Source organism: Homalodisca vitripennis, chromosome X (genome assembly GCF_021130785.1).
Source record: "Homalodisca vitripennis isolate AUS2020 chromosome X, UT_GWSS_2.1, whole genome shotgun sequence".
Taxonomy (NCBI): Eukaryota; Metazoa; Arthropoda; class Insecta; order Hemiptera; family Cicadellidae; genus Homalodisca; species Homalodisca vitripennis.
Genome location: NC_060215.1, coordinates 70,874,929 through 71,019,107, shown reverse-complemented (window position 1 = coordinate 71,019,107; position 144,179 = coordinate 70,874,929). Strand labels below are relative to the sequence as shown.

At 33.1% G+C, this 144,179-nt stretch overlaps 2 protein-coding genes across 5 annotated transcripts; one reads left to right on the top strand and one right to left on the bottom strand.

Annotated features, from left to right (window-relative positions):
- Positions 1-17,920: 17,920 nt before the first annotated feature.
- Positions 17,921-61,046, bottom strand: LOC124369170 (anaphase-promoting complex subunit 4-like). 2 transcript variants are annotated; one of them, XM_046826967.1, is made up of 6 exons: positions 60,974-61,046; positions 50,614-50,762; positions 48,835-48,963; positions 39,695-39,864; positions 32,105-34,298; positions 17,921-19,020 (listed from the first exon to the last, which is right to left on the bottom strand). In XM_046826967.1, the coding sequence occupies exons 2-5, from the start codon at positions 50,720-50,722 to the stop codon at positions 32,121-32,123; spliced, it is 2,586 nt and encodes an 861-aa protein (XP_046682923.1). In that variant the 5' UTR covers positions 50,723-50,762; positions 60,974-61,046; the 3' UTR covers positions 17,921-19,020; positions 32,105-32,120. The 2 variants fall into 2 exon arrangements, with proteins under 2 accessions (XP_046682923.1, XP_046682922.1); XM_046826966.1 differs by having other exon boundaries at positions 60,787-61,012.
- A 15,995-nt stretch (positions 61,047-77,041) lies between these two features.
- LOC124369168 (ATP-dependent zinc metalloprotease YME1L-like) lies at positions 77,042-141,944 on the top strand. Of its 3 annotated transcripts, none has more exons than XM_046826964.1 (15): positions 77,042-77,061; positions 82,032-82,127; positions 90,154-90,430; positions 100,707-100,877; positions 110,631-110,810; positions 112,235-112,329; positions 115,410-115,500; positions 117,499-117,651; positions 124,543-124,675; positions 128,389-128,491; positions 131,977-132,202; positions 132,800-132,951; positions 137,410-137,556; positions 138,394-138,555; positions 139,280-141,944. In XM_046826964.1, the coding sequence occupies exons 3-15, from the start codon at positions 90,247-90,249 to the stop codon at positions 139,475-139,477; spliced, it is 1,995 nt and encodes a 664-aa protein (XP_046682920.1). In that variant the 5' UTR covers positions 77,042-77,061; positions 82,032-82,127; positions 90,154-90,246; the 3' UTR covers positions 139,478-141,944. The 3 variants fall into 3 exon arrangements, with proteins under 3 accessions (XP_046682920.1, XP_046682919.1, XP_046682921.1); XM_046826963.1 differs by lacking the exon at positions 77,042-77,061 and adding an exon at positions 77,403-77,593; XM_046826965.1 differs by lacking the exons at positions 77,042-77,061; positions 90,154-90,430.
- Positions 141,945-144,179: the final 2,235 nt, after the last annotated feature.

The window sequence follows — 144,179 nt, the reverse complement described above, 5'->3', positions numbered from 1 at the left end:
AATAGATATGAATTGTAAGATGCATAACAAGAAAGTATAAATAGATAACAAGTAATGTGTAACAGTAAATAGATAAATATATAACAATAACAAAGAAATATGCTTAACATGAACGATGCAAAACAAGAAATGAACTATGACGTAGGTAATAGTTTTGACAAATAAGTTAACTGTGATAATATAATAAAAGACTCAACAAGAAATAATGACACCAAGGTCAATGCATAACAAGAGATAAACTATGAAGTATCAATTTAACTAATATAAAGGGCAACTGTGAGAAAGTAAATAATAATTAATACTGCTTAACAAGACAAAAACAATGCATAAAAAAAGAAAAAAAACTGTTGGTAAAATAAATAACTAAAAAAGCTATAAAAACTAATTGTATCAACATCCTAATGTGAGATAAATTACACTAATATTACATGGCAAGATTAATTAAATGACAACAAGAAAAACAAGCAACTAGGTAAAATTTAAGAACCATCAAATCATGTGGCACCACTCAAAAACTTGCTGTGGCCCTTTAAAGGCGCCACAATGAAACACTGAGTCACACCACAGGCAGGGCAGGTGAAGAGACGAGTTAATAATAATAACAGCTACAGTGATGCAAGCCGGCTTTTGATTGCAGATGTGGATGCGATAAAAATGTCGAGGGTGGATGGAATATTGTTCCCAAGCCGCTGAATCCTCAGCATTGGGCCATTTGCTGCATAAGAGGAGAAAGCTGCGACCTTAGTGAAAGAATTCATGGCTCTGGTTCCAAACGATGCCTTGAAGTTAATTTTTCTAGAAGGTCAGGGCAGTCCAACTCAGCTTTGATCAAACTGTATAGAAACATCACATCCTGAATACAGCGTCTAGAACTGAGTGATGGTATGTTCAGGAAAGTAGCAATATCTTATATGGGGACCTCTTTGTATCTATAACCAAGACGAACCCCAACAAGTCGCAAGAATCGTCTCCGTATCTTCTCAATATCATCCACAAGGTAGTGCTGGTGCGGTGAACAAACGACGCTGCAGTACTCGAGATGGGGTCTGACATGTGCATAGTACAAAATTTTCAATGAGTGAATGTCGTTAAAGGGCTTGGTGAGTCTCAGTATCAAGCGGAAGTTGTGAGCAGCCTTTTTGCATATATTCCTGATGTGAAGTTCCCAAGATAGATTAGATGATAAAGTCACACAAAGATCTTTGACAGATGAGTTTCTATGAAGTGCATGACCTCTGATTGAGTAGGCGTGGAAGACTGGAGACTTGTTGCGGTGGAAAGTGATGCAGCTGGACTTGTAGAGGTTGAGAGTTGTTGAGTTAGCTTGAGACCATACATCTACTTGTGTGAGATCATTCTGAAGGAGCGCAGCATCTTCAGCGGTGCAAATATTTGTGTAAAGCTTTAAATCGTCTGTAAAGAGAAGGTGTTTGCAGCGAAGACGAGATGTGACATCATTTATGTACAGGTTAAATAATGAAGGGCCTAGGTGAGACCCCTGAGGTACACCAGACGTAGCAACAAATTCTTTTGACATATGTGATCTGTATCGCACTTGAAGGATTCTGTGTTGATTTATTGTTAGTACGATAGTATTTAATTAGTACACTGTTTGAATTTTGTTTGGTTAAGAGGGATTTGTTAGAATTCCACTGGTTAATGGATTGGGTGTTACGGAATGTGTTCTCACCAGTGGGCCCTTCAGGCATTTCCTAATCCGAAGTTTAAGGCATGGATATAGAACCCGACACCAGGGAGACATTGATGTATAATTTAGTTATGATAAATTTTTAATTATACGGATTGTTACAGAAATGTTTGGCGATATTTTAATAATTACTCTTGGACCAAAAAAAATTATCATATTAAAATGTTCGAAAACTCAATAACTAACGGAATAGCCGCCATTTTGTTTTTTAACATAATAACTTTCAATTTGACAACGGCTTGTTTTGACAAAAAAAATCAGTAACACTAGCGTTGACATGCATAAGTCGTGAATCAGAACTATGTTGTGTGTCAACTTCTTGCACACTAACTCTAAAACATGCAATTAATAAAAAGAAAAAACAACACTAAAATTACAAATGAACTACAGAGTACAGGCCACAATAGGTCTGCACTCACGACCAACCACAAGGTAATGAAACTATCCAGGTCTTCTCTGGTCTAACGGATCTAAACACTTTATTTCTACTGCATTGGTTGGGAGGTTCAGACCCCTTCCCCCTACACTGTCCCTTAGGCTCCATTGTTGCTTATATAGATCTCAAATGGGTTCTAGCTCTAATAATTCTACTTTCAAAGTAACTGAAAGACCCCATCAAGACTCAGTTAAGAATGATTATCATTAATGACAGTTATGATTAAAATTTGATATTATTGCTATTTCACCAAAATAAATGGAGTTTGAAATTATTAGTAGCTTATTTGGAGTTTCTCAATACCATATACCATTATAAATGTGCGCAAAATATATAAACATAATACGATATAGTAGCATAAGAAAGGTAGTCCTCAACATGATTGTATGTGCAGGACTGTACTTGGTGCTTACTGGTATGCTCCTTTGTTTTTCAAAGCTATTTTGTTTATGCTAAGGTAATTTTCTTCCATAACGCTATTTCGGTTACCATAGTAGTCAGTCCAGTCACTTGTACTGTGTAGTGATTATGATATAGTTTTATTTTTTGCCTTTAATGTTGTTATTTGTACCTTTCAATAAGATAAATTTAATGTTTTTCTGAAGTACCTTACACTAACAGTACAAAGTATTGTAACAGTTGTTCCACATTGCTGTGTTTTTTAAATCCCACTCAAAACAAAAACAATTTGTAAAATGATGATTTTACTTGTACAGTATTTAACAAAGAACACTCTTACATTCATATTATCAGTTTTAAGGTAATGTATTTATGTTATTTGTGAAATAAATAATTTTTTATGTTTTTATCGTGATTTTGATTATATCTCCTATTATCTGGCATAATTCAATTATCCAATGTCATGACTTTCAACTTAGGTCGGATTAATGAGGCTATACTGTATTTTGGTGAGTCTAGTGAATCATACTGAAGCTTAAGATATTCCTTTTAATCTTTGTTGCCCCAATTAGTTCTCTACTAACTTATAATTTTAAATATTGTAGCATCCATTTAAATTAAAGAGCAGTATTTCACTTGTTTAAGTGACGCACATGTGTTTAAGTGATCACATGATCTATGGCTGTCACCAGTATCAATAGATTTTTTTATATTTCTTTGCTTGTTTTTCTTTTTTCCTAAAAACAGAAAATAAATTTAAATAAACAGCACGTCACTGTTTCAAAAAAATGCTGACGTGCGCCGTGAGTTACACCGTGCCAACGTAGGCTCCAGGAGAACATCTGGTTTTTCTTATTGCGTGATTATAATCTTCGGCCAAGTACAATAAAATCTTGTATACTGAATTAGTTAACATAGAGATAGAAAATAATTGATAATGTATGGAGTGTTATCACGACGTTCACTTGGCGGGTTTCTTCTACAATTTTTTCAGCGTTTGCTTGTCATTTGCAATCTTTTTTAAAAAGCTATTTGTTGTATTTTATTTTCCTACAGAATGATTGATTTTGTTCATGTTTTCGCTTGTATTTATTCATTATTTTATTATACCTAAAATATATGTAATATATATATATATATATATATATATATATTATTATTTTTAAAATGTATATATTGTAAATAAATTACCTTCGTAGTGGAACTTGCTTTTGGTACTATTTTTAGAAACTGTTTCAATCACTGAGAAACATACCAAGAGTAAATAAACGTTTTTGCATGTCAAATACCAACTTACTGTTGAATATCACATTCATTTATACTAATTTTGCATAATTTTGAGAAAATCGTTTTATTATCTATGTTTTTCAAGGTATGTGCTTCAATGTTTGAGTGTGCACTTATAATTAAATATAGAACATGCATAATATACTAACTAGTATTATATATATTCTTTCTAAAAAAACACTTAAACAGCCTCAAATTCATATTTTCTTGTTTTTAGTTTTTTATACATATCTAAATGCACTGAAGTTTTATAATTTTTTAAGCGGCGGAGGTGCCACTAAAAAGAGGCCATGAGTATGATATTATATGTGTATGTATATTATATCTCAGAAAGTAGACTTCAAACTAGTAAATAGTATATAAAGGCTACATTTTAGTTCTTAGTTATATTTATAATCGTTAAGTTTTCCATTCATCAAAACGTAACATAGTTAAATTCTTGAAATATTTTGGCCTTGCTATGGGAAACCATCTTCAGTCAACAGTTTTAAACTGATAGCTTATTTTGCAGTATCATGACTAGGATTTTCTTATAAAACTAAATTACAGAAAAAAGAAAATGAATTAATACACAGCCATAATTGTACACAAAATGTAAATAAAGATCGACAAATCATTTACCGAAAGGTCGGTATGAAACGAATTACGTGGTGGACTTTTACTTGCTAAAAGAAAGAAAACAAAACTTCTTCTGGAAATAAAAGGTTTTTATTATAATAAACATGTAACTAAAAATTTAACACTTCCAAGTTTTTTAATGATCAAAATCAAAATGAAATTAAAAGATCTTTTCAAAAAGATTTATTAAATTCAAATAAACTAAAAGATACTGTATATATCCATTCACTCAAATTTAGATATTTCTAATAAATTTCTGCTCTCCTCACTTACTTGTTTGGTGCTTCGATATATTTGTATATTACCATATATCGATTCGTTCTCAATTTACTTTATTGAGTATATTTTAACATTATACTCCTACAACAAAAGGTTTCTTGAAAGTACTCGGTAAGCTTTAGTACAGTCAAGATACGTGAGTGTAGTCGTATAGGGCACAAGTCTTCGGTTTGTAGGTTAACTCTGAACTGGTCGCTAGTCATAGTCTGCTAATTTACCGAGCAAGCAGAAACCCGACAAACAGGTTACGTATGTAGTAATGTTTGATTTAACTGACAAAACCAAGACGTCACCCTCGGTCTCCCTCAAGCCAATCGCCGCGGTTACGTGATTCGAGAGCACCGACGGTGAGCGAATACAAAATTAACAAATTTTGTACATTATCTCACGGAGCCTGTTTTCCACGGGTAATTGCAGTAAAAAAATAACAAAATATGCCCCCACTATTTACTCTACTGTTATAATTGGTACAAATTATAAAGAATTAACAAAAAAGTGCTTTATTCAAATCTAATAAAAATTTTTTTTAAACCGAAATTAAAAATTATTAATTACAAAAAGAATTAAATTAAAGATTAAAGTATGTGAGTAAGTAAGAGAAATTCATGCTCAATCAACCCACTAGTAGGTGCAGGTCTTTTAGACTGCAACATTTCTAATTTAGTTGTATTGATGATAAGAAATGAAGATAAGAAACTTGTAGTATTAAACCAAAACATAGATGGAATAAAAAATAAAATAGAGAGGCTTACACACTTCCTGCACAGTATTGACCCCCACATCGTCATTCTAACAGAACATGGACTAAAAAGGTTAAAATCTCGAAAATATACAAATCCCATACTATAAACTTATAGGAGGTTTTTCTAGGACAGAACACCGTAAAGGAGGAGTCGCTGCTTTTGCCAGCCTGAAACTAAAAAAACGAAGTCACAATTGTCTCAATATCCGATGAAACATCAGAAGCAGTCTGTGAGTCCATCCTACTGAAAATTAGTTTTAAAAAATCAACCTTTTCCTAATGGGAATCTACAGACCACCTCAAACCAATCTAGATGATTTAACAGACGTAATCTCAACGGAACTAGATAAACTCATAAACCTAAACAACCCAATAGTTATAATGGGAGACATAAATGTAGATAATCTAACAAACAACAAAGAGAAACAAATTTTAGCAGAAGCTCTAGAAGGGTGCAATCTGAGAAGACTGGAACTGCCACCTACAAGAGTCACTCATCATATCTCGACCTCTATTGACTTCATCTGTACGAACCTTAACGAAGATCACATAGCGTACAACATAACTACAACGGGACTCTCTGACTATACTGCACAAGTTTGTAGTATTACAGCAGAGGTGCAAAATACCACCTTCAATGTGACCAAGCGAAGGATCATCAATAAGCACACATTGGAAGAAGCTACAAGACTCCTAGCAGCTCAAGACTGGACCAATGTCACAGCTAGAGAAAATACTGATGGTGCTTTCAGTGCTTTTGAAGGTGCTATGCGATTTGTAATGGATACTGCATGCCCAAACAAAGTGATAAAAATGAGAAACAAAGAATCAAAAAAGGACTATGGGATACAGAAAGTGAATAACTTAAAATATCCTACCTGGAGGCACTAAACAGAGAAATCTTCACAGGAAATGCCAACAATAAAAGAAATACGGCACTCATTAAGAAAAATTATGACCTTAAAGACCTGAGGGAAAAGCAAAATGTTGAGTTTATAGAACAGGCTGAAAACAAATCCAAGGCTTTGTGGAAGGTTATAAATTCTGAGAGAAAGGTGAAAAACACTGCTACCTACATAAACAACTTGAATGCTAATGGAGAGATTCATAACTCACCTGAAAACATTGCCAACCTTTTTAACAAATTCTTTGCTACAATCCCAGAGAGGACACTGGAACAAAATAAATTATCTAACCAAAGTCCAACAGCTGACACAACTCAAAGGTCTCCTCAACACTTCCCTATTCCTAACCTACAGCTCTATCGACAGAAGAAGAAATAAAAAAAAGTCATCGGCTCAATGAAACCCAAAACATTATCCGGTGTAGATGAAATTCCTTCCAAATTAATTAAATGTTGTAAGGACGAACTAACTGTTCCACTCAAGGACTTAATAAATCTTTTAACGAAGGCATTTTCCCGAGTAGTCTGAAAACAGTGAAAGTCTACCCTAAATTCAAGAGCGGCCAACACATAGAAGCAGAAAAATTTCACCCATATCCCTCATTTCAAATTTCTCAAAAATTCTGGAAAAAGTTGCCCTAAATAGGCTCCTTGAACATCTCCAACTAGGCTTTATAGCAACAACGATACTGCTGGATTTCAGCAAAGCATTCGACTGCCTTGATCACAAAATTATCATCAAAAAGCTACAAAATCTTGGTATTAATGGAAAAGAACATCAGTGGTTTGACAGTTACATCAGCAACAGAAAACAACTGTTAGTGATCACATATAAAGACAACCAAATAGTAAAAAAAGGAAAATCAGACATTCTACCAATCAGTAGAGGAGTGCCCCAGTGATCAGTCCTTGGCCCTGTCCTATACATTCTCTGGACAAACGACTTTCCAAATTACCTATAGAACCTCTGTGAAGCAGTGATGTTTACTGATGATACTGCACTGATTGTTGCAAATAAAAATAAAGAACTGGAAGTAGATACTTTTATAGCCTTCAATATGGCCAGACAATACTGCTATCAAAATGATCTAGTCCTAAACGAAAGCAAAAGTTACCAACACCAAATCCAAACCACCACCAAGGGCTCCCAGAAATTACTACAGTCAAATCTAGTAAATATTTAGGCATAATAATTGATAGTAACCTGACATGGGAACCTCATCTAGAACAGCTCTGCAAGAAACTTAACTCGGGCTTTTTTATGCGAAGAATTAAACAGATAAGCAACATAAAACAGCCATGACAGCATACTATTCACTTTTCAAATCACACCTGAGGTATGGGCTGATAGCCTGGGGATGAACTAGTGTCACACTCCTTCAAAAAAATCTTGATAATTCAAAAAAGGGCTGTTAGGACACTTAAGGGCCTGGGTGTACGGGATACTTGCAGAGACGCCTTCAAGGAACTAAAAATACTCATTGCATCATCACTCTACATCCTTGAAACTATCCTCTACGACGTGAAGTTCGGCCAAGCCAGATTGGGAGACCAGCACAACTACAACACAAGACACAGGCACAACTTCACACTTAACATATACCACCTCAGCGTCTTCGAAAAAAGCCGTCCTACTGAGGCGCTGTCTTCTACAACTGTGTGCCTGAAGAATTGAACAAGCTACCAATGAGAAACCTGAAGACATCACTGACGCAGTGGCTGCTGGACAGACCCTTCTACACCCTGCAAGAATTTCTAAACTGGAGGACTTAGAAGAAATAACAACCTTTGTCATTTGCTAAATGCTTTTTATTGTATATATTCATTTATTTTATTGCATCTTGACGCAATACTGTACTCTATGTATATGTAAATAAAGATGATTTGACTTTGAGATCTAGAGAATAGCATTAAATAACCTAATAAGATTTAGAAAAATGTGTATTATTAAAATTCATCATAATGATCATTTTAAAAAAGAATGAAATATTATATAAAGATATAGCATAACTAAAAATGAAAGTAGCTTTTGAAATTACAAAAAAAAAACAAATGAATGGATGATATTCACAGAAAATTGTAAAAAAATCCCTAATGACACTTTTAATAGAATAGTTGGAAACAGATTACAATATCAAGGCATGGCCTCTTTCTTATTGAAGTTTGGCATTTTAGTAAGAAATTATGCAAATTATTCATTACATCATTAATTTTATTTCTCAAGGACTTTTATTGCCAAAGATATCGTCCTTGGGTAAATCCAACCATTAATAATTATATTTAGTTGTTCCATCTGAGATGTCTCAAACTAATTGTAAGAGAATGGATTATCATAGAATAGTGAAGTAAATGGTTCATCATTAAATTAATCCTTGACTCCAGTTTAAATATGTATTCATGAATGTTTAACTGACACATGTTAAAATCACCATTCTGCGGTTCGATTTTTTAAGTTTCTCAAATGTAATGCTTATACAATTTTAAAGGTCATTGTGAATTAAACACTTTGATGAAAACAAAATGTATTACTTTAAAATGGTAGTAAAAAAAAACTGTGAATTGTAAGAATTTATATACTACACAATAAGTACAGTTGTTAACCCTCAGGCATATGCGCTGGGGTAGATTCCACCCCAGGCACTCCTTTGTTACCTGTAGAACGTGAAATTAAACACTATCTAATTTAAAAATCTGTATAACTTTCAGTCAACATACCCCCTACTGAATGGTCAAAGTCAACCAATTTTTACCCACTTAAGGGGGGTCGGGAAGCCGTATCTTAGCAGTGTTAATTTGCTGATTTTCAAGGAACATTTATTTTTATAATATTACAGATAACATGGTAATTCTTTTTTATATTATTTTGTATACCATTTTACAACTTTTGACACAACGATTTTTAAATTATTAAAAAATAATATTTTTACAATTAAAAAAAACCCTAAAATCCATTTTTTAACATTAATCAAAAAATAAAAATCTTAAAATTAAATATCTTCAAAAGCCTGTGATAAGTCTCGAACATTATCACCACCTACAAAATAAAAAAATATCATCAATTTATCTTTTACAGGTACTGAGAAAATGCTCCTTTAGTGGGAAAAAAACTAACTTTCGGGAAATCAAAGATAAAGGTTACACTTACAATCATCCTACCTTTTAGTGCATTCCAGTCCCATAAGATGGATTGTCAGGGTCTTCTGCAGCCTCATATTACTCTTCTAATCTCCTTTTAGCCAGAGCTAGCTTCTTCATGCACTTTTTCTCTATTTCATCAACAGCTTTATTACCTTTCTTGATCCGCATATTGTCTAAATCTTGAAGGGTTTTTACACAATTATCTCCAGGAACAATCCCTAGTTTGTCAAACACTTCACACCTTACAATATTACCCTCATTGAAGCATGCTACTGCTTCATGAACTCCAAGTTCCAAATTAGAGAGCATGACATATGTACGTTTTGGTACCCGAGCCCATATCATATTGTTGAGAGACTCGCTTGGGTTTTGAGTACCCCCATGTAAGCATCGCCTCAACAGATCAGGGTTAGAGAGGTCCTTGAAAATAGGTTTGATTACCTCCATAAGAACATGAGGTAGATGAAAGTGGTCATTATGACAGTACCTTTCATTTTTCACCTGTGCCATTTGGAATTTGCACCAGGTCTCCAGTCCTTTAGGGCATAGTCCATGCGCTGGTTGTTCATCCGTTGAAACTAAATGGAAATACAACGCCCACATTGCCGGTTTCATACTAACCAAACTACTGGCATTTCGTATAATAGCAAGCCCATAATATGTAGTTATTTGTTGAATTGCTGAGTCACTGAGCCTTCCACGTCCTCCAATTCTTTTACCGTCAGAAAGCTTCTCCTTTCCTTTTTTTGATTTCATTGTTCTGTGGCGAGTTCCCATTCGTTTCTGGACATGACCCACACATTCTAGTTTTTCAATTTGGTAGTCTAGGCCATAAGGTTTCAGCTGTGCAATAGTGGCAAAAGCTGCTGTATCGCCATCTCCAAGGTATTCATTGTAGCGTATGTTATGCATTTGTTCAGAGCGCAAGAAAATATTTCACACGCCAGCCACCTCCATGCCCCCACTCGAGCCTGAATAATTTGCAGTACAATTTTGGTCATGTTGATTTTCTAATCTTTTTTGCATCTATAGGACTTGCTCAGAACTTCAACGTCAATAACTTTCCCTGTAGTGATGCTTATGCCTGTGACCACACCATTCTGCGAAGTGTGGCCACGCTTTTGCCAAGATCCATCAAACGCGACACTCAGATTGCGCTCAACAGGTTCTGGAGATTCATTTTCTTGGTTTTTTTTTAATCTATAGCATCATTAGCAGCTTTTTTCATGCTAGCTAAACTTACCTCTTTGATTACATTAAATAGCATTTTATTGAATGGCTTGAATTCAGTAGGGCAAGGCAAGTTCGTCATTTCTCAAAATAATATTGCAGCTTGCTCTCCAAGGCCAATGCAGCGAAATGAATATGTCAGTCTTACATTTATCTCAGCCTTACTTGTTTCAAGTATTTTACTGTTAGTGTCACATACACTTATACACCACAAACACTACATGTAAGTTCAATGTTTACACTCAGGCCTAAGAGTTTCCCAGCAACAAGAGACATTGATTTACCGCACTGTGCACAAACACAAACTTTATTGATTAAATTTTCAGTTGTTTGCAACTGTACAATATTGAAACATTTAGAATCACACTTATATGATGTGTATTCTGACAGGTTCTCACTTATTATCTTACTCGATGTACTTTCCTTGGGAGTGTAACTAGTTCCAGGAGTAGGCCTAGGACCCCTATCACCAGCTTCATCATGTTGAACTATAACTATTTTGGGTTTCCCCACATTTTTACGTTTCTTTAACACTCTATTCACAAATCTAGGCATATTTATCAAAGTTATCAATAGTCAAAGTTTATACCGGTACATAACCTGTTTTCACTTCAATATCAACACACTGTAAACAAGAGGAGAAAACAGTAACACGTGTAAACAATAATGAGAAGCTGAAAGCAATAACACATGGCAAACAGGTATACCAACCAATCAAACCAGAATATTAATTTTGTACTATTTAAAATGAGTACTATATAAAGTTGCAACGTTGAAGAATGCAACTTAAAAAATGGTCTGGATTGTGGTTGCAGTACTTCACAAAATAATTAATAAAAAAATAACTACTCTTCAGAATTGCATAAATTTGGTCTTAAATTAAAGGTAATGAAATTTATATTAATATGCAATCAAAATTTAAAAAAGTATTTTTTTATTTTTTCCCTCCCGATCCCCCTTAAGTTGCAACAAAAAGCGTTTGTTTATTGTCTTGAATGCGTTCAACTACGCACGTGTTATTACATCCAGCAGACAAATTTTATACAAATATAGCCCTAATTTATTTTATACTTTTTCTTACTTCCATTTACTTTTTATTTATACCTGTGAGTAAGTTTTAATGTTCATTTTATTACATAAAGTGTTTGTTTTGGTGCAAACATGGTTAATTTTAGAAAAAGAGAGTCTACAACATCTGTTTGATAGTTTCTGACATCAAAGCACTAATAATCTTTAAGCATAACATGTCAAATGATACTCCAATTATGAGAAGAGTATTTCTAAAGCATCTAGCATTAGAACTAAGAAAGCCGCACTTGCTATCAAGATGTTCTCTGCAATGCTTAACTTCTTGGAGATTCAGTGGCATTCAAGAGGAACCCCAGAGAAGAATACAATGTAGGGATTGTCTCCGTGGTAAGGACAGAAAGACCAAGACATCGTGCTGCAACTACAATAAACTTATGTATGAGGAACACAGCAACATGTACTTCAGCGAGCGTCCGCCAAAGTAACGGACGCCAAGTTCTCATCCTATATTGCAGCTCTGAGCGTCAGTTATTAACTTACTACATTTTTAAAACTATAAATAATTATATTCATAATATTTGCCATTAGGCTTGTAAAATGGGAGGCACTTTCTGTTTGTAATTGTTGCTTATATTATTTTACCTAAAAGAATTCACAACTTTTTGAACAGAAACATATAGAGTGTATCAAAAAGAATCATTCGGTTTGGCATGTCTATATTTCAAACAGTAGTAAACATATACAATTCCTAATTTTTTTGGCTGAAAGGGAAACTCAAAAAGTTTTTTTCATACCTTCTCAAAGGTGTTCAATATGTCCACCTTTAGATACACGGTATATGTCTATGCGGTATTCAAATTCATCCCACACTGCAGCGAGCATGTCCTGAGTTACTGATTCCACTGCTGTTGTAATGCGATCCCTCAGCTCATCCATTGTTATTGGTAGCGGAGGCATATATACAGAGTCTTTGATGAAATCCCACAAGAAAAAATCACATACAGTAAGGTCCGGTGACCTTGAAGGCCAGGAATGTAAGGATGCGTCATTTTGTCCAGTGCGGCCCATCCACCGGTCACGAATTCTTCGATTTAAAAATTGCCGGACTGCCAGATGCCAATGTGGCGTTGTCCCGTCCTGTTGGTATATGAAGTCGTTCGAATCAGTTTCCAATTGGGGGAAAAGATAATTCTCAAGCATATCGAAAGGCGGACACGCTCCACGTCTTCATCGGACACTCTGGGACTTGCCTTTACACAGACAACCTTTTTCTTGAAATTGTGCATACCATCGTCTAATGCTCTGTGATGTAGGAGGATCAACACCATACTTATTAAGGTCACGCTGAACAGTCATTACAGACTGACACTGCGAAAAACGTAGAACACAAAATGCTTTTTGTGGTGCAGACGCCATTTTCACTAGAAATGAAGTAGGCGTTCACTCAAGCGCGCTGCTGCTACCTAGCGGGAACTATGTAAAACTTTAAAAGATATTTTTTTCAACAGTACGTTGTTAGCGCATTTAGCTCAACAAACAGAATAGTTATGATTGTATTAAATCGGATGCTTCTTTTTGATACACCCTGTATTTTAAAATGTTGTACAAACATGATTATTTTGTTTGGTTTTTATTTGTCATAAGGTAATCTAACAAATAAACAATCAATCAACATAAAAATATAAGTGTTTCATTCAATTCAAACAGAAAATTGTAATAAGAACGTTATTACTAAGAAAACACTTAGCATATATAAAACAAATAAATTTAAATATTGGATACATTTTATTAATATACATGGCTTAATCAAAAGAATGAATTTTAACATATTAGCCATTCATATTTTCTGAAAAACAAAAAATTAGGTATTTTATGAGCCAAATAAAATGAGGTTTAATCCACCCTACGTGTGTGGTGTTGTGCTGAAAATTGGTACGTGCGCCTGAGAATTAATATAGAGATATTTACTTTTCATATTTACTTTCACATTAAACTCAAGGTCATTCTGGTATGTCACAAGATAATTATATCAACAAAATGCCAACATACAGTGAATATGTACATAATTTAGTAAACCACACTTTTGTATTTGAACTTTTGTCTAGATACATAATATTCACGTTAGGGTAAAAGAATTTTAACATTAAATTTAAGTGTTCTTGAAATTTAAATGGTTTATTTCACAAATTATAACATATGTAACATTCATAGCAGCTATTACTTATACTTATATCAAACTAATCAATCTATACTGTAAGTTGCCAACAACTCTGTATTCATCCTTCCTATACTCAGCAAACACTTATTTACTGTAAATTTGAAATTAGGCGTGTACTCTTCAAATATCCTAAGTGGCTCTGGTATATTTCTGTATAAGTAGTGCGCAATTAAGAAGGGATTACTAGTGGAATAGGTTTTATGAAGTCTTGGAAAACGAATCCCAACGTTAACTGCACTCTTTGGTTAGTATGTGTCACTTGATCGAAAAGTTCTTCTGAATGTTTAAAGATATAGGTCAAGTTTCTAACATACAATTGCTGAACATAAAAAACGTTTAGATTGTTGAACACCGCATCTGATGAGAACAATCAACTCTTACCAAGTGAATCCTTAATAATAGCTTTTTGTGTTACTACCAAAGGTTGCAGCGTTATTTTATACACACCACCGTACCCAATAATTCTACTCTCCAAGACTGACTGCAGATAAGCACAATATAAAATCCTTTCACTCTGAAATATTTAAAATTTGGCCTAATTAGTAATATGCAAATATCATTTTCCTTAGTTTCTTTTTTACATGATCTATATGTGCAGTCCATATTAATTTACTATCAAAAGTCACCTCTATATATTAATAATAATTTAATTATTCCATTTTTTTATAACTACAATTCAAATTTTCGAAATCCCCACATGAATGTAATTTTAACCCCTTACTGAGTGTTTCTACCACTCTCTTGCAATGAGACAGGCACAAATTTATTTCTAGAAACATTTAACGTCAACATGTTTTGATCAAACCATTTATTTATTATGATTAGATCTTGAATTGCCTCTTTCCTTACTTTATCCCAAATCTTGCCTTCAAAAACAATTGCTGCATTGTCAGTAAAAAGATATCATTTTCCTGATGTATTAATTTTTGGTTAATTATTCACATTTATTAAAAATAGCAAAGGCCCTAGAATGTTTCCCTGCACTACTCCAAAATCAACAGATGCTTGCTTGCTGTTGGCATTATTGATGGTGAGGTATTGTTTACAATTGGCTAAGTATGATTCAAACCACTTTAAGGTGTCGTTTTTTTATTCCAATGAAATTGAGTTTTTACAAGGACATGTGAACCACTCAAGTATAGAGCATTTGCCTTTCCTACATTTACAAAGCATTTGTTAAATTCGTCCACCACTTTCAATCTCAGATCACTGCCGGCCATCTATTTCGGTTTGCAAGAAATTTTTCAAGTGGAAAAGCTTTTTTTTATTGCTCTCTTGCCAGTTTGTTAATTTTTGGGTTTTTAAAATTCATTTTTGAAGTACTGTAATTTACAATTTTTTATTACCCTGTTATGTATGTTTCTATATCTTCTGTAAAAATGGTTTAATTGTACATCAAATAGTTGTTTTTTTAGAAGTTTATGGAGCTTATCCTTCTTCCTTACAGATCGTACTAGGTCAACTGTATCCACGGCTTCAAAGGTTTCACTCGAGGAGACAAAATTGAAGTTTTCTTTGACTTTTCCAAGCAAGTGTTTATATAGTGAAAAAAACTTAACCTTATAATAAAGATCTACAGTTCATAATATAATTACTAAGCAGTTTATTGTCAATATATTTCGAGGGAAGATTAGATTTTTTAATGGACTTGTTTGGAAATCAAGTTCAATATAAATTCCATAATGATCCGTTATATCTCTTTCAATGTTCGCTGTTTTAACTTTGTCCGGGTTTTTACTTTGAACAGAAATGTTTTCAATACAACAACTACTTTTCTTTTACTACTTAATTTTATAATAAAATTTTAAAGCAACCAAATTTTAGAAAATTAAGCTTAATGATTCAAAATCAATACGAAGGTAGTTAAAAATCAATATACATTGTTATATATTTAATTGTATTATTCCGAAACAAAATTGGTTGTGTGGTTTCATGAATTTTAATAAACATATATAATTATAATAATTCTTGTTTATAAATTTGTTTTATGAGTGTTAATCATGTTTCTTTGACATTAGCTGTTTATACCGCACCAAAAATTAATATCGTTTTCAATTATTGCACTTCTCAAATGATCAATAGCCTTTCATATGATTTGCATTGTTGAATTTTTTTTAATACAATGATTTAATTTATAATAACTGTAATAAAAAATTCTGATAAATATTTTTACTCATTAGGAATTCAATTAAACATATTTTATTGCCTTTTAATATCTTTTATTATGATTAATTTGTAAGTTTGATTCATAAAAGAATGAAAATTAAAAATATTGTTGCTGTGTGAAAATATATTTTTAAGATTAAACATAAAGAACATATGTATTTCTTAATTGTAATAAAAATACAATTAAATTATTTCACATTTTTTAAATCGGTTTATTCATCAAACACTACACTGTAACCATAATTATCACTCTTGTTTATTTTCATTATGTAGTAGAAGAAAATCAGAGTGATCAGAACAAAACTCATAAAGACATTCACCAAGTTTGCAAGGCATAAGATGAAACATAAATGTTTGTACTAATTTGCTAATTTTGTAACAAAATACAAAAATGGAAAATATAATGTTCCGCTGTCTTTTTCAACAGAACATAGTTGGATGATATTTATCGCACATTGGTGACATTCAATCTTTGTGCCACATTATGTCTCATAGTTCTATGACAAATTCCACATGGCCTCTGACATAGAAATCAACTGGAACCATATCATGAAAAGTAAACTTACTAAAGCACCACTGAAGGAATTTATGGAAATCTTCACCCCAACAATTTATCTTACCACCTTATAGAAAGATCTTATATGCACAATAAGCACTAGTTTTAAATCAGGGTTGCTACAGGAGTCCAATAATGAAATTCCCTGACTTTTCCCTGATTTCCAGACCAAATTTTTCATTTTTCCCTGACTATTTCGACGCAATCCCCAGGGGTTTTGGCAATTAACGGGTGGAAAAAAGCAGTGTTGAGGCTAACAAGGTGGCAAATATAAAAAAAGCAAAAAATAAAGTGAACACAGTTAAATACTTACAAAAAGATTGACTTAAATGATCTTTTACAACACAGAAGTAAAATATGCGCTGCGTCGTCTGCAGGCTTGGACTCGTCGCGGCGGCAGTAAGTTTATTTGTGTAAAGGGATTTTATATTTTTCCCTGACCAACGTCGAAATTCCCTGACTTGAGACCGGATTCCCTGACTTTTCACTGATTTCCAGTCCTGTTTTTTTCCCTGACTTCCCTGATTTCCCTGACCTGTAGCATCCCTGTAAATGTTAAATGTACACAGTCAATTAGGTAGTTAAAGTACTTAATCACAAATTTTCAGCTTTTCAAAAAACTACGTCATAGTTGGATGATATTTATCGCACATTGGTGACATTCAATCTTTGTGCCACATTATGTCTCATAGTTCTATGACAAATTCCACATGGCCTCTGACATAGAAATCAACTGGAACCATATCATGAAAAGTAAACTTACTAAAGCACCACTGAAGGAATTTATGGAAATCTTCACCCCAACAATTTATCTTACCACCTTATAGAAAGATCTTATATGCACAATAAGCACTAGTACTTTTGTTTAAATGTTAAATGTACACAGTCAATTAGGTAGTTAAAGTACTTAATCACAAATTTTCAGCTTTTCAAAAAACTACGTCACAAGAAAATCTAAGTTCATATAATTCACGCAATAATACAGCCTTTTAGTGCAACAACATTTTTAATGGAATGTCTTATATTAATGATAACGCCCTGTCTTGTAATGGTATTTAGTGTATATTTGTTATGAACTAATTAATTACGTTTCATTTTATGCTTCATTATCATGATAAAATGCTAGTTTACTTTAGGGTTACAAACCAGCACTAATTCTTATAAAAATAATGTACATGATACAGATAGGACACAGTAAGAAAACAAAAAATGAAATAATCTTTGTTTATTTGGTTTATACAAGTTTCTACATATTTCTTCAACTCTTCACTGTAGGTAACACATTATTTTCTAAGTAAATATTAACCCTTATAGACATATGAATTTATAGAACATTGCTTTGAAAATAACAAAATTCATCCTGTAAGTAGTTTGGATGTTTTAACCAAACCAAAAGTATGATGAGACCATGTAATAAAATAGCATAGAATATTAGATTTGACATACATCCAGGATATAGTAAAGATACTTTCTAAGTATTAATCTAGCTTAAATACTGAAGTTTTGAGAGAACAAAGGGACACCCTTACCCATTGTATACGTGATTTATTTAGCTGAAAATTAAAAAATTTCTTATTAAAAAGATGTTAAAAACTACTACCATGAAAAGCAAAAGTGGTGCAAAAGACATGTTCAATAACAAAACGATACAATGCTACTCATGAGACGAACTGACAAGACAGATAACTACGTCACTATATTTGTCATACAAATAAGTTACACAGAATATCAAACCAATTAAAAATATCAAGTACTATAAAATAGAAAGTGATAGCCTTTATCCACACAAACACCTAATGGCAATGAAATATAACTATATCATTTTTCACAAAGAAAACTCAGGACAACAGATCATAATTAATTGTGATGAAACAAATTGTTTTATATCACCAATGCGGTCATTGATGTAAATTTATGATGAATTCAGCTGTTTTGCAAAATAGTGAAGTGCTAGTGAGTTTAAAATGAAATATTACAAAAATTCATGAAATAATATATATAATTTGTTAACTGTATAGACAAAAATATATCCAACTTACATAAAAGAGTCCAGTTCAACACAGAAGTAAACTTAATACAAACACTGGGCAGTTCGATGCAGTGGCACAACATTAGAGAAGACATAACTAAAGAACCATATTTGTACAGGTGCATCTTTAAGCAATTTGAGCAACGAAAAATCTTTCAACTGAATTAGATTTGAGTATATTAAGTTCTTCATTTTACTGATATTTTTTTCATTGCACTTCAAACCTTTAATGTATAATCAGCAGTTCAGCTCAGCATCAACCAGTATCACAGTCAATCCTCCTAAAAAAAATAAAAGAATTAACTTAAAAAGATATACTACTGTTATATATTAACGCATGCATTAAACAGATAAGTATGTCAATTAATTTTGGCATGTAGTTAATTTTACCGTGGAAACTAAAAAAGTAAATACAGAATGTACCACTATTTTATGTAATTATTTCAAAATATAATTTAAATAATTTTTTTTTACTTTTTGCCTAAAAAATTGTTAAAATCTCACAAACTGTTGTGAGACTAATTAGGACTCCCACAATGAGGAGTGGAGATTATTTAACAGGGATTATGCCCTTGATTGTTACTAAATCCTGTAAATCAGTATTTTTTGTGAATGGTAAATTTACAATAAGAAGATTGCGATAGTTAAATTGCATTATCATTTAAGAGTTTTTAAGTGATATTCGTATTAAAACTTACAAGAAATTTAAAGATATTAGTTGAAAATAAAATAAAAACTTTAACTATGCACCTAATGAGTGTCACAGTAAACTAAAGCTGTCGATTAATTTATAACATTTTAAATTAATTTATACAATTAATTGTATAATTTTATTCTATTAAACCAACTTGTGTCTCTGTTTCCATAAAATGAGGATTCACGAATCTATATTGGTCCGTACTAAATTTTTAAAGTTATTTTATTTTATTATTATATATTATATTCACACTGATATGAATAAAACTACAGTACAAGGTGACCAATACACTATAAGCCACGAGCTAAGAATTCTCAGCTGCTGTAGTAGTGTTGCATACTCTCTTTGACAGATGGTGTCCCTCCATGTATTCCATCAGTCATGCTATACCTGACACACTACAGGTATGTCCTCATTACTTTGAAACGTGTTGTTGCTGTATTTCTGTAGATGTTTTATCTATTCTATTGGTATAAGATAGGATAATAGACTGAATCACTGTCTGAATCACTTACCTAAAATTAGGTAAGTGGAATTATAATTATAAGAGTAAATGTAAGTTTAACTATAATTGTGTAAATAGACTGTATTGTAACCTTCTATCTCAGTATTCTTATTATACAAAATTGTAACTATTTGTCCCACATATAAAACATTCCAATTCTAATGTGCCAAATGCAGTGAGTTTGAAGACATTCTTTTAATAGTTTATTATGTATGCTAATAATGATTACACTTAAGACTTATTAATAACATTTTACTACATTCAGAAACACAAAAGTTAATAGTGTTAAATTTCTATTTATTAGGGAGGCATTTTATTTGGTCTGACGAATATTTTGATAAGTTTTTTTTTTATTTATAGTTTCTTACGAGAATCTGTAAATCTGAGTAAATATAGATTTGAAGATTATATGTGTCTTTATTATGATTAATTGATTCACTAAAGAATTTTGAAGAAAACAATTATTGAATAAGTCACAACCGCAGAAATAAAGGAAAATGGTTACACAATGTTCCACATTTCCGAAAGCAAAATAACTGAAGATTAGACTCCAATTTTATAACACTTTTATTTTGTTTAAATCTAAACAATATATAATTACTTGTTATGTGGTGACTGCCCACCACATTTATCAGACCAGGCGCGATAAACAATCAGCAACTACATTATCCGATCCTTTGATATGTTGTACTTGAAATTTAAACGAATTTATAAATGTAATCCAGCGAGAAATTTTTCCAACTTGCCGTGGGTGGTTTAAAAGCCAGGATAATGCCGAGCAATCCGTCTGCAAAAGGAATTCCCTATGTTCAAGATACTGTTGGAATTTGGAAAAGGCAAAGACAACAGCCAGGCATTCAAGTTGAAGAGTGTCATAATTTTGCTCATGCTTGTTTAGTGGTCGCGAAGCAAATGCCACTGGCATCAAGTTGCCATTATATTCTTGGCTGAGTGAAGCACCTAAGGCGGAGGTTGATGCATCGGTTTGTAAAACAAAAGATCGATTAAAATCCGGCATTTTCAAAACTGCATTTGATGTCAAGGCTGTTTTTAAAGTTTCGAATGCGGATTGTTGTTCAAGCCCCCAGGTAAATTTTACGCCTTTCTTCTTTAGACTATTAAGTGGTTGCGCTATTTTTGCAAATGATTTAATGAATTTAGAATAAAAGGCTGTCATACCCAAGAATCTATTTAGCTGTTTCAAGTTTTTAGGAGCGGGGAACTCAACTATTGGCTTGCACCTATCCGTGTGAATCGTCACGGTATGATTGGCAAATGTGTGACCTAAAAATTGGATGTGATTTGCTGCCAGGGTCATTTTATCTGGATTGATGGTTAATCCTGCCTGCTTTAGCCGATTTATAACTTCTCGGAGATGGCACAAGTGCTGATCAAAAGTACCGTTTGTGTATATGCACAAATCATCGAAAAAATTGAACACATATTTGTATTTTATATCTCCAAAAATTTGATCAATTAAACGTGTTAGGACTTGAGAGCCGGTTGCAAGACCGAAAGGCAGAAAATTGTACTCAAATTGCCCGAAAGGTAGAACAAAAGCTGTATATTTCTTTGAGTTCTCTTGCAAAGGTACCTGTAAATATGCCTGATTTAAATCCACCAATCTAAAGAAAGTAGCTTGCCCTAAGTGCTGGAAAGCAGATTCTATAGTTGGCATGGGAGTTGCCTCAAGATCTATTAATGAGTTAAGCTGTCTATAGTTAATTACCATGCGCGTTTTTCCGCCTTTCTTTGGTACTAAAAATGCTGGCGACGCATAGGGAGACATTGATGGTCTAATCACTCCGTTGGCCAATAAATGATCCACATGTTCCTTGATTGCCTCCATTTTAGGTGGAGCAAACTGATAGGGCCTATTTCTAACGATTGTATCAGAATTTAATTTGATTTGATATTCGACCAAATTTGTACGGCCTAATTTAGTAGTAATTGTTTCTGGAAATTCATTTACTAGTCTTCACAGTTGGTCCGCTTGATCAGATGAGAGGTTTTCCCCTAACTTAATTGGACATATTGTTGTACTTGGTAATTCAGCTGATTGAGCGAGATACATGACCGAAGGAGTGCCATATGGAAAAGTTAATGTTTTATTTGCCATATTAATGACCACCCTAGTTTTAGTTAGAAAGTCACAGCCCAGAATAATTGGCATTGGTAATTCTGAGGCGACAAGAAAAGGAAAATCCCAAGACAAGTTTGAAATTTTGAAGTGTAATATAACCTTTAAATTAAATATTATATTTTGTCCCGAGGCTGAAATGGCTGACTCATGTATGGTTGAAACAGATTTTATCACCCTTGGTATATTCTTTAAATTCTGAAAACAGGCATTCGATATAATGGAGAATGAAGAACCCGAATCTACCAAAGAATTAATGATTAACTTGCGAAAGGTCAAAGGAACTGTACAAAACTGAACTCCCGGGAAAGAAGGAGCTTGAGCCGACTTGGTGAAAGGTGTCTTCACTGCTGGCTTGATTTTATCAAAACGGGCGGTTAAAGTTAGAAGAGGGGAGTCTCCGCCCATTAGAACCCTCTTTTGTAGTTTAAAAACCCACGTTGAGATTGATTTCTGGAGAATTGATGATGTAGTTGATTCCTATTGTTTGTATTCATATTCTGAAAAGGAGGTCTATGTTGAGTAAATTGTCCCGATTGACTGCGGCGGTTATGAAAACTATTTTGCTGATCTTGTATAGGATATCGATTATAAGTTACATTGCCTCTCCCTATTTGTCTATAAGATTGGTTTAGTTGACGTCCACCATGGACCTGTGGTCCAGTTTGTTGATAATACTCCGGTGAATTTAAATCTTGTGTGAACCGGTTTTCCGTATTTTGAATTACTTGTAATCGGGGGGCTAAGCTCAACAATTCAGAAATGGTGGCTGGAGCTGGAAAACCCGCTAATCGAGCTCTGGTTTGAGGGTTAATTCCTGTAATGACAATTTCAAGCATCTCCTGGGGTGAAATAGCCGGTATAAGCAATTCTGCTAACGGTCTGATATCATTGATAAAACTAACCAGTGTTTCATTTGGTTTCTGGGTTCTATATATAAGTTCGACCGTGGCCTGTTGACGAGCTCTAGTAGGCAGAAAAGTATCGAGTACGGTGGTAATTAGACTTTCCGGATTCTGTTTTGATGAAATAGCTTGTAGCCAGATATTTCTTAATTGACCTGTAGTTTTAGGTAAAATTGCTAATATGACGCTGTCTGGATTAGCTAAATTTAGCATCAAAATTTCCCTAAATTTTATAACAAAATCGAGTAGTTTTCTAATAACTATTCCATCAAGCGATGGTAAAGCTGTAATTAAATCAGTTAACACAGAGGGCAACATTGCGCGTGATGTCGAGGGTGATAGTGAAGTCCCCTGCATCTGCGACAAGGCTGACGCAATTTGGTTTCCCACAGCGGTTGCCGTTGTGTGGACTATTTGCATCCAATCGGTTACGGGACACTGAATGTCTGTGGTTGTATGGCTAGTAGACGACTCTGTTGGATTAAGAACAGTTGCCTGACAATTGGCTCCACTGATACGCTCTTTTAGTAGAACACGATTGTTCTCAAATTTAGGTGCTGGAGTTATTCCCCAACATAAGCACTGTTCTTTGGCCTGAGATGCATTTAATAGATTTACCCAAGCCAGTCCTTTAGGGCGTTTTTCCCATTCATACGGTGGATCAGTGACACTAACGTCTTCTTTGAGGATATCTTCGCACTCTAACATCTTATTTATGCTTGACTCAATATAAATAAATTATATCAATTGCTAAATTATATCAATACTAATATCACAATACTATTTATTATGTAAAGATGGAGGGGTATTCAGTACCATTGTAACCATAAGGGGGTTTACCAATTAATATTGTTGTATGTTTCACTTTTACTATATATTTGTTATTAATTAATTACTGCAATAATTGAGTGCTTCATTTGATAGTTCAATTTTATTATAGTGGCCAATTATTTTAAGCGTAATATTCAATTGGATAGATAAAAAATTATTATATTTAGTAATATTATTACTTAAGGCTTATATATGCATCATATTTTATCTTATGGATACCCTTTTATTACTTACTGGCATTAAAGTATTTTTTTACAGAAAACATAACAACAGTCTGTATATTAAACCTATGAAGCATTTAATTCAGTTTTAAAATAACAAGTCTATATTCTATTTTAGCTGGTTTTAATAACTGGTTTTAAGAGTTTTTTTTTTTTTAATATATCTTTCAATAACATTGTTAAAAGTAGAAACCCTTCATTGTTAAAATGTACGCTGTCTAGTCTGTCCGAATGTGGGTAAAATTTATGGAATAACTTTCGATTATAAATGACCGTGGGAGTAGGAACAATAATGTTGTTTACCGACTTCAATGAAGATAAAAACTGGTTGAAGGCATTTAATTTATTAACTGTGTGATTGCACCGTTGAATACGAGGATAAACCGGAAGCTGAGAGATTAGAATGTGTAAATTTGGACATAGCCGTTGAATGCATTTCAATAGAGCTACAAATTGTTGCTTTAAAATGTCAACAGGCGTGGCGTTCAGAATATCATTTGTGCCGATCAGCAGGAATAGAGGGTAATCAGAATTTAAAAAAGGTCGCTGTGATTTGATTTTATCTTTTAAATCACATACTTTAAGTCCGGAAAAACTAAAATTTGTCTCAACCTTTAATTGTGAACTTTTGAACTTACTTAAATAGAAAAAATAACGTCGGGCTAGTGAGTCACCCATTAATTGAATTACGTGAGAATTATTCATTTAATTTATGTAAGAGCGAGGCGTAGGGCTTTCTAAAAATAGGAGGCAAGAAATATATTAAATTGCATGAGTTATACCGAGTCTAAAATATATTAATTTTAGTTAAAGACAAATCTCTATAACGGGTGCGAATAAGCCATTGTTTAAATCAAACCATTCATTACCAACAGTATGCATATATATAAGAGATATTTCAAACACGCAAATAAACAGGAAAATCTATAATGTTTAATTTTTAATTTTCATTAACTGTTGTATCATAACTTTACTCGACTTATCGTATAAGTTAATTACTTTTTTTAACCCAGTGAAAAAAATATCCAAAGTTTCAATATCTACAGATTACAATAAATAAGAACAATAATTATTTAAGTATGTACTAATTAACATGTTACAATTTAAATTCAATAATTCAATTGATTTCAATACTTTAAATAACTCTCAAACATAACTTCCACTTTCTCAAGTGTTTCCTGTCCGAGATTTTCTCACGATAATATGAAAGACCAAAGTTTGAAATGAGTGTACTAAATAAATTAAGTAAACTCAAAGCATGTTGTAAAATCCCAGCAGAAGGCAAACAATAGGGCCAACTTCCGGTACTGATAATAAAGCGATAAGATTATATTTATTTCCAGCAACTATACTACCGCACCATCAGTTAACTTACCTTTTTAAATCTTGGTTAAGAGGATATAACTAATGTAAGCTTTATTGCTATTATAGAGAGAAGTAATATATAACTTGTACTTACTAATATTGTAGCATGTTGTAGCTCTGAAAATAACATACTGAATTGCAGACATTTATGAAACATAGGGATAACGGACAAAAATATATGGTATTTACCAGTATAATATACCCAAACTTTAACTGACTACACCCCATCCTGGAACCAAAATATAATATGAACTGATTTTGCTAGTGGTTTTAAAATTATATCGAATGAATAAAAGTTATAATTTTGATCAATATTAATCTAAAATAAAGTTTTATTGGCCTAATAGATACGATTAAATATACTTCAATGAGAGCTATAATTTTGAATGTTTTCAATCAACAGAATAGTATGAAAATACAATATTGTGGCTTGATATTGCCGTTAAAACATACCTCCCAATTTATATGTGAAATTACTCCTGTAAATGGTATTAACTGTTATAATCAATAAAGATCGATTTTGTAAACACGGAAACTCTAAAATAATCTAGTATGGTTTGAATTAAAGAGACCTTATTGACTGCTAATGTAATAAACGTATCATCAATGTATAAATTAATAAATAGTAATAAATGTATCACTAATTAATTAGTAAAACTAGAAAACCAGCCATCTAGTATCCAATATCTATTATAATAAGATGATGATTACTGTTGTAATAAGATTAAATTATATAAAATTTAGTGTTTTTCAAAGCTTGCTTGAATAAAACACACCGTGTAGTGGATATGGGAAAGAAATAAATTTGTGAAAGTGAGCATTTACTGGTTTGAAAGTATCCTGACATTTACTTATTTTTTTGTACATTTTATGTAATTTTATGCATTTTTTTGTATTTTTATAGGTTTTTTTTTGGGTACTTGAAATAAATTTAGCTCAATCCAGTTGTATTCGTTTATATAGCTCTATGCAAACTTTCACAACAATCGCAACTCTGTATTCTTATAGACTAGCAGTACTGTCTGTATATGTACTTATTCAAGCATAGCTGTTGAAATTGAAATTTTGATTTAATTTGAAAATATGCCATTTGAACAATTGTTTTACATTAATTACATATGTGACTATTAGAAGTATTACCAAATATAAACGAATTTAAGTGTTGATATTTAATATTTCATATGTTTGCAAAATAAAAGTATATTAGTACCAATGTAAACAAAATAAATTTTGAAATGTAATTACTTTTGTTATGATGCCAATTCCCCATTTTTATTAGTTATATACTCGTATATATGTCTATTACAATATGGCCGAAAACTTTCCAAAATAAATCATTCATAATTAATATGTTTGTAATGCAAAATGAAAGGTTTTTTAATATTAATTTCAACAAAATAATTTTGAAATGTAAGCCAATTCTCCATTGTCGGCGTGGTGTCGGCAGCGTTGGAAACTAATTATATCGATTATTGTATTATAATCAAGGTAATGAAATACATAAAGATCGTAAGTATGGCTAAATAATTTAATTGCTGGCAGGAGATAATTGTTAAACACTAACAACACGGCAATTTAAAAGGCAAACTAATTAATGCTTCGCGATAATAATAATCTGTTGATAATAAAATATTCTTTAAAATAAATAGATTGATATTACCTTGTTTAGTAATAGGTGTAGAACATATTCAATTTAGAAAAGTTATATAATGTCGAATGCTTTGTTTTAGGTTCTATTAAAAAAATTTATTTAAGATTTGGAAATGAAGTACTAAGAATTTAGTTAACCAAGGATTTTGAAAACAGATGTAAAATAATTTGATTCAATAAAATTTATAGTTTTCGCTCTGCTACCAATTGTGACGATTCTGATGGATTTCTTGGAAGCAACGTGTCACCGTGCAGGACTAGGCTTGCACCCGCCTGCACGATGAAGACCGTGGAGCGACCATAATCCTAATTACACTATATTCTCCTGCCAGCTTTGATAAGAATTTTAAGTTATAATTTAAGCACAAAACAGTAAAAGTAAATCGTAAAACAATTTAATAACGCCAAAGATAATTTACACTTACCAACACCAATTTACACATACCGACACGCCAACAAACAGTGAACCAACTGAAGTGCACGCAAATAATTCATCGGAAAAGCCATCCACCTTACCACAAGTGGCACTCTTGGCAGGATTCCCAGAAATGTTTAAAGATATTGGTACTCATCAACGTGAAGACCCTGATCTCTTAAAGATTATAAAGTCGAGTAATAGGCCCACTAACTATCAACTTAGTCAGGGAGTGTTGATGTACAAAATATCGGACAGACATACACCTAGAGTGGTATTACCTTACAAACTCATCGATATGGTTATTAAATATTATCATGAGTCCCCAACTGCAGCTCACTTGGGCATTAAAAAGACACAAAAGCGTATTCTTAAAATATTTTGGGCCCAAAAACTTGATACAATAATAGCAGACCGAGTAAGATCATGTCAAATTTGTCAACGTTCCAAGCAGGCTCAAAACTCTAGAGTGGGTAAACTTGCATCGGAAGTAGTTACAAGACCTTTTGAAAAGATATTCATAGATCACATTGGTAAACTTCCTAGATCAAACAAAGGCAACCAATATCTGTTGACGGTAGTTGATGCGTTCTCCAAGTTTGTTATTCTGTTACCAGCTAGAAATGCTACAGCCAAAACTACAGTGGATATTTTGTCTAAAAACGTTTTTTCTCTTTTTGGGTTCCCAAAATTTGTAGTTTCAGATAACGTATCCCAGTTTAAATCTAGACATATGGCAGACATGTGTATGACTTACAGTATCCAACATATTTACACTTCTGCTTACTACCCGAATCCTAGTCATGCTGAGCGGGTTAATAAAAATCTTAAGGTGGCACTACGAATTTTTCACGGACATAACCACAAGACTTGGGATGAGAACATTCACTGGCTGCAGGTAGCTTTTAACTCAGCATCACATGAAAGCACTAAAGCAACTCCAGCTAGCGTATTTCTAGGCCGGGAAATACAGCATCCACTCGAATTGGCATGGAATCTCGATTCATTACTGGCGCAAGAACCGCTACAAACAATGCAACAGCGTTGGGACAATGCACTCTCAAACTTAAAAAAAGCTAGGTCAATTAGGGAACGCTTATACAACGCTGGTAGGACAACTACCCACATCTCACAGGGTGACTGGGTTATGTTTCGAAATAATCCAATTAGTAAAGCTGCTGAGAACATCAACAGTAAACTGCTCCCCCTGTGGTCCAAACCTTGTGTGGTGGAATGCTTTACATCACCTGTCACAGCTAGACTCGTCAATCCTACAAATGGGAAGTTTATAAGAAAGGCTCATATATCTCAATTAAAGAAGTTTTTCATGCCTAAATATTAAGTCCGTGGTAAGCGACCATATTCCTACACAATTCTACCTAGGTGATATTAGTTCAATGTTTCTTTTCCTCTTCTTTCACACTCTAACATTCTTCTTACACATTATTACACTTTTGGGTCCTCTGTTAGCGGCTGCTTGCACGGCTGCTGAGTCTGAGGGAGTTTTCTATGAGGGCTTCCCTACAGTGGTCTGTGGTTGATCGTTGGTGGAGTATCTAAATATACACTTTGAACACACTATGGAGATGAAGTCTGAGTTTCCTCGGTTGGTGGGTTCTTTGTATATTGTAATTTTTTTCATAAATTCTTTCTATATTGCAATTTTACGTAGCTTTTGGGTAAAATAATCTATGGTAAAGATGCATTTTTTTTATTATATTTTTAGTGCGCATCCTTTTACCGGATTGCTTATCAACCAGGAAATGCATAGATTCTTTTGAACATGTTGATCACATGGTCAAATTAATTTTTTCTTCTCCATAGATATACACAATCAGACAAGAAGAAAATCTACACATCTCTATTCTATCCTTTACTTTTACTAACAACTAACGTCTTACCAAAATGTAGGGAAATCTGTAGGAGTCATATTGTACAAAAACTAAAAATAATTTTGTGCTATTTTGTGTAATTTATGTTGTAATATATGTTGTGTTTAGGATTTGATTTAGTTATGTTGAACAGATAGGTTTATCCTGTCTTAAACTATTCAGACGAGTTACGAATATAAACATGATAAACGCATTAATCGTATGAAATACAATAATCGTTATTACTCGTAGCATCGTATGCTGCTCGTATGTGTGTTGTGTGTGAATTTTGCAAATTTAATGTGATCAAACGAACATTAAGTTGCAATATCTATGTTTTTCTAAATAATTAAATGTTATTTATTGCTAGATATATATACACCGTCTACATTCTACGTGAATTTTGTGCAAGCGAATATATGAGTTAGGTGTTGATTGTAAATGGGAATATTTAAAAATACCTTTCCTTGTCATTTCACTATTATACCTTAATGTATGTTTTCCTTGTTAGGGATACCTTTGTTATTTGTGTGCTTATTTATATATTCGTGTATCCGACCTTTAATCGTAAAGTGGATCTATTTTTTTTATATAACGGAGCTATTTTTGGATATCGCATAAGCAAGTTATGATCCAGCCGGACGACCATCCCCAAAATTATTCGCCGTATATTACGCACCTTAGCTTTGCGGGAACATGGGCAATGTCACACACTAATTTAAAATATACTACCTCATTACTAAAAATACTACAATACTTCGCCACACGACACGTCAAAATCCTATCATATTCCAATTAATTCCTAATTTAAGAATATGTGAATATTTGTAAATACGCGCATGTGTATTCCGAGCACTTTCCACATAAATTAATCCTTACCAAATTCTCCACCCTGACAATGGCCATTGGATAACTGAAAGCTATACATACCATGTGAAGAAACAGTGTTGTCACTGCAATTGCAAATGAAGTTATCGGATCAAGAACGGCAACATCTAAAGAAGAGACGTACCCACAGTGTAAGCACCAAAACACATTACCTCAAAAAACTCTCGTCTCTGGAAGAAGACACTATCTTCACTAGAAGTATCGCTAAAACCCACAGGACTGTATACGCACATCGACTGCAAGCAGAACAAAGACAACCTATAAGGTCGCCAAAAACCAGGCGCGTAAACCACTCTCTCCGCACGGAATCCACATGCAATTTTATTTTCAGGATGACCAGAATTCAATCCTAATCCCTCACATACACTACACATCACATAACAACTTTCTGATTGTATCGAACTCTTTCCTGTTCGGGGGGTGGGTGTGTGACATTTTCCCGTTGTTTTAGAATATATACAAAATATTAACGGTAGGTGCGATCGCCTATTCGGTCATTACTTGAAGGGTGACTAGTACAAGAGTAGACCAACAGTTGGATTTTGTTCCACCATTATTATCAATATGTAATTGGTCCTCCTGTCGTCACCCGCTCTTCGATTGGTGGAGAGCACCCAAAATTTTTGGATATTCCAAATTGAAATTTTTATTAACTATATGTTTCTTCCTTCCCACTTCCTCTCCATTTTTTTCCTTTAGGGGGGGAGATTGTGGTGACTGCCCACCACATTTATCAGACCGCCGAATCAACGATTAGAACCGGTCTTTCTGATAAGCCGCGTGCGGATGGAGGACCGGTGGTCTGATAACCAGGAGTCTAGATTGAGTCAGGGACCAGTGAGGACGTCTGATCGGCGAGTGGCGGTGACGGAAATATTACCTGTCGCAAGTCTTATTTTTATTATTTACTTTAAGAATTGTGTGTCACACTATGGATTGATTTAATAATCTGGGGGGGTTAGGTGCCGGAAAATTATAGGGGGGTCATTGTAAATTATAAATTGTTAGTATGTTGGGACGGGTTTGGTCGTGATGGGAGGTCGGCGTGTCGGTATGTGTAAATTGGTGTCGGTAAGTGTAAATTATCTTTGGCGTTATTAAATTGTTTTACGATTTACTTTTACTGTTTTGTGCTTAAATTATAACTTAAAATTCTTATCAAAGCTGGCAGGAGAATATAGTGTAATTAGGATTATGGTCGCTCCACGGTCTTCATCGTGCAGGCGGGTGCAAGCCTAGTCCTGCACGGTGACACGTTGCTTCCAAGAAATCCATCAGAATCGTCACAGTTATATAGACTGTTTCATCATTACATTGTCCTTTTTCTATTTTCTAAAAATACTGACACAATGTCTAATTAGGTCAAATATACAAATAATAACTACAACCTAAATTCCATTCTAGTACTACTTACCACATTCACCTACCTATTTTATTGGTGTGAAACTGCTAATACATTTTTAGCACTCACTATAGAGCACTTGGTTAGTGGAAATCTCACCCACTAAAAAACCCTACCAATTCTGGTATCACTTCCTCTTAAGATCTCATTCCATATTAAGTTTTAATAGGACTTATTCTTCAATTTGTTCATAATGATTTTGTTACAACAACGATGCCACATTATCTCTCTTTCAATTTATGGCAAAGAATAAGGTTTAAGATTCAAAGTAAGTTATAGTGTAAAATAAGTATAACACTAGCAGTAAACTAATTGACTAAACTGCATGCCTCTTAATACTCTGATCTTATTATGAAAGACTGTATTTTAATTTAAGATAAACCACAATAGTGTGGATAGTCTAATTTTGAAGATACATTTAAAAATCGTACAACCTAATTCAAATGTAGTATATTAATATTAATCTACAACTAACCTCAGGAATAAAAATGTCAGTTGTTTTCTCCTCTTTCCTCTAGATAAGATTTTACACTGCTATTACATTCTGAAGAGGTTTTGCTGGTATCTAACACTAACTTGTAGGAATCGTCTAAATTGGAGCTGTTTTCCTCATCATCAACAACTACTTCTTCAGTTATTGGTTTGTAGTACCCTTTTTGGGCTTCTGCAAAATTTGCTGGAGGTTCTAGTAGAACCATTTCTTCTTCTTCATCATCATCTTCAGCTTCCATTTCAAAAAGCCTAACTTTCCTTCGGCTTTTAGACAAAACAATTGCTACTTTACGAGTTCCACTAACAGCAAAAATTGAAGCTACTAAATCTGGAATTTGACGTGTTACTATAGAACCTGTCAATGAATTGCCATTAATTATGTCTTCTGTGTTCTCATAAATAGTCTTGGACTTCATCTGAACAATGACAGCATTTCTATTTTCATCTTTCTCTTCTAAAAGGACTGATAGGACTTCAGGAAGATAAAACTGAACATCCAAACACTTCATTACAACTTCATCTTCCGTTTTAAATAACACAGTTTTTATTCTAACATCTGATTTGTTTCCATTTGTTGGAATTTGAATCAACTGAAAGCTGTCTGGTGAATTTGATTCAATGATACTTAAAAGAACCATATTGTCATCAACTAAACACATAGATAACCTCTTACAAGCAATTTTACCTATGTCAACAATTTCTTTCAATTGGAACATGTTTCCTATTGCATATTCTGGAGTTTTAAAAACATTAGTTGTGGCCTCTTTTAGCCTGTCGTGTTGTTGAAGCAGAGATGTATTTTTACACCTTTTAATAACACAAAAGTGTTCTTGAAGACAAGGATTCTGTTGCAGCAGCCGTTGCCATAGGTTGTCGTTCTCTTCATTGCTAGGGACGGTTAGATCACTGTTCACCAAATATTGGCCCAAATGATCCAAATAACAGTGTCTTTTTGTCACTCCATCCTGGTCAATTTTAACATCCAATTTGTATAAGTATTCTGCAATAAACTCTAAATCCTGTTGGTTTAAATCTGACATTGTAAGGTCTGGAATTCGATCATCTGTTATTCTTAAAATTATAGCATAAAGCCACCGGAAAAATGCCTTGTACCTCTTCATACTCTCATCTATGACAAGTTGGACTTCAGTGGCTTTTATCAGAAAAGCTCCAGCTGCACTAAAAGCTTCTGCTACAGTTTCTTCTTCCAATCCCAAAACTTTGAAACGATCTGTCAGTTTTGCCATTCCCTTCATCTCTGCTAGGTGATATGCAAGACTTTGTCCAACAGATAAAAGATGTTTCAATATTAACTTTTGTATATTAGAATGGCTTAGTTCAATGGAATGGCCAAGCTTTTTAATGCCTTTATCATTTAAATCTTTCATTAAAAAGTTTTCTAGGGATTCTGAAGGCATACCAAACAATAACAATTCTAAGAAATCGGCTGACACAGAACCTTCTGGAAGTGATGCTGCATGTTTTGAAAGTTTTGATTCAATCTCTAAGATATATATGTTTTCCCACGCTTCAATTATAGAACGCATTGTTTGGGATAAGTAATCTAGTAGAGATATTATATGTCCATGTTTCAAAGAGAGGGCATGAAGCTCACGAGATCTGGATGATAAAACTCTTGTATCTAGTATAACTATTTTAAATTCCCTTTCAATAACCTGTTCACATTCGTCACCAGATGTTTTGTTAGAATTTTCCTTCCCCTTACTGTCTTCTGCTTTCAAATCATTTGATGTAGTATTATCTTCATTAACTTTTGTTTCAACACCTAAATTTTCCGTTTGATTTGAAACATCAACATCTGTTTTTGGGACCACACTATCCTCCTTAACAGTTTCTGCATAAAATTTACTTTTATCAACTGCAACTAATAAGTGCAATGATTTCATATCAGAACTCATTTCTGCATTCAATACTGAGGTATGCTTATCTTTTTCATTATCTGTCATATACTTGTTTATATTCATCACACCACAAGAGAAAAGTCCAAATACACTCAAATGTAAACTGCCATCACAAGTTCCGATCAGTAAAAAATTTAATTGCATTTGGTCCTTAATTCTTTTGGCATCTTCTAGGTTCTCTTCTATGTTATCAGGCAATGAGCCAAACGTTCTTGATAAAGACGGAAGTTTTGGCAAGAAATCACTTGACCCATCCTGAAATAAAAAATTTGTAATTAATGATATTGTTAACATAGGTAAACACTTTGATACATACAAAATAATCGTGATATATTATTATAACAACAAAAATCTGAATAAGTTTAAAGATAAAAAATAACTATAAACAAAATCAGTACATTAAAATGAACGATTAATGTTTTTGGTCTGTAGGTACAGTCTTATAGTTTTAACACAGATAATTATGGATAGCTTAATACTCTTGATGAGAAAATGGATGGCAATGAGATAGGCAGGCAGTTTATAGTATTTTAAATTTGCTTGGAAACCAAAAAAGGATACTAATCCATAAAAAGCCATTACTGATATATTAAGATATCATAATGTAAACAATTATTTTACCAGATCTATGGAAAGGCTGGCCATTCAGAACAATTTTCAAATTGTGTATAATTAACACTCTTCCTCCTGTGATATTTAGGAAATACATGTATCCACCTTGGAAAAAACTAAAGAGAACAAACAACTTCAATATTGTGCTGCCATTAGATGTGGGGCAGATGGTAGTTTAGTACTTATGGTTAAGCTCGATTTAGATTACTCGAGTAGAAGGGTGAGTAAAAATTTAATACACAACCAGCAACTCGACTGGTGTAAATGATTGGGCAAATCAAGTTGCAGACCCAGTTGGCAGGCGAGTCAGTAATTCATTGTGAAGACAGCCACTCAACCACTTTTCTAATCTCAACCCAGCCATCTAAAAAGTAGAATTTGTTTAATAATTATGTATTCTTTACAGATATGTATTCTTTAGTGTTATTCATTACTTAAATGTGAGAAAATTATCGTCAAAATATGGGGGATAGGATTTTTTAAACTTTTACCTTTGAATGTACAAATTTAAATACATTAATCATTCCTGACTGATGAAACTTCTAGAATTTTGATGTATTACCTGAAACCTATCGAGAGAGATGTTTTCCCATTCTCACCTGAACTATGTAGCAGATTTGATGTTGCTAAACATCATGAAAGGTTTAAGACTTCTAGAATTATTATTTAAAATTAGAAAGAGTCATTCTTTTTGTATTTTGATGGTAATTTGTCCTGTATCTGAACAGTAAGTAGTCTCATATTTAAATGACGCATAACAGTAAAAGATACTTTACTGCCAAAAACAAAAAACAAAAAAGTGACTCAATTACCAATAACATCCTAATCTTCATTGCAAATATGCAAACTATAGATATGAGGCAACTTCCAGTTTAAAGTAGCTTTCTCTAAATAGAGCGAAGTACTGTTTAAAGTGTGTACTGTTTAGCACCCTCAAAATGTGGATGAAAGTCAGAAAAATGTTGGTTAACACAGCAGAGCGTGAATTCATAGTCAGTCGTAGATGGTTAGTCGATGATTGCAGACAATTGTGGCCTGTATTCTATACTTCAGTGTTGTGTTGTGTTTAGATTTTTAGTACGTGCATGTTTTAGAGTTAGTGAAGTTGACACACAACATGGTGGTTGGCATCAATGATAATTTTCCATTCTGTGGGATATGCATGTACTGGTGCCTACTACAGTTGCTCTCTCAGAGTGTGATCAAAACTAATGTAAACATAATCAATAATTGGATTTCCTTTTGGGTTATCAATAATATAAAAAACTAATAGTATCGAACAGACAGCTAAAAACTTTTTTGTGATGTGTCTGAAGAAGATAGCCTCGCTATTGAAAGGCCTCACAAAACAATAAGTCTTAAATATTGGTTTTATGTTTTTAATGTAAGTTAACAGTAACCAATATAAGCTCCATCTACAGCAAGACAGCTAAAAACTTGAATTTATAACTCTGTCCTAACACTACTGTTATTTGCCCTTAATACATTTTGTTGAGTCTATGAAAAATATATTGTAACAATATTTTAATCATACAAGGGCCGTTTTTTAACTTCTGATCTCATGGCAAGACACCCAGACAAGTCGCAGGTCAGTAGTTAACAAAGTAGTTTATTGCACATCTTCCCCACTTTATTTATCAATGCTGAGGCAAAAATCAATCAAAGAATGTGCTGTGTTTATGTAGATAACCTTATGAGTGTTGTTTTTGCTAAGTAAACATGGCATATTCTCCAATGAATTTTGCTGCACTATTCCCTACTGCTTGCAGAAAAACAATAACACTCCTTAATTTACATTTGTCAGGAGAATCAATAGAGGCAGCCATGTTTATGCGACTGCAACTCAGCGCAAACCCGCTACTTGAACTCAACAGTGACAGATGTTGTATAGTGCATGTTTTATAGTTAGTGAAGTTGACACACAACATAGTGGTTGTGATTCCTGACTAATGTGTGTCACAACGCTCTGGTATAATTTGTTTATTTTAACCTAGTTTTTAATTACGTATTACGTTAGTTATTTACCTGAAGAAGAGATCAGATTGCAGATCTCAAAATGTAGTGTTACTAATTTTTTGTATCAAATATGACTATACTGGATTTAGATTTTCTGGAAATTCTCCTTAGCTCTGAACAGATGAAAGCAATTCAGAATGCAATCCTGGCAGAAATTGTGGGAGATGAAGGGGGACCAGTCTTTCCTAGCTTTCACGGTATCAACAGGAGACGGTGATTTGATTATCACCTGTGAAAATCAAGAGACAACTCATTGTGCTAGGAGGGAAACAGCAATGCCTCAATTCATGGGAGGGAGCAAGTTTTTGGGTTGTGTGTGTGAGAAATTCTTTATAAAAGATTGTGACCACCTATTTTCCAAACAGTGTAAATATCTCCAATGAAAAGATTTAGTTCTGTAAAGGCACAGATCCAGGGCTTGGTGTGTGAGCGGAATATCCTCCAGGCAATAAAAAATATTTCTCTCTCCTTATGCTAAAGGATGGATTAGGCTACTAGACATAAGCAAGATGGATATACGACTAGTACTTGCAAAGATAATAGGACATGAACCACATTAAAAACATCTGGTTACATTAGGTTTGATTCAGACTGATGAAATATACTAGTATTACAGATATAGAAGACAAAGTAGCCTAATTTTTATTACACTACACATTAAAAGACTGCTGTGAAAACTATTTTAGTCCTCTTTTGACAGAAGTAGGCTTTTTAGAGCTTTGTACATGTATATATATATCCTTGATCGGGAAAAAGGCAAAATAAACAATGTAACAAAAGATATTAGGACTGGAGTAAATTACAATGGCCATAAATATATACTTTAAAAATATTTTCTTGATTGTGGCAATAAAGCAAACTCAACATTGGCGTCAGAGATATAATTCACTCGAACCATAAATGTTTATACAGGTGGAAAACCTATGAAATTTTTTAGTTAATAAAGTAGTTTATTGCGCATCTTCCCCACTACATTTATCACTGCTGTGGCAAAAATCAATCACAGAATGAGCTGTGTTTACATAGAAAACCTTATGAGTGTCGTTGTTGTTAAGTAAACATAGCACAATCTCCAATGAATTTTGCTTCACTATTACTATTCCCTTCTGCTTGCAGAAAAAGAATAACACTCCTTAATTTACATTTGTCAGGGAGAATCAATAGAGGCAGCCATTTTTATGCGACTCCAACTCGGCGCAAACTGGCTACTTGAACTCAACAGTGACAGATGTTGTATAGTGCATGTTTTATAGTTAGTGAAGTTGACACACAACATAGTGGTTGTGATTCCTGACTAAGCAGTGACAGATGTTGTAGCAGGGAAGATGTGCAATCAACTACTGCAGTAACTGCTGACCTGCGACTTGTCTGGCCATCATTGCCTGAAATCCGAAGTTGAAAAAGAAAATGGCCCTCATATAAATGTGATAATTTATGACAAGGAGCAAAAATATCACATAAATGCTTCTGAATCAGAAAGAGTGAGTGTGTGCAGTTCCAAGCCTACAAATGTTATATATGCACTCACCACTCCTGATTCAGAAATATCAATAGAGAAAATCTACTTGGCAACTTTCACTGAAAATACATATCCTAATTAAATATGATTATTGTATAATTAAGTACATACTTTTGTTGCTTATAAAATTGTATGTGTTAGATTTAAAAAAATATACTATCACTCTTAAGAGATGGGTGAATTTATCAATTTAATGCACAACTTTAAAACTAAATCCATTATCTCTTCATTTCCTACATTACTACTGTAATCAACATTTCCTTTATAACAAGAAATCGATCACAATAAAAATCATAATTTGGGCAAGACATAGATTTTTGACAATAAAGTATTTGCAATTTACTCAAAAAAGCATGCCTATTTTGAATTTTCACTATGGCACCAGGTGTCTACATTAGTATTAAATTAATAGAATGTTTAATGTTCTTCATTTAGATAACTTGATTATGGAAATTAAGGGATTTATCAGCATGTGCAATAATATCACCAACAATGGACAGATTATCAATGGGCGTATTATGGTGGTTTAATATAAGTGCAAAACGTTACTTTGCACACCTTTATGTTTTTCATCCATGTTTTTCACCTTTATTTTTTAAAATCTAACACATCAAGTGAACACTTTTATTGCCTTCAATATGACACAAGACTACTGTATGAAAAATGACTTAGTTCTCAATGAAAGTAAGACCAAGCAAATGTCATTTGGGAATAAAAAGTCTACAGTATCTGAAATGCCCAACCTGACAGCAGCTGACAAAATCAAACATCTAGGTGTCATACTTGATGAAAATTTATCCTGGAATAATCAAGTGGACAATCTTTGCCTAAAACTCGGGTCAGCTCTCTATGCCATAAAACGAATCAAGGCAACTAGTACCCCTGAGGCAACAAGGACTGCATACTATGCATTGTTTGAAAGCCATTTACGCTATGGTATTACTGTCTGGGGTGGATCCACTATGGGCAATCTCAACCGCGTCCTGGGTATGCAGAAAAGGGCAATCAGAGTAATAGCAGGCTTAAGTCCAAGACAAAGCTGTAGAGATGTTTTCAAGAACCTGAACATCCTGACGGTCACTTCCATCTACATCCTAGATACTGTCCTTTACTGTGTGACCAAAGAACCTCCTAAACAAAGTGACGTGCATGAATACAACACCAGATATGCAGGAAACTATGTGCTGCCAGGTCACAGAACAGCCATGTATGAAAGGAAACCATTGTATGCAGGAGTGAAGATGCTAAACAAGATACCAGACCACTTGAAAGCTGGAGGCCCTGTGCTGATGAAGAGGAAGCTACAGAGATGGCTGCTAGACAAGGCTTTCTACACCCTAAATGAATTCTTTACTTGGGGAGACCCCACATAACACTGAAGAAGCTTATCTATTATACTTAATTTGACTTAAATTTGATGCTGTAACATTTCTTGAAGAAATTGTAATAAAGGATATTGTCTATTGTCTATCCAATCAAATATGATATGTACATCATTACTTACCTGACTGTGAGTGGAAGCAGTCAAAAGATGGTAGTTGTGAAACTGCTTCTCTTGTAACCAGACCAAGCAAGATACATCATCTGACACAGTGATTGAATGCAATACATCTTTGTTCTCAACATCAATCAGCATTACTTCTCCTTTCACTTGTTCTCCGACCACCATCACTTCTGTACAAGAAGATAACTTGATCAACTGTGTGTGATATATAGAAATCAAAATCAAATCAAATTTATTATCCACACAAAAAATGAAAGACAAAAGTTAATCTTTATATTGAAAATGATAACAAATGTAGCATTTGGATATGTAATTAATATAAAATATACAAAAGTATTCTAGTAACACACTTCAAAATAATTAACATTAATTAATTAACGCTAAAATAATATAAAAAAGACTTATGTCATCATAAATAAATCAATGTAATGAATAAAGAGATAAATTTAAATATATATATATATATATATATATATATACATAAAAATCCACATACATGCATGCATACCTAGTAAAAACAGCATTAAATTTGCTACATAATTTCTGAATAGTTTAAAGCCGCGTTTACACCGGAGTTGGCAACCAATGATTGCAGACTTTTATCGGCAATTTTTAGTCGAACGCCTTAAAACAACTGCAACTCGCATTGCCAACTGTAGTTGCAGACCAATTTTACGAGTTGGCAACCAAAATTTGGTTTTCCGACTGAAGTCGGTAAAGATCAAAGGCGGTTGCCAACCTCGGTCGGCAATACGAATTGCAGTGCCAAATTGAGCGGCGACTTGAGTCTGCAACTAACCCCGCTACCCCTCCCACCTATCGGCTCCACGTGGTCGATAGGTATTTTAACATTTACTCACCTGTATGTTATCCTTCAGGAAACATATCAAAGCCTCATAAACATCTGGCACAAAGAGAGATATCGCACTTTTTGAAACTTTAAACAAATAACTGATGCTTGTATAAGAGTCGCCAGTTACCAAAACTCGTAAAGTTATAGTTAACCTTTCATGCACTGGAATTGCTTTCCTGTAGTTAGTATCCTTTTTGCTAATTATGTGTCCAATACCAACAATTAAACATGTTAAAAGTTTTTATACTGCCATCGCATCTCAATTCTCCCGTCAAAGGAACTGTATCATCTCTATTTAAGTCATTCAATAGATTGCTGCCACTATGCCTTGCTCTTGCCTGCAATGAAGGTCGAACCCAGAATCTTCTCAGTCTTCTCAATTTACCTAGAACAACACACGCTGCCGCAGCAAGTACAACCTCTTCTGCACTCGACATTCTATATACTGTCTAATTTTTTTGTTGCAAGTTGCAGTAAAAATTAAGCAAACTGTGTTCATGGTTGCAGATACAAATTGCAAACTTCCACCGGCAACTAGCATCGGCAATCGGAGTTGGCGATTTTTGGTTGCCAATTCCGGTGTAAATGCGGCTTAAAATAATATAGGAAAAGAGCCTACATGGGCCTTGAAGGCCTGTCCGTAGACTCAAGTTGAAATTGTTACGATTGGAATTTTATCTTGAGCAGTGTGTAGATTAATTTTATACATTTTTTAATTGAAAGAAATCATCTGAAGCAGAATAACTTATGGATATGACTTCAGGAATTCTGATAATTAGCAATATTGTAGAGAAAGTAGACAAAAATATTGAGTGAACAAAAATTAATAAAAATAGAATAATTACTTAAGTAAATGGATTGTTCTATCTATAGTTTGGAGAGGAGAGGAGAGGGGACAATCCCGTCAGTCAGTTGACAGATAGTCTAGGTCTGTCTGTAGTCAACAAAGATAAGTAACTGGGCCCTCTCACTGCTTATGAGAATCAAAAACTCCTTGACATTTTTCTTAAAAACCTCAAGAGAGGGAGAATCGAACAGCTTGAAATTCCTAAAACTATTAGAATAATTTCGATATAAAATGTGTGCTAGATAAAAACTGTTTATTGTCGCAAATGATTTGCGTTGGTGAATAGTGTTAATTCCGACTATATTTGCATATTTTGTGTTATAAAAATGTGGGATTGTAGAAAAAATTGAGCCGAAATGTTTGTAAATATGAATAAATAAGACTTTAATAAAAATGATTTTAATTGGCAGAATTCCTGTTTCTTGAAACAATAAATCAGAGGGATATTGTCTACACTACGCAAAACTGGCTTTCAGAACAGATTTCTGAACTATATCTAAATTGTTAATATCTGAAGGAAAAGCAACCCCCAAGCTAGAATGTCATAAGAAAAAAGGGATTGCACATAAGCAAAATAAACTATTTGTTTCATCAAAACTCAAAATGCCATTTAACTGCCTAAAGCAAATATATACTTTCTTGCTTTATTAAAAAAAATTAATGTGATCTATCCATTTCATTCGAGAATCAAACAACACACCCGAATATTTGTATGACGACACTTTCTTGATTTTATTACAGGCACAGGCATTGTTATAGTGATTATTACAATTATGAATAATTAAATCGTGTAAGTTGTAATCTGAATTTGATGTAAGAGAAAGGGGCATAAATTTAGTTTTTGAAACGTTAAGTGATAAAACATTTTGGTCCATCCATTTTTTAATTATCATGAGGTCAATAAAAGATTTATTTTGAACATCCTGCCAAGATTTACCTTTGATAATAATTAGCGTGTCGTCAGCAAAAAGAAAGTTTACCCTGAAACTGCAGTTTTGAAATGTTGTTAATGTATATAAAAAATAATATAGGGCCCAGAGTGCTTCCTTGAACTACACCATAATCCACAGGAAGCTCATCACTATTCACACCGCAAACAGACACAAACTGCCGTCTGTCCGCAAGGTAGCTCCTAAACCATGCGAGAGCATTATCCGTTACGCCTATAGCTGATAATTTGTAAATTAATTTATTTCTATTTACACTATCAAATGCTTTCTTTAGGTCAAGGAAAATTAAAAAGGTCCTCATACCATCTGATAAAGTATGATAAATTTCTTTGTTTACATCAAAGAGAATGTCTGAAATGGTTTTATCAGCCCTAAACCCGTATTGACACTCCGCTAAAATATGGTTGTGTTGAAGGTAATTTACAAACTGCTCTTTGACGATTCTCTCCAGCACCATAGAGAACACACACCAATGAAATGGGACGATAGTTATTTTTCTCTGTAAATGTGCTAGCCTTGTGAAGTGAGATTACTTTAGCTAACTTAAAACTATCAGGAAATATACCGTATGCCAAGCTAAGATTTAAAATATGTAGAAAAAGTTTGGAGAAAATATGAATATTGTCTTTGAGTGCAGAAGCTGGGACACCGTCATAACCAGGAGCGGACCCGCCACGTAGTGCAGTAATGTGTCTGATAACGTCCAGTTCAGTGACAGTCCTAAGTGTGAACAGTGAGTCCCACCGGTAATCTGCATCATCGATGATTAATGCACCCCCGGTGTTAATTGAACTTGCCAAGTTATGTCCAACACTAGCAAAAAACATGTTGAAATCGTTGGCGATTTCTTTACATACACCGTGAGTAACACTCGGTACATTAGGCAGATACTTTTTTTTTTAGGTAGATCCATATAGTAACAGATGCTGTAACAAATATAGTATATAGTAGCATATAGTAACAAATATAGTATATAATAGCATATAGTAACAAATAACATGAAATGAATTTATGGTTAAAAATGATGGTATACTAGCAAGTATAATACTTACCTGTCCATTACTGTTATCTGTAAAATATAAGTTGACCATACACATGAAATCCTCATGAGGAATTGAGATATTTTAATTGGTTGCCACCAGGCATACACAATATTATATATAAACGTAACATATATATATATATATATATATATAAATGTAAAGCTAAGTTCAATTTCTTTAAAAAATACAATTATACAGGGCGCTGATCAATATGATAATACTCTGCATGAAATCTGAATAACCATTATTTTGATTCTAAGAATTATTAATCATTAAAGGTCCAAACTAAAGGATTGTGAAATCTCAATTGAGGCTCTCTCTGGACTTTTTTGTAGATTTAAAACAGCTGCTCCATGATGAAATTTACAATGCTTACCAAAAGGCAATTGTAAATAGATCTAGGACAGATTTTCTACACAGCAGTAAATTTAGAATGTTGTTGAACTTGTTAACAAGGTTTTTATTATCATGAGCTTGGCAAGTATAAGACTTATCAGAGATAAATCTTATACTTAAAGATAATAATTACAGAATTTAAAAATAGATGATTCATAACAACTATTGAAAGATGGATATCGTGATGACAAACCAAATGGACATCAATGACGTCAGGGTGTGTGCAACTATATAATCTACAATAGTAAGTTACAATTTCTGTTATAGTTGCACTTCTATGACGGATCCTCAATGCAAATGGCTACTGACCGGACATTACTCATGTGTCAAGGTACATTATATTTTACTGTCACCCACAAGGAACAAGTAACAACACTTGCATGTCCTAATGCTAAAACTACTGAATATTACTTTCGTTAAGAAATTTTGTGGTTACAGTTACTGATGTACAGTAAAATACTATTCAAAAGGGTATAACATAAAAAGGGGGGTGTTTTCTATTTGTTTATTACGTTCTTTAGTTTGTAAGTAAATGTTATTAGAATTGTTTATTCAAGAGTGCATAATAACTAAATGTTGAGTGAAAGAGAAGACTACAATAGCCTTAACTCTGTTTGAAAATAAAAACCTTTTCGTTTCATTTCATTTAATTTTTATACTACAATTTTATTTTGGACCAACAAGTAGAAGATTCATTGATGTAATATTTTTGAATTCAGAACTTGAGCAAAAGCAAAACACAAAACAACTTACACACAACACAAACAGCAAAAGGTTTCGCCAAGATTATTGTTTCTAAAAATATTTTCGGTGAGGTTTCTGAAAAAGTAACAAAGCCCCCAGCCTCTCTTATCCCTTTCTAGTCCCCACCCCTTTAGCTACATGTGAGAGACCGTGATCAAGCTTGCCTGTACAGCATTTCCTGTTAGTACAGTTTTTAGTTACAAAACATTTTGTTACTAGACCAGATATCGGAGGTGCGATATTTCCCAGGGATATGACCATTACAGTTTTTACTGTAGCCTCAATTTTAAAACAACTGAAATTATTTTAACAATTGAAAATTAATATCCGTCAGTGCTTAACGAAATTTCAATTATGACCCTAAATTAATCAAGCCCAATTATTAATAGAAAAACCTTTAACACATTTGATCAACTCTTCTCTGATATCAAAATAATTTATTAAATAAATAGTTAATTCAGTAGATAAGGGTGAACATGTTGTTTGGATGTTTTTGGTATTGAAAATAGCATTTGGCAGTGAGTCACATTATAGACAAGACATAAATCTTGAAACTTTTGATATAACTCCTAAAGAACTCATATGGTTCATTCAAAGCAATTTGTAAAAATTGAGCAAATTTCGACATAAAATTCTAAATATTATTAGAAAAAATTCCACTCAAATTTAAGAACAGTAATCATGAAGTTCCAAAAGGATCAACACTATACCCCTTCTTTTTCTTTGTTATATAAATCAGCATGTAGTAGTGAATGAAACAGCACTAAGATGTCTATTTATATGCTGATGGCAGAAAATTAGGTAATTTCAGGTAAAACTTCAGATAGTATTGTGTTATCAGATTTTATATGCTTCTCAGCAATTAAAGAGTTTTTGAAAAAGTACAAATCTTTTTTTAAATTTAAGTAAATCCAAATTGTATATGTTACAATGAAATAAGTTTGGAGGGACAAACAAAAAATGTTCATTGAGCAATAAAATTGCAGAATGTTGATAGCACAAACTTGGGATTAATCATAGACAACAATGTATGATGTAATGAACATGTACATAGTTTGAAATAAAATGTCAAAAGATTTTTATATAGAACAAATGACTAGTTTGCAATTTAGAGATTTAGAATTTATTGCACACGAGGCGTGGACACACATTTATTTATATATATATATATATATATATATATATAAATGCAAATATTTAGCCTGGGTATTAAAACAATTTGACTGTTTCACAATAACTGAGCTTTCCCTATACTTCCCACAAGTTTTATGAACTTAATTGTTTGAAATTGTTTTACAGAAGCTAGGCTACCACAAATTTTGTGTAAGATGGGTTCCAAAACTGTTAACAGATGTCCTTAAAGAACAATGAATGCAGACAGCTTTGATGTTTTTAAAGGCCTACCACATTCATGGTGATGTAGTATTGGACCAAACCGTAACAGGATATGAAACCTGGGTGAAACATGAGATATTGTGAGACAAACTACCATGGAGTGGGCACAAACGTTCTCCTAAATACCCCAGGAAATGTCTGCAAACAGAAGGAAAGGAAGACCATGGCAACAGTCTTCTGGGACAGGCAAGGCGTTCTTATTGATTTTCTCGAGCATGGTGCAACAATAAACTCTGAGCGGTACTGCCAAACATTGCAAAACCTTAGATGACTGTCCAAAACAAGCGCAGAGGAAAATTGTCAACCAAAATTTTCCTTAACACGTTAGCAGCCCCGCCGACTAGATTTGGCCGACACAATGATGTTAGTAACAGAATTGTGCCGACCATATCTGGCCGACAGTGGTGGAATGCAAGGTTATGTTCGACATACTAGAACTGGCTACTAGTTTGCGATCTATTGATCCCAAACTAAATTGACAGTAGTCTGTTAGGGATAGGCTATACAGAGAACCATGATGTTTTATTCTAGTGCTTTGTGAATATAAAACAGTGCTGGCTTGAAATTCAACAATGTTTGCGTATTTCTGCCGACCAGATATAGCCAGCAATTATTTTTACCCTCAATGTGTATTTTAAAATATTACAGAAAACTGTTTATATAGAACTATACAACTGGTATTATAAAATTAAATTGTTTTATAAGAAATAAGCTATAAATAAATCTATACGTACCATAACCTGTATCCTAGGTAGTATAAAAATTGTGGGTAAAATTGATTATTATGAAGTTGTTTTAAATTTTATTTTACAAGTATATCCAAATAGTACTTAGCTAAATTTACTTATTATTTAGCAAAATGAACGATCAATAACGTTATTTTATAGCCATGTGCTTTCACAGAAGTCAGTTACTTCATTATTTATGTACTTCTTTGAAACAGATTTTACACAAGTATGGTTTGTCCTAACATTGGTCGCAGAAAGTGTTAACTTTTTTTAAGTTCTTTGCCCCCTTGCGCCCAAACTCTGTTACTGTTTTCTTGTAACATATTTTACAATTTTTCCTCACTCTGCGTCTGGTTTTTCCCTCGCCGACAAAGGTTTCTGAGACGGTCAAGTAATGACGTCCCATAACACTTACAGATGAAACAACTTCATCTTCTTTTAGACCCATCAAGGTAATAGCTACCTTCTCCTTGAAAGCAGTTATAGAAATACTGTACTTTTTAAGTCGTCCACTAGCTGTTGGTCTTGCCTTGACTTTGTCTGTATATGCTAACCAGGAGTTAACCATTGCTGTACCGAGTAGAAGCTCCTCAGCCACCTTGTGGTACCAATTCATGGATTTTCGTACAGCAGTATTGTAATCATTTACAACCTGTGGTTTCAGAATAGACCTATGTTGTTTGTCCTTTTTACCTGTATCAATAAAATCAACGCCATGCAGAGTAGAAAGCATGCGTACGTCTCGTTTATCTTTCCATCTGGAAACTACCTGCAATGATGTTGTCTGTATAATGATCAGTAACAGACAAGTAAACAGAAAACACGTCAAATTGGCGGGAACGTTAGTCAGAGTAGTGGGGCGGCCGTCGGTTAGTGCCAACCTCGCAGAGTAGATGAATTTCGACAGTCTAACCCTGCCGACCATATCTGACCGGCAAGAACATTTTCAGTGGAAAATAAAAACAAAATAAAATTGGCCGGCCATATCTGACTTTTTTTCTTTGAATATATAAACACGTTATTAGGGTATATTAGGTGTCAGTGATATGTAATAATCGCTAAATGAATATGATCTATTAGATTAAAACAGTTTAAAAAATTGGCAATCACAGAAAACCACCTAAATTCAGCGTGGCAGCTAATGTGTTAAGCAAGATGATGCCCGACTTTACACGACAAACCATATGTAAGAACTCTTTACTGGGAAGTTTTTTCTCATCTCCCTACAGTCCCGATCATGCTCTGACTGATTTTTACCTGTTTCCGAAAATGAAGACCTGGCTAACAATACAGCATTTTGACAACGATGAGGATCTCCAGGTACACGTCAGTGAGTGGCTGAGATCACAGGTGGCAGAATTCTATGACAGTTTCAAAGCTTGTCCACTACTATGATAAGTGTCTGAATTTGTATAGTTATGTAGAAAAGTAGTATTTTAGTTCCTCATTCCCATGCATATAATAAAATATTTTTTTGTACTTGGTTTTTTAAAATTAAAAAACGGTCCTTACTTTCTGAATAGCACTTGTTATAATAAATAATGACAAAAAATTTACATTCATTTGAAGTATCAAATATGTCAATTAATTTGTGGATATGGGAATTTTGGAAGATTTTGGAGGATAAGAACTAGATGTGGACACCTGAAAAACTATTGAAATATTGAGTATATTATTAACACAATTTTATTTTTAATTCATAAAATTTGCCACTCAGGAATACAATTCACTATGAGTTTAATACACTTATCAGGCACAGGCATTCAAATTTATCATTGTTTTTGTTAAGGTTATGAAAGGAAAAAAAACTTTAATTTTAATTTATATATTAACTAGTGTGGCTAATGGTGGTCTATATATAAAACTTAGAATGTAGCCTGTTATAGATCTTAACTATTGCCAGAGAAGAGCAAATAAAAATACCAAAAAAATATAATTTGAAATACAAATGTTTTACTTTTCAGTATCACCTTATTTACCTATGCAAGAACAAAATATAAAGAGACTTCTAAAAACAAAATAAATATTTTTTCAGAGTATAGTACATTTATTTTTAAATTACATGATTAGGGAAATCTGATATCAAATAGTTGGAGTAAAATGGGTTAAACAATATTACAAGCTAAAATAAATCTAGTAATTAAGCCTTTTTTAACCAAATACTTAGGCCTGTTATCTACTTACTGGGTACATATGCAACTGCGATTACTCGGCCATCTGGTCTCCAAGCCAGTTTGCGTACAACCATATCTGGTGTAGGAGGAGGCAGTAGCCAAACCCTCTGCCATGTCAATCGGTGAAGAGCTATTTCTCCTGCAAAAGATTCACATTTTGATTTTTAAATATAAAGAGTAATTTCAATACAAGGTAAAATCAAGTAACAAAATGATAACATTGTTCACACAATATAGCAGCTAGTAGTCGTAGTAAGCTAATAGGCTTAAGGGGCTATAAAAGGATATCAGGAAATAACAAATGCCTGATAAAATACAATTATCAAAATAAGAACATAGTGTCTAATCTATTTTGTACAGTGTAAGGCTAACAGATAAGTAAACATTATATAAATATCCAATTTAATAGAAAATATTTTTATTTTTAATGTGCAAAGTTTACAGGTGAATAGTGTTAAAAATGTTAAACTCATTACCTAAGCATTAACATTCATTCCTCAAAGCAGTAGGAGAATTAGCTATCAGGTACTGTTTTAGCTTTCTTGCACACTTAAAAAAATATTGCATATGTCATAAGTCCTAATAACTTTGTTTAATACCTGCCTATCAATATCTTAACACAGAGTGCTAAATTATATTTTATCTGTATGACACATTTCTTGCCTTCAAAATGGAATTAAAAATTGTAATTTTAACTGAAAACTTACATTACTTAATAAATACCAAAGCTAAATGATTTTTGCTTGAGCAGTTCAATGATTTGGTTTCGCTAGTGGTGCATCAGCTCCATTAAATAGGTTCAGGAGAAGATCAAACAAAAATACTTAAATGGTTTTACTTAAGGAATTTTGTCTTCTGTTACAAAACATTCACTATGTGGGTATCTTAACTGCAAAATTCAGTCTATTGGATAACATTTACTGTTAGAACTAGGACTCATAAAGATTTACTCTTTAAACCCAGAAATAATGGCTTCAAATGAGTTGACTTCAAACTATGTATAAGTGGCATTAATAAAGTATATCAATAATAAAAATTGGTCCCTGCATGAGAGAATTTCATTTGCAAAATTTCACCATCACAAATTATTATCTGGTGTATCTATAATATTTTATTTTGGCTAAAAATACACACATTTTTAAACTTGGTGATCTTAGTTGTTGCAGAGGATAGTGACCAAGTAAGCTGAAATTTCAAGTCAATGTATTCTTAATGGGTAAGAATATTCTACACAAAATTTAAAATAAGACATAGAAGCAACCGAGAGTACCCTGAGACTAGATAGAGAGTAGCTGCTAATATACATTACTGTCTGAGCAAGATGAACTTTGCTCATCTGTTCATCAGGTTCTTACTCATGTTATGCCCAGTACACATTGTTATATTTTTAAATTACTGTTTATATAAAAAGTTATAAAAATCTTTAAAAATATTGATTAAAAAACTTAGTGATGCATAGTAAAACAGCAGTTGTGAGAATTTAAAAATCTTTTTTCGCAAAAGTAAACTTTCAAATTCAACAAAATACAAAGGCTCATCAGATTAGGGTAAGTTTAATTATATTATTATTTTCTGATTCTTTAGAATATACATATTAAATTATATATAACAAAATATATTATGAAACCTTTATTGGCTGAATAAAACTAATTTTTACATGAGAATTTTCACAATTAAGTCAAACTGGCCCATCACCATGGGTGAAAATATATATCACCTGGAGGGTTAAGGAATTACAGACAACCAAAGAGTAAAAATATATAGAATCTGTAAAACAGAAAAGGTTTACCTTTACTGTTGGAAAGAGCTAGAAGGTCCATCTTGTTAGACCATACCATCAAATCAACTTTGATGGCAACATGTCGTTCTTCAAGTTGGCGAATTATATGTCCTGACATTTTTATGAGTATTTTCAAATCCGTTGAACAATCTTAACCCCTAAAAGAACAAAAACATAATGTCTCAATAACTTCACTAAATCAGCCATTTCATGGAAAAGTAATCCTAGATATAAAATTTTAAATATATTTTTATACTTTCAGTTTTAGTATTATTATTAAGAGAAAAATCGGAGCTGGCAGAATCAATAACTATTTTTATAAGTATTGTTGGTTTTACAAATTTTTGCACTCTTAATTAACATGTTCCTGTTAGCCTTTTCAGATGCGAAATTATAGGTGATTTAACAAAAATATATAAGAACACCTTGATCAGCTGTTTGCTAACATTTGGAGGAAAACCCTTATTAACTGGACTTTACACTGACATACTAGTTTTGATCAAGTTGATGATCAGAAAATTGGACGTATACAATGTTGTAAAGACTCCCTAAAAGTCCTGCCCATAACAATTAAATGAAATACTTAACTAAACAATGAATTTTGTGTTAACAATGTATTCTTAGTCAAACCCGAAAGTGTTTAATTTTTTTCTTACTTTGCAATCATATTCAATTTTAAAATTTGTCCCATCAGTAACGCTTTTTCATTATTATGGCTTGGTTACTTCAACCAACATTTTATATAGGTCTAGGCCTCCCTCTATCAGAGAAAAATGTGTATAAATTGTATATTTCCATATAACCATAACAAATTTGTTTTTTTCAGACATGACTTTAAATATAGAGAAACATGCAATAAAAAAAGAAAAATTCAATCAATGTGTTCAGAAATGCAGCGATAGATTGAAACTTTATCACTAAGCATGGAATAATAGCTTGAAAACAGATACAGAGAGAAAGAAACAACAAAGAGCTAACAGCAAATAACAATTATTAATGGCAGGTAGATCAACAAAATCAGATAAGATTGAGATACAATTAAAGCGCTTAAAGGAAACCGAAAGAAAAAGAAAATATAGGCAGAAACAGAAAACAGCCACAAACCAGCCAAATGGACTTGATGAATATGAATGACACATTTCCTCAGTCAAACTGTATGGTTCAACAGAAATGGTTACGGTACTCAGATTCTAAAGAAGACCAATTAAAACTCTTGGCTAGACCTGTGTCAAAAAATGAAATTAGGGTAGGACTTTTTTCTCAAACAATTTGTTAGTGAGAAAGAGAAAACAAAAGCTTGTGGGAATTACACAAACCTGTTGATACAGATAACAATATTAAAGTTGTGTACATGACTATTGTAAGTAGAAAAAACGAAGAACAGTTATTTAAAATCGACAAGCCAAACCCTTACATTGTTGCGTTTACAGAAATAAGTGGACTATTCAAGTCTCCAGAAATAAAAGAATAAAAAATCAAATATTTTATAAATTTGAAGTCAATTAAATTGTGATTTTATAATTTAAGAAGATTTCTTATATAAAAATATATATGCTTAGAGAGACTTTAACTAATTATGTTACAATACTATAAGTATCGTATACTTTAGTTTGATAATTTAAAACAACATTAATTATACCTTTATGTGTTTTAATTATATTATCCTCTGTGTCCCGTCCGTATGCGTACTTTGTTCAAAAATTTTTTCCCTTGTTATAAACATGCTCTATAGTTCAAATTTACAATATTACATTAACAAAAGTACAAGAGTTATTTATACAGGGCGAGGCAGACCACCCGTATGGTACGTATAGCGGCCAAACCAAACGAGGTAGATTATTCGTAACAACTTAAACTCCCCTATTTCCACCCCAAAGAATTTGGAGAAATTATTTTGAAATCTCTAAAACACCCCAAAAGGGTAGTTTTTGGGGGTAGGGATGGTTTTTGAAACATGTTCAAATGTAAAGGTATGTTGAGTTATACCTCATTTTAAAGGTATATCTTCACTGATTATTTTGATGCAAAAAGTTTGAGCCTATCTTGCCGCTTATGTACAGGGTACACCAACACGTTAAAAAATCAGGGGTTTGTGGGTAAATTTATTGCAACTACCTGCACAAATGTAGAGAGACGATATTTTTATTCAAAACTAATGATGAGACGGCTTATCGAAAAATATCATCAAATGCCACCCTACCCCAAAATTTACACATTTTAAAAATACATAGAATTTTTAAATACTTAACAGCCCCAATCTAAAAAAAAACAAATAGCAACCTAGGTTGTGTTGTACATAATTAGAAAGGTCTTTAAAAAATAAACATTTTCTACAATTAAAGTTTGTCTCTATCTCCAATGGTTTCAAAACTGTAGTACAAAAATAGATTTTTTAATAATTTTACTAAGTTAGTTTGTATTAATATCAAAACCCAATGAAACAAATGAAAAACAAGTTGGACTTTTAAGTTTAATTTGTTTTTAAATAATGTAGTATAAAACACATCAGGATTTCTATCAGTGTAACATGTTTCAAAAGCAATCTAACCGTAGTGTTCATGTTTTAACAATCCCAAATACACGAGTTGCCCCTGGAAGAACTTTGGAACCAATTCCTTAGTCTCTTATCTAATCTCTATTATTATCATCTCTCTATTCAGTTCTTGTGACCACGTTGTATGAGGTAGATATTAATTTAAATTTTTTTTAAAGTACGTAGTGTAAGTTTTGTTTGTTCTAAAATGCTGTTCTCAAAAGAGGAGGCATTCCAGATGCTTATGGTGTTAGGGGAATGTTTCCAAAATTACTTAGCTGCCGCTCTTCTTTATGCCCAACGTTACCCAGACCGCGAACATCACTCCAGGAACGTTTTTCAAAGACTTGCCAGTCGAGTTCGTGAAACAGGTCATGTTCAACCTGACCACAACAAAGGAAAGGAACTCGCTAGACCCGTGAGAAGTGATAGGGCACCCAAAGTTTTGGCAGACTTTGAACTGAATCCGCATGATTCTACACGAAGAGTAGCTCTTGATTATGGTATGTGTAAGGATCTCTTTTAAGAATAGTTCACATTCATAAAATACACCCATATAGGATGTCAGTACATCAAGAACTCCATGGAGATGACTACCTTCATAGAATAAACTTTTGTTTGTGGGCTCGAGAAAAACTACAACAAAATCAAAACTTTCACCGTAACATGTTGTGGTTTGACGAGGCTACGTTTAGGAGTAATGGAGAAGTGAACCGTCACAATATGAGATACTGGGCATTTGAAAACCCACACTGGATGCGAGAAGTGGACAACCAAAGGACAACTTGCGGTATTATCGGTGACAAAATTGTAGGGCCATTCTTCTTTGACCATCGCCTAGACCGAGTAGTTTAAATCAACTTTCTCATTGGTCACTTGCCTAATTTATCGATCGAAATCCCTGAGGAAGTCTTACAACGCATGTGGTTTATGCACGATGGGGCACTAGCACTCTACGCAGAAGATTCTCGATTAATTCAAAACGAGCAATACCTTGACAGATGGATTGGAAGAGGCAGGCCCTGTGAACTACCCAGCGAGATCTCCTGATTTAACGTATATGGACTTTTACTTGTGGGGTAGACTAAAAGACCTAGTGTATAAATCAAGACCAACAACTACAGAGGACATGATGCACCGGATAAGGGAGGTTATAAATACGATCAGTAGATAAGAGATAATGAGAGCTGTAGATAGCTTCACCTCAAGGATTGAACTCTGTCTGGAAAACAATGGGTTGCAGTTTGAGCACCGGTTTTAACTCTTCATGAGGTCAGTTACTAGGTTATTGTTGGTTTTAGTTTGATAATTGTCATATTGATAATTTACCATGATGCTGCTGTAACATGGTAGATTTGTTTTCAAAACCAGTTTGAAAGTGTTTATCTTTTTTAATAATGACAGGATACTCCTTCTTTCCATGGCACTCACATCAATGATTAAATAACAACTATACATTTTGTGTAATTTAAGTGTAAAACTTTTTATAATTCAAAATGTACTAATTTAATAACTGGGTAATTTTCCTGTTTCATGAGAGAACTCAGCACTTATCGTAAGACATTGTAGTTTACAGTGTTCCAATACCTTTTTAAATTTTAAAAGACTTAAAAATTGGGTACAGTATTTTTTTTTCAATCATAAACATAAGAGACTAGTTTACTGTTGGAACTTTTTTTTTACTTGCACATTGCACTGACTTTTATAATAAATACAATGAGTAAAATTATTAAAAAATCTATTTTTGTACTACAGTTTTGAAACCATTACAGCCAGTTCTTAAAGTTGGTGAAAGCCACCTATCGAAATAAAAAAAAGAGACATGCCCATCAGAGATGTTATTCTCCTCCAAGACTACACAAGGCCTCTCACCGCAGCTTTGATAAGGGAAACATTGGAAGAAATAGACTGGAAAACCCTTGAGCACCCTCTTTAATAGCCCTGACTTGTCCCCCTGTGACTATTTTTTTGTTCACATCTATAAAAGAATCACTGGGAGGAAAACAATTTGAGAGCAATGAAAAGTTGAGGAGCACATGCACAATTTGCCTTACAACTCACAATCAAACTTTCTAGGACCAGGGAATACTGAAACTTTCAAATCGGTGGCAAAAGTATGCAGATCACACAGGAGAGTATATTGAAAATTTTAAGAGAATAATAGGTGATGTATAAGGTTTTTAAACAAAGGTAAAAAAATGATCATCTGTATTTGACTTACTCTCATATTATCTGTCACTATTTTCAACCTAACATTTTTTGGAATTAAATAGCCTTCAAGTCACATCTTAACTACCTGTAGGAGGAATAAAGGTTTCTCCAATATAAAATGAACCTAAAATAACACAACAGATTCTTTCTTGTACCAAAATACACAGAAAGATGACAATAGGAGATGAGAGTATTGATAGGAATGAATGATGCTGCCACCCAAAATACTAAACTCATTTAACCCAAAAATGCCCATTGCCAATTGGGGTAATTTTGAACCCATATGACAAAAGATTTTTTGAGGTAAAAATATACAGCCAATTTTTTTCGACGTCGTTGTAATGTGATGGAAATACACTTCGTGGCAGAAAAAATACTAGCCTATTCCACCACAGAATGACCAAAAACGCTAAACTTGAACGAAATATAGCATTGTGGCTTTAAATGCAACGTGGTCACCAAACCAAAATATGTCTATGCGCATTCTTTAAAAAAAGTAACCTGCCCGGGCGATTAAAAAAATTAAAATATAAAAAAAATTTTATTGACTATAAGGTTGACTCATGATCATGAGATGAACATGTGACAGCCCTAAACTTGTCGGATATTATACGAGGGGGTACCCAAAAAAAACCGGAATTATTTTATAAAAATTATATATTATCAAATTTTTTACAATATGACCTTATCTCCTTCAAAATAATCTCCATTACAACTAATACACTTGTCCCAACGGTATTTCCATTGATCAAAACATTTTTTGAAGTCATCTTTAGAAATGGCTGCAAGCTCGAGCTTAGTTTTTTTCTTAACCTCTTCAACGCTGACAAATCGTTGACCTTTCAAGCCTCTTTTCATGTGTGGAAATAAAAAAAAGTCGCGTAGAGCGAGGTCAGGCGAGTAAGGTGCGTGGGGCAGCGGAACCACTGCCTAACTGAGATGGCTGTGTGTGCCAGTGCGTTGTCGTGGTGGAAGAACCAGTCTCCAGTCTGCCACAAATCGGGTCTTTTCTGGCGAACACTGTTGCGCAATCTTCTTAAAATCTCCAAATAAAATGTTTGGTTGACGGTCTGACCTGGAGGAACAAACTCAGAATGAACAATGCCTTTAGCATCAAAAAAGCAAATCAACATGGTTTTGATGTTTGATTTGACTTGCCGACATTTTTTTGGACGAGGTGAAGATGGCGACTTCCATTGGCTTGACTGTTGCTTCGTTTCTGGGTCATAACCATAGCACCATGACTCATCACCAGTAATTACCTTTTCCAGAAAATCAGGATCATTTTCGAGATGTTCTTTCAGAAGGCGGCAAGTTTCAACTCGATGTGCCTTTTGATGGTCAGTCAGAAGTCGAGGAACAAATTTGGCAGCAACCCTTTTCAGTCCTAAATCTCCTGTTAAAATTCGCTGAACCGAGCTCCAAGTTAACCCACTACTCTCTGATAGTTCCTCAATTGTCTGTCGACGGTCGGTGAGCACAAGTTCACGAATTTTCTCAACATTTTCGTCTGTTCGAGAGGTTGATGGACGTCCAGAACGAGGTTTGTCTTCAATCGACATGTCGCCATTTTTAAATCGAGCGAACCACTCGTAGACCTGAGTTTTCCCCATAGCATCATCTTTGTAAGCTGTATTCAACATTAAAATAGTTTCTGCAGCATTTTTACCAAGTAAAAAACAAAATTTCACAGCTGCACGTTGTTCACTTAAACTTGCCATGACAAAAAACGAAACAAGAACAAAACAGGGTTAGCGAAAACAGTCACTACGAATGAACAGAATGCACTAGGACAACGGAACTGGGGTCACTGAGCTCGCAATGGGTTGCGCGACAAACGCCTAGCGGCAGGAATGTGTACTACACGCTGCCGGCTGCCAGCAATACAATTCCGGTTACTTTTGGGTACCCCCTCGTAAGATTAAAGGCTGAGGCAGCAAATCACGAATTTGATGTTATCAACGTATTCTGCTCACCCTCCTGAACAAAAAATATATATATAGTATTAGGGGGTGCAAATGACAAATAACATGATTTTAGGGGGTATATTCGTAAGTAGTTAAGTTTCTAATGTTTTAATGTTCAGTTTGTGTGCTGTATCTGGATAATCTGTTTACTTGAATATTATCTGCGGCCGGGACTGATAGCAGCCTGATAGCATATCTGTTATCTGAGTTCTCCGGGGCATGAGTCAGTGCCTCACAAGATATCGTGTTCAGTAGGTTGGATTGAGTGATTGCATTATAATTATGAATCAACCATCCACTAGTTCGACCAACCCTAGTGAATTGTGTGTGTTGGAGTGTTTAGTAGGGCACGTAAAGAGTTTACGTTTTAACTGAAACGAAATTATTTCTTTTTTAATTGAACATGGAATTTTTAACCCTTTGAGTGCCAAGGGCCGACTAGATCGGCCTTTTCAATATTGGTCATCCTGTTGCTAAATATTGATGTATAATATCGTAAAACGTATCAAATTAAAGCCCAAGAAATGTACGACATAATTCACGTAGTGATAGTTTGTATATATAGTATAAAATATTTTTATGTAGCTGATATCTAGAAGACTGTGGCGCGAACCGCCTGTTGTCACGCTGCAGTCGTTTTGTTTACGTTCAGTTGTTTTTGCTAGCTGTCTATTGTGGCTGTGTTGACATTTTGATTAATGTTTTAAAAGTTTCCTACTTTAATTACTTCAGTTCAATTTCATTATTGAATAAGGTATAGTTTGCCGAAATGAGTAAAAGGAACAGATCGCCCTTAAGCGAAAATAGGTCAGATTCCGTTATATGCCCCCAACGCTTAAACTCTTTTCAATGAACTTATAACATTATATCACAATGTAGTTGAGTAACAAAACTAACATTATGCTCCCAACGCTAATTTAACTAAACTAACCTAAACTTAAATAATCATGTGATGCCGCGCGGCCTGCCGTAATCGGGATTCTTGAGAAAGATAAGATAACAGCGACAACAATACCGATCGCAATACCTGGAAATGCTTGTTGATTGGTGGAATGTTAGTTCTGTTACTCAACTACATAGTTTTATAACGTTCTAAGTTCATTGAAAAAAATTTAAGCGTTGGGGGCATATAACGGAATCTGACCGTGAAAATACATTAATTTATTCTTATGATAAAAACACTCATTCAGTTATTTCATCTGAAGGGTTTAGTATAATAGGCCTAATGAAATAAGCCCAAAGTAATTAATTTAAGTCTGTCCATAATAAAAAAATAACAGTTGTATAATTTACCTTGATTTAATTTCTTAAAACTAGTAAAATATATTTTACATGAACAAGAGTAAGCGTGCATGTTGGGGCAGGTTTTCAGCATTTTGCAGCAATATATAAAAAAAAATTCAAAACTCAGTTATATATAAATGCATTTTTATGAAACTTGGTACATATATTCCAACTAACATGGGGAACATAAAATTGGCACATAAAACTCATAAAACAAAAATAAATAAATACTTGTATCTTAAACAAAAAAATGTTTTTTTTGTTTTTTTATTTTTGCTTACACATATATAAATATTTTTTTTTAATTTATGGTCAAAATGTATATATACCAATTTGTAGCCTGTATCTTGCCCTAAATAATAAAGCAAAAAGTGTCCCATTATGTTAATATTTAAGGAAGGTGTTAATTTTTTAGTAAAATACTGTAGTAACATAAAAATAAAGGAAACAGGATTTTTCCGGACATTTGCCATCGTTAAGTGAAACAAGAAAACAGTAACACTACGTTTCGAGATCAAACGGATCGGATATTTGCAATAAACCAATGCGGAGTCACAATATGGTTTTAAGAAGTTCATCTCGCATGAACCAATAATAACGAAAGGGCCCATTCCTGTTCCCCTTCCCTTGTATTTCCGCCATCTTGTTTTAGCCGGCCGTCACGATTACCATTGGCTACCCCCTCTGGTCAGTCGTAAATGGTTAGTAGACGAGTGAAGACATATTGTGACCTGTATTCCGTAGTTTAGTTTAATGATTGGTGTTTTTTTATAGTTTTTTTATTAAGTGCATGTCTTTAGTGTTAGTGAAGTTGACATACAACATGTAGGTTGTGATTCCTGACTCAGGCGTGCCACAACGCTTTAGTAAGATTTGTTTATTTTAACCTAGTTTGTAATTATGTATTAGGTTAGTTCTTTACCTGAAGAAGAGATCAGATTGCAGATCTCGAAACGTAGTGTTACTGTTTTCTTGTTTCACTTAACGATGGCAAATGTCCGGAAAAATCCTGTTTCCTTCACAATCCTTCCATCGTCAAAAATAACCTTCAAACAAAGAATAAAAATAAAGCTTGGCACTGAGGGGAATGGCCTGTCACAAATGACTGGCACTGGCTACATGACCTCCACCACTTCGCGTGGCACTCAAAGGGTTAATAATGACTGTATTTTTGTTCGTCGTGCGGTCACGTGTTGTTTTTAAACCGGGAGACTTAGTTTTTTCGTTGCGATAGGAAAATTTAAAAAAGTAGTACAAAAAAGTTTTAAATGTTGCAATTTTAAAAAATCCACTTTTTTGTTGCTGCTGCTCAGCTATATCCGCCAACACACTAATGGTAAGTGTCCTCTGTTAATATTCATCTATATATTTATATCAGTTTTTCGATTTATTACGTTTTTTCACTTTACATAATTGCCTTTGCATTACATTTCAATTTATATTTCTGATCAGCCCTCTAGAATTTGATATTTTACTGATAGGTACTATCTCGAGGGATGTTTTTCTTTCATTGACAGCAGCGCAGGGCAGCACTGAAGCCCGCGCTGATGGCCGGAGGCACTCGTCTCATTTCGATAACAAGTAATTAATTTGTAGCTCGAAATTAAGAAAAACGTTCATTTCTATCTAAATTCTGCTTATTTCAGTATTATTTTTCATTTACGTTTGCAAAGATGGCGACGCATAATGAGGTTGAATCATGGTCACGTGACGCTAGACGTGGATGTACAACAGGAAATATTACTCTGCGTGTGTGAACAGTTGTTCCATTTTTAATGTTCTAGAAATTCGTTATTTCTCATTTCCACCCTATCAAACCTAATATTTTTTTTGTTCTATAGGACGATTCCAATAAGTTAATAACGCAAAACTCGTATTTTTCCGCACCGGCCATTAATATGATAATTACCACTCCAGCCATTAACCTCACAATTAAAAAGCCTAGTTTTAATTAGTTTTCACAATAAAACGAGGTAGCTAATGTCAGTTAACATGGTCAGAAATATTTATAGGTGCTATTCTATCATTATCAGTGATGTCTAAAAAACAATAAATACCTCAAATTGGATGTTAAATTAAATTACCTGACAACATATGCTAAAGCCAATTCTACTTAAAAGTTTACTGCAAGAATGAAGATTCTCAAGTTGGATAGTATAATAACAGAGGTTCAGATTGGTACTTTACCTATAAAAAGCTCACAGTGAACAACCTGTGCATTCTACTTCAGACCATCTAATCTGTATAACTTCAAGCATTAAAACAATGCTTTTTTCGCTTATACTGTGGTTACAAACTAATGACAGTCAAGCATATCATTAAATGCAGATGTTTGTTAATTTCTACAATAATACACAATGATTTAGCCACTTACAATATTATGGCCGGTAAGTTCAAACTAAATGTATTTCAACATTATAGAAACGAGAATGTTTTAAGTAATTTTTTTCTGGTTTGTCGTTATGACCGGCTAATTGAATAAAAACATGCAACCGCGTTGTTCACTTTGTTTTCATGTTTGCCTTTTCTAAATTTAAAAGTTGTACAGTTATATTACAAGAACATATAGTTAGGTATAATTAATACATTAAACATATTATTTATACATGCATTCAAAAACATATAAACCCAACTATTTACCTGTTAGATACATAAAACTGTTTTTTTTTTCTATGCATAAGTACCTAACAGTGTTTATTTAAAAAATGGGACTCAATAAAATTTGAAGGATGTATAAGAAGGGTTAGGTTTAATACATCTTCACTGCCAGGGATCCATCAAGTAGACATCTTACTGCAAAACTGGATAAATAATAGACCCACTATCTAGGATATGTTTTCCAATATTTTTTCACAGTGATTTCTTATTGAATTAAAAAAATGTATTTATTTCTTTAAAAATTCAATTTTGTTCTAAGAAAAAATTTCCACTAATACTTTATTTTTGTAAATGATTTTAAGTTTGTTAAACATGTATGTTTATGATATGAACAGTGTGGGCTTTCCCTTATTAAATAGTCTAAAGTTTCTTGCTTAGCTTCGAAACAATTTACACATAACGGGGTAAAAGATTTTTTTTATTGAAAATAACCTTGTATTAATATTTGCGTGTCCATCAATTTAATACAAACATGTAAATATACCTTTTTAAGATATAAACACTTATCTATGGTTTTATAGTTTACATTATTTTCCTTGACTTCTGCTAGCGCGTTTACTAACGCTGCAGTTATTGTATTGATAGGGTTACATATTGCACTTCTTGGCATTCTGTGCAAATATACTAAAGTAATAAAATAATCTCCAATAGCCAATGTTATAGCACGTTTATCATCTGCTAGTATTGCTTCTCTGAAACGAGTTTCTTTCTTAGTAATTAACGACACAATTTTTTTCTAAATGCACTCAAATTCTGTGTGGGGGATTCTCGGCGGTAGGTTTAGAATCCTTAACTATTTTCCAAAGTTAGTTATTTTATTAACATGCTGAAAGCGCCATGTGTTGATCTTTTTTTTAAAAAAACTCACGTTGCAACTTTTTCATTTTTTTTTTTGATTCAACACTAGTGTACAAGTATCAAAACTCTACTTCTCATCTCCATTCATAATTAATAACGAAATAACATCTACGAAAACAATGAATATGTCAAAAAACTAACACCTTATGTAGAAACAAATTGTATTCGAGTATTAAACGTTCATATGGCTGTTAACAAATATTAGGATTTTTAATACTCAGACTTTAAACTTGCTTCAAGACATGTAAATCACACACAATTTCATACATGTGTCCTGAAAACATACATATACAAAGCTTGGCTGAAGGTCAAAGGTTTTAGCTAGATGGCTGAGCGAGCGGTATCGGCCAGCAATGCGCGGCAGTCGACTGCGCACCTCTCCCACTACAACCTCACTCATTTTCGGACGGCCGACACCATTTCCAATTTATCTAGCGACACATAAACATGGCTACCATGATAGAATCTCCCACCAAGTGTGAGTTGAGAAGTGTCATTCGTTTCTTGCAAGCTGAAGGGTTATCTGCAGCAGAAATTCACCGTAGAATGGAACGAGTATACGGTGAAAGCTTTATGAGTGACAGTGCAGTGCGTGATTGGTGTAGGAAATTTAAAGATGGACGAGTTGACATTCATGATGAAGGGGGCTAAGGACGAAAGTCGGTCGCAAACGAAGACCTCGTTGATCGAGTTGACCAAAGTGTAAGAAGCAATCGAAGGTTTACGATTACGGAGCTATCCAATCAGTTTCCTGAGATTTCAAGGTCAGCCCTATACTCTATTGTAACTGACAAGTTAGGCTACAAAAAACTTTGTGCGCGATGGGTGCCGAAGATGTTGTCTGATGACCACAAAGCTCAGCGAATGGCGTCAGCAACGTCTTTTCTGAACCGTTATGAAGCTGATGGCGAAGATTTTTTGATCAAAATCGTGACAGGAGATGAGACATGGGTTCTGTACGACACCCCAGAAACGAAACAGCAGTCCCAACAATGGATGCATTCAAACTCTCCAAACAAATCAAAAGAATTCAAAAAAACTTTCAACAACAAAAAGATTATGGCCACCGTGTTTTGGGATCAAAAAGGTGTATTGCTTGTTGTGTTTTTAGAGCCAGGTACCACAATCAATGCGGAAGGATACTGCGGTACGTTACAACGTTTGCGGAGAGCTATCCAGAACAAAGAGAGAGGAATGCTCACATCGGGAGTAGTGCTCATTCATGACAACGCCCGTCCTCACAGTGCTGCTTTGACAAAGCGTCTTCTTGACGGTTTTAAATGGGATGTTTTTGACCATCCGGCGTATAGTCCTGACTTAGCGCCGAGTGACTATCACCTTTTCCCGGAACCGAATAAGATGCTAGGAGGGCAGAGCTTCCAAACAGACGACGTGCTGCGAGACGCCGTGAAAACCCATCTCAAATCACTGGCAGCAAACTTCTATGAAGAAGGTATTAAGAAGCTTGTACCCAGGTATGAAAAATGATTCAATTTAAATGGCGATTATGTTGAAAAGTAACTTAACTAATAATGTACCTAACTTATGATAATAAATTTATTTAATTACTCTCCCTAGTTTTATTTTTATACCACATCGGAAGTTGAAAAAAAAACAGCCCTAGTAAAATATTTTAAGACGTGATTGTAGAGCTAACAATAAGAAAAAGATGTTTTATAAAGGTAGGTCCGGCAACGCTCCATAAGTGAGTAATGGCTGGCGAACGATGTTGCTTTGTTTTCAGTTCACCTGATGAAATTAAGTGATTGTGAAATGTTTCGTTCTTACTTTTTCACTCAAGGTGGATTTATAAGGGAAATCACCTGAAAAATCAAATAAAAACCACTCTAGAGGTTGTAGTGTGAACAGTTTTTGAGAAAAAGTACGAAATTTGCCAAAAATCTAATAACAAATATACCGTCTTAAATGTTTGATGTCCAATAACATTGTTAAATGACCAGTAAACAAATTGTTTTTCCTGATACAGATAGTAGAGAATTTAAACAACCATAATAAGCAAAGTTAACTAAATGTGTAAAAAAGTTATGAAATCGAATCCTCACGTATTAACTACACAGCAAACTTTTGCTGTTTTGTAATAAGGAATGAGTGTCTGATTGGTAACAGCTGGTAATAATTAATCATTTAAATAAAAACTGTTTAAACATTTTCAAACAATAAATAATCAGCTGGGCATTTATTATTAGATGATATATGTCACCTCATTTTTTAACAAAACAACAAACTATAAAGATACCGTGTGTTAAGCATTTTAACCAGTTATTTTCATCTATTTTATTAATGATTTTGTGATGTGTGTTTCATTTATTAAAAATGGAAGGTAATATTCATGTGTACTCAAACACTGAATTAGCAGACATGCATTTAATGTATGGTTTGGGACGCTGCAATAGTACTGCAGAAAGACGTCTGTATCAAGAGAACTTTCAGAATAACTTCGTAGAGAATTTAATTCTGAAAACAACCATAATAAGAAAAATTAATAAGTGTGTTAAAAAATTATGAAATTGACTCCTCACTACACAGCAAACTCTTGCTGTTTTATAATAAGTTTTTTAATAATGAGTATCTGATTAGTAACAGCTGGTGAAAAACAAACATATTTTTAGTTCAAAATTTTATTTTTAAATACAGTAAACATATTTACAATCGCTTTAAGCCTCACCGGAAGATTAAAGATGATGCTCAAAATGACCTCCGTTGTTCAAAATGCACGCGTTCAGACGTCTTCTCATCGAGTTTCGGAACCGTTCAAAAACTCCATGTGTCTGCTTAATGGTTTCTATTCCATTAGAAATGTTTAATCGGAGTTCTTCAATGGTATCTATTGGGGAAGAGTAAAGTAATATTTTGAAATGTCTCCAATGGTAAAAGTCCAAAGGATTTAAGTCCGGTGATCTTGCTGGTCATGAAACAGGTCCACCTCTGTCTATCCATTGATGTGTGAATCTCTTTTAGGTGTCCACTAACAGCCAGAGAGTAGTGCGCAAGTGCCCCGTCATGCATAAATCACATGTTTTGGCGCAAATGCAGAGGTACATCATCAAACAGGTTAGGTAGCTCGTCTCTTAAAAAGTTCAAGTACACCACGCCATTAACCCTGGGAGGAAGCATGAATACGACTAAATGATCTGCTAAGATTCCAGCCCAAACATATACTGAAAACTGATCTTGTGGGCTATTATGTTTGATAGCATGAGTATTTCTGTCTGCCCACGTGTGGTTGTTATGGAAGTTAATGACGGCTGTTCTTGTAAAGTGAGCCTCATCGGTAAAAAAAATTGTATTTAAAAAGTTTGGATCAGCACATTTTCCCAGAAGCCATCGACAAAAAGCAACACGGGAAGCGTAGTCTTGTGGCAAAAAAGTTTGGACATGCTGGAAGTGGTATGGGTATTACTGGTACTCGTTTAGTATTCTCTGAATACTAGATTGGCTGACATTGGACTGTAGTGACAATTCTCTAATGCTCTTTTTAGGATAATCAGAAATTTAATTAAGAACCAACCCTTCTAATTCTGAACTGAAAACAAAGCAGGATCTTTCGCCATCCATTACTCACTAATGGAGCGTTTCCGGACCTACCTTTATGTAACATGTTTTCTTATTTTTAGCTCTACAATCACATCTTAAAATATTTTACCATATTTCTGACTCACCCTGTATATTTGAATTTTATTTGTATTAATAAAAACTCAACATGTTACTTTTTAGAATTGCCTTTTTTATGTGTTGTGGTCTAAGTGAATGTATATGATGAAAGAGGTAGGAAAGTTGGGGCTTTGGTAACTCTAAACAAATTACTGGGCGAACTTAAATATCTTTTATATTTTAGTATGACAATCAGGTAGTCTTTAGAAGTAAGAAACACGTTTTCTGCCTCCCAAAAGGAAGCTATGTTTATGAAAAAGAGGCCACTCTGTCCCTATCTACTATGTGTGTGGTAATATAAATAGGTTAGTTTATGATAAATATGTTACTAGTAGTACTAAAGTTGAAGATAAACTTTATGAGTGCTCTCGTGATTTGAGCTTCAATTTGGGCACAATCGCGAGGGATGTTTTTTTAATTTTTTTTATCAAAGCCCACACTGATTCCCAGGGGCATCAGTACTTTCCCGACCTTAGATCGTCCAACTCTTCGGTCGTCAGATCACATTGGACTTCTCCAAGTCTCTCGAGATAGTACCTACATTCAAGCTCGTAAGTACTCTTTAACTTTTTATGTTTATAATACATACATGGTATTTACCTATTTTTATAACCTAATAATATTAAATAGTGACAGTCTCCTTGTTCTCGCCGACATCGCTTCCATTTGAGATGTAAAAAGCAAGAACCGATTGTCATAATGACTTGTAATTTTAACAGTAAGTCAAATAAAGTCTGTTCTGTCTCAAAATTGATTTTTTAGGTCTCCAGTAAGAAAAAAAGCTCTTAAAAACGTGGCCTCCGGATAATACCAATGTACCCGCATGGGCAGTATTAGTCTCAGTAACAGGTTATTCAGTGGTAACTAGTGCATGTTGGGAATGGAAATATTATGCTATGGAATATTATTACTCGATATAAATAGGTTTAGATTAGGTTGTCATAGATATATTATTAGTAGTATTAAAGTTAAAGATAACCATTACTAGTGCTCACGTGATATGAGCTTGAATTTGGGTACTATCTCGAGCTATGTTTCTTTTCCAAAAGTGCAGGGTTCTCCACGTCAAATCACGTTGGACGATCTGTTATGTGATCAGAGGTCGGGAAAGTACTGATTGGAAATGCTCCTGGCTATCAGTGTGGTCTTCGGTGGCGTCTTTGACCTTTGGTACCACCCCGCGCATCTGGCAAAAAAATCATCCCTCAGGATAGTCTCTAAATTCAAGCTCAGATCATGTTTGACCGCTCAAAAATGTTGACTATAATTTTTTATATTTATAATCATAAGTATGTATAACCTATCAACATATAGTAGATAGGGCCTGAGTTGTACCCAATAATTTTATTGTGTAGTGAAAATTTGAAATAACCAGTGTATAATGTTATTAGTCTATCAGTTTGAATATTGCATTGTAGTAAGTTAGGTAAAATACTATGTGTAAATAAACCCATGTAGATTTAGTCTCAGTTTACTTTTAATTTAGTAATGCCATTTCAATAAAATCGTGATGCTGATACCGAGATTGGAACGGCTGGTAACATGTTACCACGGAAACAAGTTACTAAAACGTAATACCTCAACACGTTATTTCGTTATAGGTTATTGACAAATAACGTTATTTCTCACCTCTAGTGGGCATTACTCAAATCCATACACGTGATTTAACTTTGAACGAGTTTGGAACAATAATTTCAAACTGATTTTCGTTATAGACCTTTTAGAGTGTATTATAGTGAAGCTATAATTTTATACATTACAAGTAAATATATGCATTTTAGCTTATAAAAAAATAATACAACTATATTTATGCTAAGTTTGAGCAGCCTAGTACTTATAATTATTGTACAGGGTAACCATATCTGACAGCATTTCAATCGTTCTAATAAATAGTTGATTTAATAATCATGAATATTCAAGTGTTGGCCGCTATCATATTGCAGCCAAAGTAAGTGCCGGAAAGCCGTTGATAACGCTGTATAGTGATAAGATGGTTTAAAGTTTACGTGTTAATACTGGAATGTCGGAAACAGTCAAGTAAGTCCTTTGCGTGATGGTGAATTAAAAAAGCTATGTTTACACTAGCGAGTATAGTTGCGAAAGGACTTGGATAACTGCTATTGCAAATTGTCAACGATTATGTAATCAATAAAGCATTTGTGATGACCATTAACTAATCTCCAAGCCGGACAATGTACGTTTGCGGGTTAGATTTTGAACATCTGTGTTTCTCTCATAGCCAATTATATGTTGCATTCTTACTTGTTGGTAAACCATCTAATTTATATTAGCGAGAGACTAAAATGATAAAAATTAACTACAAATATTGTACACAAAGTAGCCAGTTTAATTATTATATATAACTTAGAATAACATTATTGTTTAGAGTAAGAATCAATCTTTTTACTTAACTGATTGATAAAATTTAATTCTAAGCAATAAAAAATTTTGATATTACTTATTATTTATTGTATTTGAATTTAATGGATTACATGATGTTAATATTAGTGGGTTATTATCGATTAATATCATGTAAAAATTACGCATTATTATGTATTTCTGGTGATCCTTTAGATTTCCTAACGTGTGCCGTTGCATATGCTAGGTGGATTCAAATTACGTAGAAGACTAATCGGTGAATCAGTTTTTAACCGAAGATTGTGTTTAAAAGTTGTTATACCTTAAGTATTGTAAAAATTTAATTATTATAATTTAATTTTATATATATATGTCATCGGGTGGACCGATGCTTCTAGGTGTCAAACGAGGCAACTCAAATAGGGATTCCTTCCCCTTAATAAGGGGGTTCTTTGATAAGGTTCAAGTAATTAATTGGTAATTATCGATGTTATTATCGTAACCGATTAAGGGTGCGCTCTACTACAGGCCAGAAATCGCAGTACGATGTTTCAAAAATCCGCTTGGAGCGCTGGCAAAATCGGTTGTAGGGAGGGCAATGAGTAGTTGCTGTGGAAGGGATCGGAACTTACCGAGCGCCTCCGACATTTGCCGAGCGGGGGACCCGAGCCAGGTGCTCGACGTCCGACTCACACACGCGAAAGAGCGCACAGCTTCGTTTTGAACAGGGATGGGCTAGTAGGCCTTTCACTCTTCAGCCACTTTACCCACGCCACATGCGAATAAAGCAGACTATGCTTTATTCACATTAGTCTGCCCCTATGTACTGACAGTAAGTGGACACAAAGATACACATGACAACTATCGCTAAACAAATATAAAATATTGTAATATAATTTAGGCAAAACATGATACGTAAAATATTATAGAAAAAATCAGACTGGGAGTGGCTTCCTTCAAATATTACACGTGAATAACATTACATGACACTTTCACTTTTATTACAGTACATGTTTTAGATTTGTTAAGACTGCGATGTACCACAGGCCAGAGATCGCAGTATCGGGACTACGGAGCATCTCAGTTATTTGCCGAAAGAAAATGCGTTCGGCTCGTATCAACGCACTCGCGCCACGTAGTGTGGAGATCAGCTAAATCAGTATGAAACTGTAACCGGTACTTTTCCTACCGTTACTCGTTGGTACAACATACTTTTATTATTATGCAATACAACGTTTTAGTAAAATATATTTTATTTTTGTTAATTTAAATTCGTTCTACTGAAATATTTGAAAACGAACAGAAACGTAATCATTCCAGTGATATTGTCAGGTCAGAGTGTCTACCGATCTGGAATACGTGGAAAACCTGGGCAAGGCAGGAATTGTTATGAAAACCATAGAAAGTTTAAATAATTTTAATGTGATCAACAAAACTAACATAATATTATTAATTCTATGATACATAGTGTAAACCCACACATTTTCTTGTAAATATAATAATTCTTTCATTTTTTTAGAATTATCAGATCACATAAGATTTTTAAGACCACGCTACAAGCAACAGTATATTAAAAAATTACATATATTATGAGCTCAGTTCATATATTTACGACTTAATACACACAGCTACATGTCACTCTTTGGGCGTCTGCCAAATTAGAATGTAATTATAACTTTGTAACAACAATAAACTTTACAGAATTGAACAATAGTAACATAACAAAATTCAGCAACAAAAAACAAAGTCACAACAAGACATTAAAATTACAATCAAGCAAAATATCACAAGACCAACATGAGAGAAATTACAGTTTTTATTTAGCAAATTGTATAGGATAAAACTTTACCTGAGTATATACAGGATGAGTGGCTCTTGGTGTAACAAAAGTTTTTGGGTTATAATGCAATGTAAATGTGATACAATGGTGGTTATAAAAAAGTCTAACTCCAAAAATTAGGTCTAAAATGAATTATTTTCAGTTTTTTCTAAAAAACCCGTGTTTTTGTACGTAAATCTGTCATGGAGTTCAATGCGCATTTCCATAACAATACCCGTAAAGTGCATATCAGCGTATTCTCCAGTAGTGAACTCCATGGCAGCCTACACTTGACTAAATTGAGCAGAAAAATAGTTTATTGGAGGTAGAAGTAATTCATGTGGACACTGGTCTTACAAAACTAGATAAGGAATGAATGTACAATACTTGTGAAAGTGATAAGATAAGGAATTAAAACATTGATAAAGGATGTGACCATTAATCCGTAACTAGCATCCACAAAATTATTTTAAACTGCTTTACTTTTTTGTAATCTTCAATTCCTTGTCTTATGAGGCATTCTATAAAACATAAAAATTAAGTACAGTTGTTATTAAATTGTTTTAATCTTTTTGTAGCTTGCGTGTTTTTAATATTAAAACCGATAAAAGTAGATAACAGAATACTTAGCTATGGTCATATGGCATACCATTTTAAAGCTTATTAAATGGCAAAGTTTTTAATATGACTTGACACATTCTTGTGTACAGGGAGTGGTAAAAAGATGGGGTTCAATGATATTTCAGTTTTTCTTAAACTTAGCAACTTTGCCATTTGAATCGACCTGAAGCTTAATATTCTTTTCTTACCGTTTGAACCGATAACTTTTTCAAATTGAAAATTTAACAGAGAATCTAAAAATGATGTAGTTTGCTCACATACTTTGCTGAGAAATATCAGATTTACGTACAAAAACACGGGTTTTTTTAGAAAAACTGAAAATAATTCATTTCAGACCTAATTTTTGGAGTTAGACTTTTTATAACCACCATTGTATCACATTTACATTGCATTATAACCCAAAACATTTTGTCACACCAAGAGCCACTCACCCTGTATACTGGATTAGATGCAAAATGAATTAAATGTCTCTAACATCTTTCTTCAAATTTTAGAAACAACTCATTTTAGTTATAAAAATACAATTTCTATTACCCTCATTACACAAAAATATTAATGTTGCATTGAAACTAATAACACATACGGACCTATCTGTCATATTTAATTGTGTAGTTAGTTTTTTAACAGGTACCACTAGTCTCCATGACTGTAAGGGATAATATAGGTATACATGTGAATTAAATGAATTACTATATCAGCTGCTCTTGTCACGTGTATTGCATTATACTAACATAAAATTGTAGTTATAAAACATCTAGTCTGTCTCTCACAGGAAGCCCTCGAGGGTATCTTGGGTCAACTAGTTCTGGCAATATGCATTTGTAGTAAAAAGTAAAAAGTGGAATTTTAATTTAAAATGTTAAAATGTTAATTCCTTTATTTTGTAATGGGTAATAGCTGCTCATGTAATGAGATTTGTTTAACAATCAAATGAAGCAATCATACATTAAGTCAAATAAAACCTATTATAGTTAGACTATAATATTGCACTAAACAAAATACCTCATAATGAGGTATGTCACTCATATTTTGAAAATATTGATATTAATCAATAATTTATTGTTCCCCAGGAGGTAGAGGTAGTTGTTACACGTTACGAATTTATTGTTACGGAAAGAGTTCGCCAACACTATTTCGGTGATATGAAGATGTATATGAGAGTTTCCACACGACACGATCATTCATAGCATGGGCGCGTAAGTAGTGTTTCGTCCATGGCCGTTGGAAAGACCCGGCGCGGCGCGGTCCTTTGACACCGCCACCCGTGAGCTCAGTGGCGCCTGTGATCCTATGCGATCATATCCTTTCACACTGATCGGATGACGGATAAATAAAAATATTGTAGTTCATACTTTATGCATACTTGTTCATAATACATTATTATTTAAAAACAAAATATTGACTACAATTTTTCATTTGTGCAAGGTAGGAACTTGATTATTAATGTATGAATAGATATATTATAAATCAACAAATTGAAGGAACACCAACACTGAAAGGCCACACGTTATAACCTAGCGAAAGCGGGTGAGGGGAAATATCCAGCAGGTAGTGGTGGGAGAGTTGCCCACCGTTTCCGGCTGTAACCGCAACGCGCGCCACCTGACAGAGCGTTGAATAGCGCTTGCAGACCTTTCATGTCTGCCTTATTGTACCTTAACTTCAGAACATTTTAATAAACCGTTTGAAGTTTTACTCTTACTATATTCCAATCTACGAATGTCTGTATTTTATTCTTTAATAAAAATTCACGTTTTAATTTTATGAAACGTTGAAAATACCCTTTTTTAAAAACCTTCCACCTGATGTGCAGCTTAAGTTGAATCGAAATTGAAATTTCAAAAACTAATGCACGTATACAAATATTTAGTTACTTAAATGACATCAATATGTTTGTAATAGCTAAAAAAATAAGCCTACAATGAGGCAGATTCAAAACCCTTGCATCAGCGTTCACCAGAGTGGTAGAGCGCAGCCTTAACACATCAGCTTGTTAGTTTAATGTTGTACCGTATTTGATTTAATGAGCCTGAGATAGATGTCGCAGCGCCGTCACAAGCCATCCACAATTAGCTGACCATATGTCTCGACGCGTGTTCTTTTGAAAAAAATAAAGGTTCATATTAACCACCACTGACTAAAATATCGTGATATATATATATATCTTAACACGTACAACATTAAATGCACTAATCAAGTAACAGAAAACATGAAGCGCGAACTTTCAGTGCCGTGACGACCGCTGCGCCTGGTTTTATACACAAGCATTTAGACGGTTTTGCCGCTATCTTAGATCAATATTACAAAAAACGACGCGAGAAGTCTTAAAATAAATGACAAAATTTGGTTTGTTACATATTTACATCTTTCTAGCTGATTAATGTTATCTGGCCAAAAATTAAAAATGTTGTAACTGAGTTTTTATACATAACGTCATAATTTAAAGCGTAGTAAAAAGTGTCAACATTATTGAATTAAGTTTTATTCTATAACGCTAGATATTTTTTCTCACTCATATTTAAATTTTACTTAATTCTTACTGTACTATTACAATGTGACTGGCATCTGGTAAAGGAAAATTGTTATATGCGTAATGTTCCACTAAACAAGACACTGTGATGAAACGAGTGCAACGTACAAAGCATATCAGTAAGAAGGATGAACGCCAACGCCGTGTCGTATTTAGAGGATGAGGGATGATGGAGTGGTATGGTAAGGTAGAAGTGATTAGACCAGAAAATAATACATATAGTACACAACAATGCCACAGACACTCACCGAGACCAAGGCTGGACTGTAGTTTCGGTCATTATATTTGCGTCGCGTGTTTTGTCATTCCCAACCCTGCCACAGCCAGCGCTCAACTGATGCGGCCATGCTTAAATACAGCTGAGCTTTAGGCTGAACATATAGCACTGATCTCAAGATCAAGACTTGGTTAACGATTAAAGTGTTTGGGTTGTTGATTAACTGAGTATCAACATCAACTACATCACTTTTGCATTGATCAAGAGACCACAAAACCTCCAAATTAATACATTTTACTTATGTCAGCGTAGGATTTAATTTTATTACCCCTGTCCTCTCTTAAACCCTCCTAACTAACCAAAACTATGACGCACGTGGGCAAGTGCACACTCGGCCTATTTAAAATAAATGGATGGACGACCAGAGACATCCCTGTGTGGTCCCTTTAGTATTTGGAAAATGAAGCATTTATAGATTTATGTCAATGAAAAGTATGTGGTCAGAGTGTTGATATGTGTTCGTTACACGGGCCGCCATGTTAGTACTACGTATGACTAAAGGATCCGTGTGCGGGAGATACTCCCTAGGTATGGGCTTTTAGATAGTACGGCTATATGTACTACTTGAAAAGCATGGCTTCATATACACTTCACACATATACTGCGTGGTCCCTGATTGTAACTTTATGTAGTTCTCCTCCGTAGACTAATGGATATAGTCTCGGCCTTCTAACTGAGAGATCACGTGTTCGAATCCCGGGGAGGTCCAATCAGGCAAAGACACGAATGATAGGGTACTTTCTAAATAAAAAATACCAGTGTAATAATAAATTAGAGTACTTTGCAAAAATAAGTACCAGTGTAATAAATCAGTGTACATCGAAGCCAGCATAGCTTGAAAGCTGAGGCTTAAAAAGAGATAAAAAAAAACCTTATGTGGTCAGAAGTTTAGAGAGGGTCTGGCCAATAAATAGAAGCTGATTGTAAAAGTTATATGATCGGAAGTTTAGATATGGTATGTATGCCCAGTAAATAGAAGGTGGTAGGTAAAATAGCCGAGTATGGTTGTTGCGCCTGGTTATGAGATCCGTGGGTTTGAGGTATTCAGCAGTTATGGATATTTAGATATTCGGATATATGTATTACGAAAATATTGGTTGTCAAATACCTCTTGTGTTAAGTGTTACCGAGTAAACGGAAACGCAAACGTTTATTCAGGAATCAGGTGTTAGCTTACGTGTAATTGAGAGATCATAGTGTCGACCAAGGATGAACTTCAGAAATATGGCAGTGGTATAATCGTAACTGAGAGACACTGTGTAACGGGGAAGGATGGGCTGTTGTAAACTACAGAATAAGTTTTACTAAATTTTGATTATCAAGGAATCTGAGCTACTTGTAAACCGGAATTATGTACAACTCATTACATATATAAAAAATGAGAGAGTGTGTGTTATGCCAGGAGAAGAAACTCGCGTGTAATAAGTAAATGTGGAACGTATATGTTTAGTGTTTGAAACACTCGGCAAATACGTATATACGGTTAAAGGCCGTATAAGCTTAGTTTGGAGAATGTAGGGAAATTAAAAGTTTTGTGGAAAGGCTGTATAATAAAAAGCCAATGAACATTTCGAGTATGCATCTAGTTTGGTGAATTGCGGCGTAAGAAATGTGTGTGAGCACTATGGCTGAGTAGACATGCGCGTGTGGAACATATTCAATTAGTTTTAATCATTATGTTCCTTAAGATGCAGATATGGATTTTACTCGGTAATAGATCAACACTGATATGCCTACTATGGGCTTCGCGAAAAATGTTTGGCGACAGTTCGTGTACATGTGTAAGGAATGCGAACCTTCCAAGTGATTTAAAATTCCTTGTCAGACATTGGGTGATCAGAACTCAAGGCATTCTGTCTACAGGTGACTAAAAACAAGTATGATTTCTAATTAAAAGGACCCTACTTGTAATGTTCTACGCCACAATCAGGTGCGTAGAACAAACTTCATGGAGAAGTAGGCTGAAGATGGGAACTATTTCCGTCATTGTTACTAAAAAAGTTTAATTTAGACGTATATTGCTAAGGACCCAGCTTATTGTAGAAAGCTCGAGCCGAAATAAATGTCGTAGTCTTGTGTCAAAACAGGAAGTGTTGTGATAAAGGCTAATATTGTGGCAAGGCGTCGATTGTTGTAAGAGACTTACATTTTCCTATAAGGATCCATGTTAAAATTGTTCTTTATGCTCACATATACTCACATTTTGCTTATTCAAATAGCACATGTAACGCTCAATGGTTCAGTATTGATATCTGAAAACCTAATGTAGAAAAATAGTAAAATATGGTTTTAAAATTAACTCCTTATATTAGAAGGAATGTATTATAATTAATCTCAACTCTTTAAATCGTCAGGAAACCATTCCCCCCTGGAAGAAACGCCATGAGTAGTATGCATAGGCATGGAGGCCGTAAGTTTTTAAAGGTACAGGTAATTTTAAATATATTATTTGTATACGTTGTAATAATGTATTGGCTTACATTGTTTGGAATAAAAATTATTCGGCGACAGAAAACAGCGGCAAATTTATGCTTAAGTATACAGTAAAAATATGTAGAGTATAATTTGACTTATAAAACTCGCATATAATCACTAAATACTACATTAAATTTAGTGATATCAGATACGTTTTATATAATTTCTTTCCAGTTTTTACTGTTAAGAATATAATTGAAATAACTAACAGGGTATTCCTACTACTTGGGACATCATTAATCTTGCTATAATTGTATAAACAAACCACTGTATCGGACTAAAATCTAAGTAAGAAATATGTTAAAAATAAAAGTAAGAAAGAAAAATTTGAAATTTCTCGTTGTTTTAAGTTAAGAAAAACAACAAAAACAACAGCAACAACAACAACAACACACACACACACACACACACACACACACACACACACACACACACACACACACACGTTGGTTTATGTGTTTGTAATACATTAATTTTGCACCAAAGTTATATTTATGCATTGTGTGATAAAGAAGTAATCAAAACTTAATGATACAACATGAATTGAGCAAAACAGCGGTAAATAATATTAGTGGTTTATTATACAAATTTGTGATAAATATCCTGCTAATATAACACAGAAACTATAAATAAACTTTTATTTTTTTTTAATTCTGTGAGAGTGTCTGTTCTCAAATTAGTTACTGTGATCCATCCTCAAACTAACATCTGAATACCCACTGTATAACTATAGTTGTGCATATCGATACAACAGTAATCGCACTGCATTCTTAAGCTGAGCCATCGCTCACTTAATAATATGCCTTTAGTAATGTTTTGCTTTCGTTAATAATATTATTTATGAACCGTAAAAGTATGATTCGACAGTGTGGTAATCTTTATGTATTGTATAGCGTTGAAATATTTACTGACTCAATCTTACCACAGTATCAAAAAAATTCACAAAATTGTCATACAGTTCCGAAGTAAAAACAATTTGCCTATTTCCGCGTTCTCTTTGAACCTATAGGGAGATTCCTGATTCTAGAATGTAGGAACGCGTGAATTTGAACTCCACTGATGATCACTATTTTCATAGTGTTATGCTCCTTTGGAAGTTGGCGAATAAAATGTCTTTGATTGTTGAATTAATAAAATATCAGAGCTTTCTTTTCTACAAAACTTACCCTTTATTAATATGGTTACCCAACAGTTGTGAGTATTATAATCTATGCTATTTGTGGAATAATTTAAGAGTTAAAGTATGATTCTACGTTTACTCAAAATTAACTGGTTTGCTGCGTATTTTACTTCTTCGGTAATGATATTTAATATTACTTGTTGAAAGACATACAATATGATTCTGATTCAACGTATATGCCTGTCGCGTTATCTAAGATTCGTACACACTCGAGTAAGTTCTAATGAATACGGTGTTTATGCGGGGATTTACAAATATATGAAGGAGTAACAGAAATGATTTTGGTTCTAGGCAGTGGGCATTATGAGGCATTTCAACTGGCAGCAGTGTGCTACCAATACCCAGCATCAAAGTAAAAAAATTACAATTACAACATTACAAATTACAACTACGTACGTACAGTTTATTTCGCCTAACCATGGTTTGACATAATCATTTAAATTTCACTTAATTAAAAGTATATAGTCAAGAAATAATTTAAAGCAAAATCTGTGAATCAGAACATATTCTACTTTTAGGATGTTTTCTTTACAAGCCCATAATCAGGTATGTAGTTCTCTACATATCATTGCATTTTCTTGTCAAGGTTGTTATAATTCTATTGGTTTGAAAAGTCGGTAGCCTTTTATTAATCATGTTATTTTTAAATTTATGTCATAATATAAGTTTATACACATAGTGTGATATTAGCCATAGTACTAAACTAGTCTCAATTTAGAAGGTGAATACTATTAGGCCTCCAATGTTAATGATACAGTAGGTGATGTTTATACTAGAGTTTTTATAGTGATTTTATGGACCATTATCGATCTAAATAGATTTTTCATTAACCTGTGGGCTGTTTGGATCAAAATTAGGGGTAAACCATGCTAAACTTGTGTACCCTGACTAGATTTGCTAAAAATTAGTAATGAATAAAACTTTTGTACTTTGATTGCCTTCATCAGCTTCGCGAAGGCATGGTCATACTTTCTCTGATTTTCACATTAACTAATCCGAATTTAACTTGACAGAAGCTCCTGCAATGCCAGTTGGCAACAGTGACCTGACTGTTCCTCAAATATAAACCCTTGTGTGGAAACATGGTAAAGGTGACAGTGCCAAGGTAACAGTGGAAATTTACAATCATATTTTCAATGTTTTTATCGTATTGTATGCGTCCTCCTGAACAAAACTATATATGGTTTTAGGGAGTGGAAATTGCAAATAAATAACTTAGGTATTTATTTACAATAGCGTGACCATGGAAAATGGACTTTTTTTTCATGGGTTGGGCATTTATAGCCAAGTATTATTATCACAGGTGCATATAAACTGGGGAAAGTATATTATTGTATTATATTGATGCCTTTCGGGCATTATTGCGTTAAGGAGCAGGGGCATCACGTGATCTGGGATTTTTGCAAGCTCGAGTTAATTTTTTTTCTAAAAGAGCAAGCAGTGCGCAGCACTGCGCAGCAGGCAGGCATTGTCGACAGAATTAACGTACTAGTCAGCATCATTTCAGTAACTTATCACTCACCTTAATGTTCAGGTGGGTACAGTTTTGCAGCTACAACCCAGAAATGGTGGATCCGCTCATTGAGGTTTGAGTATTTCGCCTTAAAAAGGTATTCACCCAATACCCCACAAAATGAGTTTTTTATCCTGCCGTAACGCCGAATTTTATCTTTAACACTTCTCCACGTCCGCTCGATGGTATTTGTGTGGGCGTGGGTCCACAAACTCCTTTGAGTGATTGACTGTCTCATGCACAAACCCCTCGTCCTCTAAGCAGTCGTACGCACGCCAACAATCACTAATAATTGTACTTCCCGGTAATTTTTTTGTTTTACGATCTTTAAGAGAGTTTCCTTGTCCCTTTTATCTACCGGCACTAAAAATGTTTCGTGTGTGGTGCGGTCTATACCACCAAACACCCACTGCCCTTCAATAAGTCGTCCTCTATTATATTTCCGTTTACCAAATTTGGCCTCGTCAATTTCCACAATGTGGCCAACTCCACCTAAAGTTACATCATTATTGGCCACATGGTCAACAAATACTTCCCGACAAAACGAATACCAGTCAACAGCTGTTTTAGAACTAATATTAAATTTCTTTTCCAGGTAATCTTGTCGCGGCGGCACTCAACACAATAATGACGCAACAACATAAAAAATGTCCGTCAATGGTAAATGGGCGTTTTCAAAGAAAGTCCCCTTTTTCGCACTGGTAGTAAACCGACACTTGATTTTCTTTCGTTTCGGTGCAGGCGTATAGTACTTTCCTCACCGAAAATGGAAGTCCCCAAATTCGTTTACAACGAGTTCGTTGCCACACTTTCTATTACCACAACGCCTAGTCCGGTTATAAGCCCCGTGGTTTACGTAAAATTGTAAAACTCCATACTCGTCTTTACGAATTGCTTCCACATAAGATAACGAACATCCAACACAAAGGTGTGCCATTACCACTACTGAACTAGGAGGTTAAAAATAGACACGGAGGAACAAAATAGTTCAAAATGGCGTCCCTTCTTTATTTGAGAGAGCGCGGAGTAATACCAAACTGTCAAATATGGATAGTGTTGCCAGAGGTACTGTCAAAAACAGAGTTTTCAGAGGATTTCAAAAAATCATAACTCCTTTGATTTTCGTTGCCGATGAATTTTTTCTTCACTATTGTTTTCAGGAAAAATTGTAGTTTTCAGGAAAAAAAAATGAACATACCTTTCCATGGTCACGTTATTGTAAATTGATACCATAACTTAATATTTAAAATGAAAACGTCGTTTTGGGTAATGTGCTTCTAGTTATCTAAGTTTTTTCAGCATTATCTGTGTCAGATGTCTTATTTAAGTGTTCTGTGGTTTAAAACAGCTTAAGTAGTACAGTATCAACAGTCGTGCCGTGTAGTAGTGCCTTCACTGCGTAGTGGATAGCCATGGTATCCATTACTCAACTACCGTGGCGTTTAACTCTAATATCATCTTTTAGATTAGAAAATGTAGCCTACTTGTTTAAGTGTGGTAATCCAAAATAAATGAGCAGTATAAATATTAGGAAATAATTAGTTCTTTGGTATTATCCTGAGACCATTCTGTCCCTACCTATTCCTTGTTATCACACTATATAAGTAGGTTTAGATTAGGTTCTCATATACACTGTACTAGTTACCAAACTTAAATGTGATCTGGAGCCGGAAAAGTTGGATGATCTGGGGCGTGATCTGAGGTTGGGAAAGTACTAAATCAGAAATGCCACAGTTACTAGTGGCAGATGCTGTTACGCCCGCGCTTGTGGCTGGAGACATTAACTTACCATAGCCCATACAGCTAATAGTTTCTTGCAGTAAAGGAAAATTGCTTACAAAGAAAATGAATAGGCTAACATAAAACAAAAGAATTATTTTAGTTAGTTAGTAATAGACTAATGGTAATGCCTCTGGCCATCAGCAAAGGCTGCAACAGCTTTATTCAGCAGCCCACGCTGATGGTGACTAAAAAATGAAAAATTCATTTATATTGTACCTATTAGTAAAGTGTACAAATTTTAAAGGGGTGGGTAACAAACCTGAATGCTTCAGAGCTAAAGAATAATTCGAACTCACATCTAGCCATTTTGTTTACTAGTAACACTCACATTGTGAACTCTTTAATTACATGTTAGAAGAATATTAATTACTTTAGAATATTAATGATAGTTTTGGTTTTCTTGGTGTTTCCTACTTTTTATTCTACCTGATATGACATTCTACATGCTTAGCCCTATAAGCGCTACGAGAAGTATATGATCGGGATGCATAGCATGCTGCTAAAGAGCACTGCTGGAGTGAAATCGTTAGCTATCTGCACATTCAAGAAATCAAGTCAGGATGGCAATGTGGTCTAAAGTGCTGTTCAGGGACATGGGAGTTGGCCTTGGAGTCACCATTACGATTCCTGTATTTGATATAAGGAAGTTTTGTGGTCTGGTGTACACTTATATGAATCGCTTGTCTGTGGTAAAGCTTTTGTGAGATTTATTATTATATCTATTAGCGTTCAATTGCTATGTTTACCTACATTAACTGTCCCCTTTTTATTGTATAATTTTATTAATCTCAAATGGCAAATTGTTTACAAGTTGGGGATTTAATATCCTAGTACTAGTAGGTGTTGAAAGTTCTGCATAGACTTGTTTATCAGGTTATGCCTGGCTTCCTAATCATTAGTTAATTGGACTAGTTATTCAAATAATTGCCTTTTAAAATAGCATAAAATATTAGATTTGAAATTCTTTATTTAAATTTAATTTTGTGTTTAAGGTGGATTTGTACCTCAATGTGAGATCTAAAAACTTTTAAAGAATTTTAGTGTTGGCTCAATAATTTTTTACCAGTTATTAACAGCCTATAATTGCTGACTCACCTTTGGCTCGCTGGGCGTCTAAATGGGTTGTTAGCAAATTCGGGGATTAGGTGGATTTGGTGATTAGTTAAATTCAAAGATTCAATTTGTGAGTTTAAAATTAAAATTTTCAGACTTTTCCCATCAGTTTGAAGGTAAAAGCTAACTGCGTGCAAACTTTCCAGTTTTCAGAATTTATAAAAGTTCATTTGAATTTTGTATACTCTACCAGTCGGTGAGTTACATTTGCGGATGTATGTGCAAGGTGTAACAAGCTTTTAGCTTTACTAGTTTTAGAGATAATAATTTGTTAATAAAGAATACAAAATGGCGGCTAGCAGCTAAACAATGTGGAAATTGAAAAATGTTATTCTTCATTTTTAGCTTAGAATCACACACAGAATTTGAAAATACATAGACAACCCAACTTATTTGTTACACTCTGTATATAAGGGTTATCTTCAATAAAGAAAAGCAATCATGAAACTTAGGTTACGAGGCTGTTAAATGTTGTTAGGGCAGATTTTAATATCATTATTTTTTCCACTTTATTTTACCATTAAGAACATTGGAATGAAAAAAACCGTCACTAAAACATGTATGTTGCTTTTTTAGGTGTTTGTACTGAATGCTGTTAATCCTAGGAGTTGCTGTCTTACACTTCGAAGATTGAATTTGAAAGAAGATAACCTAGACAAAAGTTTTCAAGAGGTAAATCTACATTTTTATGTTAATGTGTGATGATGTGTTTAATAGGGATTTTTAGAAGTTCTTATTTGCATCAAGTCTCAAGGTTTGGATAATTTATAGTAAAGGAAATTTTCATCTACAACAGTGCAAGTACACCATTAATATTGCCAGTGGTACATTGTGCCATTTGCCATTGAGTGTAGCTGTTGTTTGGATGGGTGACCACTGAGCGAGCCTATCCTTGCAAGCAGCCCGCCTGCCCAGCCATTGGCCATTGGTAGTGGTTCGGAAGTTACCTTTAAGCTGTTGGTCTCCAGGTTAAGAGAGGGATTCATAACCCTAACTTTGCATGTTAAAACGAGACGTTCTTTAACTTTAACTTTTAATATTGTTAACCCCTTGAGTGCCGGAGCGTCGCTGTCAGCGATCCCGCATTATATGCAAGAAATGCCAGAATCGCTGTTAGCGACTTCTGCAGTAACGCTAATATGACGGCTCAATGACTATACATACGCATTCCAAAGGCTTCAACGTAACTTTTGATGTAGGTTTTGTTGCATTCTGGTTAGATTCTGATTTTTACAGCGGTTGTAAAGTGTCGAGTTAAGAATCGACCGCTACGCGGACAAGTCGTCACATGTTTTGTTTGCACTGCTGTTTATTTCACAAATGATATTGAAAGTTTTTAAGTGTAAATGGGTTTGTAGTGTTAGTATCGTCAAATTATTTCGTTTGTGTATGTTGTTCTAGTCTGTGTGTAAGTAGAACAATGACTTCACCGTGAGTAACGGCGATCGCAAGCATCTATTACTTTACTAAATACGTTTGTATAGTTTTTATGTTTGTTGTGTTTTTTCAGTGATATTTATAAACAATGAGTCATACATATACAATACACAGAGTGTTAGGTTAGGTTAGAAAATTTCTAGTTTTGTAGTAGTTCATATTTTCATATTTATTTTCCAAACTTTATTTATAAGAATAAAAAAAAATTATGTCTTTTTGTAAAGAATTAAATGGAGTATAAGATAGAATAACTAAAAGTGAAATAATAAAATATTTCAATAATACTAAGTTGTGTCAAAATTAAAAACAAAATGTTTTTGTTCATAAAGTTTTTGTTAATGATATTTTTTATTTGTATAAAAACGTTAAATAAGTGATCAATGTATTATATGTATAAAGAAAATATATTTATCTAAAAAAAACCCAAGACATTATACCAATAAATAAATTTGTTATGAATTTTTAACCAGACCCTTGCAGAATCAGGCATTTTCACTCTGCATTTTATGTATACCATATAGCAAAACGCTGTGGCACTCAAATGGTTAATTACTGAACAAAATTATGTTTTATTTTACATAATAAATCTATATTTTACTTAATTTTTTATAATTTGAAATAGAATGTAGAGATGGTGTAGCAGGGGTTTCCAAACTTTTTCGTTCGAGGGTCAAACTGAAAGATTTTAGGAGGGTGATGGGCCAAGTACCTTCATTGTATTTTATTGAAAGACAGTAAGGTTAGATAACCACAACAATACTTTAGTCAATGCAGTAGGTTACTAAGGAAGATTATCACACTTTTTTATAAAAAATACATTCATTTATTTAATGAAACTAATATTCTTTACCGATGTTGACAAAACATTAGTTACATTTTATATTGGACCATCCCTTGTCTTTCTTGTGCATGTGAGATATTCCTGCAGTTGGCTTTTAACTAATATCTTGGTTCAAACGTTTACATCCCTATCACCAAAATATATTTAGGTGTTCATCATAAAAGTTCTCTTTATAATTGGATGTAACAAAAATAATTTTTGAGAACTTTGTTCACAGATATATTGATAAAAAACTGAAAACTTCCTACTGTACTTACAGTGTTTAAATCTTTTGAAGTTGTCACTGAAAGACCTACAATGTAAAAACGTAGATGTACAACAATTTGCTGATTGACTAATAATAGATTATTGGTCATCGTAATTAATTAATAAACCTAGGCTATGAAATACAGTTAAAAGCCTACCTGTAAATTGGGAGAAAATCTGCAATTCTTGTAATATTCCTTGCAATACTCTTTCAAGTTCTCATTTGAAGCAAGTTCAAGTTGAAGTTATGAGGGTTGATTATCAATTAAACTTTTAAGATTATTGAATAGCTTTATCTGTTCAGTTGTTGATGCATCATCGAATTCACCAAAGCGAGTTAGAAATTCTTTCCATAGTTTTATAATGGTATCAACTATATAATGTGACGAATAAGGCACAAGATTTTCAGTAACAAGTTTCAGAGTAATCCAAAATTGTTTTTCCCAATTAATTTTTTTGTTCTAAAAACTTTAACATGTCGGAAAAAAACCTTTTATTACCAGTTTTTCTCTTTAAAGTTTCAAGTTTAAAGAATTAGGTTAGTGATGAGATCCACTGCAAATGTAAGCATCCAAAGCCAGTGATTATCTCAAAGCTCTTCTACAGCTATGGCTTGTTAAATCATGAACATGTCAATTGTTTGACATTGTTCAAAAAGTCTCCAAAGTACTTTCCTCTGTTTAGACGATATAAACCACAACGATAGGCATCGTCTGGATATTTGCACTTGATTTCTGAGAAAAAAGTTTAAAACTGGTAGTGTTTCAGAGTGCGAGACCTATTCATTGTCATAACATTTCTTTTATAACCTAATTTTTTCTTCATAAGGTTTATTAGTGAATAATAGAGTAGAATTCTATGGATTTCTCACCTTTAACCCTTTGAACTGAATTTCAAACATTTCCACAAATTAAAGTTACCAAAAAGATCAAGTTGGAGTTTATAAATAGTTCTTTTTTCAAAAAATATCTGCACAAGTAATGTTCATTAATTTTCATAGAATAAACATCAGCAAATCCTTTGATAATTTCTAATACATCATTTTTTACACCTCTCTTAAAAATAAGCACTCAAGCTGATTCTGACACATTTGTTGACTCATTCAAAACGATTGAAACTTTCCTGCAGGAATTTACAAAGTGAGACATATTTTGAAACTTGCTCAAACAGCAGCCTCAAACTAATATTTACTCTTAAAAGTTAAGATGGCATAGATTTTTGAAAGATTAAACTTTATCCTCCAGACTGATCTCTAATTTGAGGATATTTTCTTTTACAATCTTATGTTTTACAATATTTATGAATATTGTACAATTTATTCCAATACAGATATTTTTATTTATAAATGAAACAAAATATCCCACTTATCATTAAACACATGGCACTCACTATCAACATTTCTTTTTTTGGACAATGTCATAATTCAAGTAAGTGTTACAAACACAAACAAACCACATGTGGAATATTGGGAAAGCAGCATTTAGTTACCATCAACATCTGTAAGGCATTCAATAATAAGAGAGAGAAAAGAAACCTAGGCTATGATTTGTCATTTGTTGGTACTATTAACTGACTTGTGCTACAGACCAAGGCATGTAGCTTAAACCGTGGCTAGTGAATGTGTATGATTCATCCTTTTGTCTCTACTTCATATGAAAGCACATACAAAGTAAGGCTATTTAATAACGAGACTGACAAAAAAAAATGTTATTTTTATTTTATACATAATCACTTATTGTCACCTTCAATATACACTCCTTCTATATCCCTACAACGCTCCATGCTAATTTTCCATTGTTGGAAACAGTGCTGGAAGTCATCTACTGTTAGCTCCTTCAGGACGTGCTGCTTTCTCTTACAGCTTCCACAGACCTTGTCCCTTGTTCCACAATCTTGTCTCTTTTAATGGAGATTTCACTTTAGGGAACAGGTAGAAGTAACATGGTACAAGATCTTGTGAATAAGGTGGATGATCCCAGGATACTGTGATGCTCTGCTTGGCTGGGAACCTCTTGACAGATAACGTGAAATGAGCTGGTGCATTGTCTGGGTAGAGAACCCATGGTTTTACTTTCTACATTTCGGGGCATTTTTTCTTTATTTTACCTTAAAAAGTACCTCAAGGTAGTAATATTGATTAATTGTTTGAGCTTCAGGAACCCAGTGAAGGTAATACAATCCTATGGATATATATATATATATATATATATATATATATATATAATATATATAAAGAAAAACAATCATTATTGCTTTAAATTTTAAATTGCTCATTCAGGCTTTTTTGGCTCTCTGAGAAGTTGGGCTCTTCCAGTGCACGGACTGGCACGTTGTTTTCGGATCATAAGTAAAAAAAAACCACGTTTCATCACATGTTATTATCGTTTCCAAACAATTTGGGTCATTTTCAGTCATTTACAAAGTGTCACTAAAAGCATTTTTGCTTGTTATTAAAACGAATTTTAGGCACCATTTTAGCACACACTTTTCGCTTGTTGAAATTGTCATGTAAAATTTGTCGTACACATTCTTTATCAATACCTACAGTTTCACTAATTGCATGAATACTAAATTGATGGTCAGACCGAATTAAACTACCGTCTTTTATTTACATTTTCATCCGTTTTTGACATTGAAGGGTGACCTGGCCATGAATCCATCTTCAACGCCTTCTCTGTCATCTTTAAAATGCTTAAACCATTAAAAAACACGTGCCACAATAAACATTTACTGCCATACAGGTCTTTCAGTAAATTATAAGTTTCAGTAGCAGTTTTTCCAAGTTTAAAGTGAAATTTCAGTTGAAATAATTCATTGCTCTACTATTGCACTAACCAGTTATCCGGAAAAAAAAATAACACAAAGGTAGGCTCTGACTAAATGGTGTTGTTTACAGAAGTGAGATTAGCTGCATACTAAAGAGAAAGGTTTACACTAAACATTTTAATGGCGGTTGACACATGCCTCCTTGATCCGCAGCAGTTTCAGTCTCGTTATTTAATAGGTACATGTTGTATAGTGTCCATGCCAAAATTTTTGTTGCCACTACCAGCCGCTTCTTCAAATGAAGAGCATTGTATTATTGTTCCCCTGTGGAGTGGTCTGTACTTGGTTGAGCCTTGGGAGGGGAAGGGTATTTTGTGGTGAGGTGGGAACTGCTTTGCAGTCTTGTCTCCATCCCTTCACAAGGTTTTAAACTGCTTGGTTCAATCTGTACAGGGAACGTCAGGCAAATGCGGAAGCAGCAATTCGTCACTTATCTGACCGCTCTTATAGACAATAATATATAATATGGTGACTACATTGTGGTGAACCAATATTGCTAGTTAAAAATAGTGTAAAAACTGAATCACAAAAAAGGCTTACATTTGCAAAGTTTGAGTCATGGCCAATTTTTCAGTGCAATTTACTTTAATGCTTAAAAAATGTATAACATATATAAGACATTATTTAAAGAATAAGCTCTAAATAATAGTTAAGTTAGCGTAGCTGGCACGAATGTCTCACTCACAGGACTGAAATCTATTGTCACTTTGTTATTGATGGAAATGAATTGTTGATCACTGGCCACAGGCTGTAGTTTGGAGACCACTGTTCTAGAGATCAAAATAAGACTTTTTGAATGTGAGGAAGTTTCCATCACCTAGTTCTTTTTATGGTTATTTATATTTATTTATTTGTTCATTGGCATATATTTATTTACATTTTTGTGAGGCTAATAACTGTTATGTATTATATTTTATTTTTGTATTGCATACCCATGTTGTTTAACTTAGTTGGTTTCTTTTTTATTTGTTATAATTTTGTGAAAAGCTATTTAAGAACCTTTTAAAATTATATTAGTTTTTATAAAGGAATATTATACACTACCTGCATAGCATAAATTGCATGCCAAATATGTGTTTTATTAACTATTTATTATTGTAGATAATATTCAGTATGAATTAAACTCATGGAATATGTATTATGTTACGTGTTTCTAGGAAATAAACCTTGTTTTTTATTTAAACTTGAACTTGGGAGCTATTTTTTATGAGTAATATGAATGTTAATCAATGAAAATAAGTTAATGGTGTACGGGAGTCACTCTGAAAGTTTTTAAATGCCGGAAAACAGTGGATAGTGCAATAATCATATTATCTGATTGTCCAAGTGCTAATCAGATCTGACAGCAATTTTTATGTATGTTGTGCGTTTTGAAAGATTCAATTTCATTATTAATAGAGCTCTCAAGAAATAATTTTTGTATGATTTTAAAGTTAGTTAGTCTCAGGGGGAGTACATAAAACATCTCAAAATTGCCTTTGCTTCTGAAGCACCATCTCGTGCTACTGTTTTAGGTGGTATTTAGAATTTCTTAAGGCCGTAATTCTCGTCAAGATGATGAACTTTCAGGAAGTCTGTATTCCGCCTATCATCAAGAGAATGTTCATCAAGTGTAAGCTATAATCCAAGACAACAGACACTGCACTTATTTTATGATTGAGATTTGCATGATTTTTTAAAATCATGATAATTATTTGTGGATGGGTGCCTCTCACAATGTCATAGCTGAAAGAGTGAAAAAGTTAACAGACCTTCCAATAGAATAATGATGGTGAACATGAGATTATTTCAAAAATAGTCACTGCTGACTAGTACATGCCATTTTATAACGTTCCAATGCGAGGAGAGAGTCGTGTATAGGTACAAGACAAACCATTCACCACAATGGTCAAGAAACATTGATGAAGAAAGTAATGTATGTTGTTTTCTTCAGGAATATGGGACTGGTGAATGCTTTTAAGCTGGAGGGTCAAAGGACTGATACAGCAAGGCAGTATACTTAACAGTGGTTGCCAGAAGTTCCTCATGACTTGAACATTAAGGGTTTAATTTTGCATCATATTAATGCCTCTTCCCACCTGACCTGCTACAAACACTTGTGGGTTTTTGACCGAAGTCAAAATGATGGAATACTTCCTCTGATATACCCAATCTCACTATGTGATCTGGTTATACTTCAATCTGAGGAAACATTTGCAAGGTCATCACTTTTCTTCGGAATACCAAATTGATGTTGAAGATTCGTAATTATTTTGACTCTATTTAAAACATTCAGTGGTCGGGTGTTTACAACGAATGGAAAATCTGACTTCAAAAGTGCATTGACATTGTAGAGGATTATTTTGACCAAGCCTAATGCTTGGAAAGTCTAAAACAAAAACTCTTCATGCAGGAATCTCAAAACTTTCACAGTGAGCCATGTACAATTCATTCGTCACTCTAATGTTATTTACTTTGAGACATGTTTCTGGTCAATGTACGATATTAAATTATAGGTCAAATAAAAAAGTCAGGAACACAAAGTAAACAAAAGAATAACTAACTATTATTGTAAAACATTAGTGTTCTCTCATGTATTTGAAGATTGCACAATGGCTTTGTTAATACGTACAATATAATGGTAATGTGTGTATCTACGCGTTATTTTTTAGCTCTCAAGCATTCATGTTCATGATCAGTTGCTTCTTGAAGTTTGATATTTTACTATTAGGTACTGTCTAAAGGGATGTTGTTCATTCATGGCCATGGCTGGATAAATTCTCTTCCCTATTCAACTAACAGTTCATTTTACAAGATTTAAAGATTTCTTGTCTTTTCCAAAACTTAATTGTTTTATGTTATTGTTTTAGCCTATTCACTTTTTAAGCAGTTTCCTTTCTTTAAATGAACTATTTCCATGGTGACGAAAGAAAAGCATCTCTTGAGTTAGTATCCATCAGTAAAATATCAAAGTTCTACAGGCTAAAAATAGTACAAACTCACATAAACGAGATCTAGACAAACTAATTGTTGTGACTGGCTTGGCGACAATTTTAAAATTTAAAGTTACCCCTTCTACCCCCCTCCCCCTTAAAAAGGGGGATAACATTTGTTATCCTTCAAAATTCCAAAAATGTATTCTACTGTAATATGTATGGTGAAAATTGTACATCAATATCTCAGTCCGTTTGGAATATATCCAGGTGTATCAAGACTTAATTTATACCCTGTATATAATCATAATTTGTCCAACAGATTGGTTTATTAATTGGTCAGTAAAGTTTGGATTGGTAAAATAGTAGCAGAAACATGTTATGTATCTACATTTTATACAACATTTGTTTTATTAATGATCATTTTTGATTTTAGGCAGTGAAAAATTGTACTGAGTTTTCTGGGAAGGATATTCCACTTCAAGAACTGAAATCTGTTTACTTAAATAAAAAGATTCAACAACCCAAAATGGCAAAATCTCAAAACATATCCAGTTTAGTGAAAGGAGTTCTTAATTTGGTCATTGAACAAAACTCGACTCATCATGGAATTGTGGGGGAACTTTTTGGAAAAAACAAGTTGAAGGTATCTTCTAAGTTGGCTAAATCGCTTGTTGACAATATTATGTTCTCAGCCACTCCAACTAATATTGGTGAGCCTATGTTAATATTTTATTACGTATATTTCACATTATATTCTAAATGTTTACTAAGAGCATATTTCCCATATTAAAATGTGTCTTAAATTATCACAGTTACGGTAATTAGAATTCATGTTTTCCACCAATAACTTATGTGATAATTGTTTTATTATTGTCATCACCCTTGGATTTTCAATTATGTTTTTTGTAAAAATATGTATTTTAAGGTAACCTGAATGAATTATTTTTTTAATGATTATATCTGTGTATGTTTTAGTATCTGTTTATGCATTTTGCCAGAAATGTTAATGATTCAGAAGTCTTTATACAGTAAAAACAATTCAAGGAAGATAACACTTTGAATCCCAAGCTCTTAATATTGTTTATGTATGCTGTCCGTCCCAACCATTTTAAAGGTTTTTTATTTAATTTCTGAAAAGTGTAAGTTATTGTTTCTTAGCAACCAATATTAACCCTTTCAGGACAAATCACAGACACTGCACAGCTGGCATACTATGTCTCATTTCACTGACGTATGAGATTAGTTTAGTAGGTTCTACTGGCTCTGCATTGTGCTGCTAGTTTGAACTATTTGAAACAGCATTATAGCCTTTTTTCCAGTACATTTACTGGTTTCTTGACGAGCAAAAGTTCTAGCTGAGTGAATTGTCTTCCGATGTAAAGAAACTAGTCGAGCCAATGTAAATCAGGTTCTTTGTACTTTTATTGTTGTTTTGGACAAATCACAGACACTGCACAGCTGGCATACTATGTCTCATTTCACTGACGTATGAGATTAGTTTAGTAGGTTCTACTGGCTCTGCATTGTGCTGCTAGTTTGAACTATTTGAAACAGCATTGTAGCCTTTTTTCCAGTACATTTACTGGTTTCTTGACGAGTAACGAGGAAAAGTTCCAGCTGAGTGAATCGTCTTCCGATGTAAAGAAACTAGTCGAGCCACTGTAAATAAGGTTCTTTGTACTTTTTTGTTGTTTTCGTCGCAGTTTTAGTTTTTAATCTATTGCAAATATGATGGTAAAGTGCAATTAACCCTTCCCGCGCTACGGCAATTTGGGACGCACCATACCCAAACGCTACATATACCTCAAAATTGTTTTTTCCATAAAGTCAACGCTAATGTTGTATTTGAGTTTGTTACCATATAAAAAGACTTTTGAGAACAAAAAAAGTATAATTTTTTTAATACGTTTATTTAAATTATAAAAAAATATAAATACACCAAATTTAACGAAATGTTGAACGAAATTTTACTATCGTGTATAATATTATACTATAGTATATTATATGTATAGTATGTATATTATACAATTAAAATAAAACATTAATGGGTATAAAAAGATCTAAAATTAGCCATCACGGTGTTCAAGATAACGTCAACGTGTGGTACGTCTTGAAACACGTATCCGGGTGCAGGTTCGGCCGGGCGGTGCATGTCTCGCACACGTAAATGGTCTCCTTGCGTAAACCGTTGCGTGTACACACAACACATCTTCCCAATATGTCAAAAACCAATTTGACAACGTAAACACAACAGTTCCACTCGCAGTCCGCGAACGAACTAAACCGGCGAGTTAGTTCGTCAGTAGCGCTTGTGTCTGGCAAAACAGGCAGTGGCATGGGTAGTGCGCTGCCATTTTGCAGCTTGGAGAAAAACCGGGAGGCGGGGACAACTATTACTGTGCTTTTCTATTGAGGGATAAATACTCCAGCAGTTGCTGCACTCCACCGGCAAAACTGGGAACTACTTACTCCCAATAATAACCTCAATGTTTAAAAGCGAATATATTTGTCAACAGCGTTTTGAGCAAAGTAAATATTGGCGGTTATATTTGTCAACAGCGCGCGAAGGGTTAAATAGTGTAATCAGTTTTAGACCTCATTTTATTTTGAAAATACTTAACTTTTATTACTTTGGATTGAGTTGCTATGTTATAGTGTTGAAACAATGCCTGAATTATTCATTTAGTACTATTTATTTTTCTAATGGATGCAAGTACAAGTGGATTACAAATTAATTACATTAGTGATATACTAGATAAAGTTTAACATCCAATGATAAAGAGACTGATTTGCCTACTCCACCTGATGTACAGGGTCTGTATAATAAGTAACCGGACTGAGCCTGCCCCGCTCCGTCAAAGCGTCTGCTAACCGGTATCTGGTGCTGTAGTGGTGGTGGGAGGTCTAGTGAAAGGGAACCGGGCTGCAGCAGTTGCCTCCAAGCGCTTGGAGAGTTAGTATCGAGCGAGAGCGGAGTGCATGATCAGTTACCCCGTCGGAGTGAAAATGGAGAGTAAGATCGAGCAACGTTTTAGCACTAAATTTTGTGTCAAACTCAAGAAAACGGCCACGGAAACTCTTCAAATGATTCAAGAGGCTTACGGTGAGGATGCTCTGTCCAGAACTCAGGTGTTTCAGTGGCACAAAAATTTCCGGGAGGGCCGCGATGACGTCCATGACAAACAGCGCGTCGGTCCTCCATCAACGAGTCACACGGACACAAATGTGCAAAAAGTGCGTGATGTGTTGAACAGTGATCGTCGTCTGAGCATTCGGGCTATCGCAGATGAGGTCGGAATTGATAAGATGACCGTTCAAAACATTATTAAGAACGATCTGGGCATGAGGAAGATCTGCGCGAAGCTGGTACCCAAACACCTGACTGATGAGCAAAAGAAGCGTCGTGTTGCTGTCGCTTCGGAAATCCTTGATCGACTACAAACCGAACCAGAGTTTTTCAACCACGTTATTACAGGAGACGAGACGTGGGTTTTTGAATACGATCCTGAGATGAAGCGGCAGAGTTCGGAGTGGCACACACCGGCGTCACCACGACCGAAAAAAGCGCGCATGAGCAAATCGAAGGTGAAGTCGATGCTCATTGCTTTCTTTGACGTGAAAGGCATTGTTCACAAAGGGTTTGTGCCACCCGGTCAAACTGTAAACGGCCAGTACTACAGAGAGGTGCTCCGTCGACTAACCGCCCGGGTTCACCGAGTCCGTCCGGAGATTGCCGATTCGTGGATTCTCCATCACGACAATGCACCGTCGCACACCTGCCTGCTCGTTACCGAACAGTTGGCAAAACAGTCGAGGGCAACGTTGCCACAGCCTCCTTACAGCCCGGATATCCGGATATGGCACCACCGGACTTCTTTCTGTTCCCCAAGATCAAGAGACACCTTAAGGGGACGCGGTTCGGGACTCTGGAAAACGTTCAACGTGTTACGACGAGGGCTCTAGACAACATCGAGGTTGCCGACTTCCAGGGAGCGTTCAGGGATTGGAAAATACGGTATCAGCGTGTTATCAACTCCAATGGGGACTACTTTGAAGATTTCTAAAGAAAAATTGTCCATATTTTGCCAATAAAAAATTTCCTGAAGTCAGTCCGGTTACTTATTATACAGACCCTGTAGGCCTAAATAGCCCTAATAATAGCAATTAATATAAATTTGATTTTTTGCAGTAGAAATAATATTACAAAAGAAAATAAATGAGTTGATACACATATTCAGTAAAACAAATATAATTTGATGCACCAACAGCTTTAAAATATACATTAAACTTGGGTTTTGGTTTAAAAATAACAACAAAATATTTGCTTTAAGTATTAAATTATAAAGTAAAAAATAAAATGGTGCAACAAAACCAATTGTTTTATACCTTGTGTTACTCTATTTTTAAAACTTAATAAAAAATCAAGTATTACTCCATTTTTTCAAAATAAAGTGTTAATTTAGAAAAGTACAACAATATACTTTAACTGAACATTTAAATACAACCAGATAGAGAAATGAGCATATTTTAATGAGTCCCAAAAGGGTTAAAATGTAGAAAAAGCTCTAACAAAGAATAACAAATATTATTTACTTTTACTGTGTTTAATGCAGAAAAAAATTTTTAATTTAAAACTGGCTAAGCTAAAGAAACCAAATTTAGCACATAGTTGTGAATAAATAACAGGACAATTAAAAACAATTATTGTGTTTTTTTCTTTAGTATTAATTAAATAGCGTCTTTAAAAAAATTTTGAATTCAAATAACAAAAACTCCAATATAGTTATAAACAATAAATTCATATCTATTTTTACAATTCAATTATAAATTGTACAACAGTGCTTGTTTTAATGAAATCTGTCAATACCAAAGCAAGCATGACCGCTTTAAAGATAGGCTTGCACAAACCGGGAGCAGTAAACATTTTGTATTTTGATAGGCATCAACTGTATTACATCAATTATAAAAAACTTACAAGATACGTTTGCACAAACCAGGAGCTACAAACAACTGATTCCTTTCAACTGGGACATTTTTGGCACTCCCAACTTTACAAGTGTATCTTTAAAGTGGTCATGACCACTTATGTGTTAACGGATTTTCTTGAAAAAGTACCGTAGGAGTTGTTATACAAAATTTCAAAATAGTTGGTTATCTTGTAAACTTTTTATAACCTATGTTAAACAGCTGATGCCTAACAAAAGACAAAATGTTTGCTGCTCCTGGCTTGTGCAAGTATACCTTTAAGGTGGCCATACTCGCTTATGCATTGATGGATTTCATTGAAACAAGTACCGTTGGAATTATAATGAAATTGCTCAAATTGTTGGTGTCTAGTATATTTTTTATAGCTATACAAATTTTTTGTTTATTTGACTTTAAATATTTTTAACAGACACATTTTGTTAATATTAAAGAAAATATCACAATTATTTATTATTATAAGATTATAAGAGCTAAAATTTAAACAGCTGACTATTGTGGCACATAACCAGAGTAGATATTGTTTAGTACTGGGGTTATTAAAAGCACATAATAATTAACTCCCTTACAATTAACTGCCTTTCTTAAACTTAGCATTGTTTGATTTTTAATAAAATTGTCTAATTAAAATATAATTTTTACTTTTTTAATAAATGCAATTTTTAAGATATTTTCACTTGAAGGTTTTAGGAAGCGGCCATTTTGAAAATAAAGTTTTTAAGATATTGAAATTTTCTATTATTAGGCTTTTAGGTTATAAAGCTATTTACCAAATTTCAACTCATTGCAACAAGCCGTTCTTAAATTAAAAATATTCAAATGAAAAAACATAAATGGCGATTCGGGTAGTTATTGACTTTTAAAAAGTTTGAACATGAAATTTTGGTTTGCGTTTGGTCAAGAAATAATACCTGAAAATATTGGTAGAGAGTTCTGGGACACTCTGTATGTAGTACTTCCGAAATTGATTTATTAAGTGGCCAGTGAAGGCTGTGAGATTATGACATAGATCGTGGACAATGGAAATTTGACAGTAAAGCACAAAACGTATTTCTAGGCATCACTGAAGCAGTAAATTATGTTTTTATGAAACTGTTATTGGTCCAATAATTTCCCAGTCTTGGAATTTTGACAAGCCACATCTGCAGATTTTTGAAAAAAATAAATAAACCTTGTGGTATTACCCAAATACTGTTCATTCTTACTCTATTGACTCTTCACAGCTTTAAAAAAATACTTTTAGCATATTTATTGGTCTCAGATTTAAACAGATTTATGAAGCTTTCAGGTGAAACATGAAAAAAACAAACATCAAATGAACTTACATTTTCATTGAAAGCACCGATTATACCACTGAATTCATTGAACAAAGAAAGGCTCGTTTCTTTATCATCCGATTTCCAACCAAGTTCTTTATCAGTAGGTTTTTATTTCCTTTTATTTGGTTGAGGCTTATACCTATATGCTACACTAATGTTATGTACCACCTGACAATTATCACTAAGCCTACACTGTTAATTTTCATGAAATTATTAAGTCTACTATCAGTTTCCACTGATTCATTAGGCCTAGGCATAGTTTCAGCCTTAACAGTAAAAATCCTCTTTCTTTTCATATATCCCTTAGGCCTGTTTGTGCTTTGATGTGTAGCTACTAGTACAAGGGGTTGATGGATAAAAGTATAAATTATGAGAATTAGAATCATAGCTTATATAGTACAAGTTACCTCAAAATCAGAATCGGTATCTTTGTCATCCACAAACTCCCCTCCAGAACCAAAATCGTCAATAAACTCACTTATATTTTCAAAAACCACTGTTCTATTATCCTTTGGCCCACCAATAGTTAAAATTATCAAAGAAATCTGAATTGTTATCATCAGAATCTGTATCATACAATGTATCAACAATAAGTTTTCTTATTCTTGAGTCTAAACATTCACTCATTTTACGTGTGTAAGGTATAAATAACATAATAAACACTATAACTGTTCATACCAAATACTGATTTTGTAAAATGTTATTACTAAAACAAGGTAGGAGTATGTCACAACACGTGTCACGTAACAGGTTTTGCTGAGGTCGCATGCAAAATTTCAGATTATTTACTCATGTTATTCTTGAGAAGTCATGCGGGTATACATACAACCATATAGAAATTAAATTGACACCAAAATTACACTTAGCCAAATTCCATAGTTGGACATGAACTATTGTATAACACATTCTTGTTTATGTAGGAATGAAGGTTCATCTTAAATTTGAAAACTACGGCTGAAATATTTCTCAGGATATCGTGGCACATGGTACACTCATATTTATATTAATTAATTTAGCATAGCAGTGTTAAATGCAAGAGTGTGCTGAAATCAAATCTTGTCACCAACTGTTAACATTGACTTTTCACTCTATTATTTGATCGTTGCACTCTATGAATTAAACTGTCACATATATTAATCTCATATGATTGTACTCACTTTGTTTACAAGTTTATTTATCCTTATATTTTTCTCATTAAAGTCATGGTTCTCAATAAGACCAACGTGAAAATATTCATTAACGCTCAGCAAAATCCCATGGAGTGACATGCACTATAATCTAACTCATATAGAAAAGAAACTTCATGCAAAATTTGAAGTTTATAGGTAATTTCGACTTCTAGATATTGTGCACACAGATATGTAGACAGACAGACAAATGAAAATTTCCAGCCTCAGAAATGATAAGCTTCACTAAAGCTCAGTCAATAACTTTTGTTTTACTGTATAACACAAAGTAAGCGAATATAAAGAATGCAGACGCTAAGTAACTTGCAGACAACTTTGTTGAATCAGCTGTCACAATTTTTTTATAATTATTTTTTTGTTTTCTCTTAAGGAAAGACCAAAAAGTACTCTTAGTCACATAAGACTTGCTAAACACAACTCAATATTGAAAAAAGTCAGTATTAGGAATTACCAGTTGCCACAAACTGCCCTGTCAGAATTCAGGCTTGGGATTCAAAGTATTAAATGTGCTATAGGTTGTGGGTTAGGACCTGTCTAAATATATTATCACAAAACATATTGATTAACATGTTCATTACTGTCATGTCAAAAATTTTATAAATGATAGACTAGTCTCCGTAAATGTGCAGTAACTGAATTTTATATTTACACTGTTGTCACACATTTGTGGCACACAGTCTCATTAATATAGAGTGCTGAAACAAACTTGCGGCATTGTTCTCTTTTTATTCAATATCATGATTTAAAATAAAAACTTGTTGAAGTGAAAACTTCTTTAGGCACGTTGAGCGTTTTGGTAGAGGGTAAAATCCTCGGTTCGCGTCACCGACATGCTAATAATAATAGTAGACTTGGCCGCGGACTACTAACCTGCATGAAAAAGTCAGTCTCGCTGTGTTAAAACTGTCCCGGCGGAGTATGAAAACAGACTGCGAAAATCAGTGACCTTTACGGCTTCCTCTCGCGATTTAAAAGTGAAGCCAATGTCGTACAATTCTGTAAGATGCGTCAAATTAAAGCTCTTAATATTGGCAATCTATTGGTTACATTTTTAAATATTAAAAAAATTTCGAAATAATTTTGATTATTGTTTACATTTTACATAGCGTTTACAATGACAAGAAAAAAGTAGTAAGCGAGGATTTTTTTTATTTTTTGGTCAGACAAAATTTGTCAGCGAGAAAGTTGTGTGAAAATAGATGAATATTTTTTTTGTAATTTATCATTTTTTTTATTGGAAGTTTAGTTTAGCCTGTAGTAGCGTATGAAGTGATGAGTGAACGTTTCTGCCGGAACTGTAGTTGGCGCATTGGCTCACTGATACCGTATTAACTCAATAAATTAGTTTATTGTGCAATAAAAATACCTTTACGAAAGAACCAAGTTAATTTAACTAATTTATTAGTCTTAAAAATATTGTGGGTTTAATTGTTATTGCAATTATATACTTTATCCGTAGTTATACAGATAAATGAATAATGAAAACAACGAATATATTTTTAAACATTTTTAATATTTGTACGAATATTTGTATTTAAAATTTAGCATTATTCATTTTAATTATGTTTTTAATATTTAACCTCTTCATCATGAAATGAGTATTATTACGGTATAAGATTTATCTTACTAGCGTGGTAAAATAGATTTCTAGTTATTTGATAATATTTTTTCGTGGATTTTAAAATTGGAAAATTAAAAAAATGTTATAATAATTTTAGATTTTATGAAATATGTTCATTTATTGTTTTTATTAAGATATTGTTAAGATAATTGTATATTAATTATTTTTTCAACCACTTTGTATTTATATTTTGTTCATGATTTGTTTAACCCATCATATGTAACTAATAAATAAAACATAAAAAATTTCATATAATTTTTGCATATACTTTTAATTACTCTCAACTTAATAGTTCCGTTTTCACTTCTATCGGCAGTCCCACGACTGCTACTGTTTTTTTTTAAACATTGGAACATTCTTCAGTAGTCTAAGGGAATGTCTGCCACACTTGTGGGTCACTTGGTCTGTGGATCTGACGATTCGTTGTCATATCATAGTCGATAAAACTATAAAACTCTATACTTCTATTATAGAGGCATAGGCTACTACTATCTTTACCTGTTGACGTGAAGCAGACATTGATGATACTATAAATAAAAATCTTTAATGTGCTCAATTTGGTATGCAGCAACAGTATTAATTTTTTAATGTTACTGAACAATTGACGCAAAAATGCAGCACCTTCAAAAAAACCTCAGAACATAACAAAAAGAAATAAATATATATTGATGCATATGTTAGAGGCTATTAAGGTGTATGTTTACCTTTTAAGCACCAGTCATGTTTTCTCACAGCATACCGAAAATCGCTCAGTGAAAAGTACCTTCATTTGTTGAGATCAATTTATAATATTTATTAGTTTTATAGTAAATTAACTGTGCTACAACAATATATAACTAATACATATGGTAAATAATTAGTAATATTCTAAATTTTCAACAAATTTTAACAAGTATTTTAATATTAAAACTTGAGGTATTGACACATTAAAAATATTTTATATAAGGGAACAAATATTATTTCAATCTATACCTAATTTATTAACCTCTGTACAAAATTTAAAACACGGCAAACAATAAAGTTGTAAACAGTTATTTTCAAAACTTAATTATTTCTTATTTATTTGTTCATTTTATGAACAGCAATTCTTCAATTTGCAATTAGTGATTTTTTTACAACTCACTAAGACATTAGATGTTAATTCTAAAACAAATTAAGAGAACTAAAATTACTAAACAGATGTAACTTTATTTGTAGTAAATAAAGGAGAAATCTTTAACTTTAAAACCTTTATTATACAGTAGTGACAGTGCTATTAAGTAAACATAGAGGGTGTACACCATTATTGCACAATTTTAGAAATAAAAATAGTTTTTTCCTTCTTTCTTTTTGGCTGATACTAGCAGCACTACATATAGAATAATTTGTAGTAGTAACTCTCATAACTTAGATGTCATCTAATAAACTGTGACTATGAACACAGCATTCTAAATATAGCTGATCAATGAATATTATAAATAATTAAGTTGTTATAAATAAATAATAATGTTATGTTATTAATAAATAATGAATATTTATTTATCTTTAGGATGTTGGTGCTCAAAGGGTTAATGTAACAGAATAACATTATTTTCATGGTCTTTGGTGAATGTTACACCATTTATTCCCCTCCTAGTCTGTATTTAGTGTTGTGTTTTTATCTAATAGGCTTGTTATAGTGGATCTAGCACCGCACGTATACAGACCTCAGTATTGAATGTGTTAATGGCTTCCAAAATCTAGACATTAGTCAAACCAAGACTATGAAATAGATGTGTGGCTAAAGGAGGTTTGAATTTACTTCTAGAGCATTATAAAAATTCAGCATTTTGAATATTATTAATACAACTCCCTGAATTTGAACACTTCAGTTTTAAAGTTCCATTTTCTTTTACAGTATTCCAAATAAGGCATTTTAAGACCGACAGAAGCATTCACGCTGAATCGCTGCGCAACCCAAGTCTTGTATCAAGAATGCGGACCTTACTGGGATTAGAAGAAAATCCGACATCTATCATAAGAGATGACAAGTTAATTATTAGCAATACAGAACTGGACAAAATGAAAAGTGAGTAAAATTATATTTTTTCTTAATTTGCTCGGAACGACAATAGATTTTATAAAAGACCAGGATACTGTATTGTGATGCAATAAATCTTTAGTGTTATTTGACAAGAAACTTGTATGCTATGGTAAGATAAAGCAAGAGAAACACAACAAAATTATACTATCGATTTAAGGCTGACTACATTGTGCGTTCTCCATGCATAGTAACAGAAACACTGTATTAACTCATGCAGCAATTAAGTGTTTGTTGTTCTATTCAATTCCTAAGTATCTCCTGTCACTATCACTCATGGTATTCAGTGAGGAGTTACAAGTGTTGTGTATTTAACATGTTCTGTGAGTTACTGAACCGTTTTTCCTGTCAGTTGGTATGTTTGATACAAACTTCAAAGTTTTATCATATTTTATAATTTTATAAAAACTAAATATCATTCTTATTATAATTCATTGTGACAGACTAGGATCGATTATATTGACTAAAATAATAGGTTTTATGTCCTATCATCAATCCAATCCAATTTAATGTGGTCTTATGGAGACATGTTTTGAAGGTTAACATTTATCATCAGACCTTAGTAGCTGAGGTGGTGTATGGTTTTGTCATACAATTAAAATTATACAGGCTGAAGCGCATTTAACATAGCAGGTGATCATGTTTGATGTTTTGTGCAAGTGATATTTATTTATTTATATGTGTATTGTGTTGTACCTTCGAAACATGTCACCAAAAGATCTCATTAAATTGGATTGGATTGACGGTAGGATATACCTTATATTTGTAGTAAATACCATCATATAAAAATAATGAAATAACCTATTTAAATTTTAACGCAACTATGTTTATTCTAACTAAAAAAGAATGTTATACATAACTCAATTGTTTTATGTAACTTAATAGGAATGTAAACGTAAATACTCAATTATTGAAATAGCTTTTAATTTAACAATGTGTTCAATAACGCATTTGCATCACACACATCCCACAACAACATCAACACTGCTTGTTACTCTGCGTGTTTAAAATTTGTTGGTAATTTATTCCCAAATAAAAATAATCTAATGGTGCCGTCTTGTGAATGTGTTGGCCAACGAACTTTTGTTACAGTAGAATAAGTTGTATTCAAATTTAGTTTGGTTTTTAAATTATTTTTGTATGAGATATTTAGTTTCATTTTATGAAATTATAAATTATCATACAATTTGAAACTATCACTTTATTGTATTAGTCGGTCACAAAAACGTCAGCAACAGTAATTTTTAGACTGACATAAGATATTTTCTATATTTCATTAAACAGCTGATTCCAACACTGTGTGCAGTGAAATATCAGTTAGCTTTTCCAACTATCCAAACAGTATAATAAAGATTCCTTTCACACAATCTTAGAAAAACGGGTTTTTATAAATTATTTGATAAAAACCACAAGGTATGTATAACATAATTGGTATTTTTGAAATTAGTAAAAAATCTACTTTTAGTCAAAATTGGGTCAAGCAAATGTTTTTTCTGGTTGGATAGCTATGAAAATTGTATTTAAAATTATAACACTGCGTTTTCTTTGACATTTATTAAACAAGTATAAATATATAAGCATGGTACTGTCATAATCCTAACTCTCCAAGCAAAGGTAAACAGGATTCCCTTTTAGGTACATTTTTTATTATACTAAGCACTATTTTTTGTTTTCTAAATGTGTCCGTCGAGCTACTGCTATTGCTCCATAACATTATTCCGTAAGGTGCAAGTGGAAAAAGGCATTATATGCCAACAATAAATAGCATATCCACACTTTGTAACATGGTTGGACTAATAAAATATATTTATTAGTTATATACTGTATCCTCCGGTGGAGATACTTCATGACAAATAATTATATCCAGATTATTCTTCATTAATAAATAATTATATTTAAATGGAGTTGGTGTTCTGGAAAATGAAATTATAGTCTTGTCAGGTTAACAATTATGTGTGTGTGTGTTTTTATTTATCTCGTGGTAATCTTCAATTTACAATTTTTTTGTACAAACTGAACTCAATTATTAAATTATTATACTTTTATGTAATTTTGATAAGAGCACATTTCAGTATAATTTTGAACTCTTAATTCATTTTATAATTCCTGAATTTAGCTTGAATTGGTGTATATATCCCAACAATAAAATAAAATACTTCTTATTAAAATGAACTAAAACAACTTACACTTTTTTATTGGGTTTCTTGTCCAGTTCACCGAAAACCCTAATAAGAAACAGATTAAAAATATTATTAGATTTTTAATATAGTTTTAAATTTTATTACTTTGTTAAAACAAATTTACTTTTCAGTTACTACAAACTTTTTAGTGAAATTTTATTGGTATTTAAAATTGAACACACTAAAGATATATATTTATATATGAATTATTATTTAAGTATAAAAAATTTGTTGATTGGTCCAAAGTTCTAATAAAATGTACACACCCGTAAACTGGGGTCTTCGTTCAATCCGGATCAAAATCTCTGCGTACAAATCTAACTACACTAGAAAGTAAGTAAAACTCTCCAGTAGTTTTGATGTAGCATTACTTCACATACAACTAACTAGGTTTCCTATTTGTCAACAAGTTTCAGACCTCTGGACTAATAAAAAAGTAGTTATTTACAATGTTTACTAATGTTTTATATTTACAAAATTGAACTTGTCCAATTTAAGCTATTCAGGGATTACTTGTTTTAACAAAATAAATCAAATTTTATTTTGATTAAGCTAAGCTTATTACATATAATAAATAATTTTTGGTTAAATTTTTCATTTTTTTATAAAACAATGTATTATTGTAACTATTGGCATATATGGTACAACTTACACTATGTTTTTCTTTAGACAGTAAGTAAGTAAGTCTGGCTAACTTAGCAAATAAATTGCCTGTATGATTGCTCCAACATAACCTAGAGTCTAAGTGGATCCCAAGTAGTCTAACAGAACTATGAGTAGAACTTAATATGTTATTGTTTAAAGAAAGTAACACAGATTCTGTTTTACTGTTATTAACTACTAAATAGTTATCTTCAAACCACTTAGTGGGTACTTCCATTGCCAAGGTTTCATCAGTTTCAAGTTGCACCAGCTCAGAATTTCAGTTTTTGAGTGTTGTATCATCCGCGTACAACACTGATTTACATGGCATGTTAACAGCAAAATCATTTACAGCTATTATAAATAAAAAGGGACCCGATACTGATTCCTTTTAATGGACTTCACCTTTCAGTTAGTGCTTGTCTGTGGTCTATGAATCAAATCTGATAAGATGAGGGGTTGTGTCTTACTCAATTTCATCCAGGATTTTATTTTGTATAGAGAGATTTGATAAATGAACCCTTAAAGTGTCTGGGTCAAGATTTGTGTACTTGAAAGCATGAACTTTTTGTTTGGTTGTAAATATTTCTCTCTTTCAGTTCATCTTAATGTCCTCAACATATACGTTGAAACGTTGTGGGTAAAAACTAAACCTCATTACATCTTGATAATAAGTGACTTAAGGGCCGGCTGTATTTGCTGTGATACGAACATGAATAATGTTGAACCTTATGACGCTTTTATGCCTTTGTTTTGTAGAATTGTGCGAGATGTCTCATTTTAAAGATATACTTGTAGATATTTAGTTTATTATATATTTTGATTAATTATTCAGTAAAAGTCTCAAAAATTGTTTCTTTTATGGTTTAAATATTCCAAAAGTATACATGAAAAACTGAAATATTTAGATGTTATTGATCGTATCTTTAAAATGAGAAACCCCACAATTATACGAGAAAAAATAGGGAGTAAAAGTGTTTAATATTGTTTTATTAAATTCAAGGTTTTTTATTTACATAGAAAATAAATAGTCAATTAAAACATTACTTACAAAACCATAATATTTCATTACTGTAATGTTTGACTTTAAAAGTGAATAGACAATTCCTCCATATAGTGTTTGTGTAGCAGAAATTAATTTTTCAAGGCAACACAAATTAATATTTCTATCTATTACACCTGCTAAGAGACTCTTCCGAAGATTCTATTTATAAATCCAACAAGGTGAGTGAACCGGAACTGCATCTTCATGCTTTATTATAAGAATTTAAGTACAACATTCTTGCAAGTTTACTCGCTTCCTGTTTAAGTTGTAAACAATTAATAAGACATTTTTATCCAATTTACAGTATTTGATGTTATCAAACAGCCAGTCAGAGTAGAATATCTAATAATTAATACTGGTTTATGCATTAACTTAATAATAAACCATAAGTTAATGTATTAATTAAAGATTATTTTAGTGATGGCCTTGCAGAAGTACTGTGGATCTGAATATAATACATTGCTGACTGATATCCGAAGAATGCATCAGAAAGCTATCTGTTACGGAAGTTATTGAAGTGCGGTTCATTCATGATGTGTAACATATGTAGGCATCAGTACCTACCACAGTTTCCTCCAGAATGCAAACATAATTAACATAATCAATTACTGGTTGTTAAATATTTTGTAAATAATTTTGATAAATAACTACATCTTTCAGCAACAAAGTAACTTAATACGAGGATGGCTGTGGTTTAGGTCACAACTTGTTTGCTATTGTAGTCACGCACTATGAAACGCAGCGGTGTAAGACCCTTCCTCCCCTTACATATAATGATTGGTTGGATGATCATTTAAATGATGGTTAAAATTCAAAACCGTTCTAAAACGTTCGTTTTCCAAATACTAGATGTCAAAAGACTAGATGTTAATTGTTGAAAATTAATTCATATCTGTATTTAAAATCATGTCTGTCGACAAAATGTTCTGTCTGTGGACTTTCTGTTGTCCATGGATGTGATGAAAAATTGTTTTTGTTTATTAAGATTATGTAGTTTTAATTGTATCTTTGTGAAATTCTTATTATGTACAAGTATTTTATGTACAAGTTCATTTACAGTTTCAATTAATAACCATTAAAATATCAGAGAATACAAAGCAACATATCCAATTATACTTACCACGTACATGATGCAGCGATCTCAACACTTTCCAGATATTAATATGAACTCTTAAAGTACAATATTTCTAATTATTTTGACAATCTCCCTTTTACTGGAACTAAATAGACAACTACCAGCGAAGTCAAAACATTAACTGAAAGTCTTAAATTGATACTACATGCAAGTACAGTACTACATCTATTTTGTTATTTTATACAATTTGCTCATTAGAGGTGTGTGCCTGTTTACAGATGTGAATTTATAAGTTTTCAAATCAAATCAAAATTTCTTTATTACATGAACATTAAGCACAGTAATATAGTCATGCATATAATATAATAATAACAATTAAAAAACAAAACTGGTGTTTGCTGTGTCCAGTACTCCTCCAGACTGTACACAGACTGTATGGTTTCTTGATAAGAAAGCGATTTTTTCAGTGCATTTCCTGTTAGTGTTTTACAGTGCATTTCTAAATATACTCTAAAAACTTCTCACAGTTCAATCAAATTAGCCAAATTAGAAGAAAACATTCTAATAGTTTAGAAAATTGCTACATTAGTACATTATAGGGTCGCAATGAACAAAAGATTCCAACTTTTGCAAAATGCACATGTTCGTATAAAATTGTATTTTGATTAAATTTAGTCACATGTTAAAGTAAATTAGATTGGTGACTTGAATTATGTTGAAATACAAAATATCAATTTATATGAGTGAAACACAAAGAGAACTTATCATGGAGATCATATAATAGGTGAGTACAGTTATTTTACTGACTAGACATCATTTAAATTACTTTGCAATCATGTTATCAATTCATTGCATATACAATTTTGCATACAAAAGTGCAAACAACATGTGCAACATAAATTATGAATAAAACTAAATGACATTGGTTTCTCAACATATGCAGTGACCACTTCTGCCGGTTAACATATCCTTACTCTGAATTGGAACACGTAATGTAACATAATTCAGCACTATACGGTTAAGTTAGTATGTCAGTTTTGGCTGGTTGAGACCAAATCTGTGTGTTTTACATGGGATTAGCGGGCATACACAATGGTTGTGTATCCACCAGAATGTTAAACTGATTGCTGGAGACTAAATTGAACACCAATTTCAAAGACTTCACTGATTTATTCAGGAATAATGAGTTCCGTCCAGAAAAAAAAAAAAATCTTATGGCATTTGCAAGCACCGAAACTGAAAATTTAATTGATTTTGTGCCATAATATGTAGTTGTACTATTAGTCATCTGTTGATAGAATGAGCAAATCTAACCACTTGGGTTATGCCTATTCCTGATTTTTTGAGAACTTGGCTTAAAAGCTCATAGAATTGAAAAATAATCTATTTCACCTCAATAGAGCAATTTAGATATTTGAAGGACCTCAAGAAAGGTTTAAACAAATGTTTGAGTATCGTTATGCAATTTTTCTGGCACTTCGCATTTTTCTTTTAAAATGAAATTTTAAGTTCATATTGGTTCAGTGTACAAGCAAGCTTACACTTATTTGTGTTTTACTGCTAAACAAATACTGAAGCCAAGATTAACTGACAAAGTCCATTTATGATAATGAAAATGTGTACTGTACTACTAATACAGCTTTAAACACATTTCAATAAACACTTAGTTGAAAAAATGTTTTAAAGTTAAGCTGGCCTAACTCTGTAAAGTGAAAAGTTACCTGTTTTCATCAACAAACTTGGTTCTTAGTTTTATATCAATTTAATGGCATCAATATTTTTTCAATGAACTTGTATTCAAGACAATTTTTAAACTATAGGAAAATTGTTGAACATTGAAAGGTTTTAATTTAAAACCAGATATCCTTTGTGATTCTACATCGGCAGTATTAGCACAAGAACTAAGAATGCTGGCATGTTAAGCATAATTAACAACAGCAAAACCTGCACTTGTTGGTAGATCTACTACAAGAATGAATTGTAATAATATTAGTCAAAAAAACTTATTAAAAAACATGAAACACTAAGCTTTAGTATAAATCAGAGAGAGAAACATTTATTCTTTGCATGCTGTACCAAATTTTAAGTATCTTAATAGAAAAATTTCAGATATTTTTTATTGACATTGTAGTTAGTGAGGTAGTATAACCCTCTTGAAACAAAATATTCTCACAAATTAAAGTAACTCATCAAGCAGCTAAAAAAACAACATTCTGTAAACACATGAATACTTATATCTGCTACAAATATTAAGTTGTAAAAGATGCCAATGTGACAAGATATCTTGCAAAAATATTTGTAGTTTCCACAATGCTCAATCATCATTATATTGCATAATTTTTTAAATTACTTCTTAACAAGGACTTGTTGATATAGGGTACCTTGAAGCTTCAACATGCAATGTTGATGGAAATTTTGTGATAAGTTAAATAAAAAGTACAATAAAAATAAAATAATGTCAAATCCTAATTTTGAGGTTACTTAAAATTATGTTAAATAATTAAAAATAATGTCAAATTAATAATCTTGACACATAATTTGAAATATAATAAAATGTAAAGTAAATCACAGCTTTCTATAAAATCTTACGATTTGTTACGAATGTACGTTAAAAATTTTGTCATGAAAAATACCAACTGGACTTATGTGGTATTATAATGCTAATGTTTAATGTCAACAACCTAATAAAATCAAGTTTTGAATATCATTTAAAACCTCTAATATGGTTTAAACTATCTCAAAACCTTCTATTAATTGCAAATACCAATAAAAATTACTTTAAGGAGATTGGTTAATTGTTTTTGTGAAATCGGCCATAAAGTGGAAAAATAAAATTTTTATATTTAAGGAAAACACATTTTAAATCCTTTAAAATTAAATGATATTCTTATAACCCACAAATTTGACAGTTTTTTCATCATTTTAGCCAAGCCTAATAATATGAATTGAACTGTAAATTTTAGTGTTTTATCATAAAGTTATGTTTTTTTTTATTAGGTATGAGTTTTGTAGTCATTCATGTTATTCAGGCTCTGTTAACATATTCTATGTCTTGCGTTATAATTTGAAACCTGCTAACCATAATTTGGTGAAATATTTATTTCATATCTTGGTACAATAATAACAGCTCTTACACTGAATTGTTTTGCATTGTAGAATAGCCTACATGAATTAGTATGAGAGATTGTATATACATATTGTTCTGTTCGTTTGCTACGGTTCATATGGTACAGAATTAAACAGATATGTAGTGCGTATATATTTTGTTATTTCAGATTGATCGAATTATGAAGTAGTAATGACATACTTTTTTCCAATTGAAGGCTACACTTATATGATATTTATTTATATTGAAGACAGTACTATGGTCACTGTTAAAGAATATAAATACAAACCTTATCACAGAATTCTTAGTTTAAGAACTACTCTTGTTGGATTTCACATGTTATGAGAAGCAAGATTGCTTATTGTATGCGTAATTCCAGTATCACAACCAGTTTCAACATGATTTTAGTGTTGGTTAAAACATTATTGCAGCTGTTGTGTTTAAAAGGGTATCAGCCTCTCATATTATAAAAAATATATATCTGGATATTAATAGAAGACGTATGTTTTGACAGTTTGGAGTTACAAAACATTAAATATGGAAGATACTTAATATTGACAACATTTATCCTAACCAAAAACAAAAATGCAGCATTTAGATGTAGGAGACTCTGACCATCCTTGGAGTTTTGTGATTGGTTAAATATCCCTAACACTTCTTGTATATAAGAATGAACCATAATCCTAATGAAACGATAAAATATAACTTTTAACTGTATTAAAAATTAATGCATGCTTTTGTATTATTATAAACTGATGTTTATTTTCAAACAGATTCAACAGGTCAAATGTACCTACACTTTCTTTAAGAAGAAGTCTCTGAAATTGCTTAAAGCTGTTCCTATTGCAATGTTTCATGATATAAGTTAGTTTTAAGTTCCTAAGTTTGTTGATTGGTTAAGGAGTTCCTATAGCACTGTAGAAACTCTGTAGGTGGGTCAATGCACACAGATACTGTATTAGGACTTTATACATGGGGAAAAATAAGGGAAATGTTTACTAGGTAAAAATAATACCCATCAGTCTTACTTGTCTACATTATTGACACATTTGTGCAGTCAAAAGGCAACCTTGCTGAAGTAAGAACTTGCGTATATTTTGCTTTAGTTTATTCTAAATAAAAGTTTACATAATTCATTAACATTCTGTGTAATGTATACCATTTTCTTTGGAATGAAATGTTTTAAGAAGATTTATATGTCTATTTGTTAAATAACGAAGCTATGTAAGCCAATTGTTAAATTTAGTTTTGTTACTCCAAAATGTTTACTGTATATTCATATTTTCTTAAAACCTATAAAATTAAAGTTCTAGAGCCTGTTTATTTGATTTTTTCAGTTAAAGTATCATAAAGAACCTCTATCTTTGTCCAGTTAAAATACCCCAAGATGTCATTATAAACTTTTTTCATGGAAGAGTTGAAATCCAAACAAAACCCTTTACAGGCCATAAATCACTAATAAAGCGTTTCCGGACCTGTATTTATATTAATTTTTTATTTATTTTTGCCGGAACAGTAAGGTTATAAAGTTTCTACATTTATTTGTTGCTCCCACTGTATAAAATGTTATTTCGATATTGTCTGGAGTTATTGTCTTAGAATTTGAAACCATCAATGAGAAGGTTCATGGTGTTGAGATATAATTTAATTGAGGGGTTTTAAACATTTACACATTCTTGTTTGTGTTTTGTAGCAATGATGGCTGACGAAGGTTTAAGCTTAGAAGACCAACAGAAGATAAAAGTTGCATTTGCTGAAGGTTACGTTGCAGGACAGGGAAGCAAGAATCCTAGCAAGACTGTTAAATGGCTGAAAGTACTTCAACACGTTTTGACCATAATATTGTTTTTTGGTATCTTTATTTCACTGATGGGTAAGAGTATATTTTAGATTTTCATTAGTTTAAAATGTTTATTACTTAGTTTGTAAGTTCATGTGTAACCTTTATGTGTAATGTTTGAAAGTATTGTAAGGGGCAATTGAGTGGGTTCCCAGTCATCAGTAGAACTACTAAAGCTAAAGTCCAGAAATTATGTAGGATTAAAGGAAACCTTATACATATCTTGACATCTGAAGCTCTCTGTATAATACTATAAGGCTAAGATAATTTTGCTGCTTTATATTATACTGCTCCCCATTGAATTTTTAGTTTCCGTCACTTTTATCTGTAGCAATTAATATTATAAAGATAGTGTTGATGACCAAATTGTAATGTTCATAAAATTATTATTAATGTGTCAGTTCCTTAGTTCTTGATTCTACCCCTAGCACTCTGGCAAACTACCAGAACTGAGAACCACCTGAAAAATGTTTTCCTTGATTCTGAATCGATAATATCAATACAGAGAATTAATTATCTATGTTAATAATTGTAAAGACGATAACTTCTGCTGGTAATAGATAAGTACAAATATTGCTATTCAAGTGTTGAACAAAATTTTGTAGCACGGAAACAAGTTCAAGAATGACAGAAGGACAAGGCATGATGCAAATAAAGATTTTATATGTGCATCCCATATTGTAAAGTTGCAGTATACATAAGAATAATGTATTTTTAACAGTGTTTTGTAATCACTACTATTAGACTGTCTCTAGATGTGACTGTCCTCTATGTAATTTCCTATGAAAGTTGTTGTTTGTGTTGTTTTAAATGTTGCATTAAGTTATGAGTTATCAGATCTAGAACTGTTGTTATAATTAGGATGGAAAATAACAGTCTGATATTTTCCACTGTTGTGTGAATGACATTTTGCTTGGAATCAAGTTATTCATTTATAAGACATTTTGTGAAATAAATAATAATGAATATAAATAAACATGACATTATCTATATATTTATTTATTTTTATATTCTTTATGGGTTGTTTTTTTATGTAATTTAGTATTTATTTGTATATTAATAATGAAAAATAAATTTGAAAGAAATCTTTATTTTTATATCAACGGTCTAATAAGAAGTAGTACAGTTTCAATACTGGTTTTAAAATAACCAGCAAGTTGTGTATTATCTGTAAATCATGATTAATGTCTACTTTAAAGGTATATTAACAAATATATTTAATTGCTGTTGTTACATGGAAACATAATTGTATAACTCCGCAAAAAATACATTCTATGTGCATTCAGACGCTAATAAGTGTTATTCAAAAGCTAAAGAGAAGCAATGATGTGTTAGTAATTTCATATTTAACAAGTAATCCAATAAATAGAAAAATTGAATTATTGACTTGAAATTTATTTATTAGAGAAATTAATTGCTTGATCATCTACAACCGTAAACAATATGATTTTTTTCAGCTAGTGCTAGTGGATCAGTGTTTCGAATTCAGCTTGGTAACCAATCTGAAGTAGACCCGGAAGAAATAAATGTTACCTTCAATGATGTTAAAGGGGTAAGTCTCAATTTGTTTGTATTAATAACAACAATTTGTTGTAAAGAATGACAACTCACCTTATTATTAATGTGTTAAACATTTTTGAACTGAATTTTTTTTTAGTGTAGAGCCTTGTTTATCTGACTTACAGTAGTGGTCATGATGTCTGATAGTTAATACGTTAGATAGGTAGGAAGGAAATATAACTCTGTTAAATAATCATACTAAAATCATAGCAAATTGTATTTTAGGAAAAAATATAGCTTGAACTATTAATGTATGATGGTAGAACCTTGTTAATCCGTCACCTACATGATCGAGACCATGGTCAGAACAGTAAAAAGGTTAAATTAGTAGAGGAGCATATGTATTGGCATGAAAAGGTGATGAAATTGTAGTTTAACAATATATACTATTATGTACTGCGGTAAGTGTGTTCTACAGGTGATAAAACCACATTAATCATGGATATACATGAAATAACAGGGTGGCCACCCCACCAGGAAACCGGGAATAAGCCGTGAATTTTTCTGAGAACCGGGAACATTACTAAAACAGTTTTTCCGTCTCCAAGAATATCCGAATCAATAAATTCTGAATCAAGAATTTATTAATCTCGAAACATTGTGTTATATGTGATGTGGATCGTGAAATTGTGAATGTAGATCGACATGCGTTGGAGAGCTTCATCTGAGGGTTGCCTTTACTACTGTAGTGCAGTTTATCTGCGTTAGTTCTACTCCTTTGCCACGGCAATCCCCCTCCCCCCACTAACGTAACAGTGCATTGCACAATTTAAAATCGGCTGACTGTTCCGGACTTCAGCACTAAGATACTACTAAGATAAGATACTTTCTGGAGAAGAAAATAGTGGGTGAGCTATAACAAATAACGCCAAGAAATGATTGTTTGTGTCGACATGTTGCACATCAATGACAGAATGAGCTGAGGGCTGAGCGGCAGAAGAAACATTTATAGTCTAGAATTGGTGACGGATAAGCAGCATTGTGTGGTACTGCCCTGCCGCTCACGTCTGTCATGAGTGTTCCCTATACGTACAACACAAACATTAAACTTTAAGTCACCGCTCGATTCAGCGCTCACCGCCCACCGCTTACCATTAGTATCGCGGCTGAGACCTTGGTTGGTCTATGAATGATTGCTCCTCGCACACGTTCCGATTAGTCATCAGATTACATAGATTAAAACAAAGAAAGTGATGTTAGGTTTTGATATCAAGGTCACATCTAAACCTGTAAAAATTGTGACTCAACAAGTGCAAGAGCTCTAGCGAGCGATGCCGCAATCAGTGTCAGACAGTTGTTTGCAAGATCAGTCTCCGCTATTAAAATTTCAATTATAAACATTGCCGAGACAACACTGTTATATGTGAACAGACTTATTGACTCCTGGAGCAACCAGCGATACAACTTGTTACAGTTCTCGTGAGTATAATTGCTTATTTTGTCCACATTAGGTGATTGTAGTTGTGCAAATTCTCTCGTAATTTTACTTCCCAGTGTAATTAAGCTTAATATTGTCGCCAGTTTATAGAAGGCAGACAGCTAGTCAACTGAATCAACCACGCACATCAGTTTCGTCGTCAGATCAGGATTGGTTGGACGATGGCTGGTAATCTCATCAGTTCTCCGATCAACTATTTACCTGAACGATTTCCTTGCACACATGACGATCGGTCGGACGATTCGAACTGTTCAATCCAAATATTCCAACATGTGTATGGAACGTTATGCCATGTTGTTTCGTAGTTCATGACTATAGTCTTATGAACATGTTGTGACGAACCACAGCCTTTCGTACCTTTATTTACTTTGTCATTGTGTTTTGTCGTGATGGGGTGATTCCATTCTTGCATTATATTAAAGGCTGATACAAAATATTTAGGAGCTAGTAATTGATAACATCAATTGTGCTCGTATTCTGGGTGCAACTGTAGAAGGTGCTGTACTGTACTGGTGGACTGAAGATTCAGAAACCTTATAGATTACATAATTTATAATGATAGTTTTCATTGCCTCAAACAAACTGCTGGTTTCCTCTGTCATCTATAGAAAGGACCCAATATATTTCAGACGATACCACCTCTTCAGCCACTTGATCACAACACGCACACCACTCTTGAGGTGTGGTATTTTTACATTAAAGTAAAAACACTTGACATATTTATCCATATACTAAATGTAAAGTACTTCAGAAGATGACTGAATTTAATTTGTAAGATACCACCATGACACAAATAGCAAACAAAGTAGACCTTTCCCTAAAATGAAATGAAAAATTCTTTATTTAAACAGGCAAAGTTAGGGTCACATGGCCCTTTCTTACATTTAACTTGTGACAACGTAAAATTTAAAACATTAAATAAATATTACTTTAAGAATAAAAATTAAAGAAATAATTACATTTAAACAATGTGGTGAAATTAAACAATGTATAATATTTTAACACGTAAAAATGAAAATTTAACAAATTAATAAATTAACTACTTCTGTAATTCCCTAATGTCATTACAGGATGTAAGGCAATACCTACCTTCTTTATTAGTGTATATTATATTTAAATTTTTTCACATTTATTGTGGTGAAAAGTACTGGAAAGTATGGAAAATATAGTATTAGGATTGAATTATGAGGGTTAAAAGCTAGGATTATTTCTAATTGATAGTAACATCAGCAGGCTTATCTCTGAAAACTTCCTATTTGGGGCTACTGATTTAAAAGAAACATAAAAGCACCCAAAAGAAGATATAATAAAAAATTATCAATTAAACTGTAATCTTTCTCAACCAGTAGAACTCCACTTGAGAAGAGCTAATAATTGAGTCATTTCCAGTTATGATTCTAGTGTACCACTGTTTATTCATTATTTTAATTTATTTTATTGTACAGTGCTGAAAATTGTTAGGAAACCATAACCTGGCTTCATAATAGGTATAATTAGTTCATGAAAACCAATTCTAAATTATGAACCTATCTAAGCAAGGCACTCCTATTTTATTTCTCTTCTGTAAGGAATTCCAAGGTCGGTATTCCAAACTTTGCATTCCAAGCTAGCTACTATAAATTCTCTTGTTTTAGGTTGATGAAGCCAAACAAGAACTGAAAGACGTTGTCGAGTTCCTGAAAAACCCTGAGAAATTTTCATCTTTGGGTGGTAAGCTGCCTAAAGGTAAATTACCAAAATTGTCTTGTCACCATTTGTTACTATAAAAATTTGTTTTTACTATTTTCTTAATTTATTCCATACGCACTTGCATATACATTGCGTACACTTAAGGAATGAGTCTGTATAGTGCTACATCCCATTAAAACATAAACAATATATAGCACTAAAGAACTATTAAAAAATCAACAAGTATGGTCAATAGTTTAATATTATGTTTCAGAAGGATACACCTATATTTTATTACATTTTATAACTCAAAATAAGGAGAACAATTTTGTATTAATGTAAATCATTTAACATTATCAAGGTTATTAGTAACAAAATACTTCATTCTGTTTGCCTTTCTCTGAAAAATGAGGCAATGCTAAAACTAATGAAATTCTAAATATAAAGAGGAAATGTTGATTGTTTACAGATTTTTATTTGGAAAATTGATTAATTAAAATGATTGCCAAAACAGGAATTTACAAAAGCATACATGAAAGTTTGATATAAAAACTCACTTTTCCAAATTTTGTTTGTTTCAAAAGTAACTTTGATTACAATTTTAAATAACAAAAACATGTAATGATTGTTATATCTTAAAACAAAACAAATAAAGAAAAAAGTGGCTTAATAATAATATAGTAGAACATAGTCTCCCAGGAAAGTCCATGATGATAGCATTTAATGATTTTGTAATCTAAATTGTTGAAACCGTGATCAGATGTGACAGAACAGTTGGTGTATTTGTGGGCATTTGATAGCATATCACAAAGTAATGTGTTAGATAGGTTATACAGTTTTGGATAAACAACAAAGCCATAAAGTGGTTTGAATCATATCTAGGAAAAATATAAACTATTTGTATATGTTTTATATGTTATAAATATGCATTTAAAACATTATTGGTTTAAGTAATCCAAAACTTTTTAGTGTTATATAGCTATACAAATATTAGTAATTTATTATTAGTAACATTTTGAATTAAACTTTGACTTGAAAATATCATGGAATATTTCTTTTTTTTGGTATATAAAAGACTGTTTTGGCTGAGAGTGTGTGAATTAAAAAAATGTAAAAATATGAATATGTGACTACTTATGTGTTTAAAAGAGGTGATTTATTTAAAGCATTATTTTATGTCTGTATTAAGACTTCATATTTACATATTTAGCATACTTGATGCTTCCAATGCAATTTTGTAATAATTGTTACATGCGATAAAGGATTATTATTATTATTACTATGACTATTTTAAGCACATTGATTAAAATTATAAATGTTTGAACAAATGGCCAGATTACCCAATCTGGAAGTGAGATTGTTCTCATTTATTGAAAATGTAATTAAAAATATAAGTTAAAATGTGCTATATAGTACACAGCATTCACTTACGCATTTTTATATAAATTTTACATTATCAAAGTTTGCAATACTAAAGTTACATGAGCGTTAACTTCAGTAAAGTTGTTAAAAAGTAAGTTAAAAAACAGCACTTAGTTATCACATAAGAAAGAGAGGAATGAACACAAGTCAGCAGGCATACTTGGACTGATCATAACTGGCACATGTAAAAGACTGTGAGATCAAGATTGCAGTCCATCAGTCGTGTATTTGCGTTGTGTAGCCTTAAGATTGCATATTTATACTGTCAATATATTTATAACTTTGACATAGCTAACACCATTGTAACTAACTTATATACTATAAACTAATGATAATGTATTTTTATTCTGTAGACTGTTTGGCAAAGTATTTTTTAACCAATATTTAAATTGCATTCTCGTGCACCATAGTTTAATAAAAAAAGAAAGCTCTCTAAACCCTTTTAAGGTCTCTGGAAGTGTGCTCTGTCCTTATATAGTTCACTTTCTTTTATGTGATATTAACTTTATTTTTCAAATAGTTTATTTTCTGCTCTTGATATGATTAAATTAAATTAGGAGTTAATTCAATGTACTCTTTTAATTTTTGCATAAGACATAAACATATTTGATGTTAAAAATTTGTGTGTTAAAGGTGTGCTGCTAGTAGGCCCTCCCGGCACAGGGAAGACCCTGTTGGCTAGGGCAGTTGCAGGAGAGGCAGGTGTGCCATTTTTCCATGCTGCAGGTCCAGAGTTTGATGAAATCTTAGTTGGACAGGGTGCACGGCGAGTACGAGACTTGTTTAGTGAGTATTAAATTGAATTGTAAAATTGTACTGTAATGTAAAAGTAGGTTTAAATTTTTCTGCTTCAATATGTAAATCTTCAGACATTGCTTCTCTGGGATTTTAATGAAAGAGTAAGTTTTCCTACAAATTATTATATAAAATTGCCCAAATAAGGTTACAATCCTCTACACGAATTTGATGAGATCTAGGCATAATAGGAAGTTTATGTAAGTTTTAATGTATCATTCAATTATTTTAGGTGTTTTGAAAGAATTCACTGTTTTAAATTCAAAGATATCAGTTAAATTCTTATTGACATAGTGATTTGTCAGCATTTTATGTTTCCTTGAAGTGTACCCTTTATAAGTAATTGTGTATTTATAATAGGGAGAATTTTTCTTTATTTTTTTGGAGAAGACTGATTGTGTTTTGTCAAGGATTGATAAACTCTTCAATATGTATGCAATTCAGGCTGTATACTTCAAAAGGGGGCGGGGGTGGTTTCATTCAAGGAGTGTAGCTCTTCATTTTTTATTTTACGAATATATATTTTTCTTTTATATTCTATGATAGTAACCCGTCAAAGCGTCAGTGAGTAAACATATGTGGATTTTCTGATTGATTGTTCAGTGAGGCGTATTCTTCACAATGACCTTTTTTGTATATTGGAGATCGTATACGAAAACTTTAACCCTATGCACTTGAAGGCAGTATTAATAATTTGTCCTTGGAGCTTGTATAGCCAGCGCTACTGGCTGCCACCATTTTTTCGGAAGAACAGATTAATTTTTACCTTAATGTTATCTCAGCTCATATGTCCAGCTGTACTGGCCGAGATATAATACGTCCATAGCTCGTAAGGCAAGCACTACTGGCCGCTAAACATAGCAGTTATTTTCTAATATTCTCTTTGTTTTATAATTAATAGTGAGTGCTGAAACGTATCAAGCAGCTTTATTTTTAATTAATTTTAGGTAAAGCAGTAAATTTAAAATTAGCCTTTAATTCTTTTCTAAAAATTGACTGTGTAAATAAGACACATGACGTGTAGTGGGCCTATACACTGAAGTGATAGAGAAACCTGTACAATTTTACTACAAGACGTGTCCTAACTATTCTTGACTACACATAGGTGTGTATTATTAAAAGTGTTATTCCGTAAAAAAAATTCCGTTCATGTCTCAGTATTATTCATTTACATATCTTTCTTAACCCCTTAAGAGTTTTTGTTGCGTGTACGCGTCAAGAGCCAAGTGCAGAAATAGTACCGCTGTCGCGTGTACGTGCAGTTATAAGTGATTCATGCTTTCTCATTGTTTGTCGCGCTAGCTCGCCGTAGTTCCTAGAATTGCCGCTAGAGTGAACGTGATGTTCTATTTTTACATTGGTTCATTCCTTTGACTGTGGCTGTTCCGTTGACTGAACGTCTTCCCTTTGTTACTAAGCAACACATTTATTTGAGGCTTTATGCAATTAGGTGTTTTACTTTACATGTATTATTGCATTATAACCTTTTTATATTTATTTATTACTTAAATCAAATTGAAACTCTTTCTTTTTTCATAAATGCAATGTAGGTCAATGTAACCACGTGTTGAGTGGCTATTCCGTCCTCCGCGCATCCCTGCTCAGTAGTCCACATTGCTTTGTTGCCCAGTCGCGTCGTGGTTATTGACCTTGTTGTTTCCTTTTTGTTTTGTGTACTGACAGTGACATGGCCTACATGTGTGAAGAGGAGGACATTGAAGAACTTCCTGTCCTATCCCTTAACAATATACATATAAAAGTTAAATTTCTCAAACGTATCTTTTATCTTTAAATTAGAAAGACTCATTAAAAATAAATTTTAAATTTTTTTCATTCATTCGGAGGATATTAAAAAATAATTCCGATCTGGGGAGGCAAACAACAAATATGGCTGCCGAGCTGCCAATGAAAGTAGTGCGGCCATTTGCACTGGCCATACGAGTTGTGAGGACAAACTACAGCTAAACTAACGTAAGCTGCCAGCAACCTTGGTGTGGCCAGTGCTATTGGCCTTTCGAGCGCGAAGGGTTAAGATTTTATTAGGAAAATTACTGCTGTAGCACCCAAAACTACACCACCTAGGAGTTTATTTAGTAGAGGACATGCATATTTTAATTTGTAACATGAAAAAAGTAACAGTAAAATAAAGTTTTTTATCACAAAATACATGTTATGAGAAATGCCAAGAGCTCTGGTTAATATATCAAGACGTAGATTTACTGATATGCTCTTGCACTTGGCACTTGGCAACAACCAGTCTAGATACAGCTATTACCAATAGGCAGTTATCTGATTGAACTCAAATAAGATCAACTCTCAGGATTAAAGCTCAGAACTTGCTTACAAGGCAGGTATGTGTCAAGCATATATTACGAGTACTTTACCTATAATAACCTAAAGTGTTTCAACTACCTAATTTTCAGTAAATCAAACTTTTGTTGGGCTTTATATGTATATATATATATATATATATATATATATATATATATATATATATATATAAAACAAGTAAGTATGATGAGTAAAGTTAACCTCTACTTTACAAGTTATTTGACTTATGCTTTTTAATTTGGTTTTTGAATGGTAGAATAACAAGCCTGGCACCCATAGTAGTGGAAATGTGAGACAAACCTTGATATGAGCATGAAACTAAAATATTATTTGTATATTTACCATTTAAACTAATTATGATCAATAAATGACATGGAATGCAAAAAGAAAGGTAAACAGAGAAGCTTATTATTTTAATTTTTGTTATTGTCAAAATTTATGACTAAGTTGGTTTGTATTTGGATATTTCTTTGTATGCGGGTTTCAACATTTTAAACATATTATGTTTCAAATATTCCAAAAAAATACATATCAAAATTTGTTAATCCCATTATTTAATCAAGTTATTTTAATCCCAGAGCTAGCTTAAAGGGTGGTTTTTTTGCAGATGGCAATAGGAAAGTTGTGCTTGAAAGGAGGGGTAAATGGACGAGGTGCATTGTTTCCCTGCGCAACTAGTGGTCATGTCAACAACTATGTGGACTCTGACTTCTATTCAAAAATTCATTGTTGTGCTGCAACTATTGACGTAGTTAGTAGACTGTAGAGTAAGTTAGTTCCACAACTGCTACTGCACGCTTTTATCTATCTGCCATCCGCTTTCAAATCAGAGCCTGTCACCCTCCACTCTTCACTCTGCAGCTTTTCTATTGCCAAGACCTAACTAAGTACAGATCAAATCTACCAGTATTTGTTAAATGTTTGTTTTTGGGTAAATTTTGCTCGGTGTTTTCTTGTGTAAATATGAAACTTAATTTTGTAGATCAACTTAATTGTACTCAAGGGGGCAGAGCTCCATGTTAAGAATAACAACTATTACAGTTTAATATATTGGATATTGATATTGAATCGATTGTAAAGAAACTTGACATACTGAATTTGGGAGCCTTATTATTAGACAGAATATATGAAAATTTGGCATAAATATTCTATAGATTATGTGTTAACCAATGATTGATAACAAATACATTTAGAACCAAGGAGATAGATCCACTAGGTAAAAACGCTTATCTGCAATAGTGTTTTGGAAGCTTTATTAGTGAAGAGTACTTAAAAAAAATTTGGTATGTAGTCCATGATTGACAGGTACTGTTGTACATAAATTTTTAACTTTATCTCAACACAGAATTAATACTAAGTAACATACAATGGGCTGTCTACAATACATGTAAGTAAATGGATCTTGACACAGTGATTCCACAGATTAATCTATCAGGATTTAGTTTAAAAAGACTGTGTTTAAAAGTGATAAGGTCTTTGTTACGAGGTATTATTGATCGTTTTATTAGTATTTGCTTCAACACATACGATTTACATTTTGTACAATGACATTACTCAATATATAATACATACTTGAAGAGTTAGGGATATTTAACCAATCACAAACCTCCAAGGATGGTCAGAGTCTACTACCTGTAAATACTGCATTTTTGTTTTTGGTTGAAATAAATGTCATTATTAAGTATCTTCCATATTTAATGTTTTGTAACTCCAAACTGTCAAAACATACGTCTTCTATTAATATCCAGATATATATTTTTTATAATATGAGAGGCTGATACCCTTTTAAACACAACAGCTGCAATAATGTTTTAACCAACACTAAAATCATGTTGAAACTGGTTGTGATACTGGAATTACGCATACAATAAGCAATCTTGCTTCTCATAACATGTGAAATCCAACAAGAGTAGTTCTTAAACTAAGAATTCTGTGATAAGGTTTGTATTTATATTCTTTAACAGTGACCATAGTACTGTCTTCAATATAAATAAATACCATATAAGTGTAACCTTCAATTGGAAAAAAGTATGTCATTACTACTTCATAATTCGATCAATCTGAAATAACAAAATATATACGCACTACATATCTGTTTAATTCTGTACCATATGAACCGTAGCAAACGAACAGAACAATATGTATATACAATCTCTCATACTAATTCATGTAGGCTATTCTACAGTACAAAACAATTCAGTGGAAAAGCTATTAGCTTATTATTGTGCCAAGATATGAAATACATGTTTCACAAAATTATTGTTTAGCAGGTTTCAAATTATAATGAAAGACATATAATACGAGACGTGTTCAGAAAGTAAGTACTGTTTCATTCTACTGCCGCCGTAACGCTGCATTTGGTGTTCCACGCATGCACACTAGTCATCCTTGTTCACTGGCTATTAACTCACGCCATTTTAGTTGTTCTACGTTGTTTTCAGTTTTCTCTGAACGTTTAAAATGTTTAAGACAATTAGTGATCCTGCAGATTGTGAGATTCGTTCTGTAATAAGATTTTTAAATGCAAGCAATGTGAAACTGGCTAAAATTTATCGTCAACTTCAAGTTGTTTACGGGGAAGACGTGATGAGTGAAGGAATGGTGAGAAAGTGGGTTAGAATGTTCAATGGCGGTCGAATAAATGGGCATGATGAGAATCAGAGTGGTCGGCCTTCTCTCGTCACCAATGATCTGGTAAGGGCAGTTGAAAAAAAATCTAAGAGGACAGACGTTTCACTATGACAACGCTATTTGACGATTTCCATTAAATTTCACACATTCTTTTGTTTGAAATTGTTATGGACCGCTTCGGTTATCGCAAGCTGTGTTCCCGATATGTTCCAAAATTTCTAACTGACGTGCACAAAACCAAGAGACTTGAAAGTGTTTTGATTTTTTTCACACGGTACAGTGATGATGTGGATTAAAAAAAAAATTGTGACAGGTGATGAAACTAGTGTCCGTCATGTCACACCAAACAGCAGTCAATGGGGTGGTTACACATGCAATCCCCGAAGAAACAAAAATTCAAGACGATAGTGTCTGCACAAAAAATTATGTGCACTGTCTTTTTGGGATCGGAAAAGTGTTTTGCTGATTGATTTTCTCCCAAGGGGTGAAACCATTAATGCAGCAAGGTGTTGCAAAACCTTGAGAAAACTAAGGCAGACAATTCAAAACAAACAGAGAGGAATGCTTAGTAATGGAATTGTTGGTTGGTGACACTCAAACATTGGTTTGACAATTTTGTTCGGAGCAGTTCGATCACCTGTCCTACAGCCCGGACATGGCACCGTCTGACTACCACTTGCTCCTGTATATGAAAACTGCCGTGGAGTCTTGGCTACATTCGTTGGCGGGAACCTTCTACGAAGAGGGTATAGACAAATTGATCACCCGCTAGGACAAGTGTTTGAACATTGGTGGAATAGTTTAAGGTTTGGACTTTCATTTTGAAATAAAATTGTGTTAAAATAAAAATTGTTTTACTTGTGTTTTTTTTTTTTAAACAGTACTTACTCTCTGAACACGTCTCGTATTTCTTCAGACTATTACATGATCCATAAAGTGTATACCTAGTTATTCTGAGCTAACAACTTTTTTTATAGATTTTTTAAAATTTGGTAAACTTATACAAAATAATATACATAATAAAATGTCTAGATTACTTCAAATTAAAACTATTTCAAATAAAACATTTAAAAATTTGTGTAGCTTTTGTTTTTACGTTGTAATTATTTTTAGAACTTTTTAAAAGGTCAGTTGTATTTTTTTTAAGGCAGGCAATTTATTCTGCACCTTTTGGTTCTAAAACATCTTTCTTTCTTTATTGGACTTCTAGTAATAGTTTTGTTTAGTACTCGAAAAAGGACACTTGCTAATAGGCCTATGCAGTTTTGGGGCATATTCCCAAAATGTTAGTGTGATATGTATATGATTTTTCTTACTTATTTGGACCTGACAAATCAAATGGTAAAGTAAATTATGGACGTCCTGTGTGAATTGTAAGCCCAAGTGTTAACAAATCAATTACTAATAAACTTTATCAGTTAAATACATTTTCCATAGAACAAATTGGTATGCATCACAATATATGATAATAATCAAATTTTTTATATGTCTTGGATTTTTCATAAATTTAGATCTAAAACAATAAAAAAATGCTGAAAATTGGCCAGAGAGTAATGCAGCTGCCAGCTTTAGCGTTAAGTTTAAATTTAGCCACATAATAAATACTTTGGCCTGCTTTCCTACTTTTAAAAGCGATGTACATATTTTTAATTCTTACATTTATTAGAAAACTGTTAGTCGCTAGTTTGTACGTTTAGTTATCTTAGGGGACACTTCTTTTCAGTTTGTTAATTGATTCGGGGTATGGAGTGTAAGAATCAACTTTTTGTTGGAGATTCATCGTTGATGAAGAAATTTGTAACTTTTTGTTGCTCTTTTTAAAAATTTTTTTGTCTAACTCTAATGTGTAGTTTAAAGATAGAGAATATAACATGGAATATTACCTTAAGTGTAGACTAATAGTTTAGTTTTGTTTTACAGAAGCAGCTAAAGAGCGTGCGCCCTGTGTAATATTCATCGATGAGATTGACTCAGTAGGTGCTAAGAGGACAAATGCAGTCCTCCATCCTTATGCCAACCAGACTATCAATCAGTTGCTCTCTGAAATGGATGGGTAAGCCCTTTCCTCTTTCAAAATCTTTAACATTTGCATTGTTATGACAAAGTTGTCTGAATACTTTGTATAGCTTTTTATATAAACCTATTATAAATTTGGTTATTCCATTAAGCGGTCATTTTTTAGAACAATAAAAATATGAATAACTTTTTGTGAGAAATGAGGAGGAAAGAGTAAATGATGCCAAAAAGAAAAGTTTGTAAAAATATCTATTTAGGTTTATCAGTAGAATTTACTGCTGTTACTTTAGATATAAATATTGACCTATAGTCAAAATAAAGTACAAAATGCCAAAATTTTGACTCATTTATGTAACAGAAGATTTGATTGGAACGTGACTGGTTTAGTGGTACCTTCTTACTAAAAAATGTTGGATGTTTACTGTTTTATGATGATTTTTAAACTTAACCACAGTCTCAATGTTTTCACAAATAATGGTTTCCAATAGCTCTACATTGGTAGTTAAAATCATTAACTAGTTGAGAATAGGAATGCCAAATTTTAGAAGTTTCACATGAGTCTCTCTGCAGAAACAAATAATAATGTGGCATCTCCTACCACACTGTTATGTCTTAAACTTAAGCCCTGTAGCATGGCATCACTGGATGTTCTCGGTCTTTCATATAATGTAAAGTATTTAAAATTTGAGAACGGCTTGTTGTAATGAGTTGAAAATTGGTATATAGCTTTATAACCTAAAGGCCCAACTAAAGAATAAATTTCATTTTTGTAGAAGCTTTACTTTCAAAATAGCGACTTCATAAAAACTTTAACGTACATATCTAAAAGATTCCATATGCTAGTCTTAATCATAACATTTTAGCTAGACAATTTAATTAAAAATATGATACCAAGTTTGGGAAAATCAGTTGATAAATAAGGGAAATAATGCACTTTTAAAAACCAGGTACTAAAAAGTATCCACTATTGTGATAGCACTATTTGTAAGCCACAACGATCAGCTGTTTTAATTTTAACTGCCCAATCACCTGATTATAACACTACATTGTTGACCCATGGGAGTGCCGATGGCCGAGTCGTCTAAGACGCTGGACTGTGAGTCTGAGTTAGAGATAGCGCAGGTTCGAATCCTGTCTGTGACCGTTGCACTTTTTATCAGTACCATCGACCTTGTACTGTATCGACTCTCCCCGTTATTCTGTTTGATAAGATCCTCGCACAGGCCAGTGGCCCATGAGGACGGGCAGAATAAGGCAAAAAGGAGATCGGTTTCTCCTTTTCTGTTGATTAAAATTTATATATTTTGAATATAAAAATGTTTATAATATACAAAATAACAATTTTATTTAAATAAGGCTGCCAATACACCCTAAGGTTTTTTATTAAATAGTACAAAATAAAATTTGGACAAGTGGGGCTAACTCTACTAACATGGTTCAAAATGTGCAATCAAACTGGCTATAGAAATATTGAACACCAATTGTTAAATACTGGACTGAAAATGTTCATCCAGAAGCAGAAATTGGTCTTTCAATTCAAAATGATGTTGTACCTGTTATAATATAAACCCTTGTAAATTCATTAGAAGTTCTGTGTAAATAAGTTATTATTTATGTAGGTTATAAACAATTTTATTTTCTTATGTTTTAATCAAAAGAAACCTGAATCATGCAATTGGTAAGGATATTATGACCACAGTTCCATTATGTAGTGTTATAAACAGCTGATTACAGCAGCTAAAATTAAAACAGCTGATTGTTGTAGCTCACAAACAGTGCTGTCATGTAATCATAGTGGATATTGTTTAGTAGGCCTACTTGGTTTTTTAAAAGTACATTATCTCCCTTATTTATCAACCAAATTTTTCTTAAACTTGGTATAGTTAAATTTGTAATTAAATTGTCTTACTACAATGTAACACTTGAGACATTTTATTATATGAAACTTTTTAGATAGTTACAGCATACAGGACTTCTCGAGTCTGATTTGCCGTTTGTGGTCAGGCGTTGTGCAAAAACAAAATTTTCAAACTTAACTTTCCTCTGTACTTGTTTTGTATTGCTCTTCTTAACTTTTGCGAGGTTTCACAATACCTTGCAGAATTTATGTTGTGCCACATTCTAAAAAATCTACAAGAAAAACTCCTTTCCTGTTTCAAAAAACGGTTGCTGTAATATTTTGTGCCGACAATGTTTGCATGCAATTCCTTGTTTTATGGGGGAGTGTGTGTGCCCCCACTCCATAAACTGTAATTTGGTTTCACAATTCACGTGTTTTACCCAAGTCTTGTTTCCTGTACTGATTTTATCGAGCTGCGAGTCACCATCTTTTTCATAAGTGTCCAAAAATGTCAATGAAGCAGCCATACACTGATTTTTATACATTTGTGTTAAGATTTTCGGTACCCCTCTTGTGCACAAAATGTATGGTAACCTAACTTCTGCATAACAATTTCGTGTAACAAACCCCTTGAAATTTGAGGAAAACTAAGTGAGAGTTTGGTTATTGTGAATCGGCGGTCTTCTTTAATCTTCTCATTGACTTCAGAGACAATTTCATTGGTCACAATACTTGCCGTCCACTTCGTTCGTCGTCATGCACATTAGTTCGGCCATTTTTAAACCTAATGCTTCATTGACACACTCCAACTTACAATCACATTGTTGCCATAAACTTCACAGAGTTGGAGATAAATCTCAATTGGTTTATTGTGTTTAGCGAATAAAATCCGTATTACAGGCCGCGATTCACAATTCGCAGAGTTTTCAATTGTTTTATATTTTAAATTGCTATTGTAAACTACAAGGAGTGACAGTAACTTCTCACTAGCCTGGCTACAACAAATTTCTTGTGAAGTAATGGCTAGTAATAATGTGGTAACTGCTAGTAATGGCCTAAAGTAGACACTTTATGACCAAAGTAGGCTTCTCAAACTTGTGACTTCAGCGACAGTGACTTAATAGTATGTAATTTAAAAATAATATATCCATAATGTTCCTGTTTATCAATAAAAAGTTTCTTGTGAAACCACGGGTAACTGCAAGTTTATATAGAAACTTCTCAATCTACCTTCTCTTAAATTTATTTTAAGCTTTGATAAGTTTAAACCAAAATTAAACTTATAGATTACTGTATTATTACTGTAATAAAGGTGTTAACTTCATGTATTATAGTTAAGACAGTTATTTTATGTATTGGTGCTTCTTAAAATGTCATGACTAGTCAAGATCTCTCAGGATAGAGCACCAGTGAAGGTATTAAAAATCAGCTGTACTCGCGGTAATCTAGATTTTAACTTAATAAGAACAATATATTAAACTTCAATGACTTTTTTATATTTTCTTGGTTATTCAATATCTCAATCATTTTGTACTTCATCGTTTATCTGTTTAAAAAGTATAAAGTTCCCTAGAAAACCTAAAAAGTGTTTTGTAGTGTTTTAAGTCATATCCTTTAAATGAGGCATCTTCCATAGCTCTATGACCAACAATAAGGGTATCAAAGTGTATCTGAGGTTCAACATTGTTTTTATGGGGTAAAACTTAGCTGCTTTTGGCCCATCACTGGATAGGTATGGACATTTTTCTCCTTGAATTTTTTCCACAGAGGATGCAAAACAATTGAATTATCTCAGAAGAACTTGACAATAGACCCTATACAACCATTTCAAGCTCGAGAGTAATTGATTACTATTGTTGATGTTAGTAGCTGTAGAAGAAAATGTGTTATGGGTAATCGTGGTTGTACAGGTTTCACCAGAATGAAGGTGTAATTGTCCTTGGAGCTACCAACCGACGGGAAGACTTGGACAAGGCTCTGCTGAGACCTGGCAGATTCGATGTAGAAGTTATAGTAAGTTTTATATTTAATGGCATATAATATTTTGTTTTTTATTATTAAATTATGTACTGATAAATAAATCAGAATCCTAATCAATTATTGACTGAATATTTCCTCTTCTGAATTCTAATTTCTAGTTTAAGCATGTTTGGTTCTTTTATCATCTTATTGTAAGTAAACATAATAACGCAGCTATGGTGGAAAAGGCTGATTCAGTTCATCTTCCTCATATGTGCAGCCTCTGAAATCTGATACTGTTGCAGACTTTACTCCTGAAATCTGGATGTATGTTCGTCTGAAGGGATCCAAAAATAGTCTGTAACGAAGAAGCTCTAAACGAACCCCCCCCCCACTCATTGTTTTGATATCAGAGACACCGAGACTACAAAAAGTATTGCAATCTAGGTGAAGAGGTCTCAATTGTGCTTCTGATGAGACAATAAGAATACCTCTTCGCCTAGATTGCATTACTTTTTGTATTCGGGATGCCTCTGATGTTGAAACAATGCAGGGAATTCGTTTTGAGCTTCTTCGTTGCCGACTATTTTTGGATCTCTCCAGACGAACATACTTCCAGATTACAGGAGTCAAGTCTGCAACAGCATCAGATTTCAGATGCTGCTTGTATGAGGAAGGTGAATTAGAGTTAAACTCAACATTCACATTAAACACAATATTCGTTATTATAAGACTAGATTACTTATATACTGTTGTTTAGCCAAATAAAAATGTATTTGTTCAGGACATGTTTAGATTCGACTGCATCATAAGCTTGTAAGTCAGAAGAAAGTTTTTGATTAACCACAATGCCCTACTGATTAAACAAAAACTCTACTCTATTGTATATCAAATTCAGAATAAAAAATTAATTAGTTCAAGTCAAATACTTGTTTCTTCAGATGACATAAGAAGAAGTCCCGATCAGATCACTTATCAATTACACATAAGCCTCAATGTATAAAATTGCTAAACTTTATTAAAGATGTACAACATTTTGGGAAACAGTTGTAATCTCAGAAACTCTCATATGATTAATACAATTTTGATGTTAAACCGATGATGTTTGATGTTAAAATGATGATGTTGATATTGTGTATCAGTAGGCTATAAATATGTACCTGTAAACTAAACCCTGAGAATAGTATCTGATTAACTTCAGTCCTCAGACCACCTACCGCAACTTATGAATTGTTGGTTTAACTGACAGAAATAAAACTATTTTACATTATAGAATCAAAATAATTTTGATTTATAATCATTGAGGTTACAAACAGTGTCAAAATAATTACTATTTAATGGAACATTGTCATATTCGGTACTCTGTTGTGATGTATATTGAGTCAGTTCTTAATGGAGTAGAATAGTCTGTCCAACAGCAATGTGTGCAGTGCATTTCTCAGTTCCCAGCCCCTCTTCACTTGCAGCTCTCTCTTGGTAGTTGGTTAAAACTCTTGCACCCAATGTACAATGATTTCTTCTCATACAGTGTCAGGTGATGGGCTGGGGGGGTGTACAGCACTGCACTTTTGGTACTATAGGAGTGGATGTTATGATTAGTAATTTTTTTCTCACCAACCGCATACATTACTTCTTCCACGGTGTACAGACCACTCACAGTCAGTATCTCTATGGTTCCGAAGGTGTCTCTGCAACAGTCTATAGACCCAATGTCAAGCTAGTTTCCGGTTGCTTTTTTATGAATCAGTAGTACTCGTAGGTTTGTTATGGCAGCTCCTCCCCATACTGGCAGTCTATCTTAGGTGTGTTTAAAAAGGAGAAAAGTAGACTGTTTTCTGAGTGTCAAATTACAGTTGACGAATTTCATCACCAACCTTTTTGGTCTAGCTATGGTTCACATTTTTCTGAAATTCTGTCTCGCATTTATCCCAACTATAACAAAACCAATCACGTTATGTTCAATAATAAATACAGACAAAAAGGTTTTATTCTACCTTAGATAGATATATGATAAAAAGAGTGTTGTTTAATTGAAATGCAAGACAGCTAAACCCCTTCTATATTTATCTCAACAAAGCAGCTTTCATATTGAAATTTACCCTAGAAGTAGAAGGTAATAACTGGCTCAATTTCCTTGACCTAACTTTGGATAAATTTACTGATAAATTTGATTTATCACTTAAACACCACACTGTTTTGTTTGTGTCAACAAGCCTGGCATTATTTATTAAATTTCTGTTTTTATCATTGTTCTATTTATTTATTGTGGGTTATGTTGTACGTTTTATGATGTTATGTATTACTTCACTTCACAAAACTTTCAGGTCAAACTTCTGTCAGATAAACAAGCTGATGATGATGCAGTCACCTTAATACATGTCCTAAGCAAACACATTTTAATCAAGCTGAACAACAGTAGGTAAATAATATAGTCTTGCCAGCTCAGGGGCTATAACCATGGATAATAACTTCCTGATTAGCGTAATAATACACCAAAATGATGGCAAAACAATGGGCTATGCTGTCGATTCGTTATAACATTTTGTACTTTTAACGATATCTCTAACTGCTGTGCAATCCAGTCAGCTGGTGTCCTCAGTGCTGCTCTTGAAAGTAATATTTCTATGCCTAGTGCTCTCATTGCTACTTTTGTTTTAATATGTTTGCTTACATACTGCTGATTATTTTTGCCATTCTAAAGGATATTTCCTGCTTTCTAGTAGTAGTTTAGTGTATTCCGAGTGCTATTGCCCAGTTTTATGTGCGTTGCAGCCTGATAGATGCTTTTGTAACTAAATAAAAGTATATTGTCAAATAGCATAATTGTATTATAAGTATACAATATTTAGTTTTAATGTAAATACAAAGCTTATTCTAGTAGTGTATTGAAGATAACTTGGAAGTTGTATTATTTATTTGTACTAAAACTGACACATTTTTACGGTGTAATAGCTTCAAGTCTTCAATTAATAACGATAAAGGAGATGTTTCGAACTGAGTAAAATTTTTATTATAGAATAAGGCATTTTTTTTAAATAGAAAGGCAAAATCGTAGATATTAACATTGCCCCATGCTAAGAGAGCTGTAGTTGTCCGATTTAGCCGTGTCATGGGCTCAGAGTTATGATATGTGATAATACGTCAATAGCAGTTAAAGGGTTTAAATGTTTAACGAGCATTATTTTTGTCATTACAGAGTTTATTATTGTAATTTTTAATATACACTTCTGAATTAGTTTATATATATGTATTACTTACAAGCAAAATATTATTTGTTTATTACTTACTACTGGGCCATCCAGATTTCCCTAGTCTTAATAATCTTGTAATTGAAACATTTATGGACTGGTGGTCATTTGCTTTATACTGCTGAACATTATCATATGTAAAAAGATTGTGTAAAATTTACAATCAAAATTTTAACGAATAATCATAACATATTATACATCATTACACCAAAGTATGGTTACCCCATAGACTACTTGAATTTTGTTTTCAATAGCATGCACACTTTTTATATTTCTTGTCTTGATTTGTAGGTTCCAGCACCAGACTACACTGGGCGAAAAGAAATTTTAACCATGTATCTGGGTCGTATCCGAGCTAAGAATATAGATGTGGAGATATTAGCCAGGGGCACTACTGGTTTTACAGGCGCTGATCTAGAAAACATGATCAATCAGGCCGCCCTCCGTGCAGCCATTGATGGAGCTGACTTTGTCACAATGAAATATCTTGAAGTAGCTAGAGACAAGGTTATTATGGGTGAGTGGCATACTTTATATATACTTTTTCATTGTTTTATAACTGTTTGGTAAATTATTTGGCCTTTGGATTTTTGTTGAAAATAATGTTTTTAGCCTAATTTTAATTCAAATAAAAAATAAAAAAGGTGTAAGTACTATTTGATTTTAAAATACTATTAACATCATGTTTATTAAGATTCTCCTCTTTCATACTTTAGAAAATATTTTGTTTAGTGCCTTGGAAGGAAATAAAGACATTAGCTTAAATAAATTTAAGAACAATAGGAGATGAATTTACCAATGTGAATGGTTACATCACTATTTTCTGATACTGAGATAATTGATAGATATGATCATTGAAACACCAACCCTGGCACCTTAAAACATTATCAACATATATTTTTATTTTGCGACAGTTAGGCAGGCCTTTTAAAAGATGCAGAGAAAAATAAATATTCAGCCTACAATCGTTAACCACACACAGTGATATTTTGCTGTATCTTCTAATTTTATTGTTTTAATCTGCAATGTAAATGTATCACTTTTACAATTAAATGTGTAACAAAATGTAAAATGACACTAATAGCCATTAATATATGTGATTGCTATATTATAGGCCCAGAAAGGAAGTCACGTATTTTAGACGATGAGACAAATGAGATAACAGCCTATCATGAGGGTGGACATGCTGTTGTTGCCTACTACACTAAGGATTCACATCCTCTTCACAAGGTGACCATCATTCCACGTGGTCCATCTCTTGGACATGTAAGTTTTTTCATTTGTACAAAATAATCCATTCAATCTGATTATTTTAATGCTATAATTGCTTAATTACTATATTAGTTACAATGTCTATCACTACACCAATCAGTAGTTTAGTGCAGTTACTGATCTAAAGAAATCATCTGTCACAAGTTCAGTATCGTAATAGTCACTATTGATAACTTTTTACAATATCTGTGGCCTAATCTCAAAGTAACCAGTATGAACAGTGAACCTTGTAATGTAAACTCATATAGGTCTATGTTTAGCTCTTATCTGGTTTGTTTCAAACATATTTTTTTGGGAAACTAGGGTTTTGAAGAATGGTTTTTTAAATCTTGAGATGGACATTTTATCATTTTTTAATATCAGTGGGTTAATTCTGATATAGTTACTTCAAATGGAAAAGCTCAGACGAAGAAAAAGTGGTATTTTCTATCTCATAAACTATAACATAACATAATTATGATTAATAATCTTCTGTGATTATTAAACATAATTTGTCTGAAAAACTATTATACATGTGAAAGTAATATTAACACAAAGTTTGATGTAACATAAACCACTGTTAATGAATAACTTCCTTAATTTCTTCAGGAAGTACAGTATGCGCGCTGAAGGTTCGGCCCTGTCGTTGCCCTACTAACCAAATAAAAACATTGACTCTCCAATGATCCGTCACGGACGGCAATGTTTAATTCTCGCTCGACAATCAACTTATGGTTAGACCAACTTCCTGTACAAATAAAATTATGAACTTCGCAGATCTATTTTCCTGTTTATGCCAATGCTAATGAATGTATTAAGTTTCAATGTCTTATTACTTTTCTTCAATAAACTATATTTTAAAATTAACTGTGCCAAAATTGTGATACAAAAAAGTTTGTATGTGAGGATGTTTTTTATTATTTGGTCAGGAAACTTTCACCAGCGGGAAAGTTTTTCTGAATGAACTGAAGTTAATTTTAGATTTAACTTTTTTTCAGATACATAGTTTAGGTTAGCCGTAACTTAGTCTGAAGTGGAATGGATCACCGACACCGCTGCCCTACAGTTTATGGCCCATTCACGTAAATGCAACACGGCAATACCATTTGAAAGTTTAACATTGAATCACTTTGCAATAGTTTATTTCTGAAAAAAAAAAAAAAAACACTTTAGGCCATAGTGGTGATCTGTGATAAACTAAAAGTTTTCAACTTTAATGAAATTATGTTGAATTTCATTGTATTATATTCGAATAGAAAGTGTTTTGGGGTGTATTGTTTATAAACTAATTTTATGACAGATGGATAAATACAAAACACTGTTGTATAAAGAATCCTGTTTATGAAAAACTTAATTATTATTATGTGGCATGACAATAAATGATTTTTTTAGCATTTCTACGAATACACTATACATAGAGGAATTGGTTATATATGGATTAAACCGTATTACATTGTAGCATTCAATTCCAAATTCGAATACTACCTTAGCAATACATTGTAAATACTTCGTAAATAGTTTATACGTTTCATTCTTATGTCACTAGCTTCAATCAAAATGTGCCTATTATTTTCAATTGTTTTCCACCGAAAACCTAATGATGCTAATATTTTTCTGAGGCTAGTTAAACCCCCTTCATAGTTAATTTTTTTTATTCAGCTTGTTTTTTAACAATTGAAGAGTTGGCAGGCAACTATCAGTTTTATAAAATTCATGGATGGTTCTTCGAACAACACATTTATCAAAGTCGTCTAGTTCTACTATTTTCTTTTTTTTGTATTTTTTAGGGGTAGTGAACGAACACTCCCCTTCAGTGGAAGAATCCATAATTTTTTTTTCACGGCGAATCTTCTTAATCAGTGTCTTTAAAACACCACAAGCCGGCAGTTTTTTCTAAACATTTATTTATAGGGATTCGTTCATCATTAGATAGTTTCCACTCATTTGCCATGAACTCACTAACCCTCCATATAATTTCTCGAGCCTGTCTTTTCGTAGTTTTTCCTCGAGTCACTTTGGAAATGTATCGGGCCATTATACCGACTGAGATGATGGATCAAAACAAAACTACTAAAACTTGTAATATAACCTTAGTAGCAAGGATAATATTAAATAATTTGTTACGCCCTACAACTACCAAAATTCACTAACCTCACTACTAACTAAACTAATGAATTGTGTATAACGCACTTAAACCACTTGTCCACTTCTAACAACAGTGAATACTCGACTGTGAGGGAGAACAGGGACAATAAATATTCAGACTGAAGCGGGCCAAACATTGGCGGATGTCTGCAGAACAGTTGTTATATCGGGCAATCCACCCGTCCCCCGCCATAGTCCGCTCGGTTGACTCGGAGCCGAACCTTCAGCGCGCGTACTGTACAGCCTTATTTATTTTGATTGGGAACCAACTAGGGCTGCTTGTCGAGACAATGTTTAGTAATGCTTAGTTAATCAGAAATGGATATTTTTCCATTCTAATCATTCAAAGGTAATATTTTATATAGAACATCCAAAGAAGCTTTGTCCCAAATAAACATGTTATTAAGTTACTGTTGTTGGAAATGTTTGAACATTTTCAAAATTATTTCTGTTCAATTTCATTAATAAAGATTGTTTTGACATATCCCCATAGGAAACTGTCACTTTAAGGTGGCCTAGGAGGCCAGGAGTGTAAAGCTTTATTATGCAGTCCTGTGTGGTGTGTGTCCTATCCAATATTGAGGCAGGTTGTTATTGAGGAAGCCGCACAGCTGTGCCAGTATGGTGGTGCTCCATCTTACTGAAAGATGAAGTTGTCGAGTCAGTAAAGATGAAGGTGCTATTGATAACAAATTCTGTAACATTGCAAGATAATGATACTCCTTAAAAAAATAAACTCATAATTCTCGGATTATGAAACTGCACATAAAATTATTCATTTGGGTGAATTTTGTTTGTACTGAATGTTTTCATGAGGATGTTTGAGTCCCATAAAAGCACATTATGGCGGTGACATTATACTGCTCATATGAAACGTAGCTTAATCGCTAAATACCAGCCATGAAATAAAAGTTTCATCATTCCAAATCCTCTAAAATAGCATTGCTAAAGTTAACACGCTTCTCTTTGTAACTGGCGTGAAGAGCTTGTATGAGTTGTAATTGGTATGGCCTCAGGGCAAAAGGATACTGTAATACTCACCACACGTTGTGTGCGGCACTGCAAGTTCTCGCTAAGTACAGCATGTACACATAGGAGAGCTCTGTTGAAATGCGAGTTGGATATTTTGGTTAACAACCAAAACAATTACATAGACATGTTGAACTGCAATCACTGATTCTGTCTTACTTAATGTAATTACACTTGTAGTGTGGAAGCCGCACTGTGGTAGAATATACTGGTACACTCAAGGTTGGCAGTAATAAAGACATCTAGTGGGGGATTTTATAAAAGTCTATACTAGTGATGGTTGAATAAAACATTTTTGGATATTGAATTGGATTCTGAATCTAAAAAAAATTGATTTTACCTTTTACGTTATAATTTCATTTGATAATAGATCTACAAAATAGTCTTCTAGAATACATATGTGATATTTGCAAATGTTATGGGCATATATTTTTATTACTTATGAAGTATTGTTTGATCTTGGAAGTGAAAAAAAACTAAATTTATACAAACCTGTAATAACAAATAAGATATAGGCATACATCTATTTTATTTGGGAAATATTTATAATACTACACAAATTGAGAGATAAACAAACATTAGCGATTGTCTGTTTGTTTACTGTTGAACAGCTGACGTCAGCACATTGTAGATGCAGTAGACGCATGGCAATGCACAAGCATAAATAATGTAAAGAATACGAAGTATAAGTAAAATATTATTTACAAAACTATAATAATTTTGTAATTACGTTATCTATCTAAGGTTTTTCAAACACAAACTATAACAAAAAATATGTTTTGGCCACCGGTAATTACGCACAGACAATCAGTCGATAATTAGTGACACAGTGAATCTTGTCGTTTGATTCTCGAATTCAAATCTGTGGATTATAGAATTGAGATTTGGTTTCGACACAACACTAGGTTCTAACATTCCCATTGATAATCCAAAAGCATATCCCTTTCAATATGTGGACATATCTTTTTAATGTGAAATTGTTTTCTTTCTTTTTATTTATGTTTTTGCTATTCTTCCAAATAGTGATGAGTGATAACTGACTGATCGGATTGCGCTTTCCATTTAGCAAATAACTTGTGGCAAGGTGTAGGATTATTAATCTTAATTGTATTCAACATTTTCTGTAATATATATTTAAAATCTGGATATATTAAAAATCTATTGAACATTTTACAGTTTCAACAAGCCTATAATTTACCCTATATAGAATCATGTGGAGTATATTATGACAGGTTCTACTTAAAAATAACTTACGATTTTGACTCTCAGTAATTGAATGGCATTATGTTTCATGGACAGACTGCTTACATCCCGGAAAAGGAACGTTACCATGTTACCAAGTCCCAACTACTAGCAATGATGGACACTATGATGGGAGGAAGGGCTGCTGAAGAGATCATCTTTGGTCCAGAAAAAATCACATCTGGAGCATCAAGTGACCTTAAGGTTAGATAAATTGCATTTTATATTCTGTGTTTACAAAGGCATATGCATGATCATATGGCTTTTTACTGAATTATCATCATGTATAATTAAGTAATCTTGTGGGCTTTATTAAAAGGTAATATTTTAGTGTGACTTCTAATGTTGACTGCTTGAAAAACAAACAGAGCTCAGCTGTCATCACCGGATATTCCATTGTCTGTATATATTTTGCTGAGAAATTAAATGTCAAAAAATTTAGTTTAACCTAAGAAATTAACATTGGGTTTTTTGTAGTTTCAAACAGCACTAAAGAAATCAAATCTGCCTAATTGATATTGATAGTAAATTTGCATTTGTTACCCAATCCAAAACAATAAAATGTTATTATCCTAAGTAGGGAGCTCAATAGGAAACCAAATTAAAATGAAAAGTAACCATGCACTCACACACACCCCCATAACTACACATGATTTAAAGTTCTTGCGTATTTTAAAGTTTATTATCCCACGTCCAAGAGTAGTGCTTTCACACAGCCATCCTGACTTGATGTCTTGGGTGTGCATATAGCTCAGTTACGATTTCGCTCTTACAGTGCTCATTCAATTATCACTTTGGCAGCACTCTAATTCATCACAAGCACGAATCATAGCGCTTATACAAGGTTTAGGACGTAAAATACATAAAGTGTCTGTACTATTAATTATAAAACTACTTGACAAATATTATTCCAATTATCAAATTTTTAAGTATCTAGACTCCTAATTTTTTTTCTGGGTGTTATGACTCTCAACACCAAAACGTTATGTTTTATTTGTTCTTAGAAAATGATACTGAAACTAAATAAATATTTACTTTCAGCAAGCAACTGCAATTGCAACGCATATGGTTAAAGACTGGGGAATGTCAGAGAAAGCAGGCCTACGGACCCATGACACAGAAAAACAAGGCTTGATCACACTTAATGAAGTCAGTCCTCAAACAACTGCAGTGTTGGATAGTGAGATTCAGAGGATATTACAGGTAATCATAGATGTTGTCATAAATATTCTGAAAATTAAACTTTAGCCTACTTCAATTATCTTACAATGATCAGTCATCTTATGGCTTAAACCTGTATCATACAAAAAAAACTTATTTAATTGAACAATAAGAATTATTTGTACCAGTTGGGTGATGCTAACAATTTATATATTAGCCTAAATTCAACAATACAGTGGAAGTTGGGAATAGCAAAGGAATAGCCATTATTAAAGATCTGAAGTTATACATTAGTTTTAGTTTAATGTATATGCGTAATAGGATTGTTAAAAACATTTCCCTGTATTATATGTCATATATAAAAAATAAAATATAGTACAACCTTGTTTATTTGGATTAATTGGAACTGCAAGTGATCCGGACAAATGAAAATTGGAATAAACCAGGAATGTAGTAAAATCACAATATAGTACGTATAATTAGGAATTTTTTGTTTCAGATATAACAGATATAATATTAAAAGATAGTGAGGAGGCCAAAGTTTGGAATCAAGTTTATAATCTAGGCACACTTTTTATAACCAGCCTATAGACCTAGTAGTTACAAATAACACAGGAATTGCTATCAATTTATGAATCTAGAATCAAGATCAAAATATTTGTATAGGTATAAAAATCAAAATTTTATTTTATTTATACCCGCTCATCTCTAATAGAAAGTAAACATATTTGTATATTACTATTATAATTGTGAATATTTTTTGCAGGAATCTTACGAAAGGGCCAAAACGATACTTAAAACTCATCAAAAAGAACATAAAATGCTTGCTGAAGCACTTCTGAAGTACGAAACATTGGATGCTGAGGATATAAAAGCAATCATGTCTGGAAAAAAAGAACCAGAAAAAGACATACCTGCTAGAAAAGAACCCACTCAAAGGAAGGAGCCCTCACTTACTTCTTGAACTTAACTTAGATTTATATAAAAATGTGTTTACATAATTTGAGACTGTCAGTTTGGTTTGTTTGTTGAAGTCATAAAAAGGGCTTTTTGGTTAAGCTGACATCTTACTTACAAGTGTTCATACAAGCTTAGATTATTTTTATAGTGGTAATTACAAATATGAATTGAAAGAATTGCTTACATTTTTATGAAACAGTGTTTAAATTTTAAAGTATGCATCCAATGTTTGTTTTGAGATATTTGGAGTATGTTCAGGTTTAAAATAACGAGCAAAACAAATTCTTGAGGAAAGACTTATGGAAAAGATTTAATTCAGTAATTTTGTTTATAAGAAACAAAACATAATAAATTTGCATAATATTAATAGAACTGTACAGAATGAAACCCAGTAAATGATTGATACCATCGAATTCGTGGTTGTTAAATAAGTAATATTCATCCATACATAATATTTGCTTGATATTAATTATTCTAAGTTATGAACCTTGAACTTGTTTGACTGTATAAATCTTCTGCTTTATAATTTTTTCATGTCACTGTATAATTGATATTGTGTGTTTTGTAGTAGAGATGAAGATGATTTTAAAATCTTCTAATGATTGTACCTAAAAAACCCAAACTATTTAGGATGGGCTTACTAAATTATTTTTATATGAATTTTTGCTTGTTACAGATAGGTGTTTTGAAATTACTATCTTGAGAATTAATTTTTTCAAACAATAAGCCAGTTTTGCACCCAATATAAGAAAAAAATGTTAATTCAATAATAATCATAATTATTTCATATAAGAACATAAATACTGTAGGTCTTATTACCTGTATACAACGTTTCCTTATTTCCTGTTTAAACATCTCTCAGAAGTAATACAGTCAAAGATTTTCTTCAATTTCCTAGACCTCAACCAAAGTAGCAGTCTAGTTGATGATTTACTTGATAATCAAGTGAACATTGTTGTTATATATGTTTAGGTTGTGCACAATCTGTTGTTTCAAGTTATATGCTATATAAGATTTATTAAGATCCTTTCAACATTGATGGATGTTTTACAATGCTGTCATACTACAGTTAATGTGTTTATCAGCCAACTACCTACGTTAGAAAACCGTCCTGTTTGATTTTATTCTCAAACTCTGTACATTGATCCCTCAGTGTTCATAACTCTACTACACTTTGGTACATCTATTTATTAGCCTTCCTCCTGTGTTTAAACCCTCCAGTCATATTTATTAGTTTAATTTATATTATCGTTACCTAGTTTTAATCATGTTTTTTTATTCAGTTGATATCGTTGATTACTTGGATTTTCTTTGAAACAGTCAAATAAAATCAACAACAAGTACATTACAATGTTATTTAAGACTGGAGGTTGGCAACATTCATCCATATTGTACATCTTGATCAATTGTTTTAAACATTGCCATTAATTCTTCATAATATTCAATTCTAGAAGAATATCAAATAATGAATTTCACACATTCTGAGTAATCTCTAAATCTTACATATGAAACATTATGATGCATTACTTACTGGGAAGCTATTGTAGTCCTACAAAAGTTATATAGGAATTGTTATGGAAACCTTAACGTTAGATAAATAAAATAATGTATTCTTAAAATATAAAATGTTGTGATTTTTTCAATAGTTTATTTATACAATAATTGGTAAATGCCTATAATTTATTGATTGGCTAATAAACTGTCAGCATTGGTATCTTGCAACTAGTCTGTGATATATCCTTTGGAAGCTAAATATAGTCAGCTTAAAATAATCAATATTTTGCAGTTTGTAATACATTTAGGATTTTGTCACCTATTTTGTTTTATTTGCTCAGAGAAAGTTCAGTACATAATATGTAGTAGAGGTAGTTCATTCACCGTGTTACAGAAATATTCTCAGGCTTTTTGTCCATATCTCAGAGTTTTCTACATATAGTTTTGTATGCATACTAAATCAATGTACTGTATACTTTTCTTATTCTGTGACAGTTATATTACTTTATGCTGCATTTGGTGTGGGAAGACACGAAGTTCACCACGTTCTTTAAACAAATAAGTTTAAACAGTATTTTTGTAGAATTATTTGCCAACTAGTTTTTATTAATCTGAATTCTCCACAGTCAATCTTAATTTTACTTGAACTTGTCAGTTTTACTGTTTTATGCTCACATTTTAGTTTTATAGATGATTCATGTTCAATTAGTCATGATATAATAAAAAAACATTCCAGTTTCAATATTGAAATTTTAACGAAACGAACATAATTCTTAGTACAGTATACTCACATAATATGTCACTTGTTGGTACGTTTTTTGTGTTCTCCTTTTTTATGTTGTTACCAAACCTTATGTAATAAAATAATAACGAAGTTCTTGAGACATAATAAACATTTTTTTGCATTATGTTGACTATAAGTTAATTTAAAAGAAACTTGTAAACTGTATACATATTGAAAATAAACTATTGTTCTATATATTACTTGTATTGTCTTTGAAAACCTATTTGCAGAAATTTATGGAGTGGTCTAGGTTGTGGAATAGGTAAAAATACCAACTAAAGATGTGCGTAAATGGGTGGGTTGTTAAAAGTATAATGAACTTCTCTTTCTTAACACATATCACAAGTTAATAAACATCAATTTGAACAACTTATGTAATGAACCACTCATAACTTTTATTTTGGAAATGTTTCCAACACATTTTTCTTCACTCAAAGAGTGGGTGAGAGCTAGAAATTATGTGAGTGTTATGCTAGATTGGTGAGTGAACTCCTAATGTGCAGGAGGTGCTGTGCTGGGTAAGGACTGGAAATAATTCCATCATAGTACAGTTGGAGGAATTTAGCTGTGCTCGTGCAGCCCTAATACTACCCTTTCAAAAAACGAACGCTATCTGTGTGGCGGGTTGCGTTTACGTGCTAGCCGCTGAGATGAAGGCGCAAGAATCTCTTACGACTTTAAACTCACGATTTCGATTTGCCGATTATTATTCACACATACGTTATTTTCAAAAACACGTTAAACAACAATATAACAACTGAAAAACAAGGATAAGTCCTATTATTGTTATTATTTGGTATTCTCTTATTATTTAATTTACAATCACTTCAATAATATTTAATGCTTAGAATATAGTTTTCTAATAACAAATGTTACTTACAATGATTGTTTTTTCATTGGAGTTCTTCAATTCCACTCAAGTTGTCCTCCTCTTCTGGGTCACTGTCACTGCTGTCTGTATCCGAACCAACTGATATAATAAGGGATTCTATAATATTGTCAATCTGGGGTTTTGCGGCTGCATAGTCCCTTTCGATTTTCTCTACGTGCTTGCACTTTACTGACCACTCTTCTGCGCCCATACTTGATATCTTGTCTTCGCATAGAGCTATAGCTTGATACATAGTGAAAGATGTATTTCTCATAACCACATGATGTTGACTTCGGCCCAAATTAACTCAATGGGATTGAGGTCTGGGTGGTAGGGCGGAAGTCGTAAGATGTCATGATCCTGTAGTTGAACAGTTTCGTCCAAGGCGTACCGGACATGCCTTGGTTTATATAGCTGCACAAGTTTGTAGAGTTCAGGATAAAAGGATATCGTCGCAGAATGGTATTCCGTTTTTTGAAAGCCACACCTTCATATCTTGCTTCCTACTTTTTGAAGTAGAAGCTTTATCAATTTGTATGTTATGGTAGGGCGCGTTATCGAATACTAGTACTGAATTTGGTTCTAAATTCGGTAACACTTTTTCCTTTATCCACTTCATAAAAATGTTCCCATTCACATTGTCGTGGTAGTCTCCACTATGGTTGCTTGCTTTCCAACATGTAAAAGCATTGGGGAAGAACCCTTTCTCTCCATCCGCATGGATAAAATTATTAGTCTCTCGCCCTTGGAAATCGGCACGTGTAACCCTTCATTTGAGCCATTTGACCAAGTTTGGTTAGATACGTGAGACGATAGTATATAAGATTCGTCTAAATAAATTATGGGGCGTCCTTGCTCCCTGTAATTTTTCAACGCTCTCAAGTATGTTATCCTCTTCTCTCGGATTTCTGGCTTTTCAATTAATAATTTCCTATTGTTTGCCGTCCTTCTCCAAGTAAATTCCAGGTCCTTTAATACTCACCTAGAACTTTTCTCACAACCCTGGAAATATATTTTGTCCCTTAGCGCCTCCCTCAAAAGTTTTGCAGTCGGTATTCGATGTTCTTCAACATGGAAATTGTCAACTATGCTACGTCGTTGACGGTTTTTGCTTGGTGTAGTAAAAATTGCCTCACCTATGTTACTAACCTTCAACTTGTTAAGTTAACTGTTTATTTTAGTCACAACTCGCTCTGACACTCCAGTTGCTGCAGCAGTTCTTTGGCGAGCCTTTGACAACGGAATTTTAACAGTTGGATGGTCTGCCTCTTCCTTCATAAATGTATAAACATTACTCACAATTTCACGAGCCTGACTATGAATAGGCTTTTAACTTTTGACTTTAACTCAACAGACATTATCGGTAAAAGCGAAGCACAAGCTACACTCAGCACTGTCACAAAACAGACTGATTGTGGCGAGTGCGATGAGTTATTTGGGCCAATACGATTCCTGAACGGAGGGTTTTACCCATGAGTCAAAGGAAATGTTTTCGGGACGCAGCGCATAATGCTACCCCGCCACCCCTCCCGCCCATCACCACACACTCCAAGTCAC

Coding starts and splice junctions, on each gene's coding strand:
- LOC124369170 (XM_046826967.1), bottom strand. CDS start 50,722: ATGTCAGGACATATAATTCGCCAACTTGAAGAACGACATGTTGCCATC. Junction 48,964..50,613: donor AGCTCTTTCCAACAGTAAAG/GTAAACCTTTTC, acceptor AATCTTTTGCAG/GAGAAATAGCTCTTCACCGA. Junction 34,299..39,694: donor CTGCTTCCACTCACAGTCAG/GTAAGTAATGAT, acceptor TTTTTATTTCAG/GATGGGTCAAGTGATTTCTT.
- LOC124369168 (XM_046826963.1), top strand. CDS start 77,567: ATGTTTTCTTTACAAGCCCATAATCAG. Junction 77,594..82,031: donor CTTTACAAGCCCATAATCAG/GTATGTAGTTCT, acceptor TTGCTTTTTTAG/GTGTTTGTACTGAATGCTGT. Junction 132,952..137,409: donor GTGGTCCATCTCTTGGACAT/GTAAGTTTTTTC, acceptor TTTCATGGACAG/ACTGCTTACATCCCGGAAAA.